A 143,796-nucleotide genomic window follows, 5' to 3' on the forward strand; every position below is an offset into this window, starting at 1 on the left:
CTGCAGCAGCGGGACGAGGCGGGCAGCCCATTAGGACAATTTATGAACTGGACTTCCACAGAGGGAGTTCTAGCGAGAGGTCCACAGCTCACACAGAGCAACCCTGATAACATCTGTTAGGGTTATTCATCGAAGAGGATTATATTACAATCCCTCTTAATGCCGCCAGTGCTATGGTAAAACCGGACGAGCCTTCAGTTTCATTTGCTCCAGCGATATGTGTTTATCAGAGCGTTTTCTGCAGCTGGAAGCCGAGGCTTCATTCATGGTACGACAAAGAATGAAATTCAGAAAGCTTGAAATATTAACCTAGGAAAAAAAAAAAAACAAAACGCTGTCCCTGCTTTTAATCTCTCACGGCCGTAGCGCTCAGCTTCTGTGTGCAGCATCAACGCACCAGCAGCCCTTTTTCCATAGAAAGCCACTCCCCATTAATTCTCCAGAGCTGAGATTGAGTTTATTTAAATAGCTCTCACTCGCTAACCTTGCTCCGTTCTTTCTGTAAGACTTTGCTAATGATGTTTTTTTTTTTTTTTTTTACCCCCCCTTAATTTACCTAAGCGTGTAATGAACGCTCACATCCGAAATGCCCTCATTATACCGGCAAGGACTTTTGTGCGGGTACGAGTTCGTGCATAGGTGTAAGGCAGGGGGGAGCTCTCTAAATGGAGAGGTTTTAAGCATTCTGTAAAATCCCTGTCGACTGCGAGCGAGCCAGATTCTTACTGCTGTAAATTGACCTAGTTCCAACAGCTTCAAGGAAGCTACACTGATCTACGCCACTTGAGGGTCTTACCCTATTATTTTTTATTTCTCGAGCTTGCCACCTTTGGCTGCTACAACCTAAACAGATACTTCCATCCTCTAGCAGCAGGGCTACTATCTAAAACAGGTGTTTCTTCAGTAATATATGACTTAAGAGATTTACAACTGCCCCGGAGTATTTCATTGTCTTCTGAAAGTGTTTATAATAATTCTCGTTGACTGTCTCAACTCCCACCGATCAGCTGTAGAGTTGTTTGCAGCCCGAACCCGCTCAACAAAATATTTATTCACCGCACAAGCGTGAGCTGTTTTATCTATTCTTAGGCACTTTTCTCTCCTCCCTGGGGCAGGACAGTCTTGCCCGGTCTGCGTACGGCGTCTGGGACAAAATCACGTCCCGGGTTTCTTTGTTGGTTCCGGAAGAACAGGCCCAGTACACACAAAGAAGCCTGCTTTCCGGCTCCACAAAAATGAAACTGCAGGATGAAAAAAAATTGCGTTGCAAGGGGGGAAAAAAAAAAAAAAAAACAAAAAACAAACAACCCGAAAAAACAGGAAGAACAGAAATGTCTTTTGTGCACTGGTTGTAGCCCTTATGGGAATGTCGCTGACCATGACAGTCTGCTGTTCCTCCAGCCCTGGCCTTGTTTTACCCCGTTCTCTTCTGGGAGGGATTTGAGCTGCTGGTCTTGACCCAGCTATGATCAGCTGAAGTGTCTTTGTGCTGTCGGGGGCTTAGCGGGAGGCAGCTCGCAGGGGGGCACAGGACCCCGTGGGCCAAATACCTGAGAGGAGTCAAAGACCTGGATAAAGCTCCGTGTGCTCATAAAAGCAACGGGGAACCCGGCCCACAGGGTCACCAAAAAATTGTGCTGTGTTCTCATTCCTCCAGAAGTAACCGCCTGTGGAGGCCTTTGATGTCAGAGATCCTGGCAGACTCCAGCTCATAAAGATTCAGGAAAGAAACCAGCAATTACCTGGATGCTAATGAGAGCTGTGAATCCACACATGCAGAGAAATCCGCAGCGGTTAAAGCAACACGCTGCTGGCTCGCTGCATGTGATTGGCGTTAGCTTCAAATCTCAGGCCCCCCCCCCAAAAATTCCCCTCTGTCTTAGCAGGTTTGAGAGGGAGGGGAACCCCGCAGAGGGACACTGCCAGAGGCCCACGCCACCAGAGATCGGACTGCATCACGACATGATTTTGCAAGTACACATTTTCTTTGGGTCTGGCAGTACGCTGTTCAAACAACTGCACGATCTTAGAGAAAAGCTGGAATTTTCTATTAAACGCTGCGGGGCTAGAGGGAAGTAGGTGCATTCAGCACAACCTTCTTCCAAGTGGTACGTGAGCAAAGAGGCAGGCAGCGGCAAAGTTTACCCTTGCTTCACTTGCTCTTGGTGTTTCTAGGCCAGCCCAAATACTCTGATGGCAAGAAATAAGCACGGCAAAAATGTGAAACCACCCCTAGAATAATTTAAAAGTCCTTTAAAAAGAAGTATGTATGCGTTTATTTACTGCATTGTAACTGCAACATTAAATACGACTTTATTTTCATTACAAAAAAGGACACATGCAATAAAATACGCTGATTTTATAATCTGATTCAGTATAGTTCACTGGTAACAGCGGAGCATCACAAAGGAGTCGCAAGGCTAGGGCTTGGGGCGACGGATTTCCAGTCTCTTTATCTTTCTTGCAAACAGCAAAGCCGCATCGTATTTTACTGGTCATCAAGAGAAAAACTTTTGGAATAATGTGGCCTGATCGCAGAAGATCCCAGCTGCCCCTTAACTCCCCAGTGAAGTCCCGCAGAATCAGATTTTTTTTTTTTTTTTTTTTTTCCACTTGAGAAAATACTGTGATTCTGACAAGGTTGAGGAACAGACAGTATTTTCCAGGCAGGAGAGCAGAAATTCTCCCGTGTTACACCACAGCCAAGGTACGAAGCGAGGGCCTCTGCTTCTCAGGTGCACAGAAGCCAAGGCTGTGAGTTCCTCTGACGATCGTTCCGAAGAATGAAATCAGGCCATTTTCTAAAATATTTCACTGAAGCTTTCTATCATTTTCATCTGCGCGTGGGGCTTCAATCGAGTTAATCTGGCATTTCAGCTATGGAATAAATCCAGAATAAACAGGAGGGGTCCACGGCGCAGAAAAGAACACAAAAAGTTGTCCTGAAATACTCAAAATATAGCCTCTTAACTAGTTAAAAGGCCCTGTTCTTCATTAGAAAAGGGCCTTACTCTATCACTGCTATTCACAAATCACAGGCTCTTATTTTTACTATTTCCTGTGAAATTTCATGGGAGTACTCGTGAAATAAGGTCCTGAACGGTGTGAATAAACTGGAGAATCAGGCCCCCAAATGGCACCATTTCCAGGGTAAATTCTCCTGACTTTCAGCCGAGACTTTTTAGGCAGCGTCACGTAACGCTGTCCAGCCTTTCGACACAATGACCTGATTTCTCTCCGTACATCTTGCGTGGCATCATGCTAAGGATGGCTTAGCTCTGACAATTTCAGTAAAACATACAGTCAGTCTTTTTATGCAGCCGCATTTTTACACAATTTCACAGAGTCAGTATACAGAAGCCCACAGCTTTTTGAGATAATTCTAGCAAGTAGGAACATATATATGAAAACGAAGTTTCAAAACTACGTGGAAATCTGTAGAATAAAATATATATCTATATATAATTTCCCAACACAAGCAACTGGCAGTTTAGAAAAATACGATTGTGACAGTCTTTCTGAATCAGTAATTGTAAAAAGAAAGGATTTAAAAAATAAGTTCAGCTTTTCAAAAAGCCGTATCTTTAATAAGAAAATAGACTGGTCCGCGTTTCCCTGAATAAGCCGGAAAGGTTAAGGAAAGGTCCAAGCAAGACAGGGAGTCTGACTCGGGCTTGATATCAGCTGTGATAACATGCACATGGGCAGAGACAGCTGCTTGGCTCCAGCACTGTTTACCTTAGGAGCGAGCCTAATTTATCACAAATGTGTTTAAAAATCATAAATAACATGACAAAAGTGGAACTGGTCCCTGCAAGGCAAGTAATTATATTCATACAAGCAAAAAGTGACATCAATCCAGTTATTTTCTTGTGCCAGTTAAAAGGTACTTTGTACCCAACGGTTACACTGAACAGCACATGTATAAACACAGATTATTATTACAGGCTCCGCTATCAGCTACTATACATAAACAAGAAGAGATGTTCATGCTGTAATTGCCTCTAAAGTTTTTGTTCCACTCGAATCTTAACGTTTACAAGAAGCTGAGGTGGAGGAGACCTGAATTTCAAGCCAGGATTTCAACATGCAAAAAGCAGAGGGTTCACGGGAAGGTTTCCGATCCTCTCCGTTACGGACCCTTGGAGGTGGATGGGAGCTCGGAGGAATTGTAAAACCATTCACAGTGCGAGTCGCTCTCGTGAACAGCTTTAGGCTTCCTCTCTTCCCAGTGGCAGGTGGTCCAAGGTGGGACGGACTGGTGAAACTCAGACCTGCGTCAATAAAGCTCCCAGTCGGAAAGATTCACGTGTTAGTGGCAGGGCACTTCTGAAAGAACGTGGCCAAACGTACCTCAGCATTTGCCGGTTTTAAATTAAGAGCAGAGGATGGTTTGGCCGCGGAAACTTCACTCCAGGCTGCCTTTAATAACTTTTTAATACATCCGTTAGAACTTCTTACGAATTCTGTTTGATCTGCGAGTAAATCCCTTCGGTTCGTTGTAGCCCTGGTGAAACATATGGGATATTTACTCAACCTATATGGGAGTCTTAGGACATTGCTTTAAACTTTTCTTCTAGCTTGAAACTAAACAAAAGCACAAAAACTGATGGAAGCAAGATTGATGGAGTGTTGCTGAAGGAATCCAAGCTTGTTTATAAGCCAGCCCTGTGAATTAAGTTGGGCCTGAGACAGGCAGCTGCTCTGAGGAGTGAGGACAGGGCCCCTGTAGAACCCCTGTGCCTTGGTTATATCGCCAGTGAAGAGCAGTGCAGCTTTGGGGTCTCCTGCCACTCTTCAGTGTCAACGGAGCGTTACGTCTTACAAAAGGCAGTGACAGAAAAACCCAACACCCGCGTTATTGCTTGTGTAATTGCTTCACAGTGGTCCAGTGCCCCCAAGCAAAGGAATGAGGAGAAGGCGTGTCGCTGGAAGGGGAAGCTCTGAGGCTGGGCAGGTGGAGTGTGCCCCCCTGGAATCACCCGCTAAACTCAATTAGTACAAACGAAAAGGAAAAAAAAAAAAAATAATATGGAAAGAGCGACACTGAACGAAAGGAATCCATCTGCCTGGACAAAAATGACCGTCACGGTCTCGGAGCAAGGAGAAGGTGTGTCTTTTGCCTTCCAGTCAAGCACACGTACCAAACGGAGGACAGACACACAGACAGTGCATGCAGCATCCAGATACCTTCAGGAACAGCCAGTGCTCAGGCTCTGACTTCCAGGTTAAACTCTTCCAGGGGCTGATCTGGGAAGGCGATGGGAAGATCATCCTGGGTGCTTTCTGCCTTAGAGGCTGAAGTCCCAAGTCGAAGCTTATTAAAGCTCGTTAAAGCTTATTAAAACACACCTCTAAACTCCTCTAGCTTCCCTTTAAGACACAGTTTCTCTTAAAAGCTGCACTTGAAAGTTACACTGAAGTGGAATGTCACCTTTCTTTAAGCAGAACAATAATTAGACTCCCCATTACATATATATACACACACACACACATATATATATATATATATAGTTCAAGGCAGTGGAAAGTACCATACAGAGGTGTTCATTCATATCTGTAGTGAAACCAAGTCTGCGGTGCTCAAGGCTTGTTGGCCTTGACAAAAGAAATCATTTGATTTGGAAGGCAGGAGTCACCTCGGGAAAAATAACAGCTCCTAGCCCTGAATTCTAGCTGGAGGCCTCGGGGGAGAGCGCGGGTGCGGGCGGGTGGCACTGCACCCCCAGCCTCTGGAAATTCACCTCTCCCTTCGAACGTACAGCTTGCGACGGAGCAAAAAGGAGCTAAAAGAAATGGTTTGCTACAGGGCTCGATAAATGAGTTGTGAAATCAGTTTGTTAAAAGCCACCATTTTCTTTTTTTTAGGTTGGTTTTTTTTTTTTTTTGTGGTTTTTTTTTTGTTGTTTGTTTCTTTTGTTTTTTGGGTTTGTTTTTTGTTGTGTTTTTTTTTTTTTTTTTCCCTCCAGCAGCTCAAAAAAGGGGTCCTGACTTATTAGGGTGTATGACAACGAAATTCAAACCCTCCAGGCAGGTCAAGGACACGCATTGGGGAGCATCCAGCCCCGGGCCCGGCAGCACACGGGAGCGCTTACAGCGGCAGCGACAACGCCAGGGTGATAGAGCTGAAACCGAACCTGAACCACCGGCCCTCCTCGCTGATTAAGGGGCAATTTTCTGCATGCAGTAATTGGATTAAACATCAAAACCTGCTTAGAGAGAAGAAGAAAAAAGGGCCTGGGCGGGCTCTGACCAGTGCTAGCGGCGAGGCTTTCATTATTAATAATCGTTTAAGTGGCACCCTCGCGCTCCCGTCTGCAGGTGTGAATATTCAGGGCGGTCCCTGAGCCAACAGGGAAGGCAGACGAGAGCAGGACACGGCCAGGAGACTTGGAAGAGGTGGCTGGCAAGGACCAGAGTCCCCTCAGAGAGTGATGAAGGCTGTTTTGACTCATGGGGCTGAAGAAACAGGCAGAGCATCTGCGGGAGGAACTGCAACAGGGGAAAAAAAGAAAAAAAAAAATTATTGAATTTCAATTTATTGAAACAGGACCAGATTTTTTGCTCCGTGTATGAAGGAAGAACTGGCACTGGAAATGGGTAAGAGAACGGTGACGGGAATGATCAAGGGTGTGGAAGAACTGGAAGAAGCAGAAAAGACTGGGATCATTTACTTTAGGAAGGAGACAAAGCCAACTCTCCTCTGCTTTGATAAAACAAGGAAAGACAAAGCATGGTCTGGAGAGGGTAGTGCTGGTCTTTCTGCTTTCTCGGATTCAACACGCAGGGTTCAAAGAAGGAAAATCAAATCACCCCCCTACACAAAAGGCTTCTGGTTCAAAACCAGTTCTGGGGAATACCTTCGTCCCCCAACTCCCCGGAAGGCCGGGGAGCGCACGGCCGTGGACAGCTCCGAAGCCAGCGAGCCACCAGCATTCAGTAAGGCACGGGTCAGGCTTGCCTCCCGAATCCAGAAGACACCACCTGGCATTTGCTTGCGAGGAACAGAAAACCTCCTCCTTCAGCTCTGTGATGAATCTCTAACTCCTAAAGGCTGAACAGAGACCTTCACGACTGCCTTGCTAGCTACAGCAGCGTTTCCCGCGTCTTTTCCCGGAGCATCGGCGCTTTACCACCTACCATCCATCTGCCACCGAGGGCTCTGATGGAGCAGTTTCTTCTGTGTTTAATGCACCTCTTGCATCGAGGGGTCGGGCTGCCTTTCGAGGACCTAATGCCTCCTGCTGCTTCTCCCGTGACGCTGTGCCTCAACCTGTGCGGTTTCACCTCGCTCAGGCTTCACTAGGAGGAGGGGGGTTGGCTCAGGGGTACAATCAGCTAAAATCTGGCAGTTAGGTTAGGTAGCAGAGGTGACATTTAGGCTTTGAATTGCTCTGTTCCTGATACAGAGAGATATCTATCTTTTCTTTCCAGATCTACTGATAACTCTCTGGTAGACACACATTTGTATTTTAAATTGGATACACAATAGATAAGAAAAAAATCACCTACATGACACTCTATTCCTTCCTGTTTTTGTTTTTGTTTTTTTTTTTTTTTTTTAAGAAGATGCCACATTCAAGAATCTTTGGTCTGTTTCGCTTTACCATCGAGCAAGTGTGAAGTGAATCCACAATTCTTGAATATGCACGTGCAAGCCAAAAAGCCTCGCGCCTAAAACATGCCACACAGTTCCCCGACGGCTAATCTGCTTATAATACAGTATAACCAATTGATAGTTATATTTAAATATAATTCAAAATAATCAGATTGGTTTCTGAATGAATCGAGATGTCTGTACCAACAATATTATCTTTAGTATTTTAATAAACTGGTTTCTGAGAGTTACCAACCGCTGACAGATTAATGCAATAAACTTGCAACGGCTCGGAGCAGGTCAGGGATCTGAGAACTCCAAAGAACATCCCTGGCAGCCCCCAGGGGCTCTGGAAGAAGCTGATATAGCTCATTGGGCAAATGGGTTTTCAGCCCAATGGATAGCAAAGTCTCCAAAAGCAGTTCTTGCAGCTAGCTGGGTACATCACCAGTGACCTGAGAGAGAGCTGTAATGCCTGGCAAAGATATGTTTATCGGGGTATTTATACCAGCATTTCTTGAAAGGCAAAACTCTTTCTCCAGTTTACGAGGGTGAATCATTTAATTGCAGTTTGTAATCTCCAGCTATTCCAAAGGTTTTGTTTGTTCTGAGTATCTCTGCGGTTTTATTTTTTCTGGAGAAAAGAAGACAGTGTACTCTCTTGTCAACACACGTTAAAATAACTCCTGTACATGAACTCACTCTCCAAATCCCCTAAGTGCTAATGAGATGTGTATGCACACACATCAAAGTAAAACATTTCCTATTTAATACTGAAGAGGAGACGAGACGGGAGCAAACTCCTGAGGACCTACAGCAGCTAAAGAGAACATCCTATCTCTTCTGATGTGTAGAGGTTACCATCTGCCTACCTACTGATGGCCATTTTTTGGAAAAATTTCTTCTCTCTGAGGTCCTCAGCTATTCCAATGAGAAGGATTAAGGAGAAGCGGAAAGGCGTTCTAAACGCTCTCAAAATTATTCAGTAATCGTTAGGTGGTTTTATTAGTTAGGCCAGTAGCTTTCTTTTCAGTCCCAAATGTTTGAGTTTAGTATGTAGCTCAGTCAGCACAAATAAGCTAGTACGTGGTAGAAGCGATTGCTCTGGAGATTCTGTGCTAACAGGGGACGGACACAACATTTTTAATGCGTGTGCATAGAACTGAACGTATTTTTCACACAGCGATTTCTGGAGAGGGCATATATAAATACTATTTCATACAATCTAAATGGCTAGCTGGAATCAGAGAAAGGGCTGTTCACAGACAAGAGCAGTTTTCTACCTCGCTGTATTGTAGTCACGGAAAATTCCGTTGAAAGCATCTGGCTACAAAATCAACTACAATTTATAAATGGGGCTTGCTTTCACTGCAGAGGTCGGGTTCGAGGTATGCCTTTGGGGCTGGGCAGAATTCTTACTTGACTGCCCGAGCACTGGAGGGCAGGATTTTGCCTTCAACACTGAAGGGTCACTACTGTGGTCAACCAAATAGCGCCGGAGGAAGAGTTTGGAGAGACGCCCGGGAGCTCTGCTCGGCGAAGGGGCTGGGTGTCTGCCAGCACGGCCCGAGCCGGATGCACAAACAATTTACAAGCTCAAACGTATTCAAATCAAACGTATTCAAAACTGCTTTCGAGGGTTTCGGCACCCTTTGGCAGTGGCTGGGCCTGGATTCAAGTAGTGCGAACCCTCAGCTGTGGACGTTTATCTGCTTTGTGCATCATCCCTACGTTCTTGGCAAGAGACGTCTTCAGGCAGCAGCCCCAAACCGAAGCTGAGCTCCCACACGTCCCGGTCACGTTTGGATGCCAGAGATGTATGAGCTGGGGATTTTACAGGCACAGAGGTGAGGGTGTAGACCCCAGATCATGCGTAAGCGAGGATTTATGCACGAAGCACAGTGCTCAAGGTTTTAAGGGCTGATTTGGAAACGGTTTGACATCGTTGTGTGTTTTGAGGAATCTAAGTTTTGTTCAGTTGCATGGAAGTTGAGCGGGGCAGTTTGTTTTCGTTATTCCAGTTACTGACTTGATTAATATTTACACACACTTCCAGGTACCACAAACTTTTCAGAAAAAAAAAAAAAAACAAAAACAAGAGAATAAAAAAAGAAGCACATTTTGGATTTACATTTCAAGCTGACTTTTGTGATTTTTTTTTCTTTCTTTCTTAGAAAAATCTCACACCTGAATTGGACAGGTGAGGTCAAAGACATTATGGAAGAGGTAAATAATTTTAAGTGAGATAGACATCAAAGTCCCATGCCTTGGATAGTTTCCATTGCAAAGAAATAGAAAGATTCATCACTTACGTGAGATATTTAGATTACTTAAGTTAATGAGAATGGATTTGCTGAGATTTAAAGCAAAAAATTCCAAGATTACAAACAGGGGACATACAGAATAAATTGAATGCAAACCCAGCAGCAAAAGCATGTTTCTAATTTAGGTGGGGGGTTTTCTGTTGTCGTTGTGGCTTTGTTTTTTGTTTTTTGTTTTTTTTTTTTTTTTAAACCTGCCACAACACTGAAACATCAAGGTGATGATGCAGTTGTTCTGTTACAGTCCTCTGTGTATAATTTTTTTCCCCCCCGTCGCATACCCCTGTGGTGCCAAATGCATTTGTGAACCCATAAAAATCATTCAGATCAGAAAGGCTGGCCAGAAAGAAATCTGATGTGAGATTTTGTGCTTTCATAGAAAAAAAACCCGTCTATCTCCCTACTGATTTTCACTTGCGGTTATATTATTCCTCATTATTTTTACTTTCTCCCTGGCATTTTACTTTCATCACCTGGAAAAGCTCAGCAAACCCCAGAGAAGTGCGATGTAGCTACGTCACAGAAAAGTGTGTGCACAAGTACACATACCCCCAGCCACATAAAGCGGGTTTTGTTACTGCCCTTCTTCCCCCCCACTTCTTTCCTACTGGAGCATTTAATTTGAAATGGAGACGTGTGTGATGATTAGCTCCTTGCTGCACAGCCACGGGGTTTTTTTTTTTCCCCTCAGGGCCGGCAGCAATTTTTAGAGCAACGTTGTGGGAACGTGCATGGCTCTCGCACGGCTCATCGGAGGAGAGAAGGAGGTATGTCCTCCGCTGCCAGAAGGAACTGTTGCAAAGAAGGACCCAATTTGCCCCATTCTCTGACGAATTACCCATCTGGCTGCTGCTTCAAAGAAACCACGGGCTTTCCTTTGCTTCCCAGTTAGCTATGAATGCCTTATTGCTCAGCGTGCGTCCCCTCTGCTCACCTTGCTGCTTTCAGCCCCCCTCCGCCTGCTCCCCACACCAATTCTGCTGCCCCCCCCCCCCCCCCCCCCCCCCGACAGTCAGGTTTTAATCGGCATCAGTTCTGCTCCTCCTCATGCCCCCCCCCTTGCTCTCCGCCTGAACACCGATCTCGCTCCTCCGATTTCCACTCTCTTTTTCACTTTTAGCAGAATTTTGGCATTTTTAGCCAGCCCCAGCAAACCCAGCGTAGTCAGAAGCGTTATTAGGAACACAGTGACAGAGTCCTGGCAGCGGAAGAGCCTCCTCGGAACACTGGTAGAGTCTCTGTTACTTGCTTCATTTTAAACCTTTCTGAGGAAAAGCTGTTTAATATGCAATAATACCGATATTGTAGCAGGGAGAGGGAACCAAGAAGATTCAGAGATTTCTCCTCCACAGAGCCTCTCTCCCTGTCCCCTGTGCTCATCGTGACTCCTTTTCTTAGGCTTTATAAATTGTTGGACACCTCTCTTCTCCAGCTTTAGCCAGTCCTCTTTCACATCTGCCGCTTCTCCCTCATGCTGTGCCTATAACGAGTTCCTCCCTGCTGTAACTCCCTATTCTACCCAAGTTTGCGTCTTTCATGGTTTCCTGGTTTTGTTAAAGAATTATTACTTACTCCTTCAGTCTCTCAGCTACTACGTAATCTACCTGCACAACAGATTTAATGTTATTTTGGAGCTTATTTGGAAAACAACACTGAATACACCATACGGATACCCAGAATACAAGTTCTTCCTGCAACATAGCCAGGATGGGAAAAGTAGCTGTTTCTTCTGTTAATTTTTGCTTTGCATGTTGACTACTCTGGCTAAAGGGATAGCTCTCAGAAACGCCACAAAATATGAGGAGTTACCTTTTCTCTCCAGAGTCTGTTAGGTAAAACACCAGTAAGTAATGGTCTCATCACAGTAAAGTGAGAATGGCTTTTAGATTAAAAAGGCAATGGTCAAATGTACTTTCAAAAACCTGATAAATCAGGCATACAATTAGGTAAATATATGACAAGTTGTCATCGTCATTGAGTTTAGACTGTATAGAAATCTGTGCTTGACTGTCTTCGATGCTATCAGTATCCATCAGATGAACAAACCATTACTATAAAAACATCCTAGGAAGGAATCTTGTTTCCAGGGTGGTATTATTAAAATACTTCCAATTTTGCTTTGCTGACACTGAGACAGGCTGCATCCCGCTGTTCAAGCCTTATGATCCATTACCAAATGTCTCTTTATAAAAAAAACAACAAACTAAACCACAAAACCCCACAAAAAAACAACAACAACAAAACACCCACTGCTTTTGATAGACAAGATACAAGGTTTTGTTCAGTGCTCACAAATTTGTTCAGAAAATTATGACCTGATTTTAACAGTTCTCCTGAAATAGAGGTGCTAAAAATATATATATATATTCTTCCCAGCTCTCCTCCTACTGTATTCTACCTCTCCTGATTCAGGTGGGCTAGAGAACACCGTAAATGGAAATCTGGTGAAAAACGAGCACAAGAGGAGGCCCACCCCCACTCCTGCTGAAGTCAGTAGAAACATTTCCATTGCTTTCTGCAATCCCTGCATCCAGATACCAAAACCCAGCTCCAGATTTCAAATAGAATAGCCCCATTTTCCTTTGGGCTGAATGGCAACCACTGTATTCAAACGTGTTTCTACTTTTCCTGCTCTCCGGTTTGCATTCTGGTGCGTGCCCCCATCTTCTCACACTTGCTCTGACTTTGGTTGTAAACAATAAGAATCTGATTTTAAAAATCACCTCAAAAAACCCGCAACAAAACCATCTTTCAGTATGCCTTGATGAAAGATGGTGGCAACAGAAACATTGCAGGATTATCCTTAAACAGTGGATGAGTGGATGCTGGATGTTAGTTTGACCACAGATATGCACTTATATATATATATATATATGTATGTATGTACATACATACACATACAGAATCTCTATATACACATTATAAATATAATAATAAAATACTGTAAAAATATTAATTTTGCTCAAATACCTGATTAAAGTGGACTAATCTTATGCTGCATTTATGCGACCTATCCAGTTGACATGATGGCCTTGTTAGAAGCCCTAAAAATCTACGATGCTTGCAATTGTTAAAAACCAAAGAGTCTTTATGTCTGACAGTCACCTCGTGCTGCGCCAAGGAGCTAGGTTGGAGGTGGGCCCTCGTATCTCAGCATCAGGTTGAAGGACCGAGCGAAGTTGTTGGCCAGCGTGCAGCTGTGGGTCTCCTCTGCCAGGGGCAGGAGGAAGGCCAGGAGCAGGAGCAGCAGGAGGAACAGTTGCAGTGGCAGTGCTGCCCAGCACACCCGATTCAGGAATGAGCACGCGCCTCCAGGGCGCTCCTGAAAGACACAAACCGAAGAGCAACTCAGGAAAAACAGAGGCCTGGGGAGGTGCGTTTCAAATACACCAAATTGCCAGGTAAGGGCAGGGGTTGGGGTGGAACAACCCATGTTGTGCCTGCCCTAGGATCCAGCCTGTGTGCTTGGTACCCTGCGGCTGGCGTGCACCGAAGCCGGTGCTTAAACGGTGTCTTTTAGGAGAACATTTCACCTCGTTCAAGAATTCACTGCTGCGAACTGTTGTCTTCTGGAAGGAGGGCACTGCTGACTTTCTAGCAGAAGAAAACAACGGCCTCCGAGTCCATTTCCCAATTAGGAAGTGGTGCTCGTGCCCAAGCTGCTGACCGGTCTCCCCACCGTCAGCGTAGGGCACCGGAGGTCTCCGTTAGTAACTCTCCTGTCAGCAACACGAGAGTGCCGATGCCTGGGAGAGAGGAGCCAGCCTTCTGCCCCCCGTCAGCACAAAGGAGCTTCGCTGGCAGCTCATCCAGCTCACAGCCACCCCTCCACCCCCCCCCAACCCTGCAGAGTGCTCTTTGGATCCCGAATTTGGGGTCCGCGAGGCTGGAGGTCAGAGAAGAGCAGCCTGGCTCGTTACTTCTTATACCTTACCAGGCTCGTCCTAAACTTTTATGTGATGCAAGAGGAGAGAAGACACAACCCTGAGAGTGAGGAAGACATGAAAGTCACATTTATTGCCGAGCAGCCACAGAAGGGACACATAAAGAAGTCCCTTTACACTTTTCTTTATGCTGGCGCAAATCTAGAGTAGCTCAGGTAACCTCAGGAATTTAATCTGGATTAGCATGACCAGGAGAGAACATATTTGGGGCTACGGAATTCAGAAAACATTAATTAAGAAGTGAGAGTTCCACTGGCAAGATTCCTGGATATCTCCTGCCAATGGGAAGAACTGTGTGTGTTTCACACAAGAAAAGGCCAAGTCAACTATCTGTAAAGGAGTCCTGAAAACGAGGGCTCAATAATCCACTGATTTCTTCAAACATGGATTTATACTCAGAACACAGAAATAGCCCTTAATGCAGCTGCAAAATTAGGTACCAGCCTGCATCACAAATACGAATGCAGAACATCCACTGAAGTGGGACCCACGTTTTCCACAAGAAGAAATGAATTTGCTGTGTTCAAGCCGTAGGTGATACCAGGGCTGCAGCAAAATTAGGGTTCTGGCTTCTCACTGGCTGCTTGACTTACAAGCAATGCCTTTGTCCCACTGCAGCATCACCATTTATAGTCCATGGGAAACATCAGCAGAGAAGACAAGAAGCAGGGTGATGTTAGAGGAAAGTAATTGCACCCTTTGCTATTTTTTTAAGGATCTCTTCCACTGCTTTCTAAATTTCTCAGTCTCTTGCAGCTCTGTATAAATGCTTGCAGAATTAATTATGAAGGCAAGTATGTTGCAGATCATCAGACAGTTGTGCTGTGAGATCCTTCTTCTGTTGTAGTTGGTTTGCTTCCCTTATATCAAATGGCCGGTGCCATTTAATTACTGTGTCAGCAGATGTAGAGGCAGCAGAGCAACAGCTGCTTGCTCTGTCGTTTCTGGCCTGCAGTATCTGAGTTGTAACTTGCTTGCTGAGGCCAGTGAAAGCTCAGGCCCCTGGACACTGGGGCTGTCAGTAGTTAGTGGGCAACGCGTACACGCCGAGGTCTAAGTGGGACACTGACTTTAAGCACCACCAGGCAAATTCCCTTGGAACATCTAGCATTTACCCACAAAATCGCAGGGTCACCAACCTGGCTGCTCTGCATCTGCTCCTACTGCAGGCTGTTCTCAAACAGTAGCCCAAGTAGCTCTACTAACGGGACTTTCCTTTCTCTAGTCCTGGAGTCCAGACCTGAAATCCTTCATCATCCCTGGATCTCACCAGCCCACGGGCTGAACAAAACCTGCAGGGCTTTTGTGTTTATAGTCAATGCTAAAACCGTTATGCAGTTTTCATCGGCTGTTTCTCATTCTGAATTTTCTATTGCATCTATAATATGCAGCAACATGACAAATACATTTATTACTGTGTCCCATCTATAAGGAAAGAGGCCCTTTCTAGGTTCCAGAAGCCATGGACAAGTTTGTTTGTATTAACAGCTGTTAATATCTGTATTAACACATACAAACACATACACACACAAGGCAGGTGTTGGTGGAAGATGAGCGCTACCTCTGCCTTGGGACAATTCAAACCCTGCTCTTTCTTCTGCCACTAAGACATAATTAGACTTAATGTTGTCAAAGGGTAGGATCCTGTGACTGACTGTTCGGTAGTTCATTACGGATGGAAGTCTCAAAAACGTTCTCCCAAACTCAACCCGGGAATCAGAAACCCACCTCTCACTGACACGGTTGGGAGGAAGACTGCCAGTCTTCCTAGCAGCGCCTAAAACTTTAGCATTGGTTTTGAAAGCTACTTCAGTCTGGAACTATTCTTTCACTGCCAGACCAGCCTGCAACACCTGTCTTCCCAGTTATCTCCTTCTGCCTATGAACCGGTGGGAAATGGTGATCTTTTCCAGTCGTGCCTCACCTCTGGTCCTGCCAGAGCCCAGGGAACAGGCGTCTTACGGCCCTTGGCTTCCTGTGATGAGCACACTGCCAATTAGCCACTCACGTTGTTCCTACCCCAATTCTCTCACTGATCCAGCATTTGATTCAGAGCAGGTCCCCGACTCTGCCCTCATCTCTAAAGCAAAGACAATATGAATGTAACTTGAAGAAACGGGATGAGCTTAAAATGTTATCTATTAAAAGCGCCTTGTTTTTAGAGCTACTAGAAGGAGCTGTAAAATAGTATTGTTTTTCAAAGCCCGTCCTCCAGAAAGAATTAATGTGAAATGGCTTTATTAGCAAGCTATCATTTGCTCTCCTTGGAGCTTTCTGCAGGGTAGGATATTCAGGCTAATCATAGCAGATCCTAGCATTAGAAAAATCTGCAGAGGGACGTTTGCCTGGGGGGCAGAACTTCAGAGAAGGAGAAATATTTTTTCGTTATCTGCTGCTTCCCTCCCACCTGCTTGCTGGGTTTATAGGCATTTGTGTTTGATGAACTTTTGCCTTTGCTGCCCGGCTTCTCTGTTTTCTTTGATCACACAGCAAGGTCAGAATTGTGGATTTCTGACTCCATTTGTTGCCATGGGAATGACTCTGCTGTCACAAACATGGCATGATGATGTCTCTGCAGGGCTGAAGGGGGGGCACGCAGGAGCTGTAAGGGTTTGGTGCTTTCAGCAAATTTGCAATGATAAGCTCTTAATATATGAGGGCCCCAACCTGCACACACTGAAATCCACGGGAGATTTACCATTAACTTCAGTGTCTGCAGCAGGATTACGCACAGAGACAACTGAATAAAGTCAGGATTGGGAACTACTTATTCATGGAGTTCAGCTGATACCCTTACAAATGGATTCATTACTTATATGCCCAGGTTCTTACATGCCCACATGAAAGCTACATTAGTTCTGTGGCTTTGTGCTCACTGGAACAATTGGTGATATGGTTTTGGTTTTGTTTTGTTTTGTTTTTTTTTTTTGGGGGGGACATGGTGTGGTAGAACTACTAGATGTGTTAAAGGATAGAAAATTTTGAAGGAGACGCAGTAACTTTTAATAGGAGAGATGGTACAGTTGGAAAAACCAGGGAAGGTTTTTGGGCACTGAGTGTGAAAAAAGCAGCACTTCGATTTTACTAAGACTAAGTCAAGGTATTTTTTTAGGTCTGTGCTGTGAGAGAGAGCTGCTTTCAGGCTGTGGTGATCTGAGACTAGGGCACCAACAGGGAATTCAGGAGGCCAAGGTTCAAACCTCTGCTCTGCTGGGCTCAGAGTGATCAGGGCTGTACGAGTCTACTTGGAGTCAGGACCACACTCCCAACTCTTCAGCGCATCGTTCTGGGTTAGAAAAGGACAATCTGACACAGTTCCACCTTTGCAAAGGACCGCTTGAACATTTAATTTCCATATGAGAGCAAAGGTGGGAACCACAACCCTTGCTACACACTGGAATATCCCTTCCGCAATCGCTCCAGCTCCTGGCATCAGTACAGCTACTACCCAGCACCCACTGACTGCAGTGCGTGTGTCAGATCTAGGCTCTACAAAACATTCTGAAATCAAATCTTCCTCTGAGGAAAACTGGCAAAGCTCCAGTGAAGTCAACAGAACTTTAATTTCCACCATCTTAGAATAACAGCTGGAATACCTGGGTATCGAGCCAAAGTGTCAGAGACGTTTTTGAAACACACATGGAAAAGGAATAGGTTGACATTTAAAAAGAAAATATACTTTTAAAGTTCACCATCAAGGGTAAATGTCCTCCCCCTTCCCCCTCAAAATACCAGGACAAGCAAGGACTGTCAAGGGGTAGACGGCTGTGTTTTGTGTAATGCTAAATGCATGCTTGTTACCAAATGAACTGCACTGGCTGTGAACATTCACATTTGTGCTCGATTCATGTTGGGGCGTTTGAGTGACAAGCATCGGTTTAGATCTAGGGAGTCCTCGGCACTTAAATCTGTTTGCAGTTAATAACTCCTTACCAAATGCACCGTGAAAAATCACTTGGATGGGAAACAGCAGAAAAGCACTTTAGAACTGGCTACATAATATTCCTGTGTAAGCTGCTGAAGTATTTTACTAAAAATCAGTGCACTCCCTGGTTTGCTATTGACCACATTCCAGAACATATGAAAGCACACAGTTAATCTAGCTATTTGAGGGAGCAGAGGAATATAGCGTCTTATACCATGCTCATTAGTGTGTTTTTGCTGCTGGTTGTGTGTCACCAGCATGCCTGACAAAAATCATACCTGCACCACTGAATCAGTGGTCCGGCAGAGAAAGAAGGTTTAGACTGGATTCATTCCTCTTGCCTTAGAGCATTTCACTGAGTGACTATCCTGGGAAATGCCCTGCTGACTGAAAACTCTTGCTCTCCCCATGGATAAAGGGCTCAGTGCCGTAGTGTCTGCCTGACACTATACAAAGACACCAACAGCCATGCCACTTCGTGTCAGTGCTGAACCCAGCCCAAGCCTCCTATGTTCTGCAGCACTCGGCGCAGATGCGTAGATACTAAGGCAAGCATAAATAATTCCTCCTTAATATTCCCAGCCTCCAACTCCTTTCAGCTCAGGTAGTTTCCTGAGCCTGATGTAGCTTGTCCACCTAGTCAACACTCAATTAATCTTTCTCCCGGATACTTGTCCAGTTTCCCCTTGAACCTATACAAACTGTACAAAGTCCTCAATATCCTTTCGCAAGCTGTTCCACAGGCCAAGCACCTGGCATGAAGAACAAATCCCGTTGTGTTAGCTCTGAACCTGGCTCCTAGTTCTTTCCCGTGGAAGGGATGGAGAGCCAACCTGCATCTACACTCTCTGCACTGTGCACGACTCTGTAAACCCCTGAGTTAAAAGCTTAGACAGGATGAATCCAGGCCTACCTCCACAGTGGGAAAATCACAACATAAATGGGCTTAACCTGTAGCAATAGGGACAGAGGAAGTACATCTTAATAGGAAGAGCAGATAGGCCTTGTAAAGGATCACCTACGTAGGTATGAATTCTACCACTTCGTTATTCCTCTGGGAATAAAAAGAGCTGCCAGGAAGGCTCCAACAACAGCTTATGTGACACCCCTTTCATTCTGAATAGGAGCATGCCACCATCAGGCATCATCATTTTTTTTTGGCAAAGCAGTTGCCTTATCAGTCATATTTTGCCTCTGAGAGGCCCTGGGTTTCTGCTGCTTGAGATCCTCCTGGGGACTAACTCAGTTGCCACTCACAGAGGCAGGTTATTGCCAGCAAGAGATCAGTTCCAGGGGGAACACAGGCTGCTCTCTAAAACCAAAGCAAATTGGGCTTTTACCTCACTGTGAGATAGTCTGGAGATGGGCTCCTCATCAGTTCCCAACTCAGAGCCGTGAGCATCTCTCTCTCAGATAAGCAACATATTGCAAATCACAGCTGGTCTTGAGAAAAGAGGGGAATAATGTGGGGGAGTTGGATACTAATGTCACCATAGAACTGAGCATCCCGCACGCTCTTGGGCAAAGCTGTGGCTCATCCCCATACGCCGCAGCAGGAACGAAGAGCTGATTACTGTCAGAGTTTATGTGGCCCCTGCAAGAGGACAGTGAGCCACTGGGCTCAGAACTGCACTCTCCGAAACGCAAACACCGCCCAGGTGAGGCGACCGGTGGTGAGGCATGAGTAAGGATGGCTGGGACCCCTTTGAGTCCTGTGCTTATCATTCTCCATCTCATAAAGAGCTGCCAGGATGAATGTGCGGCAGGGAGGTTAACTGAGGTCACACAAGCAATTTCAGCTCTGACATTTTCTATCTTCAGATTGCTTGACTTTGCAACCTTAACATTCTTTTCAATTCTGAAGAGCGCAAGCGTATGTACGTAAATAAGTAAGCATACAGGCAAATTACAGGCTTTGGTTTCTCCCGTAGGGGGGATTCTGGAGTAGCTCAACATGGCTGGATGATAAGCTAGAATCTTTGATGAAGGCTTCATTGAAAAGAAACAGAAAACAAGGAAAAGCCAGCAGGCTGTATCTGAGATTTCAGCAGTCACATACGGCAGATACCTCAGAATTCCTGCTGCACACTTGCTTAGAACTAAGTGCTGTGCCGTATGCAACTGGGACACAAGCGGATTTATAAAGGTTAGCTTCTGAGTGCACATATAACATGACATGTTTTTAGGAGATGCGTGCCACAGGACAAAGGCTACAGCGTGAGCTGTTGAAGTAGTGCTGTTTTCTAGAATCCTCCAGGCCTAAGCAAGCAGAAAAAAAATCCCTGGTTCGGTCACATCTTCAGCACGTAAGCAGTGGAAACTACTTTCTTTTTATTTGGAAAGTGTCTGATGTGTCATGAAAGTTAGGGAAGCCCTGCGGAAGATTAGAAAAGTGGTAGGTAGGATGGGTAGCAAAAATATCTTCGTTCCATGTTATAAGAAAATGGAAGGTCAGAGTTCCAGTGAGGTAATTTTGAAGCCCATTTTCAGTAGGCAGTGAGTTGCACTTAGTTTCTTAAGTACCACAAGTGAAGTATTTGCAAAAGGTTCCGAAGGGGGTAAGAGGTTTTCAAACCAGTTGTGTTAGTTTCAGCGGGGATAGCGTTCTCTTTCTTCAAGAGTAGCTTATATGGGGCTACGTTTTGGATTTGTGATGAAAAAAAAGCGTTGATAACACACCCGGGTTTTAGTTCTTGCTGAGCAGTGCTGAACTCAAGGGCTTTTCTGCTCCTCACCCAGTGGGCTGGGGGGGCACAAGAGGTTGGGGGGGGGCACAGCTGGGACAGCTGACCCTGAAGGGATATTCCATACCCTATGGTGTCATGCTCAGCAATGAAAATGGGGGCAAGGAGGAGTTTTACCAGGTATGTCTTTACTTGGGAGCTGGTTGGGCGTCAGCTTGCTGGTGGTGAGCCGCCGGGGGGGTTTTTGTATCACTTGCTTTCCTTGGTTTCATTTTTCTGCTTCCTCCTTTTACTTATTAAACTGCCTTTATCTCAGCCCACGAGTTTTCTCACTTTTACCCTTCTGCTTCTCCCCTGCCTCCCACTGCATGGGAAACGAGCAGCTGTGAGTGCCTGAGCTGCTCATTGGATTCAATTAAAAACACAGGGGTACCCCACCAGTTTTAATACACTCATAAGCAATACAATTTATCCCAACAAATATATTTTCTACTTAAGAACAATCCTGTACTACTTTTAGAAGAGTTGTTGGCAGCTAGTAGCTGTACAACTTTTCAGCCAGTGTATTTGAAATTTAGTAGGAGACATCAGTGTCCTACATTTACATTTACTCTGTAGAGTAAGCGAGGGCAGAGGAGCAAACAACTTCTTCCAGTTTCTAACTTCCACTCAGTCTTGCAATTTGAAATAAACTAATTAAACTGGGCATAGGAAGAATAAAATCTGAAATAAAGTCATGCTCTGGAATCTGTAGAAGAATCTACTGATATCAAGAGCTGGTTTATCCTGTCAACAATGTACGTTTCCAGCTGCTTTACCAGTGACTTCCCTCAAGTCAAGATTAAACTTTTCTTAAACTTCAGCAGTCACCATACACAATTTGGATATGATTTGCCCTTTATTTAAATAATTCTAAAATCTGATGCATTACTTTAAAAAAACCCTAATACATACACAGTTTGAGGTATTGATTATGAGACTTCTGTGCTTTTTACAGTAGTGTTAAAAACATTTTTCAAGTATATACTGGAAATTGGTTTCATTCTGCTGTCGGTCAACAAGTATCTCTCTCTTGTTACCTTTCAGTTAGGAGGTGAAATTATCCGCTGAGAAAACCATTCTAAGGTAACTCCCTGGTGAAAATCTGCAAATACTTCACGACGTGGTGGGCTACTAAAGGACTCATCTTTTCAACAAAACAAGCAGGGCCCACCAACCACGTGCCTAGCTAATACCACCTTAACAGAAAGTGAGAACCAGCCGTCCTGCGAAGTAAGATGCCTTCTCCGTCTTGCACCAGCACTGCTGGAGAGGAAGAGCGCTGGCAAGGTACAGAAGTGGCAGAACCAGATAAAAGACAAAGAGTCCCTGCTTTCTTGCATTTGGGAAGGCTGTAATGTAGACTGGTAAACACGAAACCTACAGAAGGAAGGGCAGACAGGCAGGCGTCTCACAGGGGCAGTAACGCAGAGGGAAGCTTGTGGGCTTGCTGGAGAAGGAAAGGGGAGGATGCTGTCTGGCGCAGCGTACTTAACAGTGGCTCAGAGCTAGGGAGAGGCAGCCAGGATTGTTCAGCTTTTAATTTTTGAAGCCTAAGTTTCCTTTCTGAGCAAGCATCCCTGCTAAGGGAAAACATGCCTAACTGCTGATTTTGAATGGTAAGACGCCCTTCTTCCTGTGCTTGGGCCAGGGTGTAATTCCGAAAGCAGGCACAGGATTACGGGCACAGTGATGAAAAAATAGGGAGAGATATTCTCTCTATCTATAAAAGAGATACCGAAAACTGAGGGAAAGATACTTTTTAATGAGTCTTTGCCATTTTACTAAGAATGTAATTGTACAGAAGATTTCAGGTGGCTAACACACAGCAGGACTTCAGGAAAACAAACAGGCCGTGTACTCTCAGTGGGGAGGCACGGCACGATGCTGTGCGTTTCTGTAACGTGACTTTCTGTCATGAAGAATTCCTGTCATATCCCCACTTGGGCAGAGCAGAGCACATTGCTCTTTTCTTCCTGGCAAGCTATGTATGGCAGCTCTTGCTTTGCACAGTTTCCTGAATGACTGCATTAATTTGACTGACTACAGATCAATGGTGTCTCTAAATGAGATTAAATTACACGTTCCTTCTGTCTGTGTGTTATAGGAGATTACTCTTAGCAGAATCTCAAAGGAAGCAATTAGCTGGCCACTGATGTAATGAATCCTAATTATTTTGTTTGTACAAACAATAAAGCCAGGATCATTTGTTTAGCAAGGAAGTGTAATAACCCCGAGCACTCGAGAAAATAAATCAAACAGTGCTACCTAGGACTGTAAATAATGAGCCTTTGGCTTCCTATTTACGCTAAGAATGCTCATGGAATATTTTCAAGTAGCTAGGAGCCAACCTTTGAAAGTAACATTTATCATAGTTATTGAGCATTTGCTCGATTATGTCCTTGGGTGTGCTAGGTGCCCTGCAGAAATATCCAGCTACATTGCCCTGTCGCTGGCACCTGCTAAAAATTCACTGCAGCTAGTGGAATTTCCTGCAACTGTTTTTTGTTAATCAACAAGAAGTCGCTCACCTCGCAATCATTAGCCCATACTGTTCCTAAGGGCACCAGTGGCTAGGGGGCATGTCCTCAGCAAAGGATGAATGCTCAGGAAAAAAAGCACATTAATGTACATGGAGCAGGCTCTATTCTGCCCAACATTTGGCCACGGAGGCTAGAAATGGAATAAAACCAGAAGGCAATGGAATGAGACTGGCTGCAGCTGGGTCTTCCCCTTCTCCAGGCTGATCTGCTGGTGCTGCTGCTGCAGAACATTCACAGCGCCAACAGGAGAGACAAGCAGAGTCACTGGGGACCTCGCGTTGCAGAAAACAGACATCAGTCCAAAAAGAGCTGAAATTCTGCCACCTCTGCCGATTTTGTGTAACCCCGAAGCATGAGGGAGCTGGCAGGTTAGATAACCTGATCCCACCGCATGCAGGTGCAGCGATGCAGCCCCCCAACCACCCGTCCCTCCTGCAGATATTAACTCCTGAGATCTGCCATTCTCTCAGGCTAGTTGGTTCCCTTCCCCACGGTTTTGAAAGGATGTCCAAAACAGACAAAAAATATTTCGCCTAATAAACCGCAAAGCCACAAACTCTGCAGTTGCTTTGCTTTTCTTCTTCTCTCGGCCTGAACAGCCAGGCACCCGAAAGGGATCAACTTTATTTTCTGGTTCCCTTAAGTGGTGCTCGACAATCTTAACGGCAGCACAGGCTCGCATCCCGATAAAAGCCTTAGCCTGAATGAAAGACAGACACCTCCGCTTACAGCACTTGGATTCTCATTGTACTGACGTTGTTTAAATACAGAATGAATGCTCGGAAGTCAGCAAAATCACGCTGATGTGAGCAAGGTATAAGTTGCTGCAACGTTTGTTCTGGCTGGAGGGAAAGTGCCAATCACGTGGTGCAATGGGAGCCGTTTCCTTCATGCTTGTGAGGTATTTCAGTTATTCTTTCCTTCACACATACGAGCTGTTTCTCTTTGTTTGTGTGGCGTTACTATTAAAAACTCCCAGAATGCTTTTTTTTTTTTTTTGTGCTCTTGCTGCAGGCCTAACTGACAAATGTTTGCTTCCTGCCGTTATGTTATTCCAGTATCCTTGAAAATTAACTGAAGACTTTAGTCTCCTTTGGAGAAGTTAAGGAGGAATAAATACCACCTACCTGGAGGCAGGTGGGGCAGATGAATTAAAATATTATATCTAATTGTGCAGTGCAGATGTGCTTATGCCTAAACCTTTTGTTTTGTTTTATTTTGTTTTCCCCTACGAACAACTTGACCAAAAGCAGAGAATTCCTCGGTTAGTCTTTTGGAATACTGCCTTAGGCCTCTTCTAGGGAAAAGCAGCATTACTAAATGTTTGGCTGCCTCTACATCAAGTATTAAAATGTCATATTGTTTTTCCAGGCTGAAAAATTTTGGTGACCTTACTGGATGACCAACAGTACCTAACAATTAATGCTGATCCAGGCAGGCAAGAATAGAAACTCTTTGGGGGTTTTCAGGAAGGCTGAACTGCAGCCAAAATTATTCAGGGGATATGTGAAAACTACCTTAAATTGGTCAGTATTTTACTGGGGAAAAACACTGGAGATGCTACTCCACATCTGAGTACAAGAGAAATATCTCTTGGGAATGAAGAAATTGATTTCTGGCCACACTAGGAGTGCACTGTACTGTACCCTTTAAAAATTGGTCTCTTCCAAAGAGATGTTGTAACTGGAGAAATCAAGGGTTTGATTTAGCTTAAGATGATTATGTGATTATGTTCCTGCAACACGTTATTCATCCAGCCTACTTTGTGTTGGGCAAATAAAGCCTTATTCTATTCCTTCTGAAAACAAATGGAAAGTGAGATCACAGTACAGAGTAGAAGCTAACAGTGTCTATAAACAAAGCAAATTGTGACAGAAAGAAAAGACTCAGTTCAACACTGCTCAGGTCAACAGAAAAACTTTCTGACTTTGTGAAAACGGGATCAGAAATGCTGTTTGGGTTTAATAAGAAACTGGCAGCATTTTATTTTCTTTAAGCTTCTCCTTATCGTCTCCTGTACTGCTTCTGTTTCTTATGTCATCACTTCAAAAAGAAAATCCTTCACAGGAGGGATTCTGCCGCTTAGAATAAGGATTAGCCTAATAACATTAGACAAATCTTCTGACTTTCTCTCTTGCTCTGCATTAGGAAGAAGGTGGACTGAACGATTCAAAGCAATTTTTTCAGAAGTGTCTGAAGAATTAGAAGTCCGATTTTCAAAATTATTTTAGGCACTTGGCCCCTAAATCCTTTAGAGAGAGATTTGGGCTCTTCCTTAGTCTCTTTGGAAAAACAAATTAAGTTCACACAGCATGTAGATGTTAAAAAACTGGGTTCCCCTACTCTCCCAGGACATGGATATTTAGCTTTTAGGGATAAAGTAAGCATAGCTCAAGAGTAAAAACTCTGTAATATTTTTCCTTTTAAAATATGGAGAAAATAAACAACTTATTTAGCAGAGGTCCTTAATAAGCAAATTAATCTCAAGAATCTTTAGAAAAGTTTAATTTAAAATAATTATCCTCAAAATGTCTGATCAAACATTTTTTAGCTTAATGACGGGAAACTGTCATACCTTTCTGAATCTCTCTGGTTCCTCCAAAGATCCAGGACTCTGTTTAAAAGAATAAAGAAAAAAAAAAAAAAAAGCAGCATGAATTTAAGATCCCAGTGGAGAGTGGAGCCTATAAATGAGTATTCACCTTACAGGGGACGTTTCTTTCAAATTCCTGGTTACCTGGATAGGGTGAATCAGCGGGAGATTTTTGTTTAATGAGCTTTTTAACACACATTAGCCAGAAAGCTGAAGTGTTCTCAGGTTCTTGACCATTTGAATCTGATGAGCAGTTCTCCCAGCATTAGCTTTGACTTTACTGACACCTATTGACTATATTTCTGCTTACACAAGGTTTTGGTCAACAATCCATAACTCATTACAGTCAATGGCAAACAATTCTTAGAAATGTGCTCTTTATTAGTAGAGGTCATGCTTACTTTCCCTGCACTCTAAAGTATTCTAATTAAGCTTTGGATTCAAAGACCACGGTTTCTCAAAGGAGAAAACTTTCAGGTGCCTTAAATTTTAGGTGTTTGAGTTCAGATATCTTCCAAATCACTTACATACAGAAAGTACCGAATGCACATCTGTAAAGTCTAATACTCCGATTAAGGGACCTTGAAGTTGAACACGTAACGTAAGCAGTTAAGCTAGAAAAATCTTAATTACGTATGTTTACACTAAGAACATGGGAGTATCTTTCGAATGCCCTGGAATATCGCATATATGGGGATGAAGTCTGCCATCCTCAGCATGTCTTATATATAACAACTTGGTTACTTCTCTAATCGTTTCATTCTTGCATTAAAATACCTCCTCTTTATTTCCTTCCAGATCCTTAGCACATAAAGACAATTTCAAAAATAAATAGGTCCTTCTGTGCACAGTTACTTTCTGAGTCGGTTCAGTCAGTGGCTATTCTGATCACTGTTTCACATCAGGAGACACAAATAATGAACAGTAAATATATTCTTACTTCAGGAACTGTTGGAAAAATAATATAATGGAGCATGTTGTACCTTCCATTTTAACAAATATTCTGAGCATTGCTTACAGAGTGAAAAAGAGAGGGGGCAACTCTTATTTTAATACAAGAATATTTGTGCTTATAACTACACAGATTCATAGAATGGTTTGGATTGGAGGGGACCTTGAAGATCATGCAGTTCCAACCCCCCCTGCCCTGGGCAGGGCCCCCTTCCCCCAGCCCAGGGGGCTCCCAGCCCCGTCCAACCTGGCCTTGAACCCTTCCAGGGAGGGGGCACCCACAGCTGCTCTGGGCACCCTGGGCCAGCGCCTCACCCCCCGCACAGGGAAGAATTTCTTCCTTACATCTCATCTAAATCTCCCCTCTTTCAGTTTAAAACATGGCTGTGTTTGTTCTGTCTTTGATGGCATTTACTAAGGGAGGTTTTCATTAAGCAGACACGCACACATAGTGTTGAATTATGCCTAGCAATGGGAAGCAACCTAAAAGAGCAATGGCAGAGATCAGCAACTGTGAATTGAGTGATGTCACCTACCGGTGAGCTCAGGGACTCTTTCAGTTTAGACTTGTAGAGCATCCATCGGTAACGCAGGTCCTCCAGATCTTCAGAGTTTCCAGTGACAGGATGAAGATGAAGAAGGTTCTCAAAGAGATGCTGACCATAAGGCACACGAGACTGCAGCTCCTGCAGGCAAAGGCAAGGTCAGCAGCAACTCAGAATTCAAGAAGGCCTTGCTTTTTAAATCCAGCATTCAAAAGAACTGTGGTACTACATCGAACTACTAGGTGCTCTGGAAGAGCACGTTTGTTACCTCTTTTTTGGCCTGAAATTATATAAAAGGGTCCACTCATCCACAGAGCCCCTGTAGCCTTGGATATTTCTGTTCCTTTTCTTACAGCATCCACTGTCATTGCATCTGGCTATATTCAATAGGAAGAGCGAGGCCAATTACCAGACACTGATTTAATCAGCTTCTTTTAACGAACACCTTTGCCACACCACACTGGAAAAGTCCAGTCCAACAGCTAGATGCCAGGCCGCTCCCTTGCCTTCTAACACTCCAGCTCTGGCACAGCTTTCTTAGTTGAAGGGGTGACATATTTGTCCCAAATTCCTGAGCTTCATCTACCCTAGAGTCTTCTAAAGCAGAGTGTAATGTCTGAGGAGTTTTGTTGCTGTTTGGGGGGTTTTTTGGTTTGTTTTGTGAGGGTTTTTGTTGGTTAGCTGGGGTTGTATGGGGATTTTTTTTTTTTTTTAATTCTGAAAGTATTTGCGCTTACTGCAATCTTTGTCTCCATCTTTATCCCCTGAAAACTAACCTCCAGTTTGCTCTGGCGTGCCTTAGTTTCCTCTGTGGAAGATGAAGTCACAGCAAGAGTTTTGGTCAGTTTGGTGTTTTCTCCTTGTAACCACTCTTCAAAGTCGTGTAGAAGCTTCAGGTGGCTGCTCGTATTTTGCCCTTCTCCTATCCTCTCCTAGGTTACAGAACAACAGGAACAAAAAAGCCCTTACTGTTATGTCAGATGTTTCCTCTGAAGTCCTGACTGCAAGATCTTAACCTCCAACTTTGTAACCCTTAATATCAGATGAAACCAATAAAACCGTGCTGGTGAAGCTAATATGATGGCAGGTACAGCGTCCCCCTCTCACCTGCTGATGGTTGGGATCTACATCTAAAAGATGGAAGGCAGGTCCAGACATCCATCTGCTGTCCACAAATGCTATTTTCTTCTTATCAGCCACGGGTCTATTTAACTGCCACTTTTTGAGAAGACTTGAAAACACAAAACCGGAGACATCAGTGCAGCGAAACATCTAATGATGAGACATCCACATTTTTACTGGGGCTATGGGGGACACCTCTGGTGAAATAGCACTATTATTATTATACTATTATTACTATTAATAAGGCTATGACTATTAAAGTTATTTCCAACATCTTTTTAACAAAATAAGATCAAGACAGGAGTGTCTCAAAGCAGCATCAGTCCTCTAGTTCTAACATTTCCAAGCATTTTCTTTTCTTTTGTTCAGAGGAGTGAGGGACCAGAAAAAATCCTACCTTGACAATATACCTTCCAGTCTGGTAACAGCAAGCGGTATAATCAAGCCTTCCTCAATTTAATCATTCCATTTTTACGCCTATTCTGACATTGTGTATGCATATACTCACACAACTATCACAGTATTAAATTTTAATACCAACTAGCAGATATGAGCAGCAGTTTGACACTGCACAGTGAGGGCAAGAGAAATTAAGTCCACATTTACCAGCTAAGAGAGGATTTTAGCTCTGTTGATACTCTTGCAGGTTTGTACAAGGCACAAATCCCAGTGCAGATATAGCCTCCTTGGAGGTATCTCCAGATCAGACAGCAAGGAGAACAGGAGGACAAGGCAGAACAGCAGAAGCCACCCAGCCTGTGTCCTATTTCCTGATACAGACTGGCAGTACAGGGATGAGCCAAGTCCTAAGGAGACACTGCCTATACTCCAGGCATGAGGTAAAGGCAGCTTCATAGACTCCTCTGGTCCCTCAGTTCTCTAAAATGGTTTTCTTGAAAGTTGTGATTTCTACTGTACAAATAATTAAATAAGATCTCATCTTGCTCCTAGCATTGTAACATAGCTCTTTACTTTTGCAGCAGGGAGCATAAAGCATCGAGTGTGTCTGCTCATATAGCAGTAAAGAGCATCCCCTTGAAGGGACATGTGAAGGACCTACATGAACACTTACCCAGCTGCCATCTCCTTCAGTGATCTCCACGACTCCTTCAGCTGATCCAGCTCTGCCTGGACATGGGCAGTCTCCTCTGGGGAAGAATTCTCCATGAGCAGCTGGCCGTGAGCTTCCACAAGGTGCAGCTTGATCTCCTTATCTGGAAACTCAGCCAGCCATCTCTGAAACATACAGCCCTTACAGTTACTTCTAGGTATCCTGGGTAGAGCAGAGGCTTTGTCAGACTGAAGGCAATGTTCAGTCCACTGTGCTGATTCTGTTGGCACTAGCTAGAACATACTTAGCAGGAGAAAAAAAAAAAAAAAAAAACAAGCCACTGTGGATTCTTGCAAAGAGCTGATAGCAAAATGTAAAGGGTGCAAGCTGTCAATGCACTGCTTCCATAGCCTCCCCTTGATACACCTTGGTTTCCTGTATGAAGGCAAAAGCTGCTGGCTGGAGTAACCTGCCAGAGTGAATCTAGCATGCAAAATACTGCTGCACAGGGAAAAGCTGTGGCACGCCCCAGTTCAACCCAGTATAAGGTAGGGTAATAATATTCAATGTATCGATGAGTACATACAGGCAAAGGTAAGTATTGCCCAGAGAGATCACCCTGGCAGGAAGAACTCTTTTTAAAACCACCTAACCTTTGCTAATACTTTATAGCAGTTCTTAACAATTTCTCACTGTTCTTGTCTCTCACTTAGCTCCACATCCCACAGCACAGGGCGAAGCCAGGAGGCAGCAGCCACCAACAGTTATTGCAGAAGGAACAAACCATCATGATTCTCCCCAGCTAGGAAACCCTCATCAGAAATCCCCCACCCTCAGTGTCTGAATGCTGCAAAGTGAATCATTAACACCTTCCACTAAGATGCTTTTCTCACCTCAAGGTCTGCCACCCGGCCCTCGGTGTTCTGCTCTACATCAGCTCCCTTGTAGGAGTCAATCTTCTCCGTGGTTACTCTGATCCACTGCTGGAGGTCAGAGAGTTTGTCCTTATATGCCCAGTGCTTCTGAACATGCTCTTCACTCTGCTGTATCATCATCTACAAATGATAAAAATATGTCAGCAACTGAACACAGGCAAAAATCAGTTTCGTTACTGTGTCTAACACTGTGACTACTGGCACAGAATCTCATGGGCAAAAAGGAAAAAAAAAAAAAAAACGGCTGTTAATGAGACACAAACTTTATCCTTTAGCATCAGTTGCATGGAAAACACCTACAAGCTCCTGCAGGCCTGAATTCAACCACATGGGGGGGCATTAAGCACTAGAATAGCTCCCTTTTCCGCCGAAACAGAATAAAGAATACCGTGAGTCTTTTTATACCCCAGTCAATATTAAATATTCCTTATGCTCTCTGATTCAGAAATGACTGAACAGACTTTTCTGGAAAAAAAGTCCAGTTCAGTGATAATTGGGATTATTGAGATTGAAACAAGAATTCCACAGTGCATATTAGGCTAACACTTAATCAAATGTATTTTTATGGTGACCTGCATAACTAAGGTAATTTTATAAGATCTTCTTCTGAGATTGCTTTAGAAGGTCCTTTTACAGCTATGTTTACAAGCTACAAAATGCCTCAGGTCAAAATAAGTAATTAGGCAATTGTAACACTTTTCTCTCACGAACTTTGAGGTCACAAAGCTATAAAAAAAACAAATAGTGTGATACAAAACCACTATCCAGGAATCTGTGAAGAAGTCCAAGCACCTCCATGATATTACGAGGTCTTTTGGTTAGAAATCTCAGGCCTGCTCCAGAAATAATTTATATACATATAAAATCCATGTGGATGGTATCCTATCCCAAAGGGTAATCACATTACAAACAATCAGAGAATCCTTGAAGAGTTATCAAAGTCATAAGAATTCTGTGCCTTCTTCTCCTGAAACTAAAGTATCTGTCACTCAAAGCATATAATCTTGTATGCTCAAAGATTTTTTTTATATTTTTGAATAGTGGCAACTGACTACTCTTCAGGCAGCTAAAACTCTTCCTTATGTTACCTCCAGTGATCTCTTCAAGTCCTGAGAGTCAGATGACAGTTGGTTCATTTCATGCCTGTGTGTGGTATTTGACTGAACAAGCTTCTCTACCTCCTCCATTTGAATCACAAGCTCTGCCAAGTCATCTTGGATCATCTGCAGAGGAAAAGACAGATTTCATAGGGGTAATGCGCTCGATGTGGCAGGGACCTCCACAAAACATACACTAAAAGTAGTTTCGTTTGGCAGTGTGAGGGGGAAAAAAAAAAAAAAAAAAAGGAACTGTCACTCTATCACTCACTTTAATTAAGAAAATTAAATTTTTTGATGTCTAGGAGTAAATGTTTCTGAAACAAATGGCTGGACATTCTTACATGTTACCAGTTGATAACAAAGAAGACAAGTTGCTAAGAAGCTGCCAGAGGAGACAGAGTACAATTAGCTAAGTACTGCAAAGAACTATGGTAACAAAACCCACATGGTCACCAAGGATGAACTGGTACCCTATAGCTGAGCCACCATAGCTCACCGTGGTGAAAAGGAAGAGCCACATCTCTCTTTTCCCCTCCTGCTCTTCTTTTCCCTCTCCCAGCTATATAGTCCCACTGCATGCCTTGAGCAGCCTCTACTCCATGTTGGTTCCGTTGCTGAACCAGTTCAAAACACTAAGCAAGTGGAAAATTATCAACTTTTTTTTTTTTTTCCTTTTTTTTTTTTTTTTAATCTTTTTTTTTTTTTTTTATCTTCACCAGCTGAATTAGCCGGTGGAGTAAATCCAGCACGTGTCAAAGCTGTGACAAGGGAAAGGGCAGGAAGGGGGGGGATGCAGAAGGCGGAGAGACAATGGGAACTCCCTGCTTTTGGAGGGAGTTAGATTGGTTCAGGTTATCTTGTGCAGTTGCACTCCTAAAGGGAAGTATCAGGATACATTTTCTTTAGCAATAAAACTAGCCCAAGAAGGTGTGACACCAACAGCTTCCAGCTGCTTGTGCCTTCCCTCAAGCCCAGTTCACCAGTTCTTCAGCTGCATTGCTTCAATTTCATCTACTCCATGCTATAAACTGGACCAAATTCAATTATCTAACACACAATTGAAGGGACAAAGTACTGAATTCCTAAGGCTAATAAAATATGAACAGGACGACAAGTAACCGAGGCTATCACGGTCAAACATTACTGTAATGTACCTGGAGTCTCTGGAGTTGTGTCTTTTTACCCAAGAGGTCAGGCTGTGGTTCCTTCTCTAGATCTAATTTGGCTTTAATGGCAGATAATTTCTTCTGCAAAGGTGCGAAACCAGCATCAAAGTCCTTATGTTGTGATATCAAATTCTAGGTGAAGAAAGGAGAAGAAAATAGATCCAGCATTCAACATATAAACCTTGGTGTTATCTTTTACCAATGCCCATTTCCTACTCTGAACAAACACCAAGCTGCACTATGCAACAGACCACAAATCTATTTGCATATTTGATCAACCTAGAAAAAGGAATTTGGCACAGCTGGTTAGTACTAAATTTATAGCTATAAAACTGCCTTAGTAAAAGATTGATCATTGTCCTTGTCACAGGCAAAGACTGTACGTGGACTTTGAAGCTCACCTGGACTTTGCCCTTGCTTTGCAGCAGACTTTTGTGTAGAACTTCTCTCTCCTTCGAAGCTTCAGCTACTTCTTGAAGGAAAGACTTTGCGTTTTCCTCGCCAAGGACATTGTTTAGCAAATCTTTCTTCAGCTGTAATGTCATCAGCTTCTCTTTGAACTGGGAGCTTTCAGCTAGAGCAGCCTAGAGGAGAAAAATTCTTCCAGTGAAATCATACCAAAAAAAGTAAAAATCATATAGCCACACAAGTCACACCGACAAAGCAGTATGACATAGTCATACACAGCACGCTGGGCCGACAAGGGGTAACAGAAGGTACCTGGACAGTGCCCAGTTAAAGGAAAAGTCTTCCTGATAAATGTTAGAAGCACCAGAGCTGCATCCATTTTGTGAACAGAAATAGAGGAAAGCTGTGCTATGGAAAGAGTTGTCTGTGCAGAGGAGAGGCCTAAACAACCAACAGAAAGGCCAGCTCGAATGCTCATCCCAAGGATGAACTCCGTCCCTGTTCAGAGACATATTTATTGTGGAGATCACAGGGATGGCAAAGTAACACGCCTTGCTGGGCACGTGCAGAAATCATTCACTGCAATCCCACCGCTGTATTAATACACACGTCTTAACAGGGCCCACAGAATTCCTGTCCGGGGAGAGCTGGGCTAATGCTAAAGGATATTATCATAATTGTTAAAGATACTTAGCACTTTAAGTCAGTCTGTTCAGTTGACAACTCTAGATAACCAAACGGAGGGCAGAGAGTAAGACACTCCACTGCAGCTGGAGCGAAGTACTGACCTCCATACTGTGGGTATTTTCCTGCCATACTGGAAAGGCCCTTCCAGCTGCTGCTGGCATAGCTCGGGCAAACACAGACCAAGTACCAGTTTCTGAGCTTAGCAAGAGGTCTGCTACCTCAATGTGAGCCAGCGCTGGCTCCGGAGTCTCCAGGAGCATCTGGATCGATGGCTTCCACTGTTCAAAATCTTGCAGGGGATTTTGGAAGAGTCTTCTCAGATGGGTTTCTGTATCAGTGCTCATTTTGGATGTCTTGCCTCTAACACTGCAAGGTTAAAGTGACAGCCGAGGGAAGGATTATGAAGAAACCCAAGTCCTAACATCCTATTCATCGAGGCATGAAATAACACAAGATTTCTGTGTAAACTGTATCCAACACAAAAACCTCAGTCTTTTTTACTGTCTGAGCCTGGTGTTACTTGCTGACAGCTGCTCTGCCAGTCAGAAACATCAGACAAAACTTTATTTAGAAACGGGTAAAACACATTTGTGTCTTGTGCAACTGTGTATCAGAAATTACTATGCCTTCCTAGCAGCCAGCAGTCTCCCCTTGTATGTGATCTTGGCTGCTACCACCAGCATGATTTAACAAATCATATTATTGGAACAGTCTCACTGACTGATGGGAGGAACAAGCCAAGAGTGTCTAGAATTCAGCTGCAGCTGCCTATAGTGTTTTACAAATTACTGAGTCTCTGTTCCTTACATTATGAAATTTTTGACCACCCTATTGCCTACCTATAAATTTTAACATTTTGTAAACCAGTTGTATTTACATTAACATATATAGGTGATTCTGAGAAAAGCTTTGTATTTATATATGTATATATACATACATGCACAGCTATACATGCATGTGTGTGTATATACTAAAAAAAAAAAAAAAAAAAATCAGCACACATTCATTAAATGTCCAGGCTTCTCTTACAAAGGCTCATCCAACATACAGCTGAGTAGCAAGGCCTAGCAGTGACACACCCCATGCAGCTGCCTCCTGTTTTTCTCAGCTTTCCCGACCTCCCAGTTTGCAGAATCCTATTTGACATGGCAGAATGCAGCCCAAACTATACGTTCATATGGGAACAGTATCCCTCAAACTCACAAGACAGGCAGGCAAGAGCAACGCCAATCAAGATTAATACTGCCTTTCTGTAAAAACAGAAACAATAATCTTACCTGTGTCACTGGGATGTTACGGAGCTAAACAAAGGCAAGCTTGTAGAGGCCAAAAGCTCCCCAAATAGAAAGTTCTGATATTACAAGTCCTTTGCCATTTGCTCTGCTGCCCTTGCCAGGCTCAGCATGAGGCTGCCAGACTTTGCACAGAAGCTCTGGAGAGAAGCTGGCAAGAGAGCTGCTGCCATTTTCTACTCGGAGGCAAGTCCCCTGCCTTCTCTGCCTCTCTTTCGACATCATTTACTTGTTAGTTTTTAAACTGAAATCCTTTCCCTTCATGACTTATAACCCTTCCAGCAGGACAGCACACTGTGCACTGGACAGAGGAAAATAAGCTTGGATACAGTAAAAAAAAACTGACCTTTCTTTTTCCTCAAAAAAAAAAGATCCTTTCTTCTAGTTTGCAAAATTTGCTGCAGCTTCTTTACTTCCTGATTCCAGGCAGCCTGGAAACGGAAACACTGAAGTCTGGGGAGAGGCTAAACTTTCAGAGTTTCCAACCCAAGGCAAGTTGAAAACAGGAATCATGCATGCATGCTGCCAGGAGAAGGGGAATAAACTCTGCCAAATAATTGCTAAGGCTGATGAGTCACCACAACAAACTCAACAAGGGAAGGCCGTAATTCTTCTGAACCGTTTTACTACTACAGCTCCTGTCCTGATTTTCTAGGTGCTGTCATGAAAGGCAAGCAAAATACATAAATTATTATCATAAAATGCTAAGAAGATCAAATTAGCTGCCAACAATCTAATTTTCTTCAAACCATACACAACCCTAATGATGCAAGATCATTGCTTGGAAATGGCCAGCAACCTACAGCTGCTAGCAAATGGCTAAAATTACAGGTTTACGGAAATGTGGAGGCAGATGTAATTAGCAAAAGCCTCTGTTTTCTACCCATCACTTACAATCGGATGGCATATCACTTTTTTTCTTAGGCCCTTGGCAATCCCTTCAATGTCAGAGAAGATTCTTCCCCCCTCTTCCCCCCTCCCTGGGTAATCAGACTTCCCACTACCTTTGGTACTGCTGTATTGCAGAGACAACACTCTCAGCGTGTGGCTGCACATCTTGAGAAAACCGTAGCAGGTCCTTAAGCTGAGCCTTCAGCCTCTCAACCTTGGACTCCTCTGCAGCCAGAGATGCTCTCGTTGCCTTAATCATAAAAGTAATGAACAGATCACACCATATGTAATGTCTGGCACATGAAATGAAGTGTAAGGCCGTCTCTCCGGGTATTCACAAGTCCCCTTTCTGATGCCTTTTTTCCTGGTTGCAAGGAAAATGGACTTTGCTATGACAGAAAACATTCTCAGAGAGTTTTGTTCCTTCAGGCTCTCTCTCCTCTCCTCGCACCGCCCTGCTGCTGCTGCTTCTCATCTGCAGGATTCACTACTGGAACAGAGTGAATCACAAACAGGCCCAGTTCCAGTTCACTGACTGCAATATATAACATGAGCTGCATTTTTGGAGCGGTCTTAACCGCATCTGTTTGCACGAACAGATCTTTCTCGAAGGCGCGCATATGTGGAATGTTAATTCCAGGGTGATGTGGGGAAACAAAAACAACCAAAAAACTCATGCAAATACAGCTGGATTGAACCACTCTGTATTTTATGGATCCTTTTTGCGTATACTTTTCCCAGCTAGCTGCTGAATTCTGGATACACAAATAGCAATGAAAGGCATTTTGAGGAGATAACAAATGCAAAACAAGCGCTCAAGAGGAAATGAGTGGTACAGATTCTTACCTAATTTATGTGTGACAAACTTTTTTTGCACTCGTTTTTGCAACAGAACGATTTTGGTGTAAATACTAGATTGCTACAAACTTGGGACTTCTTAGGAATGAAGATGTCCCTGATGGTAAAGGACTACAGATACTAACCTTACACAGATGAAGGATATAATACAGAAACGGTCTTACCAAACACTCCAGAAATATGTGCATTTGTGGGGGTGTGTATGTATGTATGTATTTGTATACATAGTGAGGCATTATTTTCCTGATTCTTTTTAAGTAGAGCAAATTGTGTTGCTTGCTCTGTATTGTGCTCGTTTTGCATACGGTCCTTCTGAACTCAAGACACAAACTCCAAACCATCACCCAACCCTGCTCCCTCTGTGTGGAGTGAGATAGAGGTTAGAACAGTCGTTTCCATTGTTGCTATCCACATTTTCCTCAGGCTGTTTCATACATGCTCAAACCCGTTCCTTGTCACCTTTAACCAATGGGACAGGCACATGTTGGATGTGATTACACGTGTTCAGTCTATGACTGCACTTGATCCTGATGGTTTTAAGCATACAAAGGGTAAAAACTTACATTGCATTTTCTCCAGAGAGTTACAAATTCATCTTCAGTCTTCTCCCCTTCCCCAGGGTCCAGATCATTTTCCAGTCTCTGTAAATCTTTTTTCAACTCCTGGACATCTGCTTCTAATTGTCTGGCTTGGAACTCATAGGCACTTTCTGACTGTTGGATCTTGAGCAACCTTTCCTCCTCCTCCCTAGTCAGCAGTTTCAACTTCTCCAAGGCTTTTCTTAGATCTTCGAGTTCATCCTTCATTCTATCAGCTCCGAGTGGGGAGGTATTCTGAATCACCTCCGCACTCTGGATTTCCAGGTGCTTCCATTTCTTTCCACCACTTCTAATGTTTTTGGCAATTTCCTGCATAAAGAAGTTAAATAAAGATTAGTGGCAGGAATGGGAAGTTGGGGGGAAAAGGCTAGAAGCAGTAGGCAAAAAGACCACCTCTCCTGGCTGTACATATTTTGTTCTTCATTTCTTATGTCAAAGTATGTCTGTCTTCAAGTGACCAGAAGCGAGAGTTGGTAATTTAACTGCTTTCTGAGTAATACTAACTGCCATGATTCTGAAAATACTGGCTTCATTTTCGTAAATGCTTGTCACCTGAGGTCTCTGCCAAAGAAAACAGGAGCTTCAGGCACTAAGAAATACTGATAGTCAGATCTCTGGGAGATTTAAAGCTAAACAGTTCAAGCAGTGGCACCAAAATACCGGATAGTGTTCTCAAAACTGATGTTTTTATCAGCAGTTCTAAACTCTCAAAACCTGTGAGCCTTCAGGCTCTAGCTGGATCATGTTTACTAAAAATTCATTAATTTAAAGAAGTTTAAAGGGCAAGGTTCTCAAAGAATCACACAACCATAGGAGATCAGGCTTTAACAAAAAACAAGAGAGATCAGCCTGTGACTCACGACACAGTTGGGAGAACTGTATGTACTAATGGTTTTAGGACCTGATACAATTCTTCTCCCCCTCGCCTATGTTACAATCAACACCTTTTGTTTGTGTAATTCTTTTCCCAAGTACACCCTTGTGTGGCTTGAGCAGCGTATACAGGGATGAAGAACACACAGTCCCAGCTCCTTGTTAGAATTATATTGTTTAAGGACCTTCAGTGCCTTTAACTTGTCCTCTGTTGAAGACTTGGTTGCTTCTCCAGTGCAGCAGTTTAATCTTTCTGTCACACCATTCAGCCACGATTGAAACCGGTTGACGTTAGCGCTGTACTGCTCATGTTCCTTAGTTATCTTTTCAAGCAGTTTCACTCTGCTCTGTAACAAGAGACATCAGAAGCCGTGAGGACAGTGCTTATCTGACCCTTTTTCCTTTACACTGTAACCCAGAATTTATAAACAAGAGTCCCTTTTCGTAAGCCCCGACAGCACTTGGCCTCCACGGGAATTCACCGTTCACCTCAAGAAACAGAACACAAAAGTACATAAAAGCTTCTGCCTATCTGGGTTGTGATGCAGGCTCCCAATGGCTTGTCTCTGAGGAGGAAAACTGCAAGGTCCTCTCAGGTGAATTTCTAGCCTCTTATTTCCAAAACTTCCTATTTTCTCATTACAAAAAGAAAGAGAGACAGAAATCTGTTTCTGGGTCTTACTTTGAAAGACAAGCAGTTGTGTTCCCTGTGGTGGTTAAAATAAACAGGAGCACACAGCAGATCGACTGCCTATCTCTCAAAGTGAGAATAAGAGAGGGGCATGCAAATTGGTTTAGTGTTCATTATTTAAGCAGACTGTACAGAAAGTCACCATCACCTTCAATCACGTATCCCAGGAACTTTCACACTCGTTCAACTAGCAGATCACAAAATATCCTGTGGTGGTATCACAGATCCTGGAAGCAAGTTTAAGCCTACGGGAAGCAGGCTTCCTTTTCTGAGTTACTGTGGGTATACCCTATAACCAACAATCCCTGAATTTACAGGGGCCTGCGCGTCATGAGTTGCTCCCCACTAATCCAGTCTGGCACCCCTCACCACAAGGCAGTCACATTTGCCCAGGCTATCCATGTTTGTCAGCGGAAGTTTAGGCCCTGCTGGAGGCAGTTTTACACAGATCACGAGGAATCTTGCTCTGTTGTTACACTAGTATAATATCCAACCTAAGTATTATTTCCCACAGAATCAGACTGTTTTTTTCTTGCCCCCGGCTGGCATGGAGAGAGCAACTGAGGTACACTGTGGTTACATCAGGAAAAAAATTGTTCTTTACGCAATCCATTTAGCGCTTGCAGCACCCTTGGAAGACTCTGCTATCCTGGACATCAGGCTGAGTTTCATTTTGTGCAATATGGGCCGCGTCCCGTTGCCTCCGAGCAGAGCTTCATCCCAGCTGCCCTCCGCGTAGAGTAGGGTGATAGCTGCAATGGTGAGCTGAGTTTCGGAGTCCCCTCGCCCTGTCCCTTGTCTCTGTGTGGCCCCGGGCATGTCCCCTCACCCATCAACCTGCCGGAGGTGGCAGTGGGCCTGTCAGCCTCTCTCCAGCCAGGTCAGCAGAAGGGTGGCATAAGCATCGGTCACCGTGGGACCTCCTGTGTGCTGGGGGGGGGGGGGGTGACGGTCCCTCCGGGACTCTGCCCTTCACCTTCGGGACAGGTTGTGCCCGCGGTGCAGTACAAAGCCACCGCTCTCCAGGCGACACCACACCAGTCTCTTCTTCCACACCGGCACTGCAATTTCTGCTGAGTTCTGCAAGTCAAGAGTGGCTCCCCTAAAGTTAGTTGACTTGCTCTGGGACAAAAGGGGGACAGCTAAGGGACAGCTGCTTCCCACGGAGGAGGAAAGGCTGCCCACTTATTAGGACAGGACCTTTAAAAGCACCACCTATGCAAACATGGGTTTGGATGAGACCAAAAAGCAGAATTATGACTGCAGACTTTTGTGGTCAAGATATATCCAGCAGAACACCTCACTTGTTTGCTAAATCTCTTTGCTTTGATTCTCAAATCTGCAGAGGTGCATACGGGTTAGACGATTCACACCTTGACCTCAAGCTAGGGACTTGAAGAATTCACATCAAAGTGAAACAAGTCAGCCCGAGCTGATTGATTACAGGAAATTAGGATCATTTGCTGCAGTGACAGAAGCTCCAAAGGGAGCAAGTCAGAATAACAAAGTGGAGCTATTATTAAACTCAAAAGTCTTACGCTAATATATAGAGGGTTAAAAAGGAAGTCGAAATAACCCACCCCTGGCCAGGCTATTCAGCCAAAACAAAGGAGTGCACAGTTTGGATATTCTTGCTAGTTCATGAGGTCAAGGAGATGCCATGGATCTGGAGAGACTGTGCTAGCTGTCAAACAAAAGGCTTACAAAGAGCTGGCTGGGCCCCCCCCCGGCCCCAAGAGGTTAGGCAGGGAAACTTTCTAATGATGGAAAATGTGGTATCACTTGCTTCTGTTAGGTTAGCTGGTCAGGGAGCAGGACAGTGTTAAACTTCATCTCCACATGTACTTGGTTAATGTGAGGAGACATTGAGCAAGGACATGGCCCTGGAAAGAGTGAGAGAACCAATATAGGAAAATAATGGGTTTGCCATGGGCTGCAGAGGAAGAGAAGTGTCTGGGCAGGATATGCCCAGCCCTGGGTGCTCAAGGAGGGTGGACAGAGGCATAGCAAACCCTCTCCCCTAAGCTCCCCTTACAGTCAGCAAAGTCAAATGAGCCTCCTCTGGAAAGCAATCTACAGCACACAAAGGAAGTTCCTGCTTTAAACCCCTCTGTGGCATCTCGAGTCCAGAAAGCTCCTGTCACTCCTCATGGTGCTTTTAGTCTGAGCTCCACGGTACACGAGGGTTGGCATTATAAATATCTGGGTTTCAGTTAACAGAGACAACATGGGCTGAAATTCATTTGATGTGCTCAGCTATATTTGAGATATTTGACTAAATATCCACATACTGTGTAACGACTTTTCTCACCATCTTCAGTCATCATTTATGCTAAAAGCCTCAGCCTCTGCATATTACTATTTTACTGGGCAAGTGAAAGCACACAGGAAATGGCTGCCACATCTAAAAATATTCTTGTCAATGTAATTAAAAGAAAATGACGTGCTTTTAAAATTTGGAAATTATAAGGACATACGCTAGCACTAAGAAATTAAAAAAAACCAACCAAACAAACAACCACCATTTGCTCATACCAGAGAAGCAGTGTCACAAGTAAAACCATTTAAGAAACACTGTCCAAGAGCCTGACTTCTGATAGAGCTGGACAACTGCACGGGATCTAAAAATATTCTTCAAACACAAGTGTAATCTGCAAACACCAGCGAGCCTTCTCTGGGAGGCAGCTCAGGCATTCAGCTGGCATCTGCACGCTTGGCCTGGCCTCTCATCATGTGAGGGGCTGGAGCAATCCCTTACAACTCCTGCGTCTCTCTCATTCATTCCTCTCTTCTGGTGGAAGAGGTGGCAGGGTACTAGCGTTATACTTTCCAACATGATTCCCAAGGTGCCTGTAACCTTGGCATTAGCTAATGAACTCTGCGTTTACTTCAGTTGCAAAATCCGAGGCTTTCCAACTCCCTTCTTTGTTCCATACCTCCTGACAGAGGAATTTCTTAGCTGGATTCTCTCACTCCATCCTTCTATGAAATGTGGTATTTGTAACCAATGCCAAAGAAAAGCTTTTTCTAGCATCTCAGTTGGCTGGAGGCATAAAGACTCATTTTGTCTAAGTACTATGAACCACTTCCTGATCTCATTTACACCAGCACGTATCCAAGTCAGTTACAGAAATTACACTACGTAAAACCAGTCTCAGAGAGGTCACATTCTGGCTTTGGGTATTCTATTGACTTGTTTGGAGGAACTGCCTTATTAAAATCGGGAATGGCTGTCTCCTGCTTCAGAACCAAACCCAAATCTTGGCTAGGAGGCAGTGAATGAGAATTTTAAATAGCAATCTACATAGACAACACCTGGATTCCCAGGAACCTTCTTATTCACAAATCCAGTTGCCTTGTAATGAAGAGATCTACCTTTAAAAATAAACAGTCAACACTGAGGCTCAAGTCCGTTGGTGGCTTTACAGCCTCTCTGGGGAAGCTGCAGTTACAGAATTTCCAAATATACTCTGGTTTTTGGAGAGACTTATTAGCAGTAGTTTTATTTTTATGGCTAAAAAATATCTGAATTTCATGCTCACGAAAGGTGCCAACTCAAGGGGGTTTTTCGTTGTCCTGGGGTTCAGGGTGGGTTTTTTTAAAACAGAAAAAGTATCTGTAGAGCATGTAGAACAACGGCATGAGCATCCACATGTTGTTGTTCTTCCAGTGTGATCTGAAGTTAACTTTGTACGACAACACCCAGAGAGAGAGAGAGCATGTATCACTGCCAGGCTCCAGTTCTGGACTGGGGTGTAGGTGTGGGAACAAATAGAAGGCAACATTATGAGAGAGGCAGATAGCAGAACAAATGTAATGAAAATTATTTGTATTTGCACCAGGTAATTCCAGCCTATGGAATTCCCGGAACCCACTGTGAGACAAAGACTAGATTTTAATCTCTATATGCTTGGGATAGATGTGTCTATATTTCAAATATCCCTTTCAGTATTTCTATTGATATAGGCTAGTACGACACGGAATTCTTCTACCAACCTGCAGATGTCTGCTCCTCGGCCATGCCAATCCTATCTTTACCCGAGCTTTAGAAGTGAAAAGTATGAGCCTTATCTGAAATCTTTACCCAGGAACAGGGTCAAAGGAAATAACTGACACTGAAAGATGAACTAGGATATCTTACGCCATCCTATCTCACAACTGTTCAAGCCAGAAGGTTAGCATCAGGCAAGAATCATTATCTGTGTGCAGTGAAAATCTTTCAGATACTGGAACTGGCTAGTTGAGCTCAGTGTTGGGCCACGGCTGACTCCCACCTCCGTGTTTCTCAGTTCTGCAGGCAGGGAGTGTAGCTCTGGATCTGCACTAGTGCTACCTCCTTCAACAAAGGTGCGTGCCCTGGCTCCAGAAACGGGTCCTTTGCACCCGCTTATACAAGGATCACTAATGTGCTGAAAGAGGAGGAACAATTCAAACTTTACCCAGAGATGACCTAAACCGACATTCACTAGGTCACAGCAAGCAGCTTGCAGTTACTTTACAACAACATACCATAAAGCACAGTGTAAGAACATCCCAGTTAACACTGGACTGCTGCAAACAGTCGGCGGAAAGCACAGGGGTCCTCAGCACTTTTTTGTTTCAGTCCTACCAGGTAAGCCCCATCGCTCAAGAAGCAGATAGCAAACGAAACTGTAGGTGAACTCTGACCACCTCCCACTCTTTATAGGTGTACCTGAGCTTCTTCCCTGATTCCTTCATATTCCACCCTCATTTTCTTCTGAACATCCTCATCAACGCTGGGGTCACCTATCCTGCTGAACAAGGAAGCAGCTTCCTCTAGCAGCCTTTCCAGCAGGACTGACTGATTTAAGACATCATTCAGCAGAACCTGAGCATGGCTCAGCTGCCACTGCTTCTCCTTTAAGCCAAGCTGCAACTCAATGTCAGGCTCCAAGGTCACCCTCATGTTGTGAATCCATGCGTAAAACTCATCTTGGGCTTTCAGGTACTCACTCCAGTGCAGCCAGACCCACTCAATACGGCTGTTGGGGAGAGCAAGAGAGATGAGTTAGATGAAATTATGATGGGAGCAGAGGAGACTGGCAAGCTCAAAAGGCCTTCAAAGCAAAGGACAAGGTTCTCAGCAGTTTTAAGCTGCTCTGACTTCAGAGGGTCTGGATACGCGTCCCAGGTCCTCCCTGCTCTGGGGAGGAAATATTCTGTACAAGGTCCCTGTGCCTGGCCAGACTCATCATTCCAGACCATGAGGTGGGCTGGGCTGTGAAGGCAGAGAGCACTGTGGTCCCACCGACCCTCTCTCCCCGCACAGTCCCTGACGTGCTGATGGGGCTGGGATTGGCAGCGATTGCTATATACAATCCAGGCAGCAGAGAGAGGCAGCAAGCGCTTTATGGAAACGCTGAACGGGACAACTGCCTCAACACACCAAATAACAGCAGTCCTGTGCAAAGAGGATGTTGGTCTTACCTGTGGCAGTGAGTGATGTATATGGCTGTCTCTTCCCACAAGGCTTTAATGTCTTTCAGTTTAGCCAGTACCTCATGCTTCTTATCTTCACCGATGCTGCGAAGAGCAGCATCTGCCTTCACCAGAATCAAGTCCATTTTCAAGCTGCCTTCTGGTTCCAGTGCACGTATTTTCTGTGAGAAAAACAAGTGATACTGAAAGCATGACAAGGAAGCAAGTATAATTGATAAAACTTAAACTTTGTTTTTACCCAGGAATCATGAAAACCCTGCTGCACAGCTTCTCCTGAAAGGAAAATATGAACTTCAGACTTGTTTATTCTTAAACATCCAAAAGGACTGAATTTAATTGAAAACCACGTAGCAGCTGAAAAACATTTAATTTAGCTACAAAACCCAGGTCATCTTCTATCAAATATCTGTGGCTCTGTTTCCTTTGCTGTTATAAAGTTATAGCACTAGGTTGCCACATGCCAGTTTTTCTCCCCCCTTTGCCAAAGATCGTAGAGGCAATCTCCACAGGGTACACTGCAATGTCTCAATTTTATGTTCTAGTGTAAGAAATCATGAAGCATATTAAAAAGACTTCCTACTGCAAAAAAAAGTTGGCTCAGAAAACAAGCCAAGAGAAATTAACTAGTAGAATTTTCTGCCTGCTACCAAAGTTTGCTAAGACCCTAAATTGCTGTTATGAATTAGTGAAAAAATGTACCACACTGTCATGGTTTAAACACAGATTGGAATGACAGGAAGAGAAAGTTAAGCCATCTAACTTTAAGTAGACTCTCCTCTTTTACCCAGAGGTGAAAATCATCACAAGTTCTGTACAGTGTAACAGATTAATTATGTCCCAGTTTGGGTGCTTTCAGCATCGCTTTATCCAAATTTTTGATACCATTAGATTAGCTTTTCTTGCTGTTCTTAAACAAACTCCTGGCAAACTGCAGGCTTTTAGAAGGAAAAGGCTTCTATAATGAAAACAGTGAGAGGTTCAAAATCAAAGCAACTACTTTTGGAATGGTTAGGCCTATGGAATTTGTTCCAAAAAAAATCACATCAGTTATTGCAAAGGTGAGACCAAATCACAGGCCTTTGGATTTCTAGTTGTACATTCTGGGAAAAGACTGTTCTTTTGGCACGTACACGGCACATCTGCATGTGACGTACAAACAAGTGTTTGTACAAATTGTCAACTATGAAAAGTATGATTGAAAGAATTCAGGAAAGCAGGGCAACGGGTAGGGCAGAGAAAGAGAATAAAAGCCATAGCTAACATCCAGCAGGAAAAATTTAAGAGTAAAGCTGTATTCTCAGCCTGACATTTTTCCAGCAAGTGAAAGCAAACAGAGAAAAAGCAGTAGCTGTAGAGGCATTTTTCTTTTTCAAATCTGTTTTTTAAATGATTGCAATCTTTGGCTGGTATTTTCATTAATAAATTAACAAAAAATAAAGCACAGGAAGGAAGCATGAAAAAAATGCAATCCAGATGCAAAAAAGGAACTGAGAAATTATTTGAAAACAGCCAATAAGTGAAGCAGCAAGTGCATTATGAGGACATGTGAGCTGGACATGGAAGCCAGGCCCAGAAAGGATGCAGGATGAGGGAGCAGGAGGTGGATAAGGTACACGCAGGAAGAGAGGACAGGCACCTGTTATTCTTTAGAATGATGAATTTCCAAAGTCTGAATTGAAAAAATCTTCTAACATGATTTTTTGCATGTTATAGACCTCCGCCAAAGCCCACAGAAGTCAACAGGCTTCAGTTCAGGCCATATTAAATCACCACAAACCTCTAAATCTTACAGCTTGCTATCTCTGCCATGAATGAACCCCCCTTTGCCTACCTACCACTCCCCCTACTCAAGTTCCTGTGTTTCTTGCATGGTTTTGGGGACTGTACTTATCATAGCTTCCCAGACAAAAGGAAATGGTGAAAATAATTAAAGGGCAGAATTAAATCTATAGATCAAGAGGAAATACTTCAGATTATCATGGCTGACATGTGAGTCTAGCCATCACCCATAACTCCATCAACAGTCTCTGCATTATGCCAGAGGCAAGATCCAGCCTCCAATCAGCCACAGTTAAGTTAAGAAGTTTGAAGACACTGCTGTACCGTCATGTAAACTACCTCATCCTCCCTGCAAGCCTGCACTGTTTGGGTTTTTTTGAGTTGTTAAACTGCATAAGAGGCAGTCCAAACATGAGTAGACATACAAAAAGAAAGACTTTGGGGTAAATAATGATGGGAAAGATTTGGCCATTTAATTTAAAGAACGGACTAGTTGGAATTAAAGGTAATACAAGTATAAAAATAGTTTCACTGTTAATCATAGAAATACCACCACTCCCTCTAATCATGAATGGTAGAGATGGGACAAACAGGAGTGTTTCATTCTCTGAGATTACAAGTGCAAGATAACATCTAATGAAACTGAAGTTAATGAATGTGAAATCACAGTAAGAGAGTAGGCACAATCTGCAGCGGGATCTCTGTGAGAAGACTTATACAAGAGATTAAGTGAAATCTGAAAATAATTAAAACACTTAACTTTTCATTAGACAGATCATAAAGTGGAGCTGTAAACCCTTTTATCATCCGGGTTTATGAAAAAGGACAAGGGGATTACTCTAGAACACCCCATTACTAGAACACTGCAATCTTTCTCTATCAGTGTCAGAGTCCTGGAGGAGATGGAACACTAATGTGACCTGATTCTCTCGTACTATATATTGCTGGACTTCTGCAAATCACTATCTGGTAATTAAAAGCAGCAACTCAATTGTTTCAGGTTTGAGCATGCTCATAGGAAAGTGCAAATATTTTAACCTGCCAAACCTGCTGCTTGTCTTTCGAATCAATCTGAAAAGCTTGGAAGCCTGTGATATCAAACTGCCATCCTCTTTTTCTATGTCTGTAGACATTCTGCAGACGGAAGAATTAAAAAGAACGCTGATGTAAACCCATCCACGCAGGACCAATCTTCCAGCAAGCAGGGGTTGCTGAGAGCTTCCTAATGGAAAGCTCCAGAGCTCACAGCAATAACTGGTGTAGCAATGGCTGCAGTGACAGCCACCTCTGAACCGCTACATCACTCTGCCCTTACCTCAGTCTCTCTCAGTCTGGCTTCTAGGGCAGATCGAGGTCCCTTGGTGTTGTCATTGATCCTCAGTCTCTCTTGGATGGCCTTCATCCAAGCTTCCGCATTCTCCACGCTACTGTCAAATTCATCCTGTAGCTGCTGAGTCATTGCATTCGAAGAAGCTGAAAGGATAAGGAACAGGGAACTAAGACAGGAGTACATTCAAGACAATCTAAAGGAGCAAGAGAAAAAAAGCTAACGATGCCGTGGCTTTACTTTTTAATGATAATACCAAAAAATGCAGCAGTCATGATTCAGTTGAGCACAGAGAACATATTCACACTGCAGCTTTCCCAAATGAAAATATACGAGGAAACAAAAAGAAGGTGGGGAACTGTGGGAGGCTCCATTACAGTAAACAGATTTAATTCAAAGCTTTCAAATTAGATTAATCTGGTGTTTGTGGTCTATTCCAGATTGGATACACCAATCACAAACACCTTCTGTTTATTCCCAGCCCATAGTCAGTACAAAACTCTCCCCATGCCCTTCCAGGCTCATGTGCTGAGCACCTGACACCAGACTAGCAGAGCACTTCAGCACATCCTTAACTTAGAGGTATATAAACCCTTTAAAGCTGGTGAGATCAGGATCAGATGCTTAGGTCCTCGGTTAATTTGTTCTGTTGAGACCATGGAGAGGTTATCTGAACGCCCGTGCAGAGTCTGATGTACACAGAGCGTGGGAATTGGCCAGCAACTGCCAAAACAGGCTACTCAGAAGCCATCACGTGGGAATGCCAACACTGATGGGTTTCATCTTTTGCCACCTCTTTTATCCCACACAAGGCTCCAAGCTTTTAGTTTTCCCTTCCCCCTTTCTTGTTGCCCCTTCCCAATCAGCAGCAGGGTATGATGGTTGGTTGCTCTATTGATGTGCTCCTGTGTCTTCTCTGTTTAGAGCATAAGCCTTCTGCTGCCCAGAGGCCTTCTTTGTGCCTGTACAATAGAGGAGAGCCAGCCTACGCTCGCTCTTAGGCCCTGCCGTACTAAACTTGGCTAATAAGGATGAATCATAACAAAGCCCCCCTAGGTCAGCTCTGCTGAAGTGCACAGAAAGACAGTAATTGACATTAAATGGTTTTGGATCACATCCTACAACCACTGCCAGCCAAGCAGTCAGTCTCTCTTGTACATTAAAATATCCTTCCTCCTTGTTATTCGTCACTGAAATGTTTTTACAGGACAAAGTCTGAGGCTTAATTACGGAACTCAAGTTTGTTGTGCAGAATTCGGGTTCGCAGCAGCCCCCTCGGTTGCCATGAAACGATTCACGTGGCAGAAAGTCCTCGGTGCGAGAGGCAGAGCACAGCTCTTGGCAAAGCTGGACCAGTGATGTTTTGTAACCCCTTTAACTCTTTAACATCTTTACAAGGGAGAGCCATCCATCTTCTGCCCGCTGGCAGAAGGCTTCCCACCGTCCCGCTAATGTTCCTGTTCATGAGGTAAAAGGATTCATGCAATATTAGATGTCCTCCCCTGTAGCTCCCAGTGCATTTTCTTCCACATTAGACCAGAGGAAGCAAGACATGAGGATTCACAACACTGATGTCCGGCAACAAAACCAGTCCAAACCGTTGGTTCCCAGCCTTCAGCAGCCTTTATGCTCAACAGATCCCAGAACAGAGCGGGAGAACTGCCCCTACAGAGCAGCTACCGCACCACCCACAGGGATTACTGGAGCAGAGGATGGGTCAGACCGCCACGCACAGACAGGCAGAGCTGCGTTTGCATGGAAGAGGGAATTGCTCTCTAAGTGAGAGATGTCGAACGGGGCGGAATCCAAAGCCCAGAGCTAGAGGGCAGCTTTACATAGCGTGAACTCACCTTGAAAAGATTAAAGATTAGAAGAGGATGTACTGGGTTTAGTAAGGGTGGTGTGGCATGGGGCAGCTACTCCCTCTCTCAAATATTAAAAATACGACAGCTGAAATCATTGGCTTATATCACAAGAGTCCTAAGGACGAAGCCAGCTAAAGCACTCATGTTATTCTCAGTGGATTGCTAGATAGTTGGAGAAGGACACAGCTATGACTGGTCCAGAACTGACGTTTCTGAACTCTGATAATCCAGAGCACACATCTCTTTGTAGCTGACTAATCAACTCATTTTCACATTAACATTTCTCACTGTATCTGGCAGCTGCAGACAGACTGTCCCCTAAAGCCTTCCTTGTTACTTACGTACATTTCTAGGCAAATAGTTTCTGAATGCGCAAGTGGCGATTCCAGTTACGCTACTGTGAAACAAAAACTCACGGTACATTTGCTGGATAGACTCTGATGAGGAGTGGCATTCGTTTCCTAGGAAAGGTTTCTATTCCTGGCAACATCCCTATCGTGTCTAAAATTGGCTTCAGAACTCCAGTCATGGAGTAGCCAATACAGACCACTACGTTATACTAGTCCTAATTCTTACAAAAAGTAGAGGGCAATCAAACAGGCTTAAGAAGCAGTGGAAAACCTACTGTCATCTAACAGGGAGAAAATCCCACTCGCACTCAGCCCTCATGCTGCTCTCCCCTGAGCATAAGGATTTTCTGTCCAAAAAACAAATATACACAGACCCTCATGCCACACACAGACACTCCACGTAAACAGCCAACGCAGGAAGCCCTGAAAAATGTTCATTCAATATTAAGATCACCAGTTTGCAAATGAAGAGAAACACTTTGCTAGTCCAACTGCCCGCATAATGTCATTGACTGATTTTGACCCAGAAATTCCTACGCCTAGCACCATAAAGATGATTAAGTTTAGCATAGACCCTGTCCCAGTGCCCAGGCAGATTTCATGGTAGTTACGACTTGCAATACCTGGATGGATTTAGGCTGCCTCTTGAGACTGACTGTGTCCTGTCCTCCCTCCTTCTTCCATGCCAGGCAGCCAAACCATGGCTGAAGCAATCAGCTACAGTGTACCTTTTGTTCCGGAACCCACTCACCGTTTCCAGGCACAGAACCATAGAATCACAGAATGGTTTGGGTTGGAAGGGACCTTAAAGACCACCTAGTTCCACCCCCCCTGCCCCGGGCAGGGCCCCCTTCCCCCAGCCCAGGGGGCTCCCAGCCCCGTCCAACCTGGCCTTGACCCCTTCCAGGGAGGGGGCACCCACAGCTGCTCTGGGCACCCTGGGCCAGCGCCTCACCCCCCGCACAGGGAACAATTTGTTCCTTACATCTAATCTAAATCTACACTTTTTTGGTTTAAATCCGTTACTCCTGATCCTATCACTACACTCCCTGAGAAGGAGTCCTTGCCATCTTTCCTGTACTGGAAGTACTTTAAATACTGGAAGGCCACTATAAGGTCTCCCCGGAGCCTTCTCTTCTCTAGGCTGAAAACCCCAACTCTCCCAGCCTGTCCTCACAGAGGAGCTGCTCCAGCCCCCTGATCATCTTCATGGCCTCCTCTGGACCCGCTCCAACAGCTCCGTGTCCTTCTTATGTTGGGGGTCCCAGAGCTGGACCCAGCACTGCAGGTGGGGTCTCATGAGAGTGGAGTAGAGAGGGAGAACCAACTCCCTTGACCTGCTGGTCACATTTCTCTTGAAGCAGCCCAGAATACAGTTGACTTTCTTGGCTGCAAGAATACATTGCCAGGTCATGTTGAGCTTGTCATCAGCCAACACCTCCAAGTCCTTCTCTGTAGGGCTGCTCTCAGTACATTCTCCACACATCCCAATTGCTGTGACCCATGTGCAGAACCTTGCACTTGGCCTTGTTGAACGTCACGAGGCTTGCACAGACCCACCTCTCCAGCCTGTCAGGTCCCTCGGGATGACATCCCTTCCCTCCAGCGTGTCAACCACACCACACAGCTCGGGGTTGTCAGCAGATTTGCTGAGGGTGCCCTCCATCCCACTGTCCATGTCACCGACAGACACGTTAAACAGCTCCGGTCCCAGTGCTGACCCCTGAGGAGCACCACTCGTCATTGCTCTCTACTTGCACATCGAGTCATCGACCACAACTCTTTGAGTGGGACCATCCATCCAGTTCCTTATCCACTGAGCGGCCCATCTGTCAAATTCACGTCTCTCCAATTTGGAGACAAGGACGTCATGCGGGACAGTGTCAGAAGCTTTGCACGAATCCAGGTAGGTGACATCAGTTGCTCTTCCCTTATCCACCAGTGCTTTAAACCCGTTGTAGAAGGCCACCAAATTTGTCAGGCACGATTTGCCCTTACTGAAGCCGTGTTGGCTGTCATCAGTCACCTCCCTATTTTCCATGTGCCTTAGCATGGTTCCCATGAGGATCCTCTCCATGATCTTGCTGGGCACAGAGGTGACTGACTGACCTGCAGTTTCCCAGGTCTTACTGTTTTCCCTTTTTAAATACAGGAGTTATGTTTCCCCTTTTCCAGCCAGTGGGAACTTCACTGCACTACCACAGCTTCTCAAATATGATGCGTAGTGGCCTGGCCACTTCATCTGCCAAGTTCCCTCAGGAGCATCCGATGCATCTCATCAGGTCCCAGGGACTTGTGCACCTTTGGGTTCCTCAGATGGTCTTGAACCTGATCTTCTCCTACAGTGGGTGGTTCTTCCTTCTCCCAATCCTTGCCTTTGCCTTCTGTGCCTTGGGCAGTGTGGCTGGAGCACTGGCTGGTGAAGACCGAGGCAAAATATTCATTGAGTACCTCAGCCTTCTCCATATCCCAGGTAACCAAGTCTCCCGTTTCCTTCCGGAGAGGGCCCACATTTTCCCTAGTCTTCCTTTTATCACTGATGTACCTATAGAAGCTCTTCTCGTTGCCTTTGATGTCCTTGCCCAGATGTAATTCAGTCAGGGCTTTGGCCTTCCTAACCTGATCCCTGGCTACTTGGACAATTTCTCTGTATTTCTCCCAGGCTATCTGTACTTGCTTTAACCCTCTTCAGGCATCCTTTTTGTGCTTGAACTTGTCCAGTAGCTCCTTGTTCATCCACACAGGCCTCCTGGCATTTTTGCCTGAGTTCCTCTTTGTCAGGGTGCATCGCTCCTGAGCTGGGAGGAGGTGATCCTTGAACAGCGACCAGCTTTCTGGGGCCCCTCTTCCCTCCAGGGCTTTATCCCATGCTATTCTACCAAGTAGATCCCCAAAGAGGCCAAAGTCTGTTCTCCTGATGACCAGGGTAGTGAGCTTGCTGTGCACCCTCCTCACTGCCCTAAGGATCTTGAACTCCACCATTTCATGACCACTGCAGCCCAGGCTGCCCCTTGAACTTCACTCTCACTACCAGCCCCTCCTTGGTGAGAACAAGGCCCGGCGTAGCACCTCTCCTTGTTGGCTCCTTTATCACTTGGAGAAGGAAGTTATCGTCAATGCACTCCAAGAACCCCCTAAATTGCTTATGCTCTGCTGTGTTGTCTCTCCGACAGATACCAAGGTGGTTGAAGTCCCCCCGTGAGAACCAGGGCTTGTGAATGTGAGACGGCTCCTATCTGTCTATAGATGGCTTTTATCTGCTCAGTCTTCCTGTCCAGGTGGCCTGTAGCAGACCCTCACTATAATGTCACCTGTTCCTGCCCTCTCTTTAATCCTCACCCATAAACTCCCAGTGGGTTCCTCATCCATCCCCAGGCAGAGCTCCATGCCCCTCCAGCTGGTCACTGATGTAGAGGGTGATACTCCCCTCCTCATCTCCCCTGCCTGTCCTTCCTCAGGAGCCTGTATCCTTCCCTTCCAACACTCCAGTCATAAGGGTCATTCCACCATATCTCCGTGATGCCAATAAAAACACAGCCCTGCAGTCGCGCGCACATCTCTAACTCCTCTTGTTTATTCTCCACGCTCCGTGCATTTGCATAGAGGAATTTAAGTTGGGCCCCCAGTGAAGCCAATTTACTGGCTGAAATTCACTTGTGCTGCTGTCCAGGTGCTCTCCTGCTGACCTGTGATCCCTCTCCAGGCTCTGGGCATCTCTTGGTGGCACTGGCATCAAGGTGGTAGGAGTGGGATGGACTGAGGTTCCCCTCTCCTGGCAACTTTAGCTTAAAGCCCTCTTCAGAGGTCTTCACATTAAAGGCTTGGGTTGATATCTGCAAGGAAAAAGTATGTTTTCTGACTTGCTGTCTGCCTGGGAGGAAGAACAACTGCTGACTATCTGAAATTTGGCAATATCTGTAATTTCTTCGCAAACACTCCTAAAGCTGGGATAAATGATTACAGGATAAGTATTAATGAATCAACAGTATTTACCCCATTTCTGCTGCATCATTAGGACTAAATGATTGAGAAATACTCCTGGACGTGAAACACAAGGCAGTACAGATCTGACCAGTACAAGAAATACAAAGGAGACACAGCAGCTCCTGGAACAGACTGTTCCGCTGTGCAAAGCCAGCATTCGCAGACCAACCTGCAACAGCAGCAGCCCATTAGGGTCACCTGTGCCATCGTGCAACAGCTCCGGTCCCAGGCCATCACTAGGACACACTGTGCCAGGGAAAGCCTGCCCTTAATCCCAGGTGCAATTTGTACAAAATTATTTTTACCATAGTAATTTGCAAATGCATGTAGCTGTTCGAAACGGCTCTTCGTTTTAATGCCACTTGAATCAGTGTATTAATTCATACCGTGGAAGGCATATTTATGCTGCAGAAAGTATTTAGCATCTCTATACATATGTTACTAAACGAGGATAATAACTATGCATAAGAAATCCTGGCATAGACAATGAGATGCTGAGCAAAACCAAGTTTTATTTATCCAAATGCAATTATATAGTTACTTAGTAGAGGTAAGGAAGAAGCGTATTTCAGTGTGCTGAACATAAGTGGCCCAGGATAGCTCCTGCAGCGTGTCCGGAGGTTATAAAAAGCATGCTTCAGGAACAGGAAAATGTGAGCCACAGACTAGCTCCGGAATCCTTCAGCTGAACCTCTCCCACACTAGTCTTCCTACCTTCTCGGAGTCACCCCCCACGGCCCCAACACCACCGGCTGGCAGTGTCTGGGTAGGCCCGGGCCTTTCAGTGCCACAAAGGGCCCGACGCCTCGGCCCTTGCCCGGTTGCTCTGCCAGACCCGCTGCCCGCCCGCAGCAGGGCTCAGTTCCCGCGCCCGGCGCATCCGTCCCTTCGGAAGAGGCCAAGATGAACCCCCCGTGGCAACGCAGCCCCGTGGCAAGTCAGCGCCGCTCCTCTCCCCCTCTCCCATCCAGGCGCAAAGCTGTTTTAGCGAGGAGGGAAGTCAGAGGCCTGCAAGCCACCGCGCCGCGTTCCCAGGCTCCCTGAGGAGAAGAGGCAGCTGGGCAGGGTGCGGGGGGGGGGGGGGGGGGGGCACACGCGCTGTCCCCCTGGATTGCCCGCGGGCCACAGGCCGAATACCCCACCAGGAAATAATGAGACCCAAAGCAACAGCAAGCTCGGTTTTGCTTTATAAAATCTCCTCAGCTCCTGAGCTGTGCCCAGCTGGCGTTGGGCTGGACTGAAGAGAAGAGATACAGAGACAGCCTTGTATCGACTGCGGTCTTGCAACTGCCTTGCCGAAAGAAAATTAATTAATTAGCTGACCGCTCTACTTTATAGCTCTTGGAGCCACTACGGGGTAGGACGCCACTGGGGGACGTGGAGATGCCCGGGTCCCCACGGCAGACCCTGGCACAGTGAGAGGCACAGGTCATCCTCCACGCGATCTACCCAGCGCTCGCAGGGCCACATTGCTACGAGCACTTCTTCCTCAAGTACAGCTGCTCCAGCAATCTTTCTAGTGCACCCAGTAACTCTCACTAGGGTATCGCGAGGCTTATTTAGTATTTGTAATGCACTACTGAGAGCTTTTAGTTATTTTGCAAGTGCAGGGTCTTTTTGTTAGAACTATCCTATTATTTTGCAATGTTTTCTTTTGAACATAGTTTTATCTCTGCCAAGTCGTGCTGTTGCTTTTTTTTTTTTTCTTAAAAAAAAAACAACTTCTTAAAACTGCTCCCATTTCACATATTCTTTTAAACCCTACATTTATAGAACACAGGCTTTTCAATGGTTCCAATATGTCTTAGATTCCTATACTCATGTACTAATTGACTAGTTTCCAGAAGCCAGTTCTTACAAAAATAAAAGTACAAAAACGCTCCAGGAAATTCAAATAACTCACCATTAGAAAGACCATTTTCCAATTATTGAAAACTTCAAACTTTTCATAACCCTTTCCATTTGGTTCTGGGATTAAATGTGGGGAAAAGAAAATTAAAAACAAAAAAAACAAACAAACAAAAAAACCCAAACCAAAACAAAACAAAAAAAACCAAACCACTGGACTGTGTCAAATTTAATACACATGCATGAGTGTGGAAGCAATTTTGGTTCTGGGAATTGTATCTGTGGTAATTTAATAACTTCTGGGCTTCCCAGGATACTGTAAAGGTAGCTCTGAGAAGGAGCTGAGCTGGGAGCTTTGGCCCCTCTGCTCCAGGCTGGAGTGGAGGGTCAGTCACTGGCACAGATCGGAGGGGTGAAGCGCTGACCGTTGCCTTTCCAAAGCTGAATATTCTGGTTCTGCTCCCGGAGGAGCTGTTGTGACCCACGTTACTAGTAGCTGATGCTTTACCAGCTGAGGGACTGAAAGCCTCCAGGGCAGCCGCACCCACCTAGAGCTGAGTTAAACTGCCTGAGTGGGTGCAGAAGCCCTCAAAGTTTCAAATAAAAGCTGTAGTTATTTCCAGCATAATCTTTCAGAGGCTGAAAACATTAATCTTATCACTTTGGCCATCTTCCAACACAGCCTTTTCCTCTGTAATTTGCAGTGAATGTTTATGACAGTCAGCGATTGTTTGCTCTAATTAATGAGCTGGGGAATAAATAGTTTTTTGGAATAAACACATCCATATCCTAGTTACAAGCATCCCCTTCAACCAAGGAATGCTAACATCATGCGCACATACAGCACTCATACATGTCATGACCTGTTCCTTTTCCTTACAAAACAATCCCTAGGAAGCCTACGCTAATGCAAGACATGCTACCACAACATGATCACACCTGACAATTTCCTACCTATTTGATACAAAAACCTGAAAAGCAGAGGCATGTTCTGCACAGGCTAAGTCTCAAAAAAGCCTTATTTTTTCCATTTGCTTAAAGATTGATCTCAGACTTTGGTGGGAGCCGATGCAAATGGGCTATCTTTTTTGCTTTCTAAGACTGCTGTGGAAAATACATAATTTCCAGGTCTAAAAAGCCATTTCCTAAAAAAAGGGATTGCAATTTTAGGATAGTTCTATATCTGAATGGAATCATCATGTGCAAGTAAGGCAGAGTTGGGTCCTAGGGCTATCTTCCCTTTCAGTATCAGGAATGACAAGAAGTAAATGTAACCGTAGCATTTTTATTTCTTATATTTCAATTTTCAAGTAATGTGGAAGTAAAAAGTATAGGTGAGGACTCGTAATTACAAATCTCTCCCCACTCCATACACCCACACCCCACCCCCCACCCCCAATTCTGCATTTCCAGGTCACTCCAGGAGACAGGCTGGTCTACCATGATTTAATTAGGTAAGCATGATGCAGGTTTTAGTACTGGTCTAGAATTCCTTTTTACCACCAAGGAGACAAAGTATCTGTATTACGTATCTGTCTGGTTTAGATTTTGATCTTCTACCCCCACATTATTGAGGTATTAAACAATCTTTAGAGCATTTAATCACTCAGACCCCATGGGAGTAAGATGATCTCTACCCCCTTTACAGATAACACACCAGGTTCAAAGACACTTTGTTTCTTGCATCTAGGCAATAAGGAAATACTTGAAAGGACAAAACCAGAATTGATAATTCTGTTAATAAACACTGCAGAGAGTGATCTTCACCCTTTTGTAATGTGTACACCTTCAAGTGTCTTTACAGAGATGCAGATCTCTGTTTAGTGACTTTAAACTTAATTACGAGAGGCTTCCTTTTGCTAGTTACCATTCCCAGACTCTTTAGTCTGGGAAACCACAGGCCGAACACCTCTGCTCTACAACTTCAGCAGAGATTCTTCAGATCCAGGGAATCTGCTTTGGAAATTGCCCCTGCAAGCTACCTGCAGGCTTAACAGCAATCTACATCTTGTGAACTTGTCCCCAGCGGCTGAGGTAGGCTAGGTCTCAGCTTTGCTCAGATCCCTGAGAGTTTTACCATCAGTCAGCCAACAAAAAAAGCACTGCAAGCCAACAGCCTTCGTCTCACGGTCTCTGGAGGCTAGAATTTATGTATTTAATTATCTCTCACTTGTCCTCAACAGACTGTATGATGCCTCAGTACTGGGTGCCAGTCACGGCACTGATACACTGACTAACAAATCTCTGTGGTATCTGCCTCTTGGCTAGACATCAGTGAACAATTCAGAGTGAATAATACATCTCATAAATCATTCCTCTTTTGCTGGCCCTATATTGTGTACGGACAATCCCATTTTCTCAAAGGTGTCGTTATCCCTAAATATTTGCCAAATATATTCTGCTCATTAGTTTTGTTCTGTAAACTATTCCCAAGTAATTCTTCCTTGCGATTCCTAATACCCCAGCTGCACCGCTTAATTTTGGCTTGGCATCACAACCCTATAAGAAATTGTCCATCTTTCCCAGCTGGTTGGAAAGTGGCTCTTCTCATTTGTCACACGGTAACTCCTGAGGGCCATTTTCATAATCAGGACCCCAACGTGTTAAGCCGTGTACGAAAAGTATGCTTTCACAGCACCCTGTGGCGAGCAGAAGTGCCCTAGTGTTAAAAGGAGAACACCTCTGTCCCAAACAGATTACAGATGACATGTTGGAAGGGGTTCAGCAATGAAAGCAAGGCACTGGTGTGTACTTAGGGACGCGGCGTGGCGGATGGAAGAAAGGGCTGTCAGAGACTGCAGCTGCATTTCCAGTGCTCTGTGCAAGCTGTGGTAGTTCCACCACCCATGTCCTCCACCCACCCCTTAAAGCCCGAGATACTCAGAAAAGAGATCCTCAGGTCCTGCTAGAGCGCACGGCCTCGCCCTGGGGTCCGCAAACACGCTGGGACTCAGAAGTGGGTCTCACGTCAGGGGAGAGGATTCATTTGCACCGAACCTCCGGCTGTCGGTGGGACACCCTGAGCTTGGAGCCCTGCGATTCCCTGGGGGGGCAGTGCGAGAGAGGGGCCCCCCCAAGAGAGGATCCACGCCAGAGGTGGGACAGCTTGCCTTGTGCAGGAATCCCACGTCCTGAGGAGACCTACAGTCGCCGTGTGGGCGCTCGGGGCTAGGGGGTGTCCATCTGTTTCCAAGTCTGCATTCCTTCCTCATCATCCACATCCTTTCCTCTTCCACATCGCTGTTTCCACATTTGGATCTAGGGGGTTTTTGTGCATATATATATATATATATATTTTTTTTTCCCCCTTACAAAAACAGTGTCAAAATCTTATTTGACCATCAGTCAAATGCCTCTGTCTCTGAGTGAGCAATTGTATGCAACCTGGGAGCACTAAGCACACAGCTTTTAAACTAATAAACCTTTTAAATTGAGTATTTACTATAAATATTTGTTAGAAGAAGTCACTTGCAAATACTTAACGAGTATACTCTAAGGGCATGGTTTCTTTTGTCTGCTTCAGAGAAACAGCTGAAGGAACAGTTCCCCAAAACATAAGATTTCTCAGCTAGGTCCTTCAAACATTATCACTAGGATGATGCTAATGAGATATTTATATGGTAAAAGTGAGACTCACTGGAACTAAAAAACAACAAAAAAAAAGTAGCTAGCAAGTAAAACAATACTAATTTTAAATACTGAAGTTGTTGATTAAAATAAGAGTTATTTTCATGGGATCAAAGCACATGATTATGGAAAAATGAGCAGATTTTAATTTGTACAGAACAGGAAGATCTGTTCGTATAAACAAAGAGAAAAGTGACCACTGCAAGAGCTAAACACTTGAAATGCTGTCAAAAACATACATCAGGGTAAGTAAAGCTAGTCCTAAACAGCCAGCACTCTGAACATAATTTAAAGTAATATTTACACTAAGCTGATAATGCCAGGTTTTATCTTGCAGAATGGCACTGGTTTTTTGTTCAGACAAGACCACAGGCGAACAAGGCCTACCTGTGTCCCAAACAAAATACACTATTGGAACTGCCAGCAACCTCATCCCTAAGCTCAGAACCAAAGTAGACCACTGCAAAATGGTGAATATAAATTAATTTTGAGTGGCTAAGACCGTTTCTGGAATTGAATAAACCAGGCTGCTTTCTCGTGACTCATTTTTGCCTGAACTATTGCCGTTTCCATGTCTTTGTCACCCTCCCGCTGTGCGTGCTTGCCAGGCACTGTGGTTGGAAGAGCAAGATTGCATCTCCGCTTTCCGCTGCAGAGAGCCCTCCTAACAGCCACTGGAGCACGAACACACTTTCGGTTCAGTAAAGAGACCAGCATCACCACTACTCTGGCCCTCTGCTAGCCCAGGATTGCACAACGGGGATGAAGAACGCCTCTGAGATGAAGCAGTGCAGCCTTTCTATTAGTCGTTTTAGCCTGACTGAGGACTGAAGTCCTACAGTTTATAAACCTAAAGGGGATTTGAACTTCCTCCTGCAGAGATTAATCAAAACTGAAATGAAGAGTAAAGTGGCAACGGGACTCAGCAGTAAGCTGCATTTGCCAGCAGTCCACTTCCAGTAAGGAGGACCAGAGAGTTATTTAAAGCTGTGATCACAGATAATTACCGTGTTGAGCAGCAAGAGTAAAGCCGATGCTTATTCTTCTCACTCTTACATCATCCACTTTTAATTACCTTTTAGAAATGGAATACTAGAAGAAACCAAAGCTCTTTTTTTTTTTCCTGTGAACATCTGAAAAGATCAGACAGCTCAGCTCTACTTAGCCCCCAGTGGGACCTCAGGGCCTATTTCTTCTCAGCAAACTTGAAAATCCCAACCTAATTATTATGGGACATGTCTCTGGTGCTGCTGGCTGCCAGAGAGCTAATGCAGAGATACATTTAGAGCAACAGGGGTTTCTATCAGCTGAGGATTTGCACACATACATATTTGACAAACATCTCCTGACAGATGTGTCATAGCACCGACGATTCTCAAACACTTGAAAGAAGAAAAAGGTGTAAAGACAAAGAACCTTATAACCCAAGCGATATATAATTCTTCTACAAGAAGTAATATACATCCTGGCACAAACTTAACTTTGATCTAAAAGAAATAATAATCTTTCCTCAGCAGTCTCCAGAGCCATCTTTTAAAGATACCACAAACACTTGTTATATTTTAAAGGCATTTCACGTAACTGGAGTTTTCCCCCACTGTTTCCCCTTTGAATACACAGATCAGGGCTCAGCAGGTACCTTGCTAAAGGCTGATTCAGAAAACAGGAGAAGCAGGTTATTACCTTCCTGGAGGAAAATGCATCTGCCTCTGTGATAGGGGACCACTGCTAAACCACAGCACACCAGAGCCTCCCCCGGCCACCTTTGGCCTCAGTGAGCACAACACAAGCAATAGTGCTTGTGCAAACCATACGCCCTACTTAGAAAAATAATACTGAATTTCTTTAATCTCTTTTTAACTTATTGTGCACACCCAGATCATGTTTCAACAATCGTATATGGGACCTTAAATCCACACTATTTAACAAACTGCAGGGAAGGGATCTCAGCAGTCCCAATTCGGTGAACATTTTCAGGCTGTAAAAGCCAATATCATGTCTTGAGTGCCAGCAACACTCCCAACAGACACTTCTTTATTAACTTCACTGGCTGCCCCTTATCTCCAACCCTTGTGGTGAGCACCATGTTAGGGATATTTGCGTTTCTTCTTTCCCTGCCTTACATGATGGAGTTCCCCGTTCCGGCCTGCCGCTCACAAAAGTTTACTGGGCCTTATTTGATCGCACAGGGCCGTCCCCCCGGATCCAACCCCCTTTTCCCCAGCACCCTGTGGCACTGGCACCAAGCAGGAGGCAAGGCGTGGGCTTTTTCTGGAGACAAGCACACGAGTGGGCTGGTCTTTATGTGTGTCACCAGCCCGGTGCTGCTGGAGCCCTCGGCCATTGCCCAACCCCATCAGGCCACAAACTGCTATCTCCTTTTCATTAGGATTCAAAAACTTGAAATTTCAAGGAGCTTCGTATGTTTGACACTTCTATCTCTCTGGCAAATTTAAGGGAAAGCAGAAAATGAGTTCAAAAGTTATTAAGAGCCAAAAGATACAGGCAAGCTGCACGGTCACAACCATCTCACTTCACTACGAAGTAAAAGTAACAAACCTTGCAAAAACCTTACCAAAATCCGGGGGATTATAGAAAAAAGGGCAGGTAAAAGTCTGTGGCGATTTCATCAAAGTTCCCCAATGGGTTTCCAGCACGGCAAGCGCGATCCAGCCTGGCCCTCCTGGGCGTTGCGACAGCGGCTCGGCGCGGCTGGCAGCACGAGCAAGTCCGGCGCGAAGAGAAACCAGTGGCTTCCTCCTTACTCACATCGGAGGCTGCACAGGATTTCCTCTCTGCCTCCTACCGCGTGGTACAAGTGAAAGAGGGGATGACAATCTAAAGATATATCAACCCAGATTTAAAAAAAAAAAAAAAAAAAAAAAAAATAAAATAAAACCAGCGCGTCATGCTGCCACTGTTTGCAAGGTAGGTAAGATTTAAATAGTTATAATCCTCAAACTAACGTCTAGTTCAGGTCATCAACTAACAAGCTGGTTAATTCCTGTAAGGATTAATGCTTGAAATTATTATGCCTGACAGATGTGTGCTGAACAGGGATTAGTCCAGAACACGCAGCACGAAAACCAGCAAGAGGTAAAAGTGCAGACAGGTACATGTCAGAGCGGAGATTTTTAGAAATCATTAGCTCAACTTCTAACATAATTATAATTTTCCTTTCTACCCACTTTATCTTCCATTTCTTTTTTACTCTCAGCTTTCTAGCAGGACATTCCCTTCACAGACTGACACACTAATCTATATTCTGCTCTCAGATACAACCGTGCAATGTGGAAGAGAGCTTAGCTGATATTTTCGGGCAATACTACTGCTGCACAATGTGGCTGAATGGAATATACTTTGTAGGCGTTGGCTGTCTCTCGTAATGGAGCACATGATGAATTCTCCATTCCTGATTCCCCGAAACTATTGGAAAACATAAAGCAGCATTTTCTCTCAATTAATTATAATCCTGCTGGGTACGTCTGCTGTTAAGACATTCAGTGAAACCCACTGGTTTGGTCTACCCACTCACTACCATTTGCATCATCCTAATGGTGTAAATCTACTTCATACACTCCAGGACCAAACCAGATCCCACTTACACTCAAGCTAGTTTAAATCCAAAGCAAGTCCATATGGCCAACAATCTCTCTAGTTTTACAGTTGCTATGTATCATAATTTGTACAATGAGCAGCATTTCTAGCGTTACAATAAAAGAAGGAAAGGTGGAGGAATCCGTGAAAACAAAACATGGGGAAAAAAAAGTTCATTCAAATTCTCCTTCCAAATTGGAAGTTACAAACAGGGATAAAACTATGAACCACTCCACCCATTTCATAATCAGGCAGCACAAGTAAACAGCATGGGGAAAAACTGAAGAAAGGAACAAAGATGGGGTGAAAATAGAGGCGGAACAGCAGCAGTGGAACAGAAACTGTTGATCAAGCTAACCCTGTGAAGTTGCTAGTACAGAGGATTAACTGAAGACCAGTAGCCTTGGCTTGGCTGTGACCCCCATGTGCCATGGTGACCCCAGTGCATCCAACTGAACACAGAATTTTGCCACCAATGGTGAAAAACAAGCAAACAAACAAAACCAAACAAGGGACAGAAGAGTCAACACTGTCAGTACCTCTAGAGTTGGAACTGATACACCAGCTATTTTCTGATGTCATGTTAGCCTTCTGCTAACATAAATAATCCTTAGAAACGATAAGAACATCTCAACACACATCAGCCTGCAGACTAAAACATACAGTGCCTAGGAGAATGCAAAATGGAGAGCAGTCCATTTATCTGAAAGTCAAATCCGGGTTGTTTTAGGACTGTGCTGCTGTTTGAACAGTGGAATTAAGAATAGCTATAAAGGAACCCCTTCACACGGTTTTTCCCTGTTTTCTCTCTCCTGTGGTAAATCTCATAGTGACTGTAAATTTGCCTTAGTCCTGTTAGAAAAAAAAAAAAAAAAAAGGACTGACATGACACTACTGGTACTGAGGAAGCAGAGCATATATGGCTAACATCAGCTATACACAGCAGCTTTCTTAAACACATTAAAAAGTGGTCTCTCTGGATGACTAACTTAGAAGGCAAAGGAGCCCAGCAGCTACGCTGGTGAGTACAGACAGCCACAACCTGGAGGCAGCAATGAATGGATCAAACTAACAGTCAGAAATGTAGCATTCCCCATAAAACTTCCAGTAAGTTAGTATCACAACTTATTTCACATATATAAATCCTAGATTACCACTTAAGCATAATTCCCTTTAGACCAAATTTGATTTCACATTTTTCCATATTTTAAAAGGAAACTGCAATTTCAGCAAAATATTCCAGATGTTCCCACAACATCTAACATGCCATTCCCTTCTTTCCCATACAAAGAACACTATTTTCACTTTCAGCGAGGAATGGAGCAGTGTTTTTTTCCACTCTTCAGGCCAACTATCATTTCTGTTGTGGTAGTGGAAAGCATCTGAACGGCCCCTTCTTTAGCCTGACATCTCTATGTTCACATATGGATTCAATTAACGTCTTGAAGAAAACCAGTTGGATGATCTTAGATTGTCTGACAGCCTATAGGCACTGCAAAAGGAAACTTTTCTGCAAACCCAGTGACTACACTGCCTGACTGAGTAACCTACTGTTCTTAAGTGATGCTCTGGACAGACTGGCCTTGTCGCCCACTAATCATCCGCATCTTTGAACAGCCAGTGATGTATCAGGACCACTAAGTGTTTAAGAGACAGCAGTTATCGTCCCAGTAGGGTTACAAGGGTTATCAATTATAAAGCGTTGTCTGAGTTTTGACAAAGAAACCCCTCAGGTAGAAAACAGAGCAGCAGTATTAAAAATTTTCTTCCAAGACAACCATTACAACTGCGTTGTATATTCTTACTACTCTGCAGAGCCTCGAGTCCTAGCTGTGAACTGCACCATGCTGCAGGTAGCAGGTGTAGAGCAGCAGTGGCATCCCCGACTCACCGAGGTTCCTGCTGAGGCAGAATATGGATAGAGACAAGAGGGGACACACATAGCAGCAACGAGGCAGCATGAGGCAGCACAAAAAGCCACAGGCAGAGCCGCTGCCTAACCACGGTCAAATTTCCATGGCTATTGCAGCAAAAGAGTTTTAAGGAGGAATCTGAGAGATGGTCATGATGTGGATTTGGGAAGGATGACGTGTGAGGACAAGACTGGGAGAGAACAAGCATGAAAGTGCTTAGGGTGAAAGTCTTCATGGAGGTTGGGATGATAGGCTGGTCAGATGTGGAAGCTGCTCTCTCTGGAACAAAGGAAACGCAGTTTGCAGATCTACGGGAATCAAAATGACCATCTTGTGGGAAAGATCACATTTCTAACTCTATTTTAATTCTGAATTAGAATAATATTTGTATAAAGAGACTGTCCATGCAATTGCTACTCCCCGAAGAATCTGGCATGGAATTGCTGTGACAGGGCTTTTCAGAGAAGGTACACCCACACCAAGCATGCAGGTTGTCCTAAGTACTGGGCTTGGAGGTAACTGGTGGAGGTGGCACAGACAGGTGTCAAGTTCTTGGTCTCTCTGGTACAATTTCGCTGTGTAAATAATGACTCACTATGCAGAACCTAATCATTAGGCATAGCCTAATGATTCAGGTGGCCCACCTGCAAGCTGAGCATCTGAAAGATCAGGCTGAGGTAGTCATTATGCTCTGTCCTATTTAACAAGAAAAAAAAAAAAAAAAAGTATTTTGACTTTGTCAGTTAGCATTAAAAAAAAAAAAAACAAAAAAAAAACACAACAAAAGCAAACAAACAACAAAAAAAAAACCACACACAAAACCAAACTCTGAAAAATGTCAGATCTGATTTGAGCAAGACTAAAAGAACGAAGATGTGGGTTAGCTGCTGGTATAGTAGCCTAACTGAAAAAAAGCTCTATTTGCAAATCCCAAACTAAGGTGTAACCTGCTAGTAACAATAACCTAAAAGCACTTCACAAATACCATAGTGATAGATGACACAGGAAGGGCGTGCTATAGAAAACAATTACACGTGGAGCACTGAAGCAGCCTGTTAACATCCAGGTGAATTCCTCAGCACTAATTACAACTATTCAACACCAGCAGGGCTTAAAAAAAAAAAAAAAAAAAAAAAAAAAAAAAAAAAAAAAAGCCATGACTTTGAAGTACTGGAATTAAATGTGTTTGTGTAATTACTTACAACAATGTTTTTTATAAACACCTTCAGCTCTTTCATCAGGCAGCAAATGTTACTTCGCTCTGCAGACCAGAATGACAGTACCAGCCCTCCTCCATCATTACGTATTCTCCCAATACACAGTAGCTAGACAAGTGAACTGCTGAGGGGAAAAATAAATTAATGCTGAAGGCAAGAGTATCTTTCGGGCTGCTGGCAGCCCCATCCCCAGCGCTCCCCAGGTAACTGCCATGAGGTGGGCACGGCGTACGAGCGCCGTGACCGAGGATGCCTCTGAGGGACTGACTGAAGCAGGGCAATTTGTTGCAAACGGACAGATATTCCTGCTTGCCTTCTACAGCACTGGAGAAGGGGCACGGTGTTGCAGGCGAGACGGGGATGTGGGCAGTGAGGTCTCGGCTGATGGGAGGTGATGGAAGCTGGCCGGGCTGTGGAGAGCTGGAGGTGGCACAGCTCTGGCTGCCTCGCACACCCTGGGGTGCAGGCAATGCCGCGGACACGCTCCTGCTCCCTCGCCTCCTGGCACTCACATCCTCTCCCCGCTGTACCATCATTCGCTTTCTTTCCTCTTCTTTGTCGCCCCAATTATTAATTTATTGATTCTATACTTATCCCTGAGCTTCTCTCAGGGCAGGGAACGATCATTTTGGGGATCTCTGTAACGGGGCCGTTTTTCCGACAAGGACTTTTAGTTCTGGACCAAGAGCTTGCTGCCAATGGCACTGCCTTCCAACTGAAGCGCTGCAGAGGAGAAGCAGTCATACCCAGGGTTGGATTTGAGAAAATCTGGGTAAAGAAATGCCGGGGTTTGAACCCAATAATTCTACACTGAAAGTGTCTTAAAAAAATTAAGTGGCAACTAGGGAACAAGGACATGAGGAGAGGGGGAGAAGTTCTGCAAGACAGGAATTTGAAGCTCGTAGATTAAAAAAAAACCAACCCAAACCAAAAGAAAACCACACCAGAAACAGAGAAACTTGATTTTTTTTCCTTTCTTTTAGCCTGAAGGCATTTTCTGTAGATCAGTATCTCACACCAGCATCATGCCTCCACTGACAGAACAACTAATGAAGTTGACAGGTCCATAATCTGAGAATACAAGGGAAAATCTCAGGGTCTGGTGAAGCCGAGGGCAATATCATCACAGAGCCAAGATTCCTACCTTGACTCCTGTGGACTTAAAAGACAAGGTAACAAGAAGATTTTTCCTTGGGTGCTCTCTTTATCTGGAGATCTAAATTAACCCAAGCACTCCTCTGGTGTTTACTGAGGTAGCATTATTAGCTATATACTTCACACAAAGCCTGTGCGCAGCAGCTATAGACCAATTCTGCTGACTTACATAAGAAACATCACCTACATTTGTCAGCTCCTGTCATCTGCCATTCATATAGCCACTACACATTCCCACGGAGATTCAAGAGCACTCAGGCAAAGAGACTTTTGCATTAAGAAAAAATCAGTCACGTAAGTTAAAGAAAGTGCACAGCCTGGGGAAGAACTGACATATCCAACGATTGGTTTCTTTAATTTTCTCAGAGAATCTTTAAGACAGGGGCTTATTCCCTCCCATGACCCTGCCTTTCCATCTAACTGACTTGAAAACACAGCAGGTATGTTAGTGCCCGTACGCTTTCCACCTTCAGCTTCCCTGAGCTTCTTCGGGCTGTAGCAACAACGGGCTACAAAGCCTGGATAAAGACCAGCTGTCACATCTCAAACTACTCCTCAGTCAGAGACAGCACGTTTTTCTGCTAAGATTGACTCATTATAATGGCTGGAAAACAAAAGACAAGCATGCGGTGTTTTAAATCACGTATCGCTTCTATGTAAGGTGGAGAGAAAACACCACCAAAATTAACACCTACACTTTTTTCACAGCATATTTTTTTTTATTGCTGTTGTGTCAGTCCAGCTGAGTGAGTAGGTGAGTCAGTGTGTGAGATGAGATAATCTTGCAGGGTAAAACCTCCAATCTTGTTGGTTTTTAAATAAACCCAAATATCCAGATCCACTATGGGTGGTTTACTCTGTCTCACCTGGGACACCCACCGACCTAGAACCTACAACACAATTGCCACACACATCAAGTGTGCCCAGTGAGAGGGGATGTTGGTGTTCCCCATTTCACAGTTGGAGGCACTGATGCTTTCAGCAGCATCTCTTTCAAACAGCCACCGACAGACAGTGCCAGACTCAACAACATGTGAAGTACCCAACATCGCTGGTCCCATTTTAAACCTCCTGCTCCTTCAACGTCGTCGAGCGAACCTGAACAGCTCTTCTGAATCAGTCCATCACACGAGAAAAAGGATGAGCATGTGCTCAACAACACATGCTCAACCTGTCTGTTGTTTGGGAGGCATGGATTAAGGCCTTGACGAATATGCAGTTTACTCAGCAGAGCTTTGCAAACAGTTTTAGGAGAATTCATGAGAACTCTGGTTGTATACACCAGCCTGGATCAAAACAATACTTACAGGTCTACTCGTTCTTGAAAATCAAGTATTTTCAAGGAGCCTTGAAGAACATCTCTCACTCCATCAAAGATAACAACTTCCTGAATATTCTGTGATTTAGTCCCACAAGGCATGATGCTGAAAGAGGTTACAAGGTGCTATTACTCTCCAACAGTGGAAGGACTGTGCCTGGGAGAGGAAGCCTGCAAACTGATCAGACTTCTGTCACTGTTCCTGACTCTGCCACTGAATTCCTGCATCGCCTGGGCAAACACCACGGTATTGCATGCCTCACTTTGCTCAGCAATCCCACAAATACAGTAATATCCACCTGCCTCAAAGGAACCTGAAGGTTTTTGTGGGTGTGATTACTCTTCTACTAAAGCCAATAGGGATTTTTTTATTATTCTGCTGTACCTGGCATTTTTGTCTTAAATTATCCCGCTGTATTTAGTGCTGGTGCAGTGTCACCTTGAGTACTGTGTGCAGTTCTGGGTCCAACAAATTAAGAAGGATGTTAAGGATCTCAGATGTGCCCAGAGGAGGGCAACAAAGCTGGTGACAGGGCTGGAAGGAACGTCCTGGGAGGAGTGGCTGAGGACTCTGGGTTTGCCTAGTTTGGAGCAGAGGAGGCTGAAGGAGACCTCACTGCTCCCGACAGCTTCCTGAGCAGGGGAAGCAGAAAGAGAGGTGCTGAGCTCTTCCCCCTGGGATCCAGTGACCAGACGCCTGGGAATGGTTCAAAGCTGCATGGGGGGAGGCTCAGGCTTGGCATTAGGAAGCATTTCTTTACCGAGTGGGTGGTGAAACACTGGAACAGGCTTCCCAGAGAGGTGGTCGATGCCTCGAGCCTGTCAGTGTTTAAGAGGCCTTTGGACAATGCCCTTAATAACATGCTTTAACTTTTGGTCAGCCCTGCAGTGGGCAGGCAGTTGGACTAGATGATCATTGTAGGTCCCTTCCAACTGAAATTATTCTATTCTATTCTATGCTATGCTATTATTATCATCATCAACTGCAAAGGGAGCAGCATGTAGCCTTATCTAAAGTGTTTCTAGGATTCCCTGGTGACAGGCACTGTATCTGCTAAGTACAACAGTAAGTCCCCCAGCACAAGCTATCCCACATGGGCCTCTCGTTCATCTTGTGCTCCCAAATATTACTGGCACATTTCTGAAAAGGCTTTCTGCCTAGCACAACGGTAACAACAGTTATTTCATCTTTTAATACCACTAAACAAACACTAATCAAGAACAAAACAAGCAAGCCACAGCTTGATATCTGAATTCCAAGCAAATTACAATCTAATGGTTCTCCTTGTTTCTTGCTATCTCCTTCAGTTTCTTCCAGTATGTTATTTCATGCATCTGTTCAGTGAGATCCCAAGGCTGAGACTGCCACTTAATCCTCAGCCTTTTACAGTCAAAGCAGAAATTCCCTTGAAATCCCTTGATATGAAGGACTTCAGATCAAGCCCATATCTTCTGTTTAACATAGAAAAGATGCCTGTATCAACAGAGCCATGAAAGTCAATTCTGCCAAAGCGAAACAAATGAGTCCACATCATCTTTAAAATCAATTCATTTTTCCTTGGAATACAATTAAACTGTGTGCACAGACAGACAGAGACATCAAAGATTGCTTATTAACCTGACATGTGGTGTCAATGAGAACGCCTGTCAGACCTACCAGCTTTATCTCAACATTGAGGTGGGGCCACTTCAGATAGCTGAAGTTAAATATCCCCGGGCTCACAACTCTGAGTCATTTTTTTGTGATACAGGCAGTAGCATCCTCCGGTTCCATTTATTAGGAATACAGAGACATATCACGATAAGCAACAGTTCACGCTGCTGTGAGTCTAGGCAGCACTGAATCCAACAGCAACGTCTGACAATCAGCCTGTTTACTGCTTGCCCTGCCTTCATCCCGTGGCAAGTCAGGATGTTGCAGAGTCATCAATGCCCATGGAAAGCAAGGACCAACTTGAAACTCCAGCTCTGGAGAAGGGTGCGTAAGGAGAGATCGTAATGTCAGGATCTCCACTTTCATTTAAAAAGATTCTCTTTCCTTAAAACTCTGTTATGCCCTAAGCAGTCAAACACTAGAGAACAGACAAGAAAAGTAAATTTTCAAACAAAAGAACAAAATTTTATTTAAGCTGATGCTGACAATACTGCAGCTAGTCATGGAAGAATTGTTGTAAGAAAATTCTAAATTCCTAAATGCATATGCCAATAGCAGCTACAGGCAATGGAATTACGTTTCGGACCAAAACTTTAGCAAAAGTCAAGGAAGTGCAGTTTGAAGCCTATCACTAATCAATATCAGGCTGAGTTTTGAAGTTTAAACACTGAATTTTAAACACTTTTCGGTTTTTCTTGTGTCATTTCAGAGAACTCTTATTTAATCAATATTAACTAAAGGCACAAATCCTACCAATTGGTCGTTTGCAGAGCAGACCTGCACGATCAAACAAGACCCTGAACACCTGCTTTGTGCTTTTTAATTTCACAAAATTACAGTTAAATGAAGCCTGACCATCAGCAAGCACTACCTTAAGAGATACTTTTCTTAAAGAATAAAAGTATGCCCCTGTCTACACTCCAGAGACAGTAGGGAAGTTCTTAGCCAGAGTCAAAGAGGTGTTTAGGAACCTGGTATTTATTCCTGTTGATCTCAGGTGCCCGAATACCTTCGCCTTCATATAACCGTGCCAAGTAAAAAACTCCCTTGCCAGTTACACCCTCCGTTAACATCCCTGAAGCTCAAGAGTTTTTCCTGTTACCATGTGGCTTTTTCCTTTCACACGCCTGAATTGCCAGGATTCACACATAGCCCGCAATCCCCCAGTGGGCATGTACAATGCAGTTGTAAAGGAACCCCTTCTAAGGACACCATCACGCCTGGATATATGGTAGAACAAGTTTGCCAGGACAGGTCATGGCTGTGCCACGAAACCCCATCTACAGCTGACAAGGACTAACAGTTAAAAAAACAACCAAACCAAAACAACAATCCAGTATCTTGTCATTGCTACAAACAATCTGGGATTTGCCCTACCAGCTACATCAAGGAATACATTATTCTGAGTCAGGATGAGCGATCATCTCTTTTGCTTGGTTTCAAGGGAATTACGCTTATATGATGACGTCTAAGAAGTCTTGAAACCGGCGGCCAATTTTGCCAAATTAAAACAGATCTAAAGGCACGAGCTGAGCTCACAGCCCTTCTGTACTTGATGTACTCGCGCAAATGTGTGCCTGGCTGAACAAAGACAGGAGCTGTGCCCTGGAGATGCAGAGACGTAAAAACAAAGCGCTTTGTGACCAGCACAACTCAGGAAATCAGATCTCCTACAGAATTGTGTTCCTTGGTTGATTAAATGTTTACGCTGAATCGTACGGAGGTTTTCTGTTTCCATGTTCAAAATGCAATGTATCAAATCAGAGTTATTTATCTTCTTTGAAGTTTTGAGGGAGATGCCAGTTCAGGGGCATTCACCCAGAAAATCCTTCTCCTTTTCTCTTTGTAACCTCATTTTTACCAAATATCTTATTGCCAAATGGAGGCTGTCACATACGGATGTATCAGTCACTAAGGTAAAAACTGGCGAAAATTGGCAGGTGTCTGGGTCTAGCCTTCCTTTTCCCCGTTGGTCTGTTTCTACAAAATTTGCAGGAACTTAACTACCTTGGAGCTGTTATCCTCATGTCACACTCAGTTGAAACTGGGAAATGGCTACTATTTAAGGGATAAATCTCGAGATGCATGGGCGTAACATATTAAGGGCTGGCATAAGCCTTGTTTCCAACAGAAACTATGCTAAAAGATTAAGGCTAGTTATCTTTTTGAAGCTGTGATACGGGTGCTAGGTTTGGAGCATCCTCTCAGGCAGTGTCATTGCTCTTCAAAGTCAGGCAGGTACAGCCACATCCTGAGGCTGAGCATCCACTAGTGTACACAGAGGTTCCCAGGATGATTTGGGAGCCAAGATAACTGGAAGGGCACAGAAAAATGGCCTACACAAGAGGAAAAGCTAGACACCCTTTTCAGTGAGGTCAGTGCACGAAGTCCACACAGAAGACATGTGCACCAGGAACAGATTTGGAAGCACGGTAAAAGTCTTGACCAGGATGGGAGGGAAAGGAGGAGCAGTGAAATACATGGCTGAAGGAAAGAACTGAAACTATCAGAAGAAGGAATACAAGAGAAACAAGCACAAGAGTACCACCACAACCCTGAATGGTAACTCATTCTGCCTTCCTTGTGGATTTGAGAGGACTCTGGGATGGATGATTCATGGAGAACGAAGGCGAAAACAGCACTGTGTGTAGGGGAAAACTGTTTTTATAGAGAGACCATCAGCTTTGTCAGACTCTACTTCCTGACAGCTAGTTTGCAGGGAACAATGCCCCATGACTCACCAAAAGATGTTTGCATCTTGTTGAAATAAAAGTCACCACGGGACTGACTAGAACAAGTTACATTTCCTTGAGATCCAACTGGCTCACACACTTGGCAACCATGGTGGCTGTGCCGAGCTGATGTGCATTTCAACAACCCACAGTTTTGAGACACTTTTAGAAAAAGAAGGAGAAGGCTTGAAAGCAACCAATCAGCTTTTAAAGTTTTGTTGCATTTTTAAAATTCTTTCCCTAGAAAACAACCGCTGTGTACAAAGATTTTCAAAGGGCACGCAGCATGCCAAGGGCTTAAAAGAAACATCCAAAAGTAGCTGCAAGGAGCTGGTAAGAGTAGCATGGTGATAGCCATTTTCATGAATGATTTAAGATAGCCAGGCTTAGATTTGAGGCAAAAGAAGGCGGCAGGCATCCTGCTCTGATGAACTTGCAAAAGAAAGCAGTGTCTTGCAGCCATCACTTTCACAATTAATCATCATAAACATCCACAATTCCTGCAGATTTCAGTCTGTTAGCCGATTTGGGTAGAGCTATTTCTAGGAATAAAGCTTGCCCGGACAAAGACCTAAATTCATGCAGGTCAAACCAATAAGGATTTGGGAATGAAAGAGACGGCAGAAAGAAGAGAATGAGAAACAGAAGCCTTGCTACACATTGGGGTGGGGGTGTTTACATAGGGAAGTCCTACAGAATCTAAACATGAGGGTTGCCGCTCTCATGGTAGAAAAACTGGTAAATTTGTAACTGTTTAGGAAGAAAGAGGGAGGCAAGGTCAGACCTGCTTAAGGGGAATCAGAGCCGAGCTAGGATATATTTAATAGATTTGAAGGGGGGAGAGAGGCTGGGGGAGGACGACAAGGAGCTCGCGAACTGCAGCAGAGTCCTGGCAGTGGGGGCCGAGCGATGAAGAAATTTGACAGTAACGCCGAGCAACTGGCTTTGGCAAGAGACTGACATCTGGGAAGGAAAAAGTTGCAGAACGCAGCTGAAACCCTTCCACCGGACCCGGTACCCGTTCGCAGATGCGATTTTTAAATAAGAAGTTAAATAGCAGGTTTAGCTGATGTTATTTAGAGGTGTGTGGGGGGGGTTATGCTGCAGTTAGTGCGCCTACGTTTGCATATCTATCAGCAGCACGCAGGGAGCTCTCCTACTACGCAGGGACAAGCCCTGCCCCCGCTCCCGCTCTGCGGCTCCGGCTGCTGCAACCGTTACACGGGGGGGGGGGGGGACGGGGGGCGGCCAGCGCCGGGGGACCGGGCCGGGGACGGGACACGGCACCGGGGCCGAGCGGGGAGAACCGGGCGCCCGCTGCCTTAGCGGCGTTTCGGCCCGCCTCGCCGATCCCCGGGGCTGAGGGGCTACAGGAGGCGGGTGTGGGCGCCGGGAGGGCTGTCAGTGAGCTGAGCCTCCCCGCCGGGACGGGACACCGGAGTCGCAGCGCGCCGCCGCCTCCCCGTTACTACCCTTTTCCCCCCGCCCGCCTCCCTCAGCTCCCCGAGCGACGGCAGCAGGCCCCCGGCAGCGCCGCAGGGCCCTTCCCGCCGGCCGGCGCCCCACTCACCGCCGGCCGCGGTGCCTCTTCCCGCCGCCGCGCCGCGGCCGCTCCCTTCGCTCGCTCCCTCGCCCACCCACCCTCGAGCGGGGCCGCCCGGCCCCGGCCCCGCCGCTCCGGGCGCTGAGGGGAGGGGCCCGCCCTCCCCGGCCCGGCGGGCGGCGTTATGTAACCCGGGCCGCGGCCGGCGCCGCCGTCCCGCCCGCCCTGTGAGGGCCCAGGCCGGCGGGTGGCCGAGGCCGCAGGGGAGCACCGGCAACTCCGCTGTTCCCAGCGGAGTAAAACGCCGTGGAAGAGAAAAAAAAAGCCGAGTTCCTCACAACCCCCGCGTCCTGGGGGACCTGGAGCTGTGAGAGTCACCGAAGGGCAGGAGATGGGCGACGAACCCCGGGGAAGCCTTCACACGCACCGGGGGCCCCAGCGATCCGCGCCAGAATGCGGGCAAGCTCCTTAACGTGCCTTTGCCCCGAGAGCAGGAAGGCGGCCTGCAGCTCAGCGGTTACCCGTAAATAAAACAACCCCAGCTCCTCGCAGTTAGGACGAAGAGGAATCCATTTGGATACAGGGAGTGTCGGAACTGAGGTTTCGGAGAAAGGAATACCGAGAACTTAGGGAAACAAAACTTGTTGCCACTGTAGCCGGATTCAGGCGATTCGTTCCTCTGTAACCTGTCCAAGCAAAAAAGTCTACAGCGTATACTCAAGTTACTATGAAAAAATCAGTTAGAAACAAGAGGAGCAGCAGTGGCGGTGTGTTGCCAGCCACAGCATCCGTTCCGAAGCCCAGCAAGAGAAGCCAGAGAGTCATCAACGTCTTGTGCTCCATCTGCAGTATCAGAAATTTATAATCACATGAAAGCCAGTGCATTGAGCCACAGAGAGGGAAGGAGGAAAGAATGAACAGCTCCTTCATATTTGAACAACAATGTAAACAAACTGAATGAGCATGTGAAGAGGTTTGTATTTCATAAGGCACGAAAATGGACTCTTTGGCAGAGGTTATATTGCTGCCCTCTGCTGCTGGGAACTCGTGCGGTTCATCTGCCTAACGAGCAGAAAAACGGGCTATTTGCGATAAAAGTCTCTGGCCGCACATAGCAGTACTGCAGCCAAGAGCCTCGAGATACCTAGTTCAGAAGTGAAGAGGAGGTGAGCTCCCGGAGAGGCAGGGGACGACAGCTTTCTACCCTCTAATGCGGGCTGGGGGAGGCTGGCTCGTATCAGTGGCGTTAGCCAGCTGCAGCAGCCAGGGGAGCCTCCCTGGGCTCGCTTCTGCCCACAGCCAGGTTTTCAGGGTGATCTGCCATCCCTGTGCCAACACAGCCTTCACTGGAATAGCTCAGTCTTTGAATCGCTCCCAAACCATCAGGAATCACCATCCCTCACCAGCAGTAGGAAAGGTAAGTGGGAATTTTGTCAGAACTTGATGGTGAGGGAGTGTACTTTTATAGCTGGTTCTGACCTTGAAGCTCTGAATGCCCCCCCGGTGGGTCCTCTAGTGCAACAATTTGGGGTGATTGTAACCTTTTAAGTTGTCACTGCGAGGGAAACAGAATGCTGTAATCTCCCTCTGTTTGTGGGCAAGCCTATCATCTAACTTGGAAAATATAATTTATTCACTAGCATGGTTTTGACAGACTATTTACTAGGAGTGTGTAAAATTGAACCTATGCCGGATACAGCTGCTCCTGCCCCATAGTAATTCAGATCTGATTATCTCTTAATGACCTTTGGAATAGTGTGAGGAAGTAGATACAGCCCAAAAGGGTTGGACCCCAACAGAATGTGTCTAGAATAGGTAGATGATAGAGAATAGAAACTCTTATCTGTGAATTTGTATTGGGAAAACTGGCTCAGTCATCACAGTAAGTACACGAGCAACCCTCACTGGCAGAGGTTAATTCCTTGTAAAACCACTCCCTAGGAAATTACTTTGTATACCTAGACCTTTTAACTCCAAAATAAAAACAGCCCCTTGTATTTAGAAAGCTTGCTGGTGTTGGACAACGCATCACTGTATCTAAAAATTGCTTGCATTAAGTTCCTCTTCTGCAGTTCCCTATGTGGAGGCATTCATGGCTCTGATTTTACTACCTCAAACAGCTTTGTACATGCTGAGTTAGAAAAACCACTATACACAGACAAACAGCAGGCATTAGTAAATGAGCATTCAGTGCATTAACCAAACAATATAAAGCTGCCCACACACCACACCTAAACAACAAAGGAGAGGTTAGAATGACTGCAAGCAGTGTGGAAGGGTGGAGGAGCTTCTGAAAAGGAAAGAGCAGCAGCTCTAGCTCTCTCTCCTTGGAAGAAAGGAATGTATTTTTAGCAGCAGTTGGCTCAGCCTCTAAACCAAACCATGAGTATTTGTCAGTGAATATACAGCATTTTCAGACATTTCCTGTGATGAGCAGAATACCCAAGAGACTGGGTGGAAAGCAACAAATATTGCGTAAGTAACAATGGTGTTGGCAGGGCTCGCCACAGGAGGACCTGCACGACATCTTTAAGGCAACAGAGCAGCACTTATAATGCTGCAGGGTAGCTGCTCTCTCTTATTAGCTTAACACGCCCATTTATTCACTCTCATAACTGATGACAAACAAGTATTACAAGATATTAAGATGTTTCCCTTTATGTTTGCTTGGATACAGCGATGTAAAATTGTTCTTCAAATAATGAGTCACATGGCAGCCTTGAGGTGGGAGGAACAGCATTTTTTGGTAGAGTAAGATTTGTGTGCAGCACCCCAGTGACATACGTCTTTGGCAAGACAGGTTTCAACACTGGGGCTTCTGGGGCATGGGGAGGGGGGTTGTGTTGTCTTCTAGCTACTAAAGTTGCGCATCGCTTGACAGAAAGCTTCTGTGGGTGGTGGTAGGAGTTGCTACAGAAGAACTCTCTCCTCAGTCAGTGAGGAATAAAGAACCATAAATCTAAACGCTAACGTCAAAGCAGTGTATCTTCAGGAGCACTAGGGCAAGCATCACACCAGTAGCCAGGCTAACGTCCTGCCCTGTATTCCTCCAGAGATGATCCAGACTTAACCTGGCATTTCACATTCTCCCTGATGCATATTTTGGAATTTTCCTTTTTTCTAATTCAGCTCCACACTGTGGGCACAGACTGACTGCCTCTGCAGGGAAGTGGGACCTTGTGCTACGGTATCAGTTCTAACACCCCTGGCCCAAATACTCTCCCACAGTTAAGCATTTACTATTCACCTGACTTCCAACTCATGGGCAGACTTGGATATTTTAACACTCCAAGGACACTTGAAATTTAAACACAGATTCTACAAGACAAATTCTGAATTAACTTATTTTTGGATTTTTTTTTTTTTTTTTGTGCCAGTATGCTTCCATGTAAACAGAAGCAAAGTGATAGTCGGTGCTTCTTACTCATTAGCTTTTAAATTTAGAATTTTGTCTCACATTGGAAGTTAGCAAATATCACAGAAGGCTGCAGCCAAATGGAGTTTGCACAATGTTAAATACACAAAGCGTTAACAACATCCATTAAATCAACTGTTGCAAACCAAGCTCTTTATACACACACATACACCCTTCTGAGAATAGCAGCCTTCAGCACACAGGTTATTTAAATCTGGACTTACTACTCCAAATATCACTCCCAGAACCACAGTAAGCATATGCAATTAGGAACAGAGAAAATTTATTTCAAGTTCTCTGTCATGTGCAAGATACTGCAATTGATAGAAGCAAGCCTAACAGTGAAAAGAATGTGGGAGCAGGGTTAGCAGACAAAAACCCAATATAAGTCCACTGAATTCAAAGGGAGTTAAGCCAGTATAAATCAGCTGAGGCACCGCTCCATTTATTTATAAGCAAAACAGACTGTCTACATCACACTCACTAGACATATCAGGATTCTTCATGCAAACACCACTTGCTTGAATCACACCATATTATTTGGAACATACGCTCTGAAGGAACAGTTGTCACTGATGATACTGAAGTCCTCCGGCACTACGAAAACATTCATAAATAACATTCACCCTCCATGTTGATATCAAACAATTTTTGTATTGAGAGAAAAGCAGCAACTTCCCTTCCTGAGCACCATTATTTCTACCTATTTTCTTTGCAGGTTCTCACAGGCTCTGCTTTTGCTTTCAGTCTAGTGTCTACACATCTTTAACAGTCTGAAAGCAGTCAGGAAGCTTTTGTGTTCTCCCTAATCATACGAAGAAACACTCAATGCCCAAAAGAGTACAGTAGAGGTGTTAAAAGCTAATAAAGGTATGAGACTGAAACTTTGGAGGCAATATCTCTTCACAGCTAGTAAACAGAAAAACATTAGAAAAAGGACTTCGTACAGTTACCTACACTGGTGCAGTTTTCCTGATGAACTGCAGCAGTGAAAGTCCATATGTTGCCTTTATTAAAAGGAAGCTTTTTTAATATTGCTTCAATAGGAAAAAAAAAAAAAAATAAGACCATGTACCCAAGTACCCATACAATTATTTTAAAAACTATTATTCAAGCAAAAGTGTCAACCAGAGGACAAGTGAACATAGACCAAGTCAGAGGCACAGATGGGTAGGAGCAGGACCCCAAGACACAACTCTCCTTGCTCCAAGGAGCATCTTCACCAGCAGGCTCTGAAGTCCCACGCTGTTTGCTCTCTGTGCCCACCACCCCCTGGGGTGGCTTGAGGGTTTTTGTCTGCAAGTTGTCTGCAACATTTAGGCATCAGCAAGGTCAGAAGCTATGCAGGAAATACAATTTCTAACTTGTCTATGTTTTGCAACTAGAACAAAACATTGAATTTACTTCGTTTCTCTGAGAAATCTCCCCTGCTTTCAGCTACCTTCTTCACAGTACATTTTAAGGTGTAGCATTCTGCACAGTTCTCTTTTCCCAAGTGTCTTTACAGTCCTCAGTGGCCTATTTTGTTTAGGAAGGTAAGTTAACGTGGAAATAGGAGGCAGCTGCAAACTGAAAGAGTGTAGAGGTCTCTGTGAGAAAAGGGAAGGGGAGGGCGAAGAAAAGAATTGTTTCTCAACCTGTAAATATAAATAGAGATGCTTGTTCATATGACATGTCTCCCTCCAGATGAGACAACAGTGGGATTGCTGAGGCCTGTGCGGTCTGGAGCACTGCACTTACAGAGCACACACCACTTGCCAATCCCACGCAAGCCTACAAACGATGAGAAAGATGGTCTAAAAATCAAATGGATTATAGCTGGTATATTAAAACCAGAAACTACTTCTTACCTGTAAATCTTCACGTTATTCATCTATGAGAATGTGATTGATTACTATTAAAGAGAATTAAAGAAGATAGACTTGACATCCATGGTAAACTGGTCTAGGAATAAAGACAAGTCCAAATTTGTCCCCACATTTTGAAATGAAACATACTCTGTTTTACATTTATTTTATACTCTATTTAAATGGGGGAGAATCAATACTCATCTACCTTATTTTTTTTTTTAATAAATGTATGAAAATTTGTTAGATTTATGAATATATACAAGCAGCATTTTTAATCTTTTTTAAGATAGCAGCTGAAGAAGTCTCAGATTGTATGCAATTATTGATTTATGCTGTGAACTCTCTGTGGACCAAAAAAGGTTCATTGACCATATTACAGTAGCACCCGGAGACCTCCGACTGCAGGCAGACACAGTTTGCTAGGGAGTCTGAATGTGCCTAGAGAAAAAGACCAGATGTTCTGGAGCAGCAACAATCTAGCTGTGCCAGAAAGTGGGTGAGGAAAGGGCTACCCTGACTTCTGCTTTGAAAATGTGAGAGAAGCAGCAACAAAATAGAAGATTTTATGTTTAGGAGTACTCAGTGCTAACTTTTGTAACTACCAGCAAAGCCTCCATTGATACTCGGCAGGAGACAAGCCAGGAGAAGCCAACACCCATTGAAAATCTGGATTTGAAGCCAAATCTCCCACGTACAACTCCAGTGGATTGTTTTGGTTGTGTTTTTTTTTTTTTTTTTTTTTTTTTTTTTTCTTTAGGTTACAGAAAGAAATTCCGGAAGTTGGTTTAAAAAATATTCTCTGGAGTCCTCTGAATAAACAGCAAAGACAACTGTTGAAATATAACATTCCATAAACTTTTTACTATTAAAATTAATCACACATGACTACATGTGGCTCTCCTTCCTTCCCTTCACACCACAAATGCAGTTTTGCTATTCTGATTTCCCTGAGACTCAGTAGTCTGGAGTTACACCACTTCCATCGATACTAGTCTCCCTGCTTCTAGAAAGCCAGCTTTGTGAAACAATTTATTTTTTTGCATCTAGTCTTTTAAGGGATGAGAAACACATGCTACACAACACAACCCTCGTGTGCCAGTGTTTAAAGAGACTGTGGTTCTAGAGAAATCTTTAGTTTTACTTTCCTCCTTCCATAGCACATGGACCTTAAATCACTTGCCGCAGTATCCTAGCATGAAACTGCAACAGAGCACAACAACTTCCTCCAATCGAGCGTCTCAAACTAGAGTGCAGTGACAGAAAGCAGCAGCTAAGGATGTACCTTTGTCTCCTCATGTCTCCCAGGACTAGCAACGATTGAAAACTAGTATCTGTGCAAATCTCTGGACAAAGAACAAAAGGGCTACTTACTGATAGGGAAGGGAGTCCAAGGATGATCCAGAGCGATCTGTGCCCCAGTCACAAGAAAAGGGATTGTTCTAGAACTCAGAGCTTTTTCCTAGGCTTTTGTTCACAGTGTGCAAAAGTTTTTTGATTTTAAATTAAGTCAAGCTGAATACAAAACAGGCCTTTATACAAGCCCAACAAGTGCTACAACTAAATGGCACACAACTTTGCCGTACAAGTTCTTTATCCTGCGAGTTGCTCTGTCCAAGGGGGCTGCTGAGCAATCTCAGTTACCATGGATGTCAGCAAGGGAGGAAGGCTACTACGAACTTCAGAGGAAAAGCTTAGAGCACTGCAGCACCGAAACTTCGATCATTGAATTGAAAGCAATTAACTTAAAGGTAAGCATTAGAATTAGAGAGCGCTGCCATGCAATTATTTTAATGTAAATTTTGAAGAGCTGCATGCACTTCTATTTGTGGAGAAGCTGCTTATTCTGTGAAAGAACTTTTTGCCTTCTAAAAGTGTGTGGTTAATAATCACACCAAACAAACCTGTATGTTTGTGTCATGCAGTTATGAGCATTAAAAACAGTGTGTGAAGTCAGAATCAAGACAATCACAGTATCTATACAGGTCACTTGACAGTGCTCTCTCAACTGGTTCGCCTGTTCTTAGTCAGATTTTCAAGAGATACAGGTTTTCATATGTCAAAAAAAGGAGAGAAAAAAAAACTTTAGAATATCAACCCCCCCCCCAACTTCCCTCATCTTGATATTTCTGGGTTTACAAGTGGTTATGTTTTAGTTGAGGGTTTGGGTTTTTTTTTTAATAAACAAAATATAGAGATCTAAAAACTCAAGTTTCTGGCCTCCCCTTTAAGAACTTGCTTTTTTACCTCCCAAGAGATACTTTGGAGTCTGTTCTTGAACTTTTAGTCCATATATCACAAAAGCAAGTATGCCAACACACAATCCTCCTCTCCCATTTAAATTTTTTGTTAGTACTTTCAGTCTAATCTTCTTCATATCAGACAAAAACTCCTCTGAAAACCAAGTGATCCAAAATACTCCTTTTTCAGAGAGCCTAACATACAGGAGCTCACAATTTACCTGCAACATCAGCATCTGTAGTTAGCAGGCAGGGATTTTAAAACAAATCAAGTCCAAAGGAACCATTGATTTCAGAAACCCAGCTTAAGACACCTAACTTTTCACAAGTTTTTGCAGTACTTCGTATTTTCCAACTCCACGTACTCTCTGCTTTATTGGTTTTAATTATAACGGCAAAGGCCAAGAACTTTTCCAAATCAGCCTTCAAACTACATCAGCATGAACACTCAAACAGAAACACCGGCAGAGAGCACGGTTGAAGACTGTGCTTTAAACAATTTTCCAGGTTTATCTCCATAGTAGAGATTAAAATAACATCCAGCTAAGGACAGCATATTAAAGACTTTGATCTAGAAACAGCCTTCCTTTGTTTGAACCTCAGGGCACACCAAGAAAACCAATGCCTATGCATTGGATACGCAGGGTTTCTGTGGAAAAAAGATGTCATTTTATAATGAAAACCTTGTTTTGACCTCCCATGTTTTTGAAAGTTGTTCAGCCTAAATCTAACATTTTTTCAGTATCTGATTTTGCAACTTTAAGCGCATTCCTTTAACAACTTGTACCCATGCTTATTTCATTAGAATTCAATCAACAAATATCTTCAGAATGCAAATTCGCATTGATCCTTGTACAAACCACGTTGGGTCAGAATGCGACTCTGGTAACTTGTGCAGGGAGGGACTGAAAGATCACAAGCTGGTTACTTGGCACCATAAGTGGTCACTAAGGTGACCAGTAGCACAAAAGGCTAAGACATGCTGCCACTAGATTCTCACCTAAAAGCTTTGAGGTTTCATTTCTGTGCTCCTGGGAAAGCCTGTTTTGCATGCGCCACTCAACTTTGGCCCTTTCAGTTGTATCCCCCTCCATCTTGTTCATGGCAGAGCCAAATTTATTTTTTTTTTTTTTTTACCCAGAACTCTTCTATTCCTAATTTTATCCAGCAGCGCCTTAGCAATTTCTGCTGTTTCTACCATCAGATCTAGTTGCTACAGCCCTACTCATGTACCTGGTCAGTCTGATTCCCTCTCGCTTCCGTACTCCTAGTGTTCCTTGATACTGTAGTCATCTGCATCAGATGAGAAGTACAGTTCCCCTCTGCCTGCGTCCCAGCTTCCCACACCTTTGTACACCATCTCCTTACTTTCATTACTGGAAACAGACTCTAGTCCAGCCCACAAAAACTGACACATACAGGGACAGTGTCACATACAGTGGGGGAAGAAAACCCAACAGATTTTTAGCTCAGTTTGATTTGTACGTGTACAAGAGTTTGCAGAACCTCTTATCCCAGCCAAACATGGGCAGATTTCCATGCACATTCCTGTCAAAGATCAGTTCTCAGTAAAGTTTCAAGGCCTCAAATTCCCCAACACAGCTGTCTTCTGAGAGGCATCACACTTTACATCTGTCTCATCCAAATTCATGCGCTCTTTAGTGGAGCATAAAGCATTGTGCAACTCCTGTGGGAAATTTTAGTTAAAACAACTCCGATTGTCATAAAAACTCGACAGCTTCAATCCATATGAAAATATGTAAGCAACTATGATGAGGGTCATTTTATTCTGCACAACACTTTATGTAATAATAGGACTAGGAACATCTTTTTACGACAAGTATCACTGATTACAATGATTAATTCTAGATTAGTTATTTGCTTAAACTCTTCTTCATCCCTGCTTTAAAGTATCACTTCTGTACTTCCACAAACATGTAGTATATAGCTGAGAATTACCCTCAACATTTTGACAGTATTGAGCTTATTTATATTACATCTGATATGAAAGTACATTGTTAACACTAGCAACTGAAGGCTAACGTTTTAACAAAAAGCTTCCTGGCTCCCCAGAATTACTTTAATACAGATTTGTCAAGCAAAGATCAAGGAACAGCAATTCCTGTGATTTGGGGTCACAGCACTGGCTAGAGTATAGCTCCTCTTCAAAGGAACGTTATGAGATCTTAAAACTGTGTTAAAACGTGTACACATGTTCCTAGAAAAAAAGAAAATGGAAGACTAAAGGGCGAGTGATGAAAAAAGTTAAATCTTTATTGAGCTATTATAGTACCAAGTTTAAAAATACTAAGATTTAAAAAATTTTAATTAAGATTCTCCATAACAATTCCATCTACTTTACAAATACAATAATGTGTGCAAAACTCTCATATATTTTTGCTTGGAGAAATATCTCCTAGAGCTGAGGTGTATTTGTGATGACACAACGCTCGGTACTGTCTGCCTTCTGCCCCAGCAGAGATCAAACGGCCGGTGCTGAGGCAAGCTTCGGTAACGCGAGATGCATTTCTCGAATGACACGGAAGAATACCTTACTGTAAAATCTGAGGTTCTTTAACCGTACAGAGAAGAGCTACGGGAATTCAGCCGCGGAGCGCCAGCAGAGAGGGGGCCGCTCAGGGAGGCCCCGCCAGCCCCCTCACGCCCGCCCGCCATTTCGGGCGGAGGCGGCGGCGCCCCCTGGCGGTCAGGCCTCAGCGCCGCCCACGGCCGCTCCACGGGACCCCCCCCCCCCCCCCCGCGCAGGCGCAGGGGGCCCTTTGGTCTTCCCACGGGCACGAGGTCCCCAGCATTTTAAGTAAATTACGACGTGTACGCATTGACCACACCCGGTTAAATCAAACTCGGAGCCCACGACCCTGCTTCTGCACAGCTCGTCAAGAGCACCTGCACAGGAAACAAAGAACACGTCCCTAGCTTTCTACGGCCCAATACTTGTTCCAGTAACAGGAATACGAAGTAATCTTTGTATTTTGCAGATCAACTCTACGTTCTTGAGTTTGCCCAGTCTTTTTTTTCAGGCCCATAAAACATTCTGGCATTCATAACTCATGGGTGAAAAGAGGCAAGAGGTGTTCTCATGAGAGGTCACATTTCTTAGCCTTGCAGAGATGTTAGATGTATATAAAAGTACGCTTCCTCTGTAGCACTGAAAGACTCAAGCACCACTACCACCTGCAAATAAGGAACAAAGATCTAACAGACTCTAGCAAGGAAGACTACCTGCAAGAAGCTTGCGTATCCCAAAGAACAATTCTACTCCTCTATTACAAGGGTCATACTACACGTTCTTGCTCCAGGACAGCTTCACAATTCACAGTGTTACTGCAAAGAGGCATATATCGAGGTCTGTGGCACTGAGAAGCAAATTTGAAGTCTAGAGTGTCTTGTTTAAAGGTCCACACTCCAGACTGAACACGATCTTCCATTCTATTTGTTAATGGTAGGAATCAAACATTTTTCTTTTGATTACTAGCATGGCCTCTCTCTGCCAAAGGCGTCCTTACATGATCTAAGTAAAAAAACTGCCTTAGATCATGTAGAACACCCATCAGTTAAACTGGCTCAGGTCATTTATGGACTGTTGTATTTTAAAGCTAACACAAATATCCTCTTGAGAATACACTATAAATCCATAAATATTATGTAATTATCCATCTTGTTCAGAAACAAACTTGCTTATGGGTCTCCAGATTAGATCCAAACCAGGAAGTTAAAATACAGTTCAGACTCCAAAATGTCAATGTCCCGTAAGACCTCAGTTTCTACACCAGTAAAACTCCCATGGCACTTCCACATTTCTGCTACTTGTTGCACAACTTTTACAAATTAGCACATCTTTAAAATAACCAGGAACTTTTCACAAACATTTCTTCAGCGTTCACAATTTAGGCATCCCACACAAACTTCAACTGTGCAGTCCAGAACTGTAGGTACATTTTAAGCATTCTTAATATTCTCAAAACTGAGGATATGCTGGTGCTGCCAGATGTTGCTTTGATGGTATGCTGAAATTATTTACCAGGCATGCAGAACAGCTGGAGCTCAAGCCATCCCACTAAAAAGCTTCAAGATACAACAAAACCACCTAAGTAGCGCTCAATTGTTAAAGTGTGATAAGGGACTTCGTTTCAAGGCACTATCACAAGTCAGAAAGACACACAGGTATCTGACCTGGACACGAAGAGGTGTCCTGTTCTGATAAGCTGAAATGAGACTTTTCTTCTGATCTTTCTCACCAGATAATTTACCCCTTCCCCTTTTAAAAACAAAACTAACAAACAACTTTCTGTTGACAGTATCATTCTTAAATATCTACCTTCTTGTGCAATATATAAGGACCTCAAACCACCAATTCATAACGAGCAATTCTGTTCAGCAGCAGAATGCCTGGAAGTAACCTAATTTTTGACTGTTAGCATTTAAGCCCTGCAGTTTGAATACTGGTGCTTTTATTACTGTTTTCAAAATGAGGTGATAGGTCTTCTAACAGGAACATCAGCAAAATGTCAGGAGTCTTATGGGAGTCCCATTAATATTTCTTCTCAACAGATGATTTAAATCATTATCTGGAAAATACAAGAAGTTTCACTTAGACTGATAGAAGGCTGGACCAGATAACAAATAATTATCTCTTAGCTTCTAGAGCATACATGGGCTAATTGTTCTATCAGTAGGGAAAAGTGTTTATCCACTAAGAGCGTGCTGCATATTGCACAATCCAAAACCATCTGACCATACTAAATATTAAAAAGCATTCTGTTAAACTTAATATTACCTCACAGGCCAATCTCACAAAACTATAGCGAGCAACAATGAATTCAGGTACTTTTATTTAACACAATACACAGACTTCAGAGAAGCTTCATAACATTTATAGCAGTTTTTCAGTGTTCAGCAGATGTTACTCTATTTGCTAAACAATATCAGACTGCAAAATTGCTCTTACTGTTGATAGATCGATAATGACATGGGATAAGTCATTATCTCCGTGGCAACAGAATCGTAACTGTTAGAGGAATATTGCGCATGTTGCTGCTGCGACTCTTACAGGCATGCCTCGGCTTCCTCACACAGGTGCTCTCTCTGCAAGCCTGGTCTGCCCAGAGTACTACCAACCAAGGGCATCTCTTGGACTACAGAGGATTAAACTACAACTGTAGCTTCCTTCCAGAAGGAGCATATCCTCACAAGGGCTTGGTACACTTCAGGTTGACGTCTTTATTTCATTTGTAATGTCTAATGAACCATCTCCTTGTAGAAATAGTTAAAATGAAATTCAGGAAGGCAAATACTACAAAGTTCCATTCACAGCCCAACATTTTTTTGAAAGATGACATTTAGTTGCCTTTAAGAATAGAAAGGCTTCTTTCTTTTTACTCAATTTGCATGTGATTCCCCTCTAACCCCCCAGGATCTTAAAGTGGCAGGAGCCTTTCTGATAGATTAAAATGACAAACTAGACCACTTGGGCTACTACACTTAACACCTGTTAAACCTCTGTCTCTGTATATTGTACCAGTTCAACAAATTGAAAACATACTTTTGCATTGTAGAATTTACTGAAGTTTTATCTAGCATGAACTGGATACTAGGATTCTTTTTTTTTTTTTCATATCGCACAACCCTGCACCACATTAATCGCAACACGTAAACCACAGAAAGCAGTAACTTTTGTGTCTTCATCAGCATGACTGTACCTGGCTTCTGACAAAGTGTACTGACACATAAAACGCACAATGTTCATCAACAATACAATTTGTGAACTTTGCCTTTAGATTCATAACAGAGAGTATTTCTTCATAAATATATATACTTTCAAGCACTGCAGCAACACTTTTTATTCATAAACTATTCATATGGGATGACAAACTGCAAGTTTGCCACAATTCCCTTTGGAATGTGTTCTAATTGAATTTAAATAAAAGGGAACAGAAGTGACACCTGAAGGCAGTTTCATAGAAAATGAGAAAGAAGATGTCACTCAAGCATCAGCTGGATTCCAAAAAAATCAAGAACTAGCAAACCGTCTTCTGAATGCTGAAGACAAGCTGGTCTTATTTGTAAAGCTCTCACATGAGTAGAACTGGACGGAAAAAAATTATTTTCCCTACAAATGCAAATAATACAAAAGATTATTAATATACCAAAAGTCCAGATGCTAGAGCTGCAATGTAAATTAATACTCAGGAACACACTTTGCTACTTGAGAGACCATGGTTTACTGGAGAGGAAAACTTTTCAATATTTTCTTCTACTTACAGGATGGACCCAGCTGCTGTACGAGACCTCCACGCCCCGCTCCAAGTTCTTGGAAAGAAACGGGTGCCTGCCCAGGAGCTCAAAGCTGGCTGCGCACATGGCTGCTTACAGGACATCTTCCAAATTCCACGCTTCCCTGGCTGATGCTGGGCAGCTCTGCGCATCTTCCAGCACCAGCTGAACCAGCTCTCCCGCACACGCAGCCAGCCAGCCTCATCATCCTCCCGCCGCTCCATCTTGCAGCCGCTCCCCCCCCTCGCAGCTCCAGTGACAGACCAAGCCGTGCCAAAAGCTACCGGTTCCTCGGGTCTCCTCTCCCAGCTCCGAAGCAAAGCATGCCAAGAACTGCTAGTTTCTCGGTGACACAAACCTCCTGCTTCGCCCCATTAAAAAAAAAAAAAAAAAAATAAAAAATCAACCAAACCCGAGCAAGTGGAGGCAGTGAGGACAGACGCAAAGCTACCAGCACGCCCTGCCTGCCCCCAGTGACAAAACGTGCCGGCTGAACGGCTCTGACCCCCTGAGGACACGCTCCCAACCGCTGCAACTCGCACCCCCGAACACGCTTCAGCACCGCAGGGTTTCCCTCAGCGCAGGCAGCCGATGCACCGCCCCCCGCAGCCCGGTTCTCCCCGGGTTTCGAGCAGCCGTTACCAGAGCTGTGGCTCCCGGTTCGCCCCCAGCCCGCACCACCGAGGAGCCGGCGGGATCAAACCCAAACCTCACCCCGGAGGGGGGGGGGGGGGGCAGGCGGTTGTCAGCACACCCCGCGCCTCCACCACAGCCTCCCCCCAGCGCACCGCCCTCACGGCTCCGCGAAGGCCCCCGGGCCCTGCTCGGCCTGCGCCCCGGCCACGCCATGGAAGCGGCGGTGAGGACAGAGGGGGAAGCGCTCGGCTCCGCGTCCCACAGCGAGGAGCAGAAGAGCAAGCGCGGCCATTGCTTCCCCGCCCGCCGAGCGGCCGCTCCCCGGAAGCGGAAAGAACCTCACGCTAAGCGCACGCGCCCCGCCCCGCCCCCGGGGCTTCCCGAACACAACATCGCACCGGGGAAGATCGACCAATCGCGTCCGCGGGGAGGGCGGGGATTAACCCGATCGAGTTAGATTGACAGGCCTCCTCCCAATGCCACTGCAGCGGCGCAGCTCCCTCCGCAAATAGGAAAGCAAGGCAGCCCGAGGGTTGCTGGGTGGGGTAAACGATGGTTGTAGCTTGGTGCTAACTGGCTGCCGGGATTGATTGGCGGATGAGTGCGCCTATGCGGAGGAGAAGCTCCGCCAATAGGCGGCGGGCGCCGGGCTGAGGGCGGTGGAGCGCGGCGGGGGTCCGGTAGCGGGAGCGGAGCGGGGCAGCATGAGCGGGGTGGCGCGAGCGGCCTGGCGGGTGGGAGCCGCCGCGCGGGGCCGGGCCGGGCGCGCGCTGAGCCAGGCGGCCACCGGCGGTCAGGACGGCGGGGCCGGGGCCGGGTCGGGGTCCGGGTCGCGGGAGGCGGTGGAGCGGCTGGTGCGGGAGCACCCGGTGGTGGTGTTCATGAAGGGCAGCCCGGCGCAGCCCCTCTGCGGCTTCAGCAACGCCGTCGTGCAGATCCTGCGCCTGCACGGCGTGGAGGACTACCGCGCCCACGACGTCCTGCAGGACCCCGACCTCCGCCAAGGTCAGCGGCGGGACGGGACGGGACGGGACGGGCGGCTTGACAGGGGACACCTCTAGGCGCCGACCCCCCCCCCCCCCCCCCCCCCCCCGGCTGGGCCTTGCACACAGCCGCAGCCGGCCCCGGGCTTCTCTCTGTGAGGCGCCGCAGTTTGGGGGCAGGGCCAGACCCCCGAGGTACCGGTTTCCCTCAGGGAACGGCCCTCGGGAGGCTCCGGCCTGCGTGGGGGGGGGGGAGGCCGCGGACCAGCCCGCCCCGCCGCTTCTCGCAGACGTAATTCGCTTTTTCTTCCCCCTCTTCCCCCTCTTCCCCCTCTTCCCCCTCTTCCCCCTCTTCCCCCTCTTCCCCCTCTTCCCCCTCTTCCCCCTCTTCCCCCTCTTCCCCCTCTTCCCCCTCTTCCCCCTCTTCCCCCTCTTCCCCCTCTTCCCCCTCTTCCCCCTCTTCCCCCTCTTCCCCCTCTTCCCCCTGTTTCAGAAGCAGGACTACGTCCCGGGGTTTGGGAGGTTTGTGGGATTTGAAGCGCTATCGCAGAGGTGCGATATTGAGGTTACTTTGCCTGGAGTCCCTGTTTGGTTTCTGTAACCCTCACTGTGTCCCAGAGCGGCCTGCTTATCAGCAGAAGGCAGTTAACTTATGGGGTAACTCCTGCAGATCAGGCTTTTTGTGCCACAGTGCCTTGCCTAATTAAGAAATGCAAAGCTGCATTAAAACACCCCTAAGATACATCATTACCTAGTTGGATTTCCCTGTTCCCCATGAACAGTATGGTGAAACTTAATGAACGGCTTGGACTTGTGCCACTGTATTCCCTGATGGCACTGCCTGCTCGGGTTCTTTTGGTAAAGTACAAAACGATGCTAATCGCTTGCACAAGACATATTTACTGATAGTTTCACCATTACTGCTTGAGTGGTAGGAGCTATTCTGTATAAGGTTTTTTCCCAGTTGTAGAAAGCTAGTACTCTTATAATGCTTTTGTTCCTCTTTTCGATGTGCATAGCTGATGGTTAAAGTTTTATGTCGTTATTTGAGAAAGTTTTAAAACAAACAAACAAACAAAGATAAAAGTATGTAATAATTTGTCTTGCAGGTGTATGGCATTAACAGTTCTTGTCTGGAATACACTAAAATGTGCTTTAAAGCCACATGCTGGCATGTATCAGGTGACTTCCTTGTCCTGTGTTTTTGGTATCATCTGACTGATTCAGTTTTTCATTAGAATTTAGCCGAAAAGCTGATTTTTCCAGTTGTTGATCACTTTTCAATTCTCAGGTATAGTAGTTGGTATGGTATAAAAACTTCAATATTGGAGCTTGAGTGTGATGACATTTTTTGTTAAGGAATGTTGGTTTTGTTCAAGTAAATCTTCTACTGCAAGTAGCAGGTGAGCAAAACATGGTAGTTTTCTAAACTTTATTTACATATCTAAATTCACGAATCTTATGGTTTACTAGAACAAACTTGTAAACTAAAATGGAGGAAACAAAAACCTTGAAATCAGAGCATCAGCATTTCACTTGTGGTTGAGAGGGCTCTTGTGAGCCCTTGAACAGGCAGTGCATTTGTCACTTACAATCTCTGGGGTCCTGACTATGTCAAGATACAGTATTTTCTTCCTATGTGACAGGAACATCTCCCTTCTGAGCAAAACAAATGTTTCCCCCACGTGAACTCTGGCTTGTGCTATGTGATCCAAGAGGTTATCACCCTCTCGGCTACCTGAGCTTTAAATTGAAGTTAGTTGTTTAATCCAGACTGTTTGGCTAAACAGCGCTGAATGCAGTAACAGAGCTTACATTTGCACAATATTCTGCTAGTTCTCAGGTCCTTAAAGTTGTTCTGTTCCCTTCCATGAACCAGCTTTGGCACTTGTCTGACTGCATGGGGAGCCAGCTCGATTTATTAACTGGATCACTGGGTGTGCGGGTTGAACTAGCTTGTTGTGCTGTGAGGTGAGTGCTGGAGCCAGCACAAGGTACGGAGCCTTGAAGTGAAGAGTTGTGGAATGACAGTGCTGCTTTCAAAGCCAGTGGGCTGTCGTATTGCTTCAACTGTGTCACCTACTGCACCCTAAAAAGCCAGTAAGTGCCTGCTTCTGTGGATAGCGGTCTCTGTCAGAGGAGAGGGCAGGGCTGCTGGAAGCTGTAGCTCTGTAAGATGCCAAGTGTCATTCCGTGGTGGCTGCCTGAAGGCCCCTGTAGTCTCCTCTGGGAGCTGCTCTTGCGTGCTGAGAAGTTAAGAGGTGCAGCATGTGATGCTTTGCTAAGCCCTCTCTGTGAACAATCTGCACTGCATGCATGTGGGGTTAGCGAGGGGATGCTGAGCCTTTAGCTGTGAAAATACCGAATACATCTGTCCAACTCAAGATTAATCTGCAAGATTACTGTATGTCAGCTGGTCACCAGCTTCGTATTCAGCTGAACGTAACTTAAATGTTTGCATATATGTACGCTTCTGCCATCTGTAGTAAGAGCTTGCTGCTTGCAGAGATGGTGGTTCAGGCATGTTTGAAGTGCTGGTTGGTTTCTTTGCTGAATCTGTTGAAACACCTTATTTTCAGGTTCTTACAGTTCAACGGCTGAAACTTGCCCTGCACTAAAATGTGGCAAGCTGTAAAACCCAGACAGCTCCCCCTACTTGCCTCTTCACCTACAGGCATGCTCAGATCTGTGAAACTAAATAGTTATTGGTACTTCATGTGATTTATCTGAACTTGACCTTGAGGATATGCTTCCCTGACACAGATACTTCGTTATTAAAGCTTGTTTAAGAGACCTGCTGCGGTTCAATGGCTATTCAAGTTTCTTTAAATTGGCTGTACCACAAGTGATCCTGCTCTCGGCAGATGCCCAGCATTAGGCTGGTTCAGGCCACTAAGGTGGCAGAGAAGTTTGGGATTATATACTGGAAAAGTGGTGGTTTAAGCTGTTGTGGTTGTTCACTCTCAAATTATTTTCACTGCTGCTTTACGTTACCTAAGTAAGGGTGGTCTTGATCCTTCTTCTCACCCTCGGGCTAGCTTTTCCTCAGTCCTGCTTGTACCAGTGCTAAAGATCTCCATGAAAATGTGTTGCTTTTCTGGAGAAAGTGTGGTAGGAGTGAGAGTGGTTGCTTGAGTCAGTTCTCTGATGTGGCCCGTCATTGATTAGTGCTGGTGAGAGAGGGGCAGACAATTGGTAACTGGAAGCGGGGTGGGAGAGCACTGGGCACCCCTTTCAGTAGCAGTTTGCGCCGATTTGGCTTTCACAGCCACCTTAAAGCGTGTTAGCTCAGCTGTCAAATTGTAAACCTGATCTGTGGAGTGTGGTTTTACAAAGCAAACAGTGCTTGAAAGCAGAAGCTGCAGCTTCTGAAGCATTGCCCTGCGGGGAGTGGGAAGGAGATCCCTTGGGGTGTCTGTGCTGCTGAAGGATCCTTCACAGAAGTGCATCTCGAGTGCAGCGAGCACAGTTGTCCATGCACAAAATCTGAAGTCAAAATAAAATCTCCTGGCTGATGTCGTACTTCATGGTTAGGAACACCTTGTCACAAATTATTTTTTTTTTTTCTAGGTGACTATTATTTTAGTGGATTTTTAAAAACACAATGGTATTTGACTAAGGGGAATTATTAGCTCTATTTAAACATTTATGCGTGTTAAAATCATAATCCCATTGAGCATTTATGCACTTAAGCATATTTATTAAAAAATATGCACTTAAGCATATTTATTAAAAAATAAAGTGTTTTAACTTCCAATCAAGTAAGCATAATTTGTTTATGTTTTTTTTTTTTTTTTACCTCAAATATTTTGTAGTTTACAGTCTTTAGAGTTTAAAATGTTTTCTAAAGGGAAAGCAAATTCCCTTGTGTTTTCTGCTATACAGGTCTAATACCTGCTGCTAGTACTTCAGTCAGCCAAAGCTTGCACATCCTTGTTCAGAGGGTTGACTTCCAAGGTGAATGGTCTCTAATGATCTGAAAAGGCACCTCTGTTGTTTGTAGGCTTAAATTTGCTATATGGGCTTTTTGTGTCTTTGGTAGAAAAATTCCAGTCATTGCAAATTACAAATATATAAAAATGTTGAATTCAAAACTTGGTATGTAAAAAGGTGCTGGTGGACTCTGTGTAAGAGCATTCAGATGTAGAATTTAACTTTTTGCTCTGCTACAGAAGTAATGTCTTTGTGTGAAAGGTCATTTAAAAAGTGGCAAATTGCACATAATGATTCTTCCGTATAATTTTGTGCGATGTCTTTAAGTGCAAGTTGGGATTCAATTTATACTAGCTGATCAGTGAATATTTTTGGATGGTCTTATATTTGTCTTCTATGAAGTATATTTTTAAACTTTAATTCTGTACTTCGTAACCGTGACTCGAGCTCTGTTTTGTTAATGAACACTTTTAAAGAGAGTTCAGCCTTTGTGCCCCTCCCATGGGCCGTGAGGTCTGGCAATGAAAGATAAAGCAATTTGAAATTAATATTCAGGCTTCTAGAGGGGCAAATGTATGTCGCAGTTGAAATTGCAATAGTAAGTATAACTGTATGAATTCAGTAAGAACAAAATATTTTAAAGTCCCTTTGGGAAATATAAAGGATAACAATGTAAACAGTTCTCAGTATTTTTCAATACTTATCATTTCTTTAATTGATTGAAAAATCCTATTTGCATGTTTCCTGGGAGGGAACAGAAACACTACATTTTCCCAGCTCCTATTTGAAGTCAGTATAGGAGCTGATTCCATATCTTTCAACTCACATCTTTGAGTTGGAGTGAGAACCAAACTTAACTTGAACGTAGTTTTTCTGATAGTGCTCCTGTTATCCATATAACTTTTTGCCTCAGTGAGAAAGAAATGTAAATATCAGTAGTGCTGTCAGCTGGAAGCAATATAATCTTTTTAAAATACAATTCTGTTTGGAGAGGGGGGAAAACCTTTAATACTTTTTTTTTTTTTTTTTTTTTCTTATGCAGGAATAAAAAACTATTCTAACTGGCCTACCATCCCACAAGTATACCTGAATGGTGAATTCGTTGGTGGCTGTGATATCCTCCTCCAGATGCATCAGAACGGAGATCTCGTAGAGGAGCTGAAGAAGCTAGGAATCCGTTCAGCACTTCTGGATGCAGAAAAAGACCAAGACAAAAAGTAAAATGAGCAAAAAAAGATGCTGTGACATGAATAAAGCAAATCTTCAATAAGAACTTGTTACCAGTAAAGCCTTACGTACTTTAGCTCAAAGAAGGCATCTTTTTTGAACTGACACTAAGATTTATGTGTGAATGTCTGTTAGCCCATGGTAAGTGTAGTAATACTGGTATTTTGATTTGTGGATATTGTGAAAATTTGAGTATAACCGCTGCGATGTAAAGCATACACTTGTGGAAATTTGTGTTTAAAAGAAAAAAAAGTTCACTTCTAAAAGCAGCCTCTTCTTGATTGAGGTGGGAGTAAACCAAAAGAACTAATAATATTTTTATGGATTTTCACTGTGTGTTTCTCTGTTCTTTGGTACACGAACCTACGCAAACGCGTTTGCATTCCCTTGCTCTTCTCGGAAAAGTGTTAAATAATAGTGCATCAGTTTTGCTATATAACTCCTGGTGATAAGATTTCCTGAGAGCCTGTAAAACTTCTGTAATCACATGTGATATGTGAGAAAAATAGTCTTCAAACAATATAGGATGAAAAAGATTATGTGAGTGCATGAAACATACTTTTATTCTAAAGGATAAAATAAACCGACTTGTACAAATACATGTAGAATGGTCATTATTACTTTGTAACTTTCTGATGGCTTTTAAAAGATTGCTAAGAATTGTGCCTAAAGATTTTTATAAAACCTTTTCTACCTCTTGCAAAGCGGCTTTTGCTCCTGCTTATGTACTTTGTGTATTGCAGCTCTGTGTCAGTGCTAAAATGTGGGAATTGCTTAAGGCTTCAGTATTCTAGTTCAAAATAGTATGGGAGGATACTTCAGCTACTACTGTAATCTTGTATTATTTGCTAGTTCCTAAGTTATCTTTTTATATTTGTTGTATTTCCAAGTACATTCTCCTGACTGCTGTGCTCTGAAAAATATGATCTTCAGATATGGGATTAACAGGTTAAATTCCTCGTGGAGATGAGTGCAGCAGAGAGGCTACTGAATAGATAAGTGTTTCTTTGTGGAGAGTCTCTGAAGGCTTCAGTACCTGTCTAACCACATTTCCCTATGTAAAAACAAATTATATTAACCCATGTAGCTTCAGCTGTGTTGCAGTACTGCCAAGGTTAAAAGCTAACCAGGCTGTTTCTAAACACAGTTTACTTCTATTAATATAAACCAGTTTTCATGTGAACTAGGCAAATGATTGGAAATAAACTGTGTTTTATGCTGATCGTCTACAACAGTTCCTCTTTATTTTAAATGACTAATGAAACTGGTACTACTTCTGATTTGAAACCTAAAATGTTTTCCACTGCATAGGATAGAAAATGTGTTTTAGAGAAAGGAAAAATTATGAATTGTCAGTGGAAGTCAGGACTGGAACTTGTAGACAAGATATTTGATGCAAGTTCCGGTTCTAAATCTCTCCTGTCCACTTGAGCAGGCTGTCCAGTGGAGAAACGATAATGCTACCTTCTTCACAGCATTTGCTAAACTGGTTACAGTAAGCTTACTGTATAGTTTTGATGCAGTCAGTATTACCAGGATTAAATACAGGGCGTACGTTCTCTGTGTGTGCACTTGTCCATGACAGCTGCCCAGTACCAGTAGAGGTGCCCGAATGACCACTGAGTATGAATAAGTTACACTCTGAGACACTCACTTCTGGCTCCTGGGCATGGAGATAAGAGTGCAGGATTTTTTTTTTGTTCATATAGTACATCACATTCATGAAGCGTGAAGCTTTAGGTATAGATGAAGCTTAGTTCTGAGCACCTCAGCGTTACCTCTCTTTGAATTCAAATTGAATAAGCTTTCTTATGGCTAAGCGTTCACAAGTAGTTTTTGCCATTCTGAATGTAAAATGACATTTAGAAAAATAAGTGAATTTCAGAAGTCTCTTTTTCTGTATCAAAAGACCTATTGAAATGGACGTACGCAGTAAACAAAGAATCATGCCTGTCACTGAGAGATTTGCATCTGCGTTTTGTCATGCTCTTTGGCAAGGAGAGAAGGCAACCGATAATACTGGATTCTGGGGTGACAGTGGGGGGCTGGTGTTAGCTAGAAAGACCCAGGAGGAGTCCCTGCTTGGGAGGATGCCAGTGGTTCTGCGGCAGAAAAGATGAGGTTTTTTTTTTTTCCCCGCAGGAGCAGCAGCTTGTCACAGGAGGTGTGGGGAAGGCCGGGGAACAAAACCACTGACACGGCTGCTCGTTCTTGCCCGGTTACTCTGCCATAAGGTGGTGACCGAAGGGGTAATTGTGCCCAGGAGCACGGCTTGGGAAGGCTGGCTGAAGTTGCTGAGGATGGGCCAAGAGCAGAGATGGGGAGCTGCCCTTGCCGTCTTTGGCAGAGAAAGAAGCAAAGCTGCCTGGTTTTGAATTTGGTCTGCCGGGGTAAGAATAAGGCAGGCCTCAGGGCTGTGCATGAGCATCGCCAACCTGCAGGGCTTCTACAGATCCAGGTTCGTTTTACAGAGCTGTCAGCTCCAAAATAACTGTGGGGTCCCATTCCTGCCTTTATGTATTTTAGTGTGTTGTACTGGGCAGGTGTTCTGGCTGGCTGCTCCTTTGGGGAGATGATTCTGGGCTCACTTTGGTTACATTGCACTGTTAAGAGCTTACAATGAGATAAAAGCATGTAAGCAATTACTCTGTGGTGGTTATTCTATTATAGGATTGTAGTATGAATGTTTTCCAAACTGGAAACCGTTATCATAATTATTTACAATTTATTCTGAGGATGCCTTTGGTGCTGCTACTGTGGTAGAAGGCTGAGCTGAGTGGACCAATCAGATCATAAATTAAGCTAATTCTTTGCACCTTCTAACATCTCTCACCTCCTGTGTATAAAGCAAAGTGGTTTGATTTAAGCAAATGAGATTGTTTGTATTCCAAAGTGGACTTGCTGTTCTAAACCTTCACCAAAGAGGAGGTAGGGTTTGTTTGCTCTTCTTGAACTGATTTTGGTGGGGAGCAGAAAGAAGCAGGTTGCAAACACTTGTTATTGTGCTGCTAGTTTTGATTTGGGAGAATTCAAATCACTTAAACCAAAAGTTGTTTCCCTGAGAAAATGAGCTGTAAACAGCTCAGGACTTCTTAATGGGGTAAATGGTGTGTTTCTCAGCTGTAATGACCCTTTCCTTGCCTTAATTTTGTTAGCAAATGTTTGAATGTGGTCAATAATCTTCATTGCTTGTCTACTCTGGGGGAAAAAAAAAAAAAAAAAAAAAAGCTTATGCAGTTTGAATGCCCTGAAATATTTGAAGTACCTTTATTTGGGTTTGACAATATTTTCATGTTCTGACTGAGTTCCATGATCCTTTTTAAAAAGTGGGCTAGAAATCTTTGGCAGGATTTTTCCGGGAGTCTGTCAATGTTAACAAAGTGCATGGAAAACAGTCTGGTATGGGAACATGAAATTGAAGACTCGTACAAAGGAAAATCTCTCCTGAGCTGGCGCTAAGAATCCTGTCAAGGCCCTGTAAGTGCCTGCATCTAAGAAGGGCAATATTAAAAAGCAGAGCTGGCAGCCTGAGCAATAAATCCCTGTCTAATCTGATTTGCGTGTGCCTTCTGCAGAAACCAGATCTTCTTACACGGGGTTTTTCAACGTCCTTATTACAGGATTGTCTAAGAAAATAGAGCTCATTAGTTACGAGATACGCATTACTCTGTTAAAGAGTGTTTGTGAGGAAAGGTAGAACGACAGTAAGAGAGTTGGAAGACTTGTGGTTGTTAATTGTACTGGGTGGTGGTTGCCTTTGGCTGAAAGGGTTGAGATGAAAACGCTGCTCTGGAAGAGACTCTCGTTCATTATCCGGTTTTGACATTTTTTGTTGAGATAAAGCTTGTTTCATTGAACAGTTCTGTCTTAAAGCACTGCTGTCTCTTACACGGCCTGATCATGGTTATAGAAGCTCCTGACTGATTCAACTACTTGAGGCCTATCCTGACATAATAGCTTAGGGAAAACAGGTTTTAGTTACATAGAAAATAGGACTGAAGTAGCTAAGTGGATTCAGGTTTTATTTTCAACCTTTTTTTTTTTTTTTCTTCCCCAAAGGTATATGCCAAAATTCACTTTTTATGTTCAGGTTTTAACTGATTTAAGATAAAGTAAAAACAAGAACCTCAGTATTGTTGGCACGGAATTTGTGCTGTTTCACAGCTAGGGGAAAACCAGAGTAGTTTCAAGATCATGGATCATGTGTAGCTGCTTTTTTTTTTTTTTTTTTTTAATGGTTCTTCTTGAGAAGCTTCTCTGCATTCTAGTACTAAAAGTGTCAAAAGCAGAGTTATAATCTTATATATCCTGTTTGATTTAGGAATGAGGGAAGAGATTCTGATTGACGAATTTATCATCCAGCTTCTTGCACATGTCTTGTTTCCCTAGAAGTAAGGGAGTAGACCAGGAGCAAAGGAAGTTTTACTGAGAAAGACCGTCATACTTCATATAATTGGTGGTAGTTGTAGGGTGTGGCTCAGAGGAACATAAAGTGCTGAATATAATCTACAAGCATACATGACTTCAGTTTTGAAGATCACTTCTTAATCAGACAGCAGAAATACTTGCAGGACAGCAGGCTGCTGGCTCGTGCTTCCTTCTCAAGCAGAGAGAAAACTTTTAAGGGTGACTTTTGTTCTCAGATGATTTTAATATTTTAAGACCTTTGGGATCAGTAAATAAACTTGACTTCCTTAAAAATGAAGGGACTCCCTAGGAACTTTATCTAGCTGTTGAAATACATGCTGTAATTTCCAAAGCACTTTGTTTGCCTTAAATATGTGCAGGTGGTGATGGTTTATAAGGACCTAAGAATCACAGAATGGTTTGGGTTGGAAGGGACCTTAAAGACCACCTAGTTCCACCCCCCCTGCCCCGGGCAGGGCCCCCTTCCCCCAGCCCAGGGGGCTCCCAGCCCCGTCCAACCTGGCCTTGAACCCTTCCAGGGAGGGGGCACCCACAGCTGCTCTGGGCACCCTGGGCCAGCGCCTCACCACCCGCACAGGGAAGAATTTGTTCCTTACATCTAATCTAAATCTACACTTTTTTGGTATAAAATCCGTTACTCCTGATCCTATCACTACACTCCCTGAGAAGGAGTCCTTGCCATCTTTCCTGTACTGGAAGTACTTTAAATACTGGAAGGCCACTATAAGGTCTCCCCGGAGCCTTCTCTTCTCTAGGCTGAAAACCCCAACTCTCCCAGCCTGTCCTCACAGAGGAGCTGCTCCAGCCCCCTGATCATCTTCATGGCCTCCTCTGGACCCGCTCCAACAGCTCCGTGTCCTTCTTATGTTGGGGGTCCCAGAGCTGGACCCAGCACTGCAGGTGGGGTCTCATGAGAGTGGAGTAGAGAGGGAGAACCAACTCCCTTGACCTGCTGGTCACATTTCTCTTGAAGCAGCCCAGAATACAGTTGACTTTCTTGGCTGCAAGAATACATTGCCAGGTCATGTTGAGCTTGTCATCAACCAACACCTCCAAGTCCTTCTCTGTAGGGCTGCTCTCAATACATTCTCCACACATCCCAATTGCTGTGACCCATGTGCAGAACCTTGCACTTGGCCTTGTTGAACGTCACGAGGCTTGCGCAGACCCACCTCTCCAGCCTGTCAGGTCCCTCGGGATGACATCCCTTCCCTCCAGCGTGTCAACCACACCACACAGCTCGGGGTTGTCAGCAGATTTGCTGAGGGTGCCCTCCATCCCACTGTCCATGTCACCGACAGACACGTTAAACAGCTCCGGTCCCAGTGCTGACCCCTGAGGAGCACCACTCGTCATTGCTCTCTACTTGCACATCGAGTCATCGACCACAACTCTTTGAGTGGGACCATCCATCCAATTCCTTATCCACTGAGTGGCCCATCTGTCAAATCCACATCTCTCCAATTTGGAGACAAGGACGTCATGCGGGACAGTGTCAGAAGCTTTGCACGAGTCCAGGTAGGTGACATCAGTTGCTCTTCCCTTATCCACCAGTGCTTTAAACCCGTTGTAGAAGGCCACCAAATTTGTCAGGCACGATTTGCCCTTACTGAAGCCGTGTTGGCTGTCACCAGTCACCTCCCTATTTTCCATGTGCCTTAGCATGGTTCCCATGAGGATCCTCTCCATGATCTTGCTGGGCACAGAGGTGACTGACTGACCTGCAGTTTCCCAGGTCTTACTGTTTTCCCTTTTTAAATACAGGAGTTATGTTTCCCCTTTTCCAGCCAGTGGGAACTTCACTGCACTACCATAGCTTCTCAAATATGATGCGTAGTGGCCTGGCCACTTCATCTGCCAAGTTCCCTCAGGAGCATCCGATGCATCTCATCAGGGCCCAGGGACTTGTGCACCTTCGGGTTCCTCAGATGGTCTTGAACCTGATCTTCTCCTACAGTGGGTGGTTCTTCCTTCTCCCAGTCCTTGCCTTTGCCTTCTGTGCCTTGGGCAGTGTGGCTGGAGCACTTGCTGGTGAAGACCGAGGCAAAAAAGTCATTGAGTTACCTCAGGTTTCTCCATATCCTGGGTAATCAAGTCTCCCGTTTCCTCCCGGAGAGGGCCCACATTTTCCCTAGTCTTCCTTTTATCACTGATGTACCTGTAGAAGCTCTTCTTGTTGCCTTTGATGTCCTTGCCCAGATGTAATTCAGTCAGGGCTTTGGCCTTCCTAACCTGATCCCTGGCTACTTGGACAATTTCTCTGTATTTCTCCCAGGCTATCTGTACTTGCTTTAACCCTCTTCAGGCATCCTTTTTGTGTTTGAACTTGTCCAGTAGCTCCTTGTTCATCCACACAGGCCTCCTGGCATTTTTGCCTGAGTTCCTCTTTGTCAGGGTGCATTGCTCCTGAGCTGGGAGGAGGTGATCCTTGAACAGTGACCAGCTTTCTGGGGCCCCTCTTCCCTCCAGGGCTTTATCCCATGCTATTCTACCAAGTAGATCCCCAAAGAGGCCAAAGTCTGTTCTCCTGATGACCAGGGTAGTGAGCTTGCTGTGCACCCTCCTCACTGCCCTAAGGATCCTGAACTCCACAATAATCCAAAAGAATCCAAGGTCCAAGTGCAATGTTAATTTTCAAACAACTTTTCCAATTAAGGTAGTTAATTCTAGCAAACAACAAAGGCACAATGATTTTTTTTTTTTTTTTTCCCCAATATTTGCAGCTGTTACACATAAAAAGCCATGGAACTGCTCCTACACATACACTGAGATACTGGCATGTGTGTCTGTGGTTTTATAGTTATATGTTGTCCCTTCTAACGTAAAGCTTGCACAGGGGGCATACTTAGCACCTTTGAAGATGAGCTTCTGTAAACTTTTACTTGGCATTTAACTGTGAATTGAGTTAAAAGGGGCTTTGGAGGAGTGTTGAATTAGAAAAGAAATAATTGAATTACACTTTTTTTTTGCCTGTTATATAAGTGCATTCTTCAAAGCCTGAAGGGTTTTATGTACAATTTAGTCCCAAAACAGTGAAGTAGGCCACTCGAATCTTCATTTTGCAGACTAATATAAACTGAAATACGGAGAAGTGATTTGGTACTTGTACTATAACAGCTATAGAGAGAATAAAATTTTGGAGCCTTTAGCCTTAAACCTGTGATCTAGTGAGTGAAGAACACATGCTTTTACAGGGGTATCTCAACAAGCATTGTGGAGCTTTCACATGCACACGACAATGAGTGTCTTTGAAATACTACTTGTCTGACGAGATTTACATGCTGAATGGTGATACTATGAAACCTAATGTTTCTGAATTTAACCACCATTTTTCTTGTCTACGATCTAAACAGCTCCTCAAGTAGATTTGGGTGTGGAGGTTTTTTTGTTGCTTAAAGAAAATTTAGATTTCCTCTGAGAAGCAGTGATTTCTGATTACTCCAAAGAGGATGTGCTCCACGGAGACTGGGTGTACATATTCAAATCTTCACAGTTCGGAAGAGATCAGTTTTAGAGCTGATATTCAAGAATGTCTCATACGGATGATTTAAAAAAACCCACAGATTCTAGGTTTCTTCAGTATTTCATGAGTTTACTCATCTTGTCTGATGCTCCGTGAGAGGCAAGCAATGATATGTGAAAGGAAACAGGTGCAAGAAGAGTGATACTGCCTGAAAGGAAAGCAAAAAGCAAATAAACTAAACAATTTTAGGGGGTTGCGGAGGGTCTCTCTGGGGGGGTGAGGTGCCGGCAGCCGGGCGGAGTGGCCGAGGCCACCCAGGAGATGGTGCTGTTGAACCAGGGAAGCGGCGCAGCCCTGACCCAGAAGCATCTTTCAATGCGGTCCTCCCTGTTTTCCAGCTGTGTTGCCTGTTCTTCCTTGGGGTCCTTGTTTTCTTTCGGGAGAAGAAGGTGTCGGTGTTGAACCCGGCGCCTACCCCGGTCTGGTAGGGGATGCCATTCCCGGACAGACGGCCCTACGCGCCCGATGGGGATGACGCCAGGGCTTGAAGGCGATGCTTCTCCCTCGGACTGCGTGGCTGGCGAGATGGTAACGCCGAGGTGGGGAGCAGCTTCGCAGCTCATTGCCCCCATCGCACCAACTGCCTGAGGAGCGCCCTGCCAAAAGCCGAGCGCTTGCCGGGTGCCCGCCGCGTCGCTGCGAGGGGTGGGGGAGCAGCCCACCCGCTCGCGGAGGGGGGGCTCCTCGGGGAACCCACCCCCTTGCCAACGTCCCCCCCCCCTGCCATCCTCCGAGGCGGCCTGTCCCCAAAACACACGTGTCTGGGAAAAGGTAAGCGCAGAGGGCGGCTGTGCCACGCCACGGTGAGGACTCGAGCGGGGCCGAGCCTGGGGTGCAGTGCCAGGCGGGATGCGCAGGGCAGGGGGTGCCGCAAGCACCCGACGGGGTGCACAGCGCCGGGGCACCCTCGCCCCGTGTCCCGGCCCACCAGGCACCCACCTCCCTCCTGCGTTGGTGGGCCACGGCGAGCACGCGGGTCCGCACCCCAGGGACGGGAAAATTTGGGTTTTGCAAAAGGGGGAATTTGGGGTTCCCCCTTGCAGCCTGGGGCGTCTCAGCAGAGCGAGAGGTTGATGGTTGCGGTGACGTTTTCTGTCGATTTGCTGTGTTATAAGCAGATGGGTTCAGAGGCTTCAGATCCGGCCAGAAATGAACAGCAGGAGCTGGAACGGGTCAGCGGATGCCCTGGCAGTGGCTGTAGCGGCACAAAGTCACCAGGCTGGGTATTTGCAGAATATTTAATGGAAGAGTTCAGTAAAGGCCTTTTCCCCAGTTGCAGGAGGGCTTATGTCTCTGAATGTTTCTGCAGGCAGAACCAGATAGTGGCCGGGGCTTTATATGTGATATAAATCAGCAGCACCAGTTTTCCCCAGGTCTTCTACCTGAGCTGTTTTCTATCTGAGCGGGTACTACCAAAGTTAGGTCTTTCTACTTTCAGGCACAGAGGCAGGCAGAAAGCAAGCCTACCGCAGGTATTTGAATGTTTTACTAGGCCTTGCTAAGTGCAGACGCCATCCTGCTACGAAGATATTTTGAATTTATTCCGCTCAGCTCTCTGTGGTTGAAGCGAGTGTGGCCAGTGGCGACGAAATGGTTGGCGAGGAGAGAGCCGTCCGTGGGGAGGATGGCCAGCCATCCGTGGGGAGGATGGCCAAACCACACGTGGTGTGGCCTGGCCATCCGTGGGGAGGATGGCCAAACCACACGTGGTGTGGCCTGGCCATCCGTGGGGAGGATGGCCAAACCACACGTGGTGTGGCCTGGCCATCCGTGGGGAGGATGGCCAAACCACAACCAGCCTGGACCCACCAGGGAGGCCAGTGGTATAAGGATTTGAGGATGATGTCTGTTGTGCTGCCTTTCATCTCCTCTCTTCCTAAATCATTAACAGCAATTCAATGGCCGTAGGTAGGCTGATTTTTTTTTTTTTTTTTTTTTTTTTTTTCCCCCCACTACTTGCAAACAATAAATGATTTAAAGCTCAGCTGAGGCTCTGTGGGGGCTTTTCCTGCATGAGGAATCGTGTGGCAGTGCATGAGGAAGGAGCTGAGCAGGGAAGGGGTTGAGGAACTCTGTTGTCCACTGGTAATTAACTGTGTCAGCAGCAGGAAACCAGACGAAAATACTGAAGAAGCTTCAAGCAATTGAAGAAGGAGCATAACAGAACTAAAGTAGCCTGAAGGAAGCCAGTTCAAATACCTTTGCTTTTCATGTGAACTTGAGGTACAGTTCAGCTTGCTCTGCTGAAGAACTGTCAAGTTTTAGGGCTGGGACTGGATGTTGCTTCAGCCCAGGCCTCAGAAATGATTTCTCTGAGCAGGAGATGGTTTAGGGCTCAGGCCATGACTTCTGTGGTCCTGCACATCTCTGTCTTGAAAAGATAAGTAATTCCTATGTATCAAAAAGGGAGTCTCAGCAGGCGCCAGACAGTTATATATTTTGTTTTAGGGATCATTTTGCACTGAACTCTCGGATGAAATAAAGTGCTAAGGATCAGCGTAATGACTCAAACCTAGGAGACCTGTCTCCTTTGAGACCCCAAACCACCGAGCTATAGCATCAGGCTTCCTTTCACCCCAGAAGGTTTTCAGTTCTTTGGGAGCCGGGCCCCCTGCCCCACAGGTGGGAGAGCGTGTGCTCTCTTCTCTCCCAGTGCCCTTCCTGGTCACTGGGTGCTTCATTTGAGATGGTAAATGCTGGCTTGACCTACCTTGCATGCAGCATTTCCATGTCCAGAAGCAAGTATTATAATCACTCTGCTGTTGCAGAAAAGCAGCTTCCACCACCTGGTAGGTGCTGGCATGGATTACACACTCCAGGTTTGACAGTTACGTCCTTTGGCAGGTCTAAAACAGGGGGTAGGTGCCTTTTTTTTTCAGCCTGTACCTACCTATAAGTAGGTATGGAATTTCAGATCAAAATTCCCCCTTTTCAGGTGCCTAAATCCTGATATCCTGATTTTTGGTTCTTAATCTCAAGCAATATGCAGGAAGAAATTCCAGACAAGGTTGTATCTGAAGCTGTTAACAGATATATTAATGTAATATGGTCCAGTAGCTTAGTGGGAAATAAAGTACAGAAAAGTGACTGATATTTGAAGTTCAGAACATCTGAGTTTGGTCAAGAAATCTCCTGAGGGAAGAGTACAACACGAAAAAAAAATCCCTTAAAGATGCCATGAATTCTACTTTAAAACAATAATAGAGTCTGGAGGGCATGTATGTTGCTAGCAAGAATAATACCAGGCAAATAAAGAGGAAACTGGTACAACTGAATAGCAGGACTTTGAGTCAAATGGGAATCCTTCCAAATTTGAAGATCTAACCTTAGCTTTCCAATACATTGATTTATTAATTAACATAAAGACTAGATGAAAGGGAAAGTAAAAGGAAATATGGTGGACCGCAAACAGCTAAAGGTATAAAATAAGAATGCTTCAGGTTTGTCAGTCAGAAGAGTAGGAATAATTAATTGGTAGCTCAGAAACTGGATCACTGAAGATTAAAGGCAGAAATTAAAGAAGATAAAGGCATTGCTGAGAATTTAAATTATTTCTTTGCATCACTCTTCAGCACAGAGGATATCAGAGCAATACCTACTGGGACTTGCTCTTTTCTGGTAATCAAGATGTGTCAGAAGAAGAGCTGGAACAAATCGATAATTTAAAAAGCAGCAAATCATCAGCTCCAGATGGTACATTGAAAAGTTCTGAAGGAGCTTGGTATGAAATAGCTGATCTGCAGCAAAAATATGCCTTCCCTAATTAAAAACAGCTATTTAATTGGAGAATTGGAGGGTAACAATTATACCCAAAGTTAAAAACAGGATTGAGATAATTTGAGGAAGCACACACTCTCTTTACCCAGACATACACTTCAGTTTTATAAAGTGGTTGAAAACAGATTGTAAAGTAGGGGAAAAAAACCCCAAACCAACACAAAACAAATCAAAGGAGAAAGAAAAAAAAAAAAAAAAGGAAGATGGTGTAACAATAGGATCTAAAGAGCAAGGTTTCTATAAAGAAAAATAATGCTTCATCGTTAATCTTTTGTAACTCCACATGGGCCAGTCATGTCGTGGACAAAGAAGCAATCACTGTAATTTAGATAAAGGGACCTTTGGCCTCTGTAGGCCTGTGAATCAGAGAGAGGGGAGCTTGCTGCACATCCCTTGGCTGACACGACCGTGCCAGGCTGCATGTCCAAAAAGTCCTGATCGTCCTTGGCAGCTCCGTGGTGCATCAGTCCCATGACTCGTTCCTGCTCTGTGACGGTGTTATTTCACCTGTGTGACACCAAGCCCTGCTTTTAGCAGCCCCAAGAGGTGAGGAACCAAGAAAGAGGACGGGTGATCTGTTTCCAGCCTCTGAGAGAGGTCAGCTGCAGGCTGTTTCTGCGTCTGTTAAGTCTAGAGTCTGAAAAGGCAAATGTTGTTGAGAAAGCTGACACAATGCTTTTAAAATGTAAGTCCTACAGAGGATGTAAAGGCCATTCTGGGGAGCTGCAGAAGGGCAGAAACTAGGAGTTAAGGAACATCAGCGGCGGGCCCGGTGGGGAGCTCTTCTTGCAGGTAGCACCAAGATAGCAGCTTGGTGGTGGATCACCCATGGGGAAAGAAATATATTAACAAAAAAGTTAAGACCCTTTAATGTGGTAGGTGAAGCCTGAATTAGATACAGTTTCTATGTCAATGTCATTTAACAACATCCCTGTATGTTTATAGTGAATACTCTGGATGAGCTGAGAGAAAAATGTCACCAGAATCCATACTTTTGCCCTTAACAGTGGGTTTCTTTCTATCTTAATTTTATGCAAATTGGGATCATTTGTGGTTTCTTCATTGAGTTCTTTGTTCCCATGTGCTGCTTCAGAGGTACCTACCTGCTTCCACGCTGCCAGTGAAAGCTGACAAACTGCCCATGTTACCTGGAAAAGAAATCTCAGTAGGATTCTGTGCAACAGGTTTTTTTTTAAAAAAACAAACAAACAAACAAACAAACAAAGCAACTTTTAACAAATATTTCATGCCCAAACCCTTTGTTAGTAGAAATCAGCAGTTTTCATCAACTTCAACCAGAGGCTCTTTGCTCTTTTAGACAGACAACAGAACTACTACTTCCTTGTTGCCACTTCTCCTATGTCCTTTGGTTTTGCTTGTCAGTCATCCTCCTCCATTTCATCTGATCTCTGCTTCCATGTATTCTTCCCTCACTCCTAGGATCTCCCCTTCCTTGCCTCCCTCTCTCAGGTGTGTGATGCTGCAGTTGTTCATCTTCCCCTATACTGGCTCCTGCCTGCTCACAGCATTGTCAGCTCAGAGTCAATTATGCCAGCAAAGCTAATTAGAAAGCATAGGATGCTGTGCCTCACTCTTGAGATCTGTACATCTCAACACTGCAGTGTGCTCTGGTGATTAGGAAATATTGGTTTATAGTAACGTTAAATGATACAAAGGGAAGAAAAAAAAAAAATATTTAAGGGCTTCTGGAATAACCCTGCTGGTTTTCTCTCTGCTCTGTTCCTTGCAATTATTTTCATAATGGTAAGCTCCAGCACACAGCATTTCTAGTGTTTCACTGGGTATTTGGTAAGGAGCAGTGCCAGCTACAAGACGCCGGGAGAAGCTCTTTATTTACGGATGATAAACTAGACTGTAGATTTTAGAAAGACTGTGTTTCACCTTTTCCTTTCAATTTTCTCTGCAGTCACAGAAGGGAAGAAAGGACGGTGCAGAGATGCCCAGGACACTTCAAACAATTACTAGTTTAGATGCAAAATCAGTTCAGGCATGGCAGCATGGAGCAGAGCAGCACGGCTGATTCACTCAGCTCCCCAGCAGTCCCCAGGGTCCCACTGCTCTGCTTTTACAGCGCTCTCTTCTGCAAGAAACTTCCCCCCTCTGTAACGCCACGGGACGCTGTGCCTCATGTCGTCACACAGTCATTCGGCTGCTTGACATGACAGTTTGAAGATACGCAGGCTTTTGTGGGCTTTTCCACGTGCAGGCTCCGGAGTAGAGTTGAACTGCTAACATTTCAGGGCCAGTAGTTTTGGGTCCTCCCTTTCCATTTGGGAAAACACCCATAGCTGTCAAAGCTCAAGAGAACTAAGACCCTCTGAAAAACTTGAACCACTCGCACATCATTGCCATCATCGAATGTTTCTTTAGAACTGGTTTCCATGTCTGAGTCTCAGACCAACCAGCAGAATAACGGACAGCTCTGACATCTCTTCCCATACTCAAACTACTTTGGGCTGGGTAACACAATAAGATGTTGGTGATGGCTGCCTAGAACAATTCTTAAAACCACTTTATTCAACATTAAGACAAAGAAAATATTTCTCCTCTGTAGCAGCAGTGGGGAAATAGATATTGTAGGCACAGTCCTGGGGAAAAGCTTTGTGTTAATCATCAATAGCATCTTGTGAACTCTTCTAAGATGTCCAAATTGTGAAAGTTTGGCTGGGCTCCAGCTACCAGAAAAATACCGGTATGTTTTCTGATCATCCTGCCAGAATAAGGCAAATTGTAACTATGCACTTTATTATTTATTTTTTAATTACTTTTTTTTTCCTTCTGCTCTTTCATGGTTTAAGGTAGGTTCTTTGAGTTGGTGGATAAGTTGTTTTTCATTTTTTGCCTCCAAAAATACTGAAATGGGAGAGTGAAACTTCAGATCTTGCATCTAGGAGAAATTGCTATATAGTTTTCTACTTGGAGAAGCCAAAACTAAAAGAAAATGAAAGCAAATTTCTCTCAGAAAAGGTGTATTATTTTGTCTGGTCAGTTATTGTGAGTTAGTTTTCCAGAACTTCTGAGTTCAGCTGGAACTTTAGGTGCTTGGTCACTTTGAAAATCATGCCCAGGGTTTCCAAAACCAGGCAAGGGCCATGATGGTTTATGTAGTAATTCTGTCACTGAGGATGCAATAGAGGCTCCCCCTTTCAAGGGACCCTCTTACTTCGAGGACTTATAAGCACTGAAACCTTTCTGTTTAAAGTCCTTTCCCCTCTGAGGTAAGCTGAATTCCACCAGGAGCTGCGCTCCCCAAGCTCAGCACAGAATGATGCAGCCCCAAATAGGACACAACATCGGGGCTCCTTCTAGATTATTTTTGACACTTCTTTTTTCTTGTGAAGATAATAAAGAGTGCATGATGGAGCTCTACAACACCTCCTCCAAAGAGTACTAGGAGCTGCTATCCTGAGAGGACAACGGGAACCTATCGGTTTGAATTTTATTAGGTAGGCAAATCCTTGTTTTCTCTGTATCAGTAGTTGGGTTAATACTTCATTGTGTTCACTGTCCTGCTTTGATTGGAATTTCAAATGCTGAAGCCAAGCCGGTCACTGTAATTTTACCTTCTGGTTTTATAATTCTGCTTCCAGTTGACCGTGCTATGGTGCCATCTTGCCTTTCCAGCCTGGATGTCTCCATTTAGATCTGCTGAAAACAAGTCTACGCTATTCTGGCATTCAGAACATTCCCAGCCAGTCCTGGAGCCTGGTTTCTGAGGACTTACTTGACTTTGAGATCACATCCTGGAGGATGGAGCTATAGAACTATAATTGGTTTCTCAGGGTTCATTTTCTCCTCCTATTAGTTGACTGCAGATGAGCAATTCACTCACTTAACTTTAGATTGGCTCATGAAATTGAAGAGCCCTCACTTGCACTCATATTTTAAACATCTACCATTCCTTTATAAACAGGCGGTTGAATGATGATAAGTTTGAACCCAAAGTACCTATTTTCTTTACCACAGCGAAGTGTAGCTGAAAGCGTCCAAAGTTGGGAGTATCTGTTAAGAAAGTGATTTACTGTTTTTCAAAACACACCGCTGCTTTTGTTGATACGCCCCACTGAAGCTCAACAAATATGTATTACTTTTATTACCATGATAATACAAGCCTGTCCACTTTCTGATGAAATTCAGAGAGGCACTTGTGTTCTCTGCTGCTTGTAATCAGGCAGAGCAAACGGTTCAGGAGGGGGACCCTGACCTCTTACAGAAGTTTGTACGGAGGCCATGGTCATGTCATCAGAGCAGGAACTGTGAGACTCTTCAGGCTTTGTTACTAACTCTGATGGAGATTCTCCCTCCGGGGCTCAGGTTCTGTTTCCCGTTATGTCAATGACTTAACCTAATTTTTTTTTTTTTTTAATCAGTGAACTAACACTGAGCAGGGTTTGTCCTTGAGCCCGTTTCTGCAGCGCCAGTGACAAGTGACCGGTGATGCTGGCTTTCTCTGTGCTGCCTCTGCCTCCTCCCCAGGAAAATGGGCCGCGTGCAGTGGGATACACGGGCTATAAACCGCTTTTCTGTGGTGCTGCTGCGTCACAGCTGGTGGGTAAAACCTGGGTGGGTTTCAACCCGAGGGCTAGGCAAACACTGACATCTGCAGGGAGGTGTCTACATGTGAGAGGGCTGTCTGTGCTCGGATCATACTCGATGATGGTCAGTCCGTACTGCCAGAGGGGTCCAGAGAGGTGGGCGAGCACCAGGGGCTCAGTTCAATTGCTTGAATTTAGGTGTCTGGTGCCATTTGAGATGCCCTGGTGGAAGTGGGACATCCGCAGAGAGTTGAAGATTTGGCACAGGACTTTTGGTGTTCTGGAGCCCAGGCCAGACCAGACCCCTCTAGCTCAGTTTACACAGTCGAACCCAACTGCCTGCTTGAGGGGAGGCTGAACTGCTCTCAAGGGTCTGCTGACCTTTTTTTTTTGGCAAAACCTCCCAGCGATAGCAACCTGGACACATCACTTGCATGTGGACACCTGGGTAGAGGCACCTTCACCATCCAGTCCCTTATGGCTAAAGATACAGGTCTGGCTCCTGGAGACATTCAGAGTTAAATATCTAGATAAGCAGCTCCAGAGGGCAATACATTCAGCCTATTTTTAATACTTACTATAGGATTAAATTAACTGCCCTCTGAAAGTGCCTTTCATCAAACTGACTACAGAGGGACACTAGGCATATTAGCTGTTTAACTTTCAGGCTAAGCAAGTGAAAAGCATCCCACCTTTATTTCAGATGTAATCATTTTAACTCCACTGACCCAGAAACAGCTTTCTTCAGTTCTCTACAGGAAAGGCTGTATAGGAGACCCGGTAATGATAAACTGAACTTCGGGAGCATCTTGAATATTTCTGAAGTTTGCAAAATGCAATTGACTTAACGATAGTTGGAATTTACCTAAGCATAAGCTAAAATCTTAGTTTTCCCTCCTTCAGATAAAATTTTACACCTTTGCAGCCCAAAATATCCGTGGAAGTGAGAATACTATCTCATTCTATTTCCCTGAATAATTTCAGTATTCACCACCTGGGTGGTGGTTTCTCATCTCCTCTCCCCACTTTCTTCCTTTCTGAAAGACGAAAAGACCACAAATTGACTAAGGTTGGTCTGGGAGACATACACACCGTGATGGCTGCTGTGGGATTGATGGGGGAAGTTTAGTGTGGGAGTAATGACATTTTCAAATTAAGGCTGGCTGACCCAGATGCTCTTTATAGACGTATCTCATTTAGAAGGTTAAGTGAATTGCATGGTCAAAGTTTTACAAAGAGGTGGGAAGGGAAAAACTGGGACAACTGAAAAAGTGTAGCAACAATGAATGTCTGAAAAGTGCCATAGGGACTGTATAAATCCACAATTCACTGATCACCCTGGGGACATGGGGAAGTAGAATTCACTGTAGAAAAGTAAAAGGTAAATCTTCACTGGGTGTAGACTGAGTTAACTGCAGAGGAATTAATTTTACTTGCACCAGTGAGAATCCAGCTCTCACTGGTGCGGGCCGATAGCTCTGGTGAGAAGGTGATAGTGTCAACTAGATATATCATTAAACAATATTATTTTACCTCCATAATTGACTAAAATGTAATATTCTGCAGTTTCTTTGATTAGTGCAGCTTTTATCTGTATATAGATGGTGAGAATGACTGGAACTTTAAACGGAGCCCATTTATTTATTCTTGCTTTACATATATGTAGCAAAATGCCTATTTATTTATCAAATAGAGTGCATAGAGCTATGGGGATGAAAGAGCCAAGCAGGTCATGGCAGGCAGCAGTTTTCTCAGGGTCACTATTCTGTGCCTAGGTCCATGTAGAGGGGTATGTGTATTTGTATGGACTTCTAAGGAGACCAAGCAACAACATGACACGGACAATTTTCTGTCTGTATTCCTGTGGTGCCTGGTTTATAAAGGTCCTAAATGATATTACAGGGTGTAATGAAAAGAGGGTCACAACAAATATGATGCCAGGAGCAGATCCAGGCCGCCGAAGTGCAGGGGATTTGCACAGGAGCTGTCTGGCAAAAGCGAGGACAGAGTTGAGATTTCTGGGACTCGTCTCTACACCGCAAAGCTAAGGCTTCTCTGCAGCAGTCACCTAGGCAGTCCAGGTCTCCCTCTGCACACGCTGGCTGTTGCAGGCGAGAGTGCTGTCTAAAGCTTTTATCAAGGTTTGCTCCGTGCAAATAAACCCTGATGCCATCAGCACCCGACGGTCTGGAGATCTGCTGGGTTGATACGGTATGAATGCAGCATGAGCTCATGCTGAGTCCTCTGGGACTCATGCGAGTCCTCCGGGGCCACCAAGCTACTGAGCTCCGGGTCCAGCTGAGGACTAGCATCCTTTCAGGGGCCGTGTGCTGTTGGGAGGTGCCCTGGCATCCAGCGGCCAGCCACACGTGGTGACAGTCCCAGCTGGGTTCCCTGGCCCGAGCTCATCGTCGTGACCCAGAGCTTGGAACTGGAGCCGAGGTTATTGTGTCGGATGAATAGCTCCCAGTATCCCCCCAGGGAACACTTGGGTGGATATCTTGTCCTAGAGAAGCCGCTGAAGGTAAATGCACAGAGGGAAGGCGACAGGGACCCTTTCGGCATCCTGGAGTGGGAGGTAACGTAGCTGGGTTGTGCAGCATAGCTGAAAATGTGATGCTTCTAATGAATCCATACCAACCTCCCGCGCCCTCCGTGTCTGTGCCTCCCTCAGCCCAGCTCTCTGCACATGTTGCTTTCTTTGGACCAGCACCAAAATATCTCCCTTGCAAATTTCCACAGGCTGAATTGGGGTGAAACGGCACAGAAATAAAGCACCTCTGTCTTCACATCCACTTTTACTGCTTCCTGTAATTCTCTGAGCGGGTTTTTACCATCCCTTCACTCATCCAGGTGCTGTCACAGTTTTCATTCATCAGCACAAAGTTTAGGGAGCCTCATCGATCAGCCATCCTGCCCCAGGGCAGCAGGTGCCCTAGGAGGCATTATTTGCTGGAAGGAGAGATTTTACTCGGGTTAGGCTGGTGGGAAGAACAGTTGATATTGGCAGTGGAACTGGAGGAAGATCATGGTCCCGTGCACATTGGGGGTGGCTAACTCTGTCCCTAGAAAACATCATCCCTCCTTTGGAATAATACATCTGACAAAGTGCACCCCCCTTCACTGTTAGTTTGGATCATGACAGACAGGAAAATAAACTCTCCCGTAGAGAAGACACTGCTTGTCCTTCACTTATGTAAGTCAGAGCTATGGCTTCTGGGCTCTCACTGAACGCTTCCTTTTCTCTGTACTTTTCCAGCTCATTTGATACAGTTTTGTGGGGTTGTTTTGGTGGTGGTGTTTTTTTTTTTTTTTCCAAGGGTTGGTTTAAAAAAAAAAAAAAGGTATATTAATTACAGAAGTGCTTGGTGGAGGGGAAGGCTCATGTCAAAAGGTTTAAGCTTTGGGTACAATTTAGATTAATGCCTGAAATTTAGCTCTGAACCAGCGGCAGTCTTTGAATTTATAAATACTAATATCCACCTGAGCTTCTGGTCCAAAGCAAGAGCAAGACTTTTATTCTGTTCAGATTCCTTATCTCTGCTAATCGCCATAGCAAATTAGCGCTTTTCAGGCAAGCAATAAGTGGCATGGCTAACAACCATGTAGTGCTTATTCCCTTTTTCCAGCAGTTTTGGTGAGAATGACCAAGGCCTGGCCCCTCAGGCCAAGGGCTTAAAAAGCATTTGATATTTTTAAGGATAGTTGCAAAATTGAATACAGATTATCTTTGGGAATTTGTCTGATCTTGGCCCAGGTTGATTAAGTATGGGGCGCAGGGTTCAGCATCCTTTCCATTCCCCAAAGCCGTGGAGTGAGCAAGTGTCCGTAACAAAAGGTTCAGCCACAGCAGCCAGTGTCCAGGAACAGAGTGATCAAATCAGACAAACTAGAGTCTGTACACAGCAGGAGGCGTGATGATAGGACAGAAATAAGACTTTAGCTGAGATAAAACTGTAGGATTTTAAATGTCCATGTGTTTAAAAATTATGAATTTATGTTTTCTTGCCACCTGAGTAGAAAATCATGATAGGATTTAGAACTGACATTAAACAGATAAATGAAACCTGGATTTGGGATTGGATATGCGATAAAGTTAGGAAACTCAGCAGGGATTTTTTTCTTACTAATTGGTAGGACCCTAAGGAGAAGTGTCTGTGGTACCATCTGCTGTGTAAGCAAGTGTGTCCTTTCAGTCTGCTCTTCCCCACATGTGTGTTTTCATATGCATTTTCTGATTCCTGTTCCGACACAGATAAAGACATGCTGTAATCTCCCAGCAACAGGCTGTCTGGGTGGATTTGGAACTTTTCAGTTTGTGGTAAGGGTGGAAATGTCACCAAGGCAGGGCATTTTGTGCTAGTTGGAGATTTCTGTTTCCCAAGAAAGACAAGACAGACAAAATGTTACCTTTGGGACCCCCATACACATTTAGTCTGAGCGCAGGGCTGAGGGTATCCAGCAGTGCTGTAGTCTGAAGGAACCCTTCTTTCACCTGCAAAAGGTGAGCAGAATTAGGAGCTTCTTAACCACCCATGACTGAATACTGTTAGTATTTAATACTTGTATTGAATCTCACATAATTGCTAAAGTGCTGAACTGCTGTCTCAATTTATCCACATGCAATTAATAATATTGATCATCCTACACTGACCTTGAGAGTTAATAACTGGTTTTTCCCTTAGTTTCCCTTGATGAATGGTGCTTTCTACATGCCAGCTTATAATTTTGTCAAGCTGTCAGATCCCAGGATCTGATCCTGCAGACACTGAAATGCAAGCAGTAGTTGCTGCAACGGCTGTTTCTTTGGGATCAATAAGACTATTTACTTCCAGGCTGAGAAAAAAAAAAAAAAAAAAAGTACATTTTTTACAGGATTTGGCCTGAGGGGAAGTCTACACAAATATTTGTGTATGAGTCAAATTACTTGAAAGCTGTGTAGGATACATACATAAAGGTTTGGGCCTCCAAAACCCAGGCTTTATTTTCTCCATTAAATAATAGCGATTCTTTTGTCCATCTAAAAATAAAGTGGTTCTTTTTTTTTTTTTTTTTTTTTTTTTCCCAAAGTCTTTCCTGAAGTAAACATCTTGGTTAAGACACAAAATAGAGAGATAATTGAAACAATTTATTTGTCTCATCTCATTTGGAGGTACCTTTAGAGGTCTTTTTGCTCTGGGTAGTCTGAACAACATCTTTTACCCAATTTGCCTTGAACAAACTGAAGAATTCAGTTATGGTTACCTTTTGTCTATAGGCTACCCTGCTTACTTAATCCTCATCTGATTAGTATTAATTTATAATGAATCACCAGTACTGCTCTTCTTTTGTATGACAATTTTCTCTTAAACTCCTATTGCACTATGTGCCTGTACACTTGTGCACATTCCTTTACTAAAAAATTTTCCGTTGAGATCCTTACCAAAAGGATCAGAACTACTGCAGGGCTGGAAATGGAGAATTTAGCAAAAAGGGTTCTGTCAAAGTCTCTGAAACGTTTTTATTCCCTGCTGCAGAGTAAAACCAAACAAATCTGGAATGTCTGAAGTGGCACTACCAACCCGGAGCTTGGCATCACTGAGAAAAGCTTTGCAGAGCTGTATTATCCGAGACACATAGGGAGGGAGTTTTGGGGAAGAAATACACCTCTTCACATCGGTTTTGTCACATCAGCACTAACGCCCATTGGCGGAGCAGTGTGTGGGAACGATGTGCTGATAATCTCACTGCTCCTTCCCTAGAGCAAATGGAGTACGTTGGCCCAGAACAGTAACCACCCAGCCCTTCTTTAGCACTGATTTGTCTCCCCCCACCCCCCCGTAGACACATATAACTGCCCCCCTTCCTTTGAACAACTGACATCATCTGAAGACAGTTTATCTTTGTAAAAAACATCCTGACAAACTATTCAAACACTGCCTCTTCCTAACTTTCTACTCATTTATCCCCTCCCCATCGCATCCTCAGCTAAAGCAGATTATTGCAAAATCTATTTAAAAAGCACAGCAGTTATATTTTGAAAGATATCTAGAGGGCAGCAAATCCAGAGGGAAATCTCATCCTTCAGTGCAAATGAAACCTCCTCTTTTATTTCATTTCTGAAAAATCAAGCATGGAGTTATATAAAGCTTTTTTTTTTTTTTTTTTTTTTTTTCCTTCTTCTCTATACAAAGCAGCAATAATAATAAGATATCTCTATAAGGTTGAGATATAATCATACCTGGGAGCAATTTTTTAATTTGATTAAAGCTTACTGTAGTGGGCAAAGACTCTGAAGTTCAGGTATGAGTTATGAAGAAACTGCTTGGCCATCCATAATCCTATCTGAAAGCAAATGTATTTTTAGAGTACTGCTGTGCGACATGGAATGCTCCCGAGTTATTTGTGCGTAACCGCTGTTGATGTGGGGTATACATTTAATTCAATATTAAGATTGTGCTATTGATTGCCATTCTGTTATTTTTCATGTTTGGTTCAACGCGTAGTTGGCCAAACAGTAGCTTGGACCCAATTAACTGTTAACAATGGAAATCAAGGCTCCTGTGACATGATGTTTTATTGTATACTGCATTCTTCAGCACATTTTGAAACCCTTTGAGAAGTGTTTCCACAATTACACCTACTAAATTTCATCAGCAACAGTTAATGTGTAGAGTAATAGGGATGCTGGAAACCTCTATCTCATCTCCCTTATGTCTTTGGTACTTGAGGTTTGGAGCTTGGCCATCATGAAGTTATAATGTTTTAAAAAAACTATAAAGCATAGTTCAAAAGTGTCTATGCAACTGATTTGAGTTTCAACTCGAGTTTTGAAGGTTTTTTCGCTTTAATTGTGTGTGGAAAACTGACGTTTGCCTGTCGAGAGGTGCGAGTAGAGGTAAACCAATGCAACTTTGGGTGGACGCTGGCAATAACTAGAAGGAAAACCAGACGAGCTCCTCCAAGCACATTTGGGGGATACTAGTGCCAAAACGGGAAAGCCGTGTTGACTGCCTTGAGGTGCGTCCCCCAGAACATAGGCAACACAGCTGTGCCACTTGAATTTGGCCTTGTGTCCAGCCCAGGCTGCAGGCACAGAGGTTAAGGATCCCGGGGGAGCATCCCTGGGCACCGAAGCCCTGCTTCTGTTTCAACCTGCCAGGAGGGACATCTCCCATTCCTCAGTTTCTGAAGCGGCAAAATGGGGTTAATGAACTGACCTCCGTTGGTCTGATGTTTGCTTTGACATCTACTGGTGAGAAATGAGATATGAGAGCTGTGGGAAATTGTTATTATCAAGGGGCAACGTATTTGCAGTGAAATAGGATAGGATGTCTACAGGAGAGAGGAGGATTGGGTCTGTGTGCTGAGTTTTTTGCTGGACAGCATGCCTGAAATGAGAAGAGGTTAAGTGGTACCCTGTCAGTGTGTATGGCAAAGGTTATACCAGAGCACAATTTCGTGCTAATTACATTTCTTCCCATGTACAAACCCTTTATTCCAGTCTTGTACGTGTGGCCATTTTGCACAGCTAGCATTACAATACATTAAAATATTTTTATGTTTTTGTCACTAGAATAATCAGTTGCTATTGAATATACAAAAGACGGCAACTTCCTTACATGTCTGCTATCTCAGAACTTCCCTACGGTTCTTCTGCAGAAAGGGAAGATTCCCTTTCGTCTTCCAGCTTAACTACAATTTTCCTTTTGCCTTGGGTAACTGTTTATAATGTGACCACTCAGTGGTTTTCCAGCTGCAAGATGTGAGGTGCTGGTTCAGAATGACGCACTGCTGAAACCTGCTGGCCTGTTACTATTTAATGGCAATTTGTAACTGCTTTTTGGTTGGTTGGGTTTTTTCCCTCTTTTTTTTTTTTTTTTTTTTTTTAAGATGCTTAATTCACATCAGGCGTTGGGCACTGGCAAAACCAAGAAGCTTTTGACCTCTGAGAGGTGTCAGCCTTTCCTCCCTCCATAAGCAGCGCCAGTCTGTCCATCTGTGGGCTGGATGTGGCCCCTCTGACTTTTACAGAGAGGGGTTTCATGGCTGGGATATCAGCCCAGAGCCTGATCTGGGGGGCCAGATGCTGCTCGGGCAGAGCAGAGGGGGAGCAGAGCACGCAGGGGTGCAGCGAGGGCTTTCAAGGAAGGGGACCCCTGCCCCTGGAGTCACCGGGGTACGGGTCAGTGGGTGCTGCAGGCAGAGGAGAGTTGGTATCTACCTGGGGTGGGAAATGGTTGTAAAATGGGGAAAGGATGCCCGGGTCAGGGGGTTTCACACAGGAGGGGTGATTTCTGCCACCATCACCCTCGACCTGTACCGTCCTTTTCCCTGACCACGTGGAATGGGCCCGTTTCAAGGGCAGAGCCGGCTGCCAAAGGAGCACGGTGCGTACCCTGCCCCGAGAGCAGCGGGGGTATCTCCCCTGCGAGAGGTTAAACTCTTCTGGACTCCCGTGGCTGTTCAGAAAACTCTTACTGCCTTGGGGTTTGTAGATCAAATATGGACACCATTTACATCTGCTTAAAATCGGAATTGAACTTGAAATTTATGTTCAGTCCAGTGGTGAATGTGGCTGCTGTTAAATTGCTCCGTTAGCTATAAAGCAAAGTTTAATCTGCTGTGTTTTACTTTCATGAAGTGCTTTTAAGCGCTGATAATCTTCCCTTTGTTGTGTTCCTTTAACTTTACAGGAAACTGAAAGTTTTGTCCTAAAAAAACCCTGAATAGTTTAGGATTAAAATACCAATGAAAGCTCTGCAAAGATTCAAACAAGAGAGAAGGAAGGATCAACATTACCAGGAATAATTAAGAGGAACAAGACTGGAGCAAGTTGCTGCTTCATCTTTTCCTTTCCAAACATCCAGCATGGTCCAAGAGCCCTACTAAATAGGGCCCAAGTACTTGTGGAAAAGAGTACAAGTGCAGTCTAGAAAGGCAATTACTTCTTTTCATTCAGATAGAATTTTTCAGCTTATAACATGGAGTTAATTGCCTCTTTTTTTTTTTTTTTTTTTCCTCCTTTTTTCCTGTAATGGCCCTTTACACAGGTTTAGTCATCCTTGAGGGCAGCTGCTCCATCTATACAGCAATTGCCAGATGATTACCTCTTTAATGTTTTCACTGAGTACTTTGCTGGTTAACCCCCTTAACTGGAGAGCTGCTTATTGATATTTATGTCTTGTCAGCATAGAGGTTCATTAGGCATTGGTAAATGACATGTTTTCATATCTGCTGACACTAGGAATGCAATATGATCAATTGCAAATTGACTTCAGTGCAGCCATAGAGTGCATTTAACACACATCAGTGGATCATTCGTACAAGCAGAGCTGGAATTTTTATGGCTGTTTATGTCTCTCTAATATCCAAATATAAATTCTCCCAAGTCGAGCAATTCTTAGTAGAACAAAACGTGATACTCAGCCCAACAAATGATCACGTATCTGAGGGCAGCTCTCAGCACAGGCAAGTTTTGGATGGGGGGATGCTGAAGGTGATGAGACAGTCCTGGTTGCCTCACCCCTGCCGGGAGGCAGAGAGGGGCCGGGGCATCTCTTGCAGGTGTTTTCTCCCTCGCTTGCTGGCTTGCCACCACCTCCCTTTCTCTGTCTGCTCCTTCTCCATCAGGAGGGTAACGCTGGCTCTTGCCTGTTGGAGAATGGCTCAGAGACAAGGGCCCTGTGCCTTTAGCCAGTAGGTTGTAAGCCTGCACGGCTAAGTCGTGCCTTGTCATGTATTAAGAAAATCTTTGAACGAACGTTGGCGCAGGCTCTGCTCATACAAAAAGAAAAAGGGGGAATTGTTGGAGAATGGCTCAGAGACAAGGGTCCTGAGCCCACCGAGCAATTGTATGATCAGAGCCTGCTCTAGCTGCTGATGCTGGGCCTCACTAGGGTTTGCCTGCAGCTGCTGATACAGGAGGAATGTCAAGGACGCTTCAGCCCTGTGTACCGTGGTGTGTCGAAAACAGGTTAAGGGGAATTAGGAATAGTGGTCTGAGAAACCCAGTGTTATGGTAACGGTGGTCTGAGAAACATTGTGTTATGGTACCGTCGTGTATCGAAAACAAGTCAACAGGAATCAGAAATAGTAGCATGAGAAACTTAGTGTGATGAGAAGCTTGTGCTGTAAGCTAACTGCAAGTAGGTGGACCGTGCGAATACGACCTTTAGAGCTTAAGCCAATCAGCTAGTGACTAGTAGGCATAATAATTATCATTGTCTGTATAAATATATGTACCCTGGACCAATAAATGGACACGGTGATTGATGCTCTATCACCCACCCTGAACCCGTCTTGGCGTGTCGTTCGTCCGCGGCCCCACACTTGCCTGCAGCCCAGGCTGGTCTGGAGATGGCTTTGTTCACGTGTGAGTCCCAGAAGCCGAGCTGACAGATGCCTCTGTGGCCAGGTCCTGCTGGGGGTCAACGATGGGGAGCCGGGAGCTTCCAGTCTCTCGGGTGTGCATGGTCTCCTACTGCCCTGCTGGTAAAGAAACAGAGCTCGCACTCAGCTGGCTCCAAAGTGCTGCTTTCTGATATTTTCTTTCTGCAGCAGCAGTTCCCGAGGAAGCCACAGTTGCTTTTAATGGTTCAACCTTACCGTTACACTGAGAGTCAGCCTCGGGGAGGGGATGCTGGGGTCAGAGGGCAGGGCTGGGAAGCCTGTCCTGCGGCACGTGGCGACAGAGCATCCACTGCGATAGCGCTGCCGGGCCCTGGGGACCTCCGGAGGTGTGGAGGCTTGGGGTGGTGAGTGTCCGTACCGGTGTTCTCCTCTCCTCCCTGGGACCAGCTCCCAGCCCATGCCGAAGGCAGGAAAACAGTGACCGTGTCCTCTCAGGGTTCCTCCCGCCCAAATCTGTGCACGGGCACAGCAGCTTTGCCGGGCGCCCCTTGCCGGAGTACAGGTTCCCCGTACTGTTTCCTTCTGGACAAAATTTCTAGGAGTTACTGTTATTTCCGTATTTCTGAGACTACTCTCGCCTTTTGGCCAATGCGCTTGGGCTAGAGTAGGTCACGCTCACAGACACCTCTGAATCTTCGCATCTTCAGAAATATGTCTCAGTGGCAGAGGTAAAATTTTCAACTCTACAGATCCAGGCAGATTATATGATACATAATTGCCATCAGAGATAGGAAAAGCATATATTTATCTTTAAAAAAAGAAAGAGGGGGAAAAAAAAAAAAAAAAGATCTTTTTGAACAAAGGTCTTCATTAAAAAACATCAGCAGGTTTCAATTTAACAAAACACTGTAAAATAAAAGAAAGCCATGAATGCAGGCAGTAGCCCTGGGAACATCCAGTGCTGATTTACTATGCCAGGACCTATCTCCTGTAGAGTTAGATTATTATTTTTCTTTACTGCTCTGTCACACATTGTTGCATGTCTGAGATCTCTCACCAGTAACTGAGAAAAAGCAGAGAGCATTTACTGGTATTAAGTCCATTATTTTATGTACTGGAGGGAAAAAATTGATGGCTTGTGTTGAAGTCTCTTTGGGAAGAAAGTAAGATCTTTACATTGTTTTAATGGGGGTAGCTTTGGTAACTTAAAATCTGTACATAAGTCTGATCATCTTGATATTCATCTGAAGCATCCTGGCTCTTAGCTCATGCTTTTCTTCAGCTGGAATATTTGCAATATGCTCTGGGCTTTATGTACTCTGTTAACTTTTTTGTTTTGTCTTATGGAAATGAAATGAAACTTCAGATTGTCTCTTCTCTACAGAAAAAAAACATGAGCTTCCAATCTAATCTGTTTGGTTAGTAACCTTCCTGAAGAAAACTTTCAGGGCTGTAGTCTTCCTGGGTATAATTATTCTCACTGAATATCCAGCATCACATTTGCTCATGTGCAGCTGAAGTACTGGTTGTGTCTGTTTGCTCTCTGTGGATCGAACCAGGTGAAACAGCATTGTTTCAGCACCATGAGCAACAGAATACTAAATTAGTATTATGGCTTCCTAACAACATGGCTTTGATGTAAGATTCCAATATCTTTATTTTATTTACAGAGCCGTAATACTAGTTTAGCATCCTGTTATTCACAGTCCTGAGATGACACTGCTGGAGTTAGTAGGAGTACAGCGGTGGAGTTCATACTGAGGTGGAGTCAGAGAGAGGAAGGTAGATTTCAATCCAAGTTTAAGACTATGAGGTGAAGCAGATGGCAGAGCCAGGGATTTCAGTCTTGGTTATCAACATGCCGATTGTCCCTGCACCTTTGTCCCTACTCCGTTGGTTTTTTAGCACAGTGCAAGGCCAGATCCTGCCCTGGGGAAAGCTGCAGTGTGCTGGCAGCACAGGCTGCAAACTGTGTGTCTGAACAAGGACTATTTTTCAGAAGAGTGGTGAAAAAAAAAAAAAAAAAAAAAAAAAGGTACCTGTTGGTCACAAAATTAGAATTTTTGTTAAAGGAAAACAATGATAGACTTGACAAAGGTTGGAAAGGTGAAGAAAAAGGGGCTGTGTAGGGAGGTTTGAATGTCTGAGCAGAAACTGTGGTGATTCCACTAAATTCTTGACATTTAAACCAAACTCTGCTTGTGCACATAAACAAGTCTGAGTAACATTTGGAAGGAAAGAAGAAGGAAGAAAAACTGCCCTGTGTGTTTTCAGAGCATGCACACATTCCTTCTAACATTCACCGGGAGGGATAGTATGTAATGGTATGGTATGCACTGAGCCAGTAATAACAATTTGTGATCGTGCAAAGTTCTTACCCTTTTTGTTTCCTTTCTTGAAAATCAATTCAAAAGCAATGGTATTTCAAGAAGAAAACTGTCTGAGAGATCAGAAAAATGGCAAAGCAGACGATTTATAGATGATTCTAACTCATGGTGGTGATGCCCACTAACAACAAAATGCAAGAAAACGAGATCCCAGAGCTCCTTAAACTGATCTCTTAGAATCTGCTGGAGACCTGCTGGGGCCAGGCTTGCTCAGGGGCACTGCAGGCTCCGTTTCTGCTGTCTCTTGGCTTGTCCAAACAGCGGAGCCACTGCCAGGCTGTGAGACGAGGAGGTGCCTTTCCTCCGGGCTGCCTCCAGAGCCCGGGCAGAGCTCTAGCGCTTTGGAGACGGAGGAAAAAACCTCCGAGATCTTCTGCAGAAAAACCATCCTGGTCCAGCTCAGGGATGGGGGGCAGAGATTTGTGTGTGTGTGTGTGTGTGTGTGTCCCGGCTCAGCGTGCGTGTTTGGAGGGTGCTGCCCACCCCCAGAGCCGCGGGGGGGCTGTGGTCCCGCTCCGCACGGCCCCTCTGGTTTGGACAGGCAGGAATCCGAGTTTCCAAGTTACACATAGCTGCAAGGACGAGGAAGAAAATTGACCAGAAATACCAAACGGGCAAGGATTTTATTAAGGAGGATAGATTTATTGACTGTCTAGGCTGAAGTTAGCTTTGTATTCACGCTTTCAAACTTTTAATTAAGTTTGAAAGTTTACGCTCATACTGCCTAGCCATTCCCTGGTTAGTTTTATGAAAACATTAACCTTGACATTTTGACAACTTTTTCCCTTTCATTTAGTCCCCCGTTTAAAGTTGTTTTCATTGCCTGTGGTTTAGCGATTCCCCTGCTCCACTTACACAACCCAAGCCCTTTGAAGAGCGACAGCTCGGCGTGCCCGGTGGCAGCTCCCAGCACAGTGTTTAATTCTCCCTTCAAGCCGAGCAGCCGAGCTCTACCTCTGACACCAGGTTTTGCAGGCAGCAATGTGAAATTTGCCTCTGCGCTTGCACGAGGCTCTTGTGAGAACAACTCACAGCTCGCGGGGACCCGCAGAGAATGCGGGGGCCCTCCCTGGACCCCAGCGCCCAGGGAAAGCTGCTCCTGTTGTCCCTCCTGTCATCGTGGACACACAGGAGTCCTGTACTTCCCAGTGGACTCTGCCTCTCTGAAAGATGCTCCAGCTCCTGCACAGGACGCCCTAAACAGTTCCCAGAAGCTTCTACCCTGCCCTGGGACAAAGCCGTGCAGCACGCAAGGACGCTCTGACAGTTCCATGTGTTGACTTGGAAAGCCCACGTTCATCACCACTGTAGGGAAGAAATGCCCCAAATCACCTAAGACCTCAATGCAAGACATACTGATGTCATTTCTGCTCCCGTTTTCTAAAGGAATTTAGGCAGAAACGTGTACAAGCTCTGTAGGTTTATAGCGACGCAGATGCGTGCTGTGAAAGTCACACTGGAATATTTCCATGGCTCACGTCACTTAAATACCTCCTGAAAGTCTGAGCCTTAAGTTTTGCTGATGCATTTCTTCTCCAGTGTTTTTCTCTGCAAAGCTGCTGTGGTTGTTAATTCGTTGGAGTCCACGAGGTGCTGAGGCAGGGCATTTGGGTGTCAACAGCAGCGTTTTGATAGACAAGCAGGGAGAGAGAGAAGCTGCAAATGTGTTCCCAGGGAAACAGGGGAACTCACCAACTCTGCAACTATCTGAAAAAAAGAATAACCCTCACCTCTGCATCCTTGCACAGCTTGCCTTAAGACTGCGTTCTGTTGAGGAATTGCCATGCCAGTCCCACTGACTGAATGTGAGAAGCAGGTCTTTCAATTTTGCTGGAAAAGGGGGAAAAAGAAGGGTCTTGGTGTTGTGTGAAAAACCATAAAAAGCAGTAAGATGGCATCACTCAGACCAAACTCCTGTGGGAGGCTGGAAATGTTGCTGGCAGGAGCTGCCAGAGGCCAGAAATGGCTGCAGAGAAGCTGAGGTGATATTCCACAAAGTTAGGGCTACCTGAAAATGTGGAAGATTCTGCCTCATGTAAGACCGAGGGGAAAAGAAGGTTGGGACTGCATTTTGTCCCATCGTTTGGGAATCCAGGTCCCCAAGAGGGTTGATGCACATCCTTCCTTGTGAGCATGAGGGAGCAGTGGGGAGGGTATGGGACCCTGTGTCACCGCCTCCCTCCTGGAGATGGTGACATGTTTATAGCAGGGGCATAGTCCCTGTTCCTGGCATGGGGAGAGGCAACCGGGACCTGAGGAACCAAATAAAGACCACTTTCAAAAATCTTTGCTCCTGCATACCAAATACATCTCTCTCTTTGCATAAAGCGAGCGTCCGAGGATTAACTAAAATAAAAAATGTGGGATTTTTTTACTGGAATTAGGATTTAGAGAAAGTTGATGAAGAAAGGAGTGTATAGGGCTTGAGATAAAATAGACATTGCAATGAAATTAGTAATAAGGGAAACACCCTTGGGAATCCCCGAATGGAAACCCTCGTTGATTTCTCCTGACGCTAAGAAAAAGCCAGGTCAACAGATTGACAAATACTGTGTGAGGGGGGAAAAGTAAAGTACCGTCAGGCAATAATCCCAAATCGAAAGGAGTTCAGAAGAAAGAGAACTGTCTAAGCTTGTTTGTTTATAACTGAACTTTACAAGAATGGATGTTATTCCCTGAGGACACAACTGTATTGATAATTCCAAAAATAACATTTAAAAGGAAAAAACAAAAAAAAAAGAAACCAAAAAAAAAAAAAAAAACCAGAAGAACAGATTACACAAAAGTATCAAGAAATTATTTGCTCTGCCATGAGAAGAAAAGACTGCCCACAAGCATCTTGATTAGTTCTGCAGCATCCTGAGGTAATGCTCTGTGACAGCAATGCAAATCTTTTCTTTAAATGAAAATCTTTTTTTAATCACCTCAAAGATTACTGGTACTGATTTACCACTCTCTATTTATTTATAATTTATTAATGGTTTATAAATAGTATAAAAATAAAATCCTTTTTCTCATGTTAGTTTCCTTTTCTCACTGCACCTGTACTGGATTGCAAAATCTGGCTCAGAACACCATCTTTTCAACACATTTGACCCGCACTGATAAGAATATTGATTCTGTTTTAAAGGACCTGGCCTGGCATTTAAGTCTGGTATCTGATTCCCATCTCTGACACAAACTTTATATATAATCTTGAATGGAAGGCTTAATCTTTTGTCTCTTTGTAAAAGATGACTTTTGGGAAGAGAGTTCCTGAACTTTATCTTCCTAATAACTGGAATCCTCCTTCTAGTTTCCAGGATGGATGTGTTTGTAACACCAGGATGGTAAGTTTGCATCCAAAATCTTGATGTTGATATCTCCATTAAATTAAATAGTTCTTTTCCTCTCCTTGTACTTAGTTCTTGGATGCCTTACAGACTGTAATTCTCTCCCTTTTCAGTCCGTGTTTTACTGTGCAAGACAAGTTTTCTAGTCTTCTGTCACGAAAAAATCCTTCTCTGATCACTTCCATAAGCCCCTCCGTGCCTCTGTTTCAATGTGGGTTCTTCAAATGGGATTTCTCTAGTGTTTTGTATATAAAGTTCCAGCAAGAAATTTTTCAGAAATGCTTGTCCCCTCCAAAATACAGGAATCTTTCTGAACCTGCTCATTCATAAAAATACATCAGGCAAAGAGACACGTAGTTGTGGTATCCCAAGACCACATCTGTCACCCTGACCTCCACCCTTCAATGCACAAGGAAGGTCGAGCTGAAAAGTCAGCGTTTCCTGGGGGAGAGCCTGAGTAAAATATGAAGTCAAATAATATGGATAATGCAAAAAAAAAAAAAAAAAAAAAGAAGAGGGGGGTGGGTGGGGAGTTGCTGTATATCTATGTTTTAATAAGAATGTTGAGCAAGAAAATGGTTGGGGACCGGTTTGTGGGTTGGATGTGGGGCGCCCTGCCTGTTACTCCGGCTCCCCTGCGAGCCTGGCCCTGCCCTGCCCTCTCACAGCTGCTGGCTGCAAGAAGGGAACCTGGTAAGGGGAAAACTAGCCCAGCCTGGGGGCTGGCAGGAGCACCCCTCCACGGCATCTTAGCGGTCACGGGGGGGGTGAGCACAGGAAAGGAGGCAGCTGCTGGCAAAGGGGCCGGAATGAAGGTTCGGCTGGGGTAAAGGGCTGCCCCTCTGCACCTGCACCGAGTTACCTCATCTGTGTGACCCTGCGGTGTCGTGGGGGGGGGGGGGGGGGGGGACCACAGGTGGTGCATTTAAATGCAATTAATGGGGTAGCATATAGGAGTTCTTGTCTGGAGCAAGTGAGGTTTTGGCTAGCCCCCGAGAGGTGTGTGGGGCTTGCCTTGCTCTTGGTGTGATGTGGAGCTGGGATAAGGGAGAAATGTTGGGGGCAGGAGTTGTTAAATAGGGGGTTTAGGTATGGCTGGAAGCCTCTAGGATTAACTGATGGTGACCTCTATTTGCAAAATGCAACAGCTATGCCGTCTTCATGCAAAATGGTTTCATTAGATGGTACTACTGCTTTTTAGTTACTTTTTTTTCCTAAAGTCATTTGTGCGCTTACAGTTCTTGAACTCTTTCAGACTTTAAGTATTATGCCTCTAAGTTGAACTGTTTTGTTTTATTTTTGTGTCACTCCTTGTTTCTAGTGCCAAGAACACGGTTGGAAGGGAGTCACCAGTGAAGATTTGTCTGTGCAGCTAAGCAAACTGCTTGTGGAGAAAGCTCTGAATAAAACAGGTCAGTTGGGTGTGTGTGTGTATATATATATATACACACATACCTGTGTATATATGTAGTTTTGTTCTCCTGACTTAGGAGGTAAATTTTTTGTGAAATAATACAAGGTTAATTTTTTGTTTGCTTTTTTATAAGTTGTTTGTGGAAAATGCTGTCTAGAAATAAGGTTTTTCCTAAAGTTGGCTAGAAACAAGCTGAATCCAAACGCTCTTATGCTTGAAAAAAATATGGCATGAATGAGGTGAGGCGCTTGTCTTTGGTTTCCTTTTAACTTTAGATGTACCCAAAGTTTCCTTTTTTGGGGATGATTTACAGTATAGTTCCAAAATGGCTGCTAAAGTTTATGTCTTTTAACATATCTCTGTACATCTCATTTCTGTTAGAGCAATTCTCTTTTGGTCTGTGTGTATATATCTAAGCAGTGGTTTCTCAGGGTGGCTTTGGTACTTTGCAGTATCATGTACTAATAGTGTGCAAATGCCCGTGCACAGCTCAATTTTTCAGAGAAGTTTGTTGGGTTGGGGTTTTGCTGCCTGGAAAGGAAGGCTCGGGGGCTGTACAAGAGGCTTCTGCTTTGTGGCTGTTGTTTCAGGTTCAGTGGTGTCTTTCCTTAACCTATATGATCAAACCAAATCGATACTGAAAGCATGTGTGGCTCAAATTCCTGCTTTTTTTTTTTTTTTTTTAATATAAAGAACAAATACCCTTTGTGTGTATGTATGTTTGTCCAGTATGTCCCTTATTAGGGTCTGATCCAAAAAATTCCCGTGGGGTTTGGATCAGGCCTAGTGGTGCCTTGGGACAAACTATGTCCTGACCCATCAGAATTAATGACATTAACCTGGGAAAGATTTTTACCTTGGTTTAAAAATATTTTCTTCTAGGGGGGGAGGAAACTTGAGTTGCCTGGGATTTTAGGGATGCTTTGTTACTGTTAGTCTTGCTCCTAATCAGGTTGCTCTTCAGTACTTAGACGTACCTTTGTGCTAACATTAAGTAAACTAAAAACACCTGGAAACACAGACTAGCATTTTGCTTTCTGGGCCCACTCTAGACCAGGTTCCCAGGTACCTGCACTCTCAAGTACCTAAATACCATCGTACTGTATCACAGGATGAACCTCGCTGACCGCGGCTAGAACAAAACTGTACTTTGTCCTTGAATAAGAAAATTACTCTCCTGTGGCAGTAGCTTATATAAATTATGTTGCCGGGTTCTCTTTTCATGCCATCAGCTGTTTCTACTTCCACTAACAGGAAAAAAAAGGTTAGAAAATGCTGATTCTAAATTGCAGCTGTGAATGCAAACACTTCAAGTTTATTTGCTTGAATTCCTCTTTGGCAGAAACCTCTCCTCACAAAGTCAAAATTGAGCCCAAAATCTCCCAGAAAAGTGCAACTATCTAAAGTCTTGGCCCATTGTTCATCTCTTTTTCTAGGCCAAACAGTTCTTTGCCACTGAGTTAATTTACTGAGGAGGAGATTCAGCTTTAATCATCAGAGGAGCATTAGAATCCAACAGAACTTTGAATATATATTTAAAATGTTTACTAGTGTGTGTGAGCATACTCACTTAAAGCCTTTAGAGGCTGATCTCTTCATTACAACTTCAAATGAGATTTATCCTCGCTGTTTTTTAACTTTCCAGACTGTAAGATGCTTGTCTTGGCTTGTTCTATCCCTAGCACGTGGCCTTGTGTTCTGTGCTATGGGAATCAGGAGTGAGACCTTTTTCCATGCTACAAGATTCCCTCACGTGGACATGGTGTGTGTGATAATTTGGGTTTTAATTTATCCATGTTGGGGGGGTGGAATTCCACAGAGGCAGTGCTCTTTCTGCTGAAGACTACGATATGGTGGTTGCAGTGTTTTTGGAATATTACCCTATTATGCTTGAGAAGCATTTAATAGCACTGCGCTGGATGTCTTTCTCATTAAATCTCTCTCGTAGCTATTCCACTCCTGATGCAATCAGAGCTAAACTGCACTAATGTTTCCTCATAGCTATTAGTATTTCAGAAACTTTAACCAGTTCCTTCACCTTTCCTCAGGACTTTCAGTTGTCTTTTGGATTACTTCTCAGAATGACACACAATGAAATATTTGTTAAGCTTTCTGGGAAAACTCTGGTGGCAGGATTTATTAGTAGTGAAAATTCATTATTGATGCTGTTCTCGACTGATAAGCAGTTTTATGACTGCTTATGTTTTATTTTTACTTTTTTAAAAGATAGTGAGCAGCTGCTATCTATGCTATCAGTAAAATCTTTCCTTGGTTCCTGAGCTGGCAGGAGGCTGAATCCTCTGTGTTCAGGCTTAAAAGCTGAACCTGCTGGCCTATGCCATAAATTCAGCTCTGCTTGTATCAATTAAGGCAAAACGATTCTTGTTGATGTTGTCTGCTCTTCACACGTTTCTCCCAAGACTACTTCTGATTGTCCAAAACTGACTTATCTTTTGATGCTTGGCATCTTTGTACCAATGCTTCACAAAAGTATTTCCATTCCCTCTGTCCCAGTGCAGCAGTCCATGACCCATCACTTCCCTGAGTCTGTGATATGACTGAGATTGGGGGTATTATTATGATTATGCTGAGGTGGAAATAGGTGGGGTTTGTTATTGCTGGGATGCTGGGCAGAGCTTCACTTACAGGAAAACTTCTAGATCCCTTTCAGAGCTTTTATGCCCTGCTAACCTTAATTTCACATTCTTAACATACAACTGAAGCACACGTGGCTGAAGGGATGGCTTTAGAGGCGAAGTGATGCAAACCCACCCCTCGCTGATTAGAAATTCTAAGCGGCGTCTTAAAGACTCTCTCTGGAATGTGGGAACTGGGGTTTACCATAATGTGACAGGGATTAAGGCTTTCATGTGTAACATCCTCTGTAAAAAAAATAATGCAGTTGTCAAACATATTGATGGTTAATTTTTATTTTACCATCAGCTATCCTGTGTATATTATAGTGTTTCAATACAAATTACTGTGTTGTATTTAAATACAATAAATAAATCCCATATAAAGCTCAGCGTTCGGAATTTAAAGCGTTTTAAATCAGTGTTCCTACAACACCCAACTCCCAGTCCTTCAGTAGCAGCGTCATCTGAGCAGGCTGCCCCTTCCTATACTCTGCAAAGGGACAAGGGAGTGAGCACAGATCTGATCCTCCTGAAACCCACCTGTCTATTCTGGAAGAGAAAAAAGCAGCACAATGTGTAATAATATTACAGCAGTCACATAAACCAAACCCTGGTCTTCCCTTCTGCCTTTTTTTTTCCCTGACAAATAACATCAGTTATCTTCCTGTTCCTGACTTACCTACAAAATAAACTTCCTTCTATGGGGTGGCACAGAACCCCGTTAGAAAGCATAGACTGAAGCCATATACTGTCTGGTTTTTGTTAAAGTTACACTCTGATAAACCTCCCCACCTTAAACCAAACCTCTTCTGTTCTGGGTGAGCTGGAGGTATGTGCTTGATGACTACAGTCATTAAAACACAGCCCACTAACGACTGGAGTTCTGGTACGTACAATCACTGCACCTCACTATCTAGCTCATGGTGGGAAATTACTTGTTGAAATGAAATGTTCTTTTATGCCCCAAAATGGATAATGGGTTGTGGGCAAAACCACAGTTAATTTCTTTGAGAAAGAGCTTGTTAGAGTAGCTGAACTCCCAGTAAGGAGAGTGATGTAAGGATTGTTATCTGTATGGGGTATTTGCATTCCAGATCCTTGTTCTGTCTTGATGTTTGCTACCTGGGTAACTTTAAATATATCCGAGAGCCATGGGACTGGTTGGAACCCAGAGGGCTCCGTGCACCTCCTCTGCTTTGGTGAGAGGATAAGATGTCCTTTAGTAATTACCTCTGAAATTGCAGACCAAAGCCTTTATCTCTCATTAACGTGCAGCTCTGTTTTGCCCCCTTCTCTCACTTTATCTATAATTAATTAGAATTTTAGAGAAAGACAGTTTTGCAGCTATGGTGATCATCCTAGAAGAACTTCTGAGCCTTGCCATGAACCTTTGCTGCTCCTTATTGAGGGACAGCTCTTTCCAAACTGCTGCAGTAAGTCTCTTCTTCCCTGGGCAAATAAATATCCCTCAAAATGCTGAGTGTGCGCAAAACAGCAAAGAGTTGAGTTAAATTCATAACGTCAGGAGGTCTGTTCACAGCATTGTTAGGCCTGGCTCACTGACAGGTCTAATTGTTGCTGTGGGCCCAGCGAGGTCCATCGGCCCACGCTGGGAGGCTTTAGCCAGCCAGAGAGTTCAAGGAGCCGGCGCTGCTGCGTAGCTGCTACCTCTGCTCCTTGAGTTGACATGAGACAAGTTATTACCATAGAAATGAGATAAGGTCTTAGACAATTGCAGACTGAAAGTAAAACTCAACTGGTCTGCTTGCGGCTTGAAATTTTAAGTGCACCTTTCTATCTTGAATACTTTTTTTTTTTTTTTTGAAGTCTGCATACATTTTCCTTCTACCCCTTAGCCTACTCTATAAATGATATAAAGAGACTTTATGTTTTCCATCAGGCTACCAGTTGTGAATTGAATTTTTTTAGATCTGGAACTTTCCTGGTCCTGTTTGAATCCCCTCTGCTGGTTATTATGAAAACTGTATGCAGAGGTAATAAAACTGCTTTGAGGAAAACATGAATGCCAGTCACTTCAAAATAATCTAGTGTAGTCGCTTTATTCCATTTTCTTTAGAAAAAGTCGAAAATCTTCAGCTGGTTCCTTCATTGGTGCTTATCAAAGAAAATGGGATCCATGTGAAGAATAATGAATGTGTTCCTTTGGAACACAGCAAGGATAAAAACACAGCTCTCCTAACATGCGAGTCATCCTGTGGATGCAACGATGTCCAGAGGATATTGAAACATTGAGAGGACGTCAGATGGCATGAGAAGAAACATCAAACAACAGAGATAGAGTGAAGGAATGATGCACGCTAAGATTAATATTTCAGCAGTCTATTTAAAACCATGTTATTACAGTGCTTGAGGCATTAAATTTTCTGGGCTGCCTAGTGTGGGAAATAAGTTTATTTTAAACATTGTGCAGTCCTGGAGAACTCGCAGAAGTTTTTGACCAAGCTAATGTATTATACATCTGAATTGGACAGAAAAAAAAGCGTAAATCCTACATATAATAAAAATTGATGGAGGGGTAGAAACACTTGGAGTTTAAAAATAAAATATGAAGAGCATCCAAGGAGATTAAATCATGCAAAGAAAGAATGGTGCAGACAAAGGAAACTTTACAAATAAGAACAACCAGGCGTTTCATCACAAGGTTACTCAAGGGTATTTAAGATGCACCATTGTCCACTGGTTAAAGTTAATCTGCAAGGTAAAAGCTAAGGAAGCCAGTGGCTTGGTAACCCCAGCCCGTGTTGTTCTCAATGAACAGCGAGGTATATGTTACGGAGTGTGAATTCTAATATCTTCTGCACAGAATTGCCTGCTGAAGGCGATAGGCTTCTGGAGGTATGAGCTACAGTCTGCCCCACATCCCAGCAGAAGCAGCTTTCCCACCTTCCCTGTTCCTGGTGCGGGAGGACATAGGAGTGGGTTATTAAAATGCATGCTGACCTGTTGTCTTAAAAAGCTTATTTATACTATAATGAGGGCTGGAGCAGAGATCTGGTGTATTCATTAAACATGGGAAAAAAAATGCTGTTAGAAATCAACCTTTTGCTGTTGGTGCAGACTGGTTTTTAGTGCTGAACAAAAAAGAGTATCTCCATCTTTTTAAAGATTTGGTATCAGGGAACAGTGTTATTTCACCTCTGCAGGCTCCTCTAAATGTTGTGTGAGTCTGTAGTGCTTTATGGTTTGTTGTGTGACTCCACAACAGAAAACCTTGGGCTCTAATTTCTTCATTCTGTCCTTTTTCCCTCACTCCATTTCCCACCCTGCCAAGAAAAGGAATGAAACATCCTTTTCTCTTCCAGTTAAACAAAACAGATTCCCCAAAGGCACAGACATAAAAGCAACCCAACAAACAGATAAAACCTAAGTACATGCTATATGTAGTGTTTCATAAGATTTGGAATAAACTTTTGCATTGTAAAAGTTTAATCTATTTGCAATGTTTATGATAGAGGTTTGATTGTCAGGCATCAGAGCTGGAAAGAAATGGGGGGGAAAAAAAAAATCTACAGTATATTATTGAAGACTTTGAACATGCCTGATGTTAAAGAATCAGTGTAGCAGTGTATGTGTGCTGTACGACTTTAGGTAACTATGTTTTAATGCTTTCAGAGTGTAAATAATAGAGCGAATTCTGTACGAGTCATGGTCTTGAGGTCACTGAATGTTTTAATTCCAACCTGCTTGTTGGCCTCTCTGTAACACGACAGAGGGGTGTGGAGGGGAAAGAAGCAAGAGAATAAAAATGTTTGCTATGACGCAAAGCATTGGCGGCTATCTGTCGGCACCAAGTTCAGCCAGGAAGGATTAAACACCCTCTGCCTATAGAAATGCCTATTGCCCTCCCAGCACCTGTGGCAGATGATTTCTTTCAGCAGTGCAGGGCCTGGAGCTCTGCCTCTGCTCAAATCTGCCTGGGAGCACCGGGGTGACAGCATGCAGAGCCCCTGATAGATCCCCCCCCGACCAAGGCAGCTGCTGCCTTTAGTTTGCAAGTTCTCATTCTGCTGAAAGGTGGTGCAGGCAGCCAAAACCTGAGCCTTCCTGGGCCCACCCTGAATCAGAGCAGCTGTGTGCATGGGCGAGCTTTCTTAAGGAGAGCTGGAAACAAAGTCATAGCCTCAGCTGTGATGTGCTAGAACGAGGTGTTTTCAGGTTTTTCAGTGGCCATGTCTGGTCCTCAGGTGGCCCATCTGAAACCATCTCATCTGAGTTATACCTCCTTACTCGTCAGCACTTGCCTTCTGTCTGAACTTCTTAAATACAGCCCTAGAGTCACACCCAGCCTTTAATTTCTGAACGTAGTGAAAATGCCCAAGTAGGTTTGCTGGATGGGAAGTTGTTACTTATACATACACGGGTTGTAAGGCTTTACATAGCTAGTAATGGATGGTCCATCTCAAATCACTTATCAGTGCCTTTCTGTCCATGTACATGAGTGCCTATGGTTTTGGCATGTGGGATGATCTGGGTTCCTGACCCTACTCTGTGTGATTTATTGTGCAACACTGAATACTTTCTGCACTACCTACCTTCATTTAATATTCCAGGGCGGGAAACCATCCAGGATATTTTCCCCATTGCCTAAGAACTTCTTTGCCTCAAAGTGTTGATAATTTTAAAAAGGAGGTTTTAGTGGAACTTCTGAGAAAGTGGCAAATGTTTTGTCAGAGGTTGCAGGGTTAGACTGTTCCAAGTCCTAAACATAATCCATAGCAGGGAACAAACACATACCACTTGTGTTTACAGTAGGATTAAATTTAAAACAAATACACTGAAATGAAACAACGTAAAAGTAATGAAAAGGTCTTCATTCCCCAAATTCTCCTAATATATCTGATGCTCATATTGTAATGCTGTATTTTGAGAAATAAGGGAAAGCTTATGAATATTTGGATCATGAAAGTCTACTTAAAAAGTACTAGGCAACTATAACTTTATGTATCAATAAATACTTAGGCTTTTAAGAGACGTTGAGAGTTATTCTTGGCTATGAAAACATCAGTTGCTGTCCAGAAGAACAATATTGGAAACACTGATTCAGTAAAATGTGCAACATAAACCCCTCAGAGTAATAAACAACGTAATAAAAACCGTCGGTGTTGTAATTGTTTAAAAGGTGCCTGCGAACCTGAAGCTGAGACCAGAATAATGACTTAAGATGTGAGAAATTTATGCTGGGTTATCTCCTTGCCTGTGGGTTTTCTGTGTGAGCTGTGATGTGTCTCTGCGCTGGCTCGGGCATCCGGCTGAACTGCTGTTTGCTGAGGTTGCCACCTGCCCACCAAGCGCACGCACGCTTTTTACTTCACACTTGCGAGAGGTTCAAAGTATCGGCTTCGATAAAAAGATCAGGCTTCACGTTTTTGGTTTTTTTTTTTTTTTTGCCTGTGAGATAGGTGATGGCAGTACACGCGGCTTCGCTGGGAAATGCGACCTTGTCAAATAACGGTAACTCGACTGGGTCCCAAAATGGGGACAATATTCCTTTCCCACTTTGTGTTGCGGAGCACTCGTGTTCTGTGCTGGGAGCCACGTTACACCAAAGACAAAGGTGTTGGGGTGGTTCCGGATACAGGTTAATTTTCCTGCTGAAGTAGTACCCAGCCACGCGAAGTATTTTCTGTCTTAGAGTTCAGCTTGCTGCTAGTCACCTCTCCGAGCAGGTCGCTGCCTCTGTGCCTGTGGCCACATCTCCTGACCAGAGGCAAAACGCGCCGCTGCGGCAACTGGGGGAGCTCTCCACCAGCTCGTGTCTTTGCAGGGGTGCCGTTCCCGCTGAACGCCCAGTGACTGCCCTCTGCAGCTCATACTGCACGGGGGATGAAGCCACAGTTGTTAGGAAGCTGTTGAAGAGAAACCGCCTTGAAAGGGGGACTCGGAATTAAATTATGCGCATGGGTGCAGGAGCTGCTGGGAAAAAATATTGCCTCTGACAGAGATGTAGTTGAGTTTGATCAGAGGAAGGACCTTCCAACAACTCAAATAACCTGTTCTCTTACCTTGTCATGGCTTATTCACTGACTGGCAAAGATATATTAAACCATTTAGTGTGTTCTTTCTCCAACCATGGATGGTAGCTAGAAAAATTTAACATCTTATTTGCCTCTATGTTTTCCCCAAACAGTTATTGTCATTAAAATTTCCATGGCAATGGCAATAACTAAAAGTGCCATAAGAGTTCACTTACATATTTTATAAATTAATTTGTGGTCAATGACAAGCACCTAAGCAGATTCTGTCATGCAAGAACAGTGCCGAGAAAATCAAGTTTTTAAGCTCTGTTTTAGGACCCTATGGATGTAGGTTAAGGCTGTGTTGATCGCTTCGCTTTTTTGTGGATTCCTGACTCATTGTCATGTAAAGCTGTCTGAAAGAAATGCAGATCTTTGCCCCTGTTAAACATAAGCAGTGGCAAATCCGGCTTCCACAAAAATGAATAATAATTCAATGATTTCTGCTGATAACCTCTGCGGAGACAGACACGGCAATGGTAAGAAGGCTTCCATCAGTTATTCAAGCATCCTTTGGACTTTTGTACCCACTCAGATTGGCAGACTTCAATATTGTCCCTCGTCCTCGGGGACAGAGATCGGGCAAAACTGCCGATTTCAGCAATTATGGATTTCATAGTGTCTTGTCATATCTGTATGCAAGAGTGAAGTAGGAAGTCGCTCTAGGCTTGCCGAGTAAGAGGATGCTTTTCAAGAGCCCTTACACGAGACACCTTTCAGCTCCTTATTCTGATGTGTGAATTGTGCCGGTGAGCTTCACTGCAAAGGCCGGATTTGTTACTGTTTTCCTCCGTTCGGGAAGACCTGCCGTGTGCTGTCTGTCTTCGCAGTCTGTGCATGCGGAGGAAGGGTGTGAAAGCAACCAGGACAAGGTCTCAGAGCCACGTTCAAACGTGATGATCCAGCCGAAAAATAAAGGCGAAATTTTCATTGCCAGGGAGGAGAGCCTGTGTGGGCGAGGGCCCAAGGGATGTGGTGGAGAAGGGGCAAAGGAAGAGACGGCGGGGCTGGCAGGTTGGAAACGTGTATTTTCAGTATGTGTTATTGTGCTTGAGAAGCAATTCTGCCAGGCTAAAAGGAGTAGGCTATAGAGCGAGGAGTTACGAATATGTGAAGTCTAGATTAGCTGAGCTTACGTGCGCATGAAGTGAATTGTTGTTTTAACATAGAGCCGTAGTGGCCTTTATCGGGATGAAAAAATCACAGCCTAAAAGGAAATGGAGATAGGATGCTTTCTGCAAAAATCTTGTGTTGGGGAGGCCCGTCAGGAATTTCCTCCATGCAGGAGGGATGTAAGTTAATCCTGTGGCGCTGCAAGCCAGAGTGGAGGCTGCTCACAAACCAGGAACGGCCCGCGGGGCTGGAGAGGCTCCTGTCACCAGGCTGGTGGCAATTTGTGTTGGGTATTGCCAGCCTGCAGGACTTGGCAACCTAAACCTGTGAGTTCAGCATCACTGTAAGAGGGGTAAAATGAAACTAGTGGGCTTAGTAAAATTAACTATCTAGATGAAGGGGCTGTGAAATTAATACTACAGTTTGGGGAGCAAGTATTTGTATATTATTCTGTTTATCTACACCGTTAGTGATACTTTTCTTCTTTTTTTTTTTTATATATATACTGGTTGGCAAGCTAAATTACTTGTCTTTCGAAAGCAAGGTTTCTAGATAGGGGCTTCAGCCAGTGTTTTAGAAGAAATGCAATTTCTGATTCATCCCCTATGAAATGATTAGATGTGGCCGAATAAGAGGGATGTAAATGGAGAAACATGTATGAATTTGTAGGGTGTTCTGCTGCAAGTGAGTTTTTGTTGATGGTGAAGAGAGTGAAATGAAACAATCCTACTTTCTTTTATTTTTTTTTTTTTTTTTGTAAACAAAGAAGAACTGTAGCTGGTAGAGAACTGTGGTGCGTTTTGCTGGATACTTTCCTTTTCCTTGACCACTGAAGCCAAGAACACCCCCGACCATTTACAGGTGAACTGTGCATTTCGCTGTCCTTGAGGACACTTGGCTTTGTGGGCTGAGAAGTTGCTCTCTCCTGTTGCTAGCGGTCTCATTAACTGGTTATAAATTTCAGCAGTGACTTAGTGTGACAGTGGGTCAGCCTAGAAGCAGGAGGTCAGGGATGCTCAGCGCTCCGTCTGCAGGACCGTGTTTGAGAGGAGTACGCGGAGAGCTCGCGGGATGAGAATTCTGACTGGGAACAGCTCTTTCACTGGTCCATTCTATCCATCTGGTCTGGTGGTGCGAAGCGTGTGCTTTGGGTGAAATTGGTATTGGGAGAGGCAGGAGGAGGTGGTGCATTGTTCTACCCACGTGCATTCGTCCACCTGTTAATGAAATAACACAGAGTGCAGATCTGAAAACGCAGCAGGCACCTGTGCAATCTCCTTCCTGTCTGTTTGGAGATTATAGATTTGGTTTTTTGAAAGGGTCTTTGTCAAGCTCGGGTACTGATGTGGATGCAAACACAGGCAGTAGTTTGGAGTCCTGAATATTGTCTTTAAATGGCACCAACTTGCTGCAACATTTGTTGCACAAAAATTAGGGGACGTATAACCTTAGGTTCAAGCATCATCCTTTAGTCCAGAGCACCTCTGCATCTCTCATGTCTTCCTCCAAAATAAGGTATAGAGGATGGGAGAAAGACAAATCATCAGTCTTGACTCAGTACACTTTTCTGAATTTACACTATTGTCTAATGCTTTATACAGCAATGGATCATTGCTTCCTTGGGGCTCTTCCACTCCAGTGAACTTGTAGTATGAGGCCTGATGCGATGGAAAGGTCCAGGCAATTGGCACTGAACCAGGGCATTTCCTCACAAAAGCTGTCATGATCCTGTCTGTTGTCATGGGGACACCACTTACTTTCTTTGGATATATTTTTGGGCAACATGCAATGTAAGCAGGTATAGCTTTAGGTGGTTTAAATTTAAAGGTACTTTCACTTGCTCTGCTCAGCAGCTGAAGACATTATTTATTTTTCCATGATACAAGCTCTGGGCAAAAGCTATCTATGACTGTGTCTCAAAACCTGGAGATGAAACAATTACTTCAGTAAAGATTTCAATGTGGTATTTGAAACACTGCAAATTGCCCAGCGTATATAATCCTATTAACTGAAGAGGAGAGAGGAGATCCTTTTATGCTCAGAATCAACAAATACTGCACACTAAACCCTGCTTATCTCATACAGCTAACTAAATAAGCACTGAGTCTGATGGCTACTTGACTCACCAACGTAAATACAGATAATACCACATGTTCTGAAAAGGCCAGAGTGAAATCCTGCTGCTGTTTTTTACAGAGTATCTCTAAAATCTGCTTGTTTGGTTTTTTTTCTTGCATAACTCTGGGCTTGCTTGCTTTTTCTCTCGTAAAACTTTTCTTCACATTGCGGTGCTAGCAAGCTTATTCCACTTGCAAAATTCATGCAAAAGCTTCTACTTCCACGTTTTCCACCTCCTAAGTGAAATGGAGACTTTGCTCCTGGACAAGTTCTGGCATGCTATAGAAAATAATATTCCTTTCAAAAATACCGTAGTAAACAAATACTAAGGAATCTACAATACCAAGCATGCAGAATTTAGGGAATAACAACTGAGTGTCCTGTGAAATCTTTCTTCAGTGCCACTGTGCACATTTGCTGTGATGCAGTTCTCAGTTAACGGTGTGCTCATATAGTACTTTTCCAAAACGTGGTAATATGCAGTTAATAAAGACTTTAATGCATAATCTCCTAAGGATTTCACAATGATTTATTTCTTTAACTCTATGATTATCTTCCATTTTGGCTAAGGACATAACCGATGCCAATGCAAAATTGTCTGCATGTGGACAAGTCCTAGAAGGAGATGGCACATCTCTCCTTCAGTTGCTGATTCCAGTCGTATCTCACTTCTATACCAGTCCAGAGCTCTTAAAGCTTGTTTTGGGTTGCATTTTATGTAACTGTTCCCCTGCTTCCATACAATGCCTGATCTTGTTGTTTTACAGTTTATATTTGTGGGTTTTGGAATTTAAAACGAACACTTGCATTCATTTTTAACAATCTTGTCCTCCTGTGAAGAGAAAACACTGGTAGAAGTCAATATTACCTAGGGTTGCCTATTCGACTTTAAGAGAACTCCTACCCCAATAAATCAAAGTCAAGCAAATACTATAAATAATTTGGGTGATACACTTGGTGGTTATATTAGTGGGTTTAGTAGGCAAATGGTACCTAAGTAATTAGGGAATATATGGAGAATCATAGAATCATAGTTCAGGTTGGAAAGGACCTCCAGAGGTCATTCACTCCCATCCTCTCCTCAGAACAGGTCTAGCTGGACCAGGCTGTCCACAGCTATGTCTGGTCACCGTCCTGAGGGCAGTGAAGACTGGATTGCTCCAGAACATCTGGAACACCCCAGGCCTGCTGGAGAGTTACCTGTGACTCCTTTAATGACATGAAACGGGATGCCTGAATGAGCTCCTGGGTAGGTAGAGGGGTAAAACACAGGTAAATATCAGAAAGATTACACTGAAGTTTGTTCTCAGAGGATAAACCCCAAACAAATGAAAAAAGTGGGGATGGAAAACAGCAGGGGTGTTGATAGATGCTGGGAGTTTTCAAGTGCTGAGCTGGCAGGATGTGAAAGTGAATGCCGCAGGTACAAATTTTTGCCAAGGAATTTCATATCCTTCCTGGAAAATTTACCTCTAGGCTGCTACTGCGAGCTGTGGGCATTTATTCTGGAGAGAACCCAGTGTGTTTCTAATGCGTTTTGTTGCATGTGGTGTGCATCTCCCGTGGTGTGATCTAATGTAACATGGCATGTGGTGGTATAAATAGAATGATGAGATCTTGCAAAAACCTGCCTGGCAGGCAAACTTGCTGTCTCTGCTTTTGAAAGGCTTCCTGAGCTGCCACTGTGCTCCCTTCTTTTGTTAAAAGGCACCTTCCACCCCGGCACCCTCTTGCTCAGGCTCCTGGGTAGCAGTTGGGATAGAATGGCTTTTTCTCCCAAATTCATTCTGCTTGTCAGCAGCACAGCAAAGGCTTCACGGGGGCAGTGTCTTGCTGCTCCCAGTTCCTGTCTTGCCTTTCCTCTGTGTCTATGCATTTCTAATTTGCTTGGTGCTATGGGCAAGATGCTAATTTTAGCAACCTTGTGTAATTACTCTGAAGTCACTGGGGTTAATGCATGTGTACAGTGTAGCTCCAATCAGAATCTGGCCTTACGTTGCCTTAATATTTTGGGGGTGTTTTTTGTTTTTCCCACCAGTAAATTCAATCTCTGTGGCCTTAACAGCAACACTACTGTAAGAATAATATTCAGACAATATTTTAAAATAGACTTAGGGAGTCAGAGCTACCAGCATGACAACATGGGAGCAATTCCCTGGGCTTTCTGGCAGTGATGCTGAACTGCAGTTTTATGGTCCCCAGCTTGTTTTGTGCTCTCTGGACGAGTGCTGGGTTAATATATTTATACCTACAAGTTAAGAATACTGTTTTACCAGTGTTTATTTCTAGAAGTGTTTGGGTTTCCAGGCAGGTTTTTCCTCTGAGTGCCTAATCAAGAATAGTTCCTTTTAGCTGCATCTTGTATAAGAGTTAAAGGTCATATCAATTGCCTGCTAGTAGTCATTAGTCTAAAACATCAGCTGTAAAACTGGACTTATCAGGACTCCCTCTTACATGCACCCTGTGTGACAAAATAGACAGAAAGGGGCTTAATCTTATTTGTCACTAGCATTTTTTAGTTGTTCTGTCTCCATTTTTCTTACAGACTAAAATTATATATTTCTGAAACTGTTGAAAGAAATGTTAAGGAACAGTGTGATTTACCTGTGTTGGCTCTAATATTCTGATAGACCTGTGAAGATACAGTGCCATATATGCCCGAAAGTTTCACATGGTGTGATTTTCTGTTGCAAAGCTTGTCACTTCTGTTGAATAAAACCCACCAAATTTATCACGGCACCTCTTCCCAATGTCTTAAATGGTTTTGAGACACCAATTGCCCGGCCCATGCAAGATGACAGCAGTTTGGTGGCATTCGCTATCCTTTGAGTCACACGGGAGAAGTGTGTGTGCAGAAGTGACTGAGATATTTTATGGGGTAGAGGTTGCATCAGACTTCACGTAGTTCCTAAGGGCGAGGAGGAACGGTCAGATGTAGCAGACAAATAATTGGCTTGTTTAATCGCTTCCCACTGCTAGGGAATCCATACATAAGAAAACATTCACCAGGGAAAAAGTTAGCACGTGAATGCTGCGCTGAGTTGAAACTCCACGCATTGTGTTTGGCTCAGTAATTTAGGCAAAAACAAACCAGATTCAGCCTAAAGCAACATAGCTCTTGTTAAATTTCACAACTCGTGAAACGTTTGAAATGCTGTAGTGTTACAAATTAAAAGCACATTTATCTGCATGATTGGATGCATATCAGGGGATAGTTTTTAGTAAAGTCGTCTTTTTTTCTCTACTCTTAATCTTTTGCAGCTACACTGAAACATGATCTTTTATTAAACTTCATCTTGTGTTGTGTCACCCTGCCTCTAGGTTTGCATATCTTGCATTGCATCCTTATTTGGATCTGCTGCATGGAGTGTTATTTTCTTTCTGGT

At 44.2% G+C, this 143,796-nt stretch overlaps 2 protein-coding genes, 2 long non-coding RNA genes and 1 other non-coding gene across 8 annotated transcripts; 2 read left to right on the forward strand and 3 right to left on the reverse strand.

Annotated features, from left to right (window-relative positions):
- Positions 1–5,928: 5,928 nt before the first annotated feature.
- Positions 5,929–74,297, reverse strand: SYNE3 (spectrin repeat containing nuclear envelope family member 3). 4 transcript variants are annotated; one of them, XR_006165138.1, is made up of 19 exons: positions 61,631–61,861; positions 47,370–47,527; positions 44,264–44,436; positions 43,509–43,818; positions 38,310–38,471; positions 37,216–37,560; positions 35,908–36,044; positions 33,830–33,977; positions 32,918–33,100; positions 32,505–32,648; positions 31,339–31,473; positions 30,209–30,370; positions 29,337–29,500; positions 28,250–28,373; positions 27,919–28,074; positions 27,134–27,283; positions 25,629–25,667; positions 12,889–13,240; positions 5,929–6,492 (listed from the first exon to the last, which is right to left on the reverse strand). XR_006165138.1 is itself a non-coding variant. In XM_042790717.1 (19 exons), exons 2-18 carry the CDS (start codon positions 47,511–47,513, stop codon positions 13,043–13,045), a joined length of 2,874 nt encoding a protein of 957 aa, XP_042646651.1. In that variant the 5' UTR covers positions 47,514–47,527; positions 74,212–74,297; the 3' UTR covers positions 5,929–6,492; positions 13,024–13,042. The 4 variants fall into 4 exon arrangements, 3 of the variants coding, with proteins under 3 accessions (XP_042646651.1, XP_042646649.1, XP_042646650.1); XM_042790717.1 differs by lacking the exon at positions 61,631–61,861 and adding an exon at positions 74,212–74,297 and having other exon boundaries at positions 13,024–13,240; XM_042790715.1 differs by having other exon boundaries at positions 13,024–13,240.
- Positions 74,298–74,382: 85 nt separating this feature from the next.
- Positions 74,383–80,334, forward strand: LOC116965775. The gene is made up of 2 exons (XR_006165140.1): positions 74,383–75,601; positions 79,286–80,334. It is a non-coding gene; the product is annotated as an uncharacterized LOC116965775 (long non-coding RNA).
- Positions 80,335–83,934: 3,600 nt separating this feature from the next.
- LOC116965774 lies at positions 83,935–88,970 on the reverse strand. The gene is made up of 2 exons (XR_006165139.1): positions 87,969–88,970; positions 83,935–86,275 (listed from the first exon to the last, which is right to left on the reverse strand). It is a non-coding gene; the product is annotated as an uncharacterized LOC116965774 (long non-coding RNA).
- On the reverse strand, positions 86,579–86,851 carry LOC116965782. The gene has a single exon (XR_004409649.2).
- Positions 88,971–89,202: 232 nt separating the features above from the next.
- Positions 89,203–95,360, forward strand: GLRX5 (glutaredoxin 5). Its single transcript, XM_042790760.1, has 2 exons — positions 89,203–89,621; positions 94,575–95,360. Exons 1-2 carry the CDS (start codon positions 89,321–89,323, stop codon positions 94,751–94,753), a joined length of 480 nt encoding a protein of 159 aa, XP_042646694.1. The 5' UTR covers positions 89,203–89,320; the 3' UTR covers positions 94,754–95,360.
- The last annotated feature ends 48,436 nt before the right edge of the window (positions 95,361–143,796 follow it).

Source organism: Tyto alba, unplaced genomic scaffold, assembly GCF_018691265.1.
Source record: "Tyto alba isolate M040663 unplaced genomic scaffold, T.alba_DEE_v4.0 Super-Scaffold_18, whole genome shotgun sequence".
NCBI classification, from domain to species: domain Eukaryota; kingdom Metazoa; phylum Chordata; class Aves; order Strigiformes; family Tytonidae; genus Tyto; species Tyto alba.

What these genes read in the sequence shown, in the direction of transcription:
- GLRX5 (XM_042790760.1), top strand. Translation starts at nt 89,321, where the DNA reads ATGAGCGGGGTGGCGCGAGCGGCCTGGCGGGTGGGAGCCGCCGCGCGG. An exon ending in GGACCCCGACCTCCGCCAAG is followed by an intron (nt 89,622 to 94,574) that starts GTCAGCGGCGGG and finishes TTTCTTATGCAG; the next exon opens with GAATAAAAAACTATTCTAAC.
- SYNE3 (XM_042790715.1), bottom strand. Translation starts at nt 61,685, where the DNA reads ATGAAATCGCCACAGACTTTTACCTGCCCTTTTTTCTATAATCCCCCG. An exon ending in CTCTCTGGAGAAAATGCAAT is followed by an intron (nt 36,045 to 37,215) that starts GTAAGTTTTTAC and finishes TTTATGATTAAG; the next exon opens with GCAACGAGAGCATCTCTGGC. An exon ending in CAGCGCTGGCTCACATTGAG is followed by an intron (nt 33,101 to 33,829) that starts GTAGCAGACCTC and finishes TTTCTCCTCTAG; the next exon opens with GCTGCTCTAGCTGAAAGCTC.